Below are 106,407 nucleotides of genomic sequence, written 5' to 3' on the forward strand. Positions count from 1 at the left end.
CCCCCACCCCACCCCCGTGTAGAAAACAAGTCCCTGCATCAATAATCCCAAAGCAATAACTTCATAAAACTGAAGTGATATAGCTTTAAGTCAGTGGATGGCAATTTCCGATTGATCAGGGCCCGTATTCATGAAACCATTTTCAAGCTCAAGCTGATTTTCTTGTAACTCGCTTAGATCATGTAACACGGTCAAAAAGTCAAATGTGAACATTGAAAACCGTATTCGGCTTTAAGTCTTCAATATTATTGACAAAACATGATTTCTTACTTGATTTATCAAGGAAACAAAATATTGGGCTTGAGCACAGAATCTGAGTTGAGTTTGAACATGAGATTGGTTTCATGGAAAGAGACCCAGGTATCTTTGTCTTATACCAAGCTATATAATCGACCAAGTCTACCGGTATGCTATATAGAGGCTGAATTTTCCGGTGTGATACGTCTATTGAATTTGGTACCACTATCTAAGCATATTCCTTGTGTCAAAATTATTTTTCGTAACCATAATCTCGTTATTATGGTTAAAGAGGACCGGTGTACATTAATCATCTTTCGAGAGGAGCCGATTGACAGAGGTACTCACCTTTCCTGAGGAGGCGATGCCCTTGATCATGCAGAGGAAGACGATGAGCCAGGCCACCATGAGGCTGACCAATATCCACCAGTTGAGATCGCCTCCCTCCTCCACCGAGGGAGAGATGTTTAGGGCTTCGCGATACCAGAAGTACGACCGGGGATCACTCATCTGCAGAAAAAAGAGCAGAGTGATGTTTAGACGAAGACATGAGTGTGACTAACAATTGGTAAAAAGAAAATAATTATAAAATAAAGTTAACTTTATTTTGATTATCCCGATATACTACTTTATGCGAGGCGAATGTATTCAATAAAAACATTGTTGGTATTAAGTAAAACAGTATCAGCACTATGGCACCCGTCGTTTTGTTTAAGAATTTACTTCAATTTTGCCACCATTGTTTGCATTGGATGTTTAAAAATGCATATCCCCATTCTACGTCAAACATTGATCTACCTGACACTCCGTCACCACTTTACTACCACCGCTGACTGCGTCTGGTACTTCCGGGCAGCTTGCCCAAGGTAAAGGGTCCCGGAAACTCTGTACCAGATAGTAGATACACCAGGCGATGATAGTATTGTAGTATAGAGCCACCCAGAAGGATACAAAACAGCTGGCGATCCCGATACCTCCAAGGTAGGGACACACCTGGTTCCACGCGCCTATAGCACCTTTACGCAGGCGCTGACCCACCACCAGCTCCAGGTAGAAAATTGGGATACCCTCTATGGCCAGCATTATGGTGTAAGGAATCAGAAAGGCACCTGGGGAATCAATCAAATCGATGTGAGAGAGCGATTATCGTAATTTATGTATCAAATTTATACAAGTCAAATTTTACGAGCACACGTGACCGGAAACAGTCATATTGGCGTCAAACGTCTATCTTACTTTGTTCATTTTTATTTGGTGTTACAAAATCTACGATAATAGAATAAAACACATTATAGCAAAATGTTATCAGCCAACCAGACAGGCACCACCAACAGGAAAGTATTAGAAAAAGGGTGAGTTTAATTAATTGTTATGTTTCCCAGCGTAAACCGCTAAATCAGAGATTAGCTGAAGTACCATTTGGAAATGAGGACGAGAAAGACATTCTATAAGATGGTATGCTATCATATATATATAATGATATTATACACACAGCAGTACGGAATTCGGATAGGATAATACACATACTGTTGAAAAGTTAAAGAAAAGGTTTACTATAGGTAAATAAATCTTTACTTGAATAAGGTATGGATTCCATAAGTATTTAGACCTGGTAGGGAACGATTTAAATAGCGTCAACACAGATGTTTAAAAAAAATATGTATATCAATTTCAAATTATTTAAATAATGAGTTATTAAATTCAGTTTCGAATCAAACAGTGTTAAGTGTATGGTAGCCGATGTACTGTTAGTGTTGTACACCTGTATGTGTATAACATAGATCTACAAGCATACCTGACCTAACTTTGTTTTAACCTTCCGGGTATGACGAGTTGTGGAAAAACCAGGACAGTGTTATCTTTGATCATCTTTATTGTAGCAAACAACCCTTTTGTGTCACAAAATACGCCGCCAGTGCTTTTTATTCACTCGATTGTGAAATATATATATTAATAATTCAAATCTGTTAAGATATCTAGCTTGGATATGATATAGGAAAACGTACGGCCATAATGTATACTGGTGAATCACACAACCCACAGGTGTCCGTATCGGTTGTTATTATAAAACATAGGATCCAGTATTTTATGGGATTTTACCGTCTATATTACTTCTTTGACCCATATTATAAAACATATATATATATCTTTATTCAGCAATAGACACAAATGTCTTTGTGCCATAAATACATTGCACAATGCATTACATTTACATAAATATATATAATAAAGTAAAACAGTGACATTCCATACTTAAATGCAGGTTTCACGACATCAGAGCGGACGTTACTCCTGATTAAATAAGTTAATGTTCGCTTTAAAAATGAAAGGGGCAATTTTTCAATGTACTCTTGCTCGTAGTCGATATTAATTCCAGGAACTTCGGTCTATTTGGGTGATGAAAATACCTTCTCTTGATATACATGTGTCTGATGTTAGAATATAAGGTACACTCCATAAGGAAATGATACTCGTCCTCTAAAACCCCACAACAACTACATGTACGATTCTCATATGGAATAGGGTTCGGTCTGTGCCTACGGCCTACCTCAACACTCAAACGATGAGAAGAGACTCTAAATTTTGTTAAAATGACATAATCAAACAAGGAATGAGTGTACATGTAGGTCACAAACGGGTTAAGATCTAAAGAAATAATCTTTAATGATGGCGACAGGAAAACTCACCGTTGGTAATTAGTCACGATAACAAGCGTAAAACATGTATGGCGGGTGATAACAGGTTGTCGTAACAGGAGGGATTTTTTTCCATTTTAAGCGAAAAAAACCCATAAGAATCATTTATTGTACATCAGGTTTATATAATTGGAACTCAAAACCTGTACTCCATATTTAGTCTGTGTATAGGTAATGTTGTTGATAAGATCGAAATATTATTTTAACGGAAAAAAATATACAAAAGTATAATACATCTGCGCAATAGTTCGACGCACATTCCATGGTGTCAGTTTCACACATATGAGATATGATTTAAATTATCACGAGAAATGATGGTATATATATTTAAAATAATAATGGAGTTTCAAGTTCCTTCAGATAATCAATTTGACGTAACCTTTTTATTGGGGTTGGTAAGTATGGATAAATAGAGTTGTATATAGAACAACCATTGGATATGTTTATGTGTGATGTTTCTCAGATGTAAAGTACGTGTACTTGTCATCGAAGCGTCACACATACACATGGAAAAGTGAACCTGGTTGGACACAACATGTAATTGTAGCAGAGACGTTACCTCCTCCATTTTTCTGGGCCAGGTAGGGGAACCTCCACACGTTGCCGAGTCCCACTGCGTAACCTACTACAGCCAGAATATATTGGGCCTTGTTATCCCAAGTTTCCCTCTCCCCCTCCCCCTGGGAGGAGCCGCCGCTCCCATCCATCAGCTCGGCTGTGGAGGCGGCCACACTGGGCTTGCCTGAGGACTGAGGGAGGGAGGGAAGAGAAGATTTTGACCCCTGCAAACTAGATTCCATAGCGGATGAGAAGGAGCCCCTCCGCCCCGGGGTTCCTGTTGTGATCGTGTCCCGGGAACCCCCGATCTGCTGGGAGCTATCTATGGTGTAGACACTGGACGTGTCCATTCCCTTGTTGTCGTAAGCATGTGTCTTTTCCTTGGAGGGTCCATTTTCATCCCCTCGGGTTCGGGATCCCATCGTTACTCGTGATCTGCAAATTCAGAAATATAGGTTTTTTACTGAAAAAGTCATCAATGTAATGTTGCTTAGTTGTAATATATCGGTCATAAGTTTCTTCTCTTGTTTTCCGTTTCCATGATTTTCTATGTCTCTGAGAAGACAGGTTTTCGAGGGCATGGTAATTCGTTAGAAATAACATAATTTTCAGCTACATATTACATCCAAATCAATATACACCAATTAATATTTTTTCCGCAGAAAGCATCAAATAAAAAATATTGAAGTGTTCTTCTTAAACCTCGGTTAGTTTCAAATCTGACAAACCCCTTTAATCTTAAGTTTGGTCACGGACTAGATAGAAATCTAATACCGTGGTTTCGTGTACGACTATATACCAGACAATTGAATCTTCCTTGTTAGATCATGTCATGACTTATTGTCAATACAGATGATTTTTGACCGACACTTTTCACATCTTATTCTTATTTCAATTCTATGTTTGTTTTAAATGAGTTGTATTAGAGTATATTTGTGTGTAACTGCCATTCTTTCATTAATTCATTCCGCGCCTTACTTTACACTCCTATCGTCATTTCTCCTTGAATTGGCGAGTCACTGTCAATGTCACCGCGTTACCCGGGTAGTATATCACACCTGGTAATTACAGGTAGGACGAGGACAGACGTCGCCCGCCCCAGGTGAAAATGTTAATCTGTTACTGGAAAGCTTTGTTTGACAGGTACCCGGATGTCTCTATCACAGGGACCTGAGAATTTGTTACAGCTATATATTTGGACCTAAACTAAGGTGTTCAGAGTAATTTTACATGTTTTAAGGGTTTACATCGACTTTCGATATGATCACTTCTGAAATAATTATTACCAAAAGTCGATCTAAACACCTAAAACATGTAAAATTTCTCTGAACAACTTAGCTTAGGTCCATATATAGCTGTAACAAATTCACGTCCCTGTGATCTTTATATTAACATCCTATATTTAGGTGAAGACAACCTAGTAATGGTTTGATGACTGGGTATCATAATGACCCACAAGTTAGACGGGAAGTTTTATAATCATGACACAAACATTAGTTACACACTATTGACATCCTCACACGGGGAAGGAGTTATAATGGACAGTACATATTTACTCGACTAGTGTGTATTCTTATACATATTGATAATACATTGGCTTGTTTACGTGATTTTACATCAAAGCTACGTCTTAGTTTCATGATAAATTAAGAAACGACACACTGTGGAAATGTTAAAAGGTATACTCACGATTCGTGTTTCCGGTAAATCCCAGAGGTACGTATATATTACTTGCTTGGTGATCAGCTGGTCCTAGTTAAAGCTCCCCGTTCAAATTATCTAGCTTGTGACGTTCTCTTACGCATGACCGCGTCTCATTATAAATAGGTGATTCACCTTTCTCAGGTAATTCCTTTTTTACCTGAGTATATATATACCACATTTAACTATATTTTGGTGTAACACAACCGGGTACAATCATACCATGGACCTACTTATGTCTTATATATAAGGAAAAGTTGTGTAGTTCCGTATATAAAATAATTAAAATATCTGTAAACATGATATAAAAAAATCATGTCTACAAATAGTTTATACCTAGCTCACGATGTATTGTTTTAAGAGTTTAAACAAAACGTCCAAATGTAAATGCACTTGTACCATGCTTTGAAGATATTATCCAGTCATGGATTGGTTACATGTAGCTAGGTCTAGAGTATACGTAGTATATAATTACATGCGATACACCCGATATCTGATTCAGATTCCTTTAATTAAAAACACACATTTTCTATTCGTTTATACAGTACTAGCATAACTGATAAATGATTCGAGAAATAAATTTCAGAAGTTTTAAAATATTTAGTTTTAACTTTATTTTATTATCGGTATAATATTCCAGTTATACAAACATGATATATACATAAAGGATGCGAAAACAAGTACAAGGTATTTGTATGTTAACCTGTCTCCTTTCTTTGTAAAACGGCGATTGGACGGCACTGGCTAATATTTTGCATTTACAAATGTAGATATAGGTATATGGAAGAGAAGAGGATGGGTGAGGAAGAAGGGAAAGAGGTGCAAAAGGGTTTTAAAGAGAGTGTTGTTGGGGTAAAGTATATAGTGGAGTACATTACATTTACTGCATTATGAGAGGTAAGACTGGTTGGAGTATATTTTAGATATGGACACATGTCGAGGACTGTACACGTCACTGAGGTATTCAACACACAATGAATTAATTGCAAATAATGAAAACTTTCCATTCCGACCCCTGAGTATTCCGACATCCAGTGGTGAACAGTAACCTGGTGTAATTTAAAATATCAAAGGTATCATCAAACAAGACTATGGCGGTTTGTATATATATATACATTGTATATCCAAACACAATAAAACATAGATATTCTTTAATTTACTTTGCATTGTAAGTGGAAGAATAGACTAAAGTATCATCAGGTTTCTGTTGAATATCAAAATTAATTTAAATAAAAATCGGTTGATTTTAGAAACTGTACGCCAAACCGTCTAATTATTCTGATTTTTAAATGACAAGTAGTATATATTATATAATGCAAGTAGTATATATTATATAATGCATGTAGTATATATTATGTAATGCATATAGTATATATCATATAATGCATGTAGTATATATCATATAATGCATGTAGTATGTATATATTATATAATGCATGTAGTATATATTATATAATGCATGTAGTATATATCATATAATGCATGTAGCATTTATTATATAATGCATAATTATGTGTGTTGCCATCGCCAACTAATCTGCTGAAATGGGGCTCGATAGAAGGAAGATCCAGGATGCAAGCTATGTGGAGTTCGTGCTACAATGGCCCACATCTTGTCTGGATGCAGAGAGGCTTTACAGCAAGGGCGATATCGATGGAGACACGACCAGGTTCTCCGAATCTTCGCAGATACACTTGAGAGGAAGAAGAGGAGAGTCAAGCAAACAACAGGTTCCGAGAAAAACAGGGATCCAATTTGTTAGAGCAGGAGACAAACCCAGACCATCATCACATCAAACCAGCAGCCTGCTAGATGGTTCATTATGGCAGAAGACAGTTTGCCTTGGCAAGCAGTTAGTCTTCCAAAATGTAGCCTACACAACACTTCGACCAGATGTGGTACTATGATCAGCCGAAGACAAGAAAATCTTCATGATCGAACTGACGGTGCCCTGGGAAGAGAGATGCGACGAGGCCCATGAGAGGAAAAGCGCCAAGTATTGGGAGCTCAATGAGACCTGCCAGTCACGAGGATGGAAGATCTTGCAGTTTCCGATAGAAGTGGGTTGCCGTGAATACCCAGCCTATTCTGTGTGGAAGACGTTCCACGCGCTGGGGATACGCAGCAAAGACCGACAGAAGGCAGTCAGGGTCTTGGGAGAGCAAGCCGAGTGCGTTATGCTGGATATGGCACCAGCGAGGGGACAAGGAGTGGAAGTCGCACAACGACACACAGTGAGAACATCACCACTGTGGACCCGCCAACTGTAGGATGTTGTGATTTTGAAGGGTCGATCTGAAGATGTCAAAGTGGCGACCTACACTCCCACACCAGACATAATGCCAGAAACCAGATGTAAAGTTCCGGTATGCAGCAACAGCGCCCACGAAGGAGCGACAACACCAGATGTCAGACGAGATATAGTCTGACCAGATCATAACATCTCCTGTAAGCATTTATCAAGTAGTATATATTATATAATGCGTTTTAATATTTTGCACTATTCAATGTAAGACATGTGAGTGAGTTAAATGGACAAGGTGGAAAAAAATGCCATAAATGTTCTCGGGACTATTTTGAAAATGTGTCATGTTTTTCAAACAACTCCAATTTATAATATTATTTAAAAAAGAAACAGCTCTCATAAAAAGCAGACTTCGGTAAGTAACAGCTTTTTTTTTTTATCAAAATCAAACTTTTATATAAAAAATAGCCTTTAAATAGCTGTGATAATTCAAATACTTCTCAAATTCAACGTTCATTCTTTTTTTTATTACACGGCGAATAGATTTTTAATGTCAGCCTAAGTTGCCTTGTACCACAGAAGAGCATAAAGAACAGGCAGTTGATTTATTATTTGTTTATTTATTGTTCATTTAGTGTTTTTCGTAGTACTAATTTGAATTTTTGATTTACAGACACTTCGAGATACAAAATGGATTTATTTTTATTTACGATCACTAAATGAAGTTTTAAACATTCGATTTTCTTGGCATTATACAATCATCGTTTTAAAGGACCTTTATTTGGGGTTTGCATATTGTGAGATAGTAAGTGTTTAAAACTTTCGCGTTGCTAAGTCAAAACATTTGGAGTTCGTGAGACGAGTAAAGCGGAAAAGGGAACTTCACTTTGCCCTTATGATCATCCTTATCTGTCAAAAAATCTGACAAATCAATAACTAGAATATTGGTTTTCCATTTTGTTTGTTTGCTTATAACGTGTTTTATGTCAAGTCGTGTAAAGAAGCTCTCTACAGAGGACAAGCCACTCCAGGGCCAGTTTATCTCTTTAATGTACAGCACTGACAACGGGATAACCAGGCCTAGGAGACATTAATTAGCAACAAGAGGCCCATGGGCCTTAACGGTCACCTGATTTATGTAAAAACTGATGTTATCGATGTTGCCAAATGAAAAAGAATTCATTTTGTAACAAAGGTAACTTGAACTACATGTAATGCAAAAGTAGTGTGAAAGATGTACTATGTACAAATAGTGGTTCTGTCAGTCAGCTGAATTTTGGTAAAGCACCTTGAGACCCTTCCATCTATGAAGAGTATTTGATTCTACCATATCTGGATCTCGAGAAGAAGATTTTTGAAATTTTAGTCAATTTTACCCTTTCTGGCCCCGCCCCTCAGACCCCTGGGGGCTGGGGACCATATAATTCACAACTAAACTGTAGTAAAGTTTACCCCCTCCCCAAGGGAAAACGTGAGACCCCAGGGTCATGAAATTCACAATTTTGGTAAAGCACCTTAAGACCCTTCCATCTATGAAGAGTATTTGATTCTACCTTATCTGGATCTTGAGAAGAAGATTTTTGAAATTTTAGTCAATTTGACCCTTTTTGGCCCCGCTCATCAGCCCCTGGAGGTCAGTCAGGACTGATTTGTGCATATCATCAAACTGCTATCCAATACTGATAGTAGTACAAAAGTACCGTTTCTGGCGCAGGGTCATCCGGTGCACTCCCCTATATAATCCTTACCACCTCCCTGGCACCGCCCTAGTGGCACCCCCCATCGACAGGGGGGTACCGATCGATGAAGTCACAGGAGGGTTCTCATGTATTTGGGGTTTTCTTGACTGCATCTATTTATAGCGACAACCTATATACGAGGGGGGTACCGATCGATGATGTCATAGGGGGGTTCTCATGTATTGTGGTTTTTCCTTACTGCATCTATTTGTAGCGGTCCGATTGCATCGCGTTTATAAATACTCAAACCGGTTTCAACCGGATCGGTGATGTTCTTGAATCTTCTAATACAATAACAGCGCAAATATATGTACAACATTTTATTTTCCCCGTCGCGATGGAATGAACGTGGGTCGGGGAGCCATCCCACATCCATCCTTACAAATATTACCTATTCTACCATGGATAATATTTACATCTACATGAGAGTCATCTACCACCCATGTTATGATACTGAAGCGATATATGTTAATGTTATGCTCTTTTCCATAACATGGGGTCTTGAACCTTTCTAGGGTAGTTCACTCTCCTACAAATCGGTTATATCAGACGCGCGTATCCAGGAATTGAATTTCTTAGGCCAGTTAAGCCATTTCAAGTAGTGTTGTTTGTTACGACCTTTTCCTTTGGTCTTCAAAATGGCTTCTACCTTCCACATGTCATCTTCCCTTACGTCAACTTTCTGTAGCTCGGACTGATAGAAAGTACCTTTAATTTCATCGCCATCGTAATCCGTGACTCTGTACACAGGTAAGCCTCCACGTAGGATCTTCTGAGCAATGGTAAATATTTCCCCGTCCATCTCTCGTTGTATTCCCGTGTGAATGGATTTCTGGGATGTGACAAACGCACTTTATCCCCTACTTTAAACTTGAACGGTTTACGAATTTTTTTACTCTTTCGTAAGATCGGCTCTTTCTTTGGCCAGTTCATCCTCCACCAGACAGTTGTTTCGTTATTTTTGTTAACCTTAGTTGGAGCTGTCCCAATGGTCCTGTGATACGTCTTGTTGTAGCAGTCGGCGAACGTCTGGAGTTTTGTCATGTATTCGTAATTCCTTATGTGTGTGAAATATCTATACATTCTTGACTTGATGGTCTTGATAACGCGCTCGGACACGGCAGCCTTGGTTTCGTTTTGGGCATAAAGATGCTGGATATGGTATTGATTTAGGAGAGAGTTTACTTCCTTGGATCTGAATTCTTGCCCCTTATCGGTGCGGATCCTGTTAGGTTGTCTCCCCTCGCTGAGAATCTCACGAAGAGCTTTTGTTACGGATGCCCCTGTTTTGTTTTTTAGAGGTTTCATCCATAGAAATTCTGAGAACACGTCTATCACCACGAGTACGTAGGAATAACCGTTGTTTTCTTTCTGAAACTTGACCATGTTCATGAGATCGGCAGACCATTGGTCGTCGATTCCTGTCACCAAGATTCTGTTTCGTTTGAATGGTTGTCGGATGGATCGCTGAAGACTGTACGGTTTTTGTCGCTGTAACCATTTTCTTATCTTGTATTTACTGATGACGTATTTTCCAGCATTTCTCACGTATCGATACAATTTATCGGGTCCAGTGAAACTCCCAGCATTGGTAGGATCGTAATAAATGTCTCTTAAATAATCTTCCCAAGCAGACATCCTTCTTCATCGAGTTCTAGACGTTGTATGAGGTTCGTTTGATGGATTGATTCGTTTATTAGTTTTCTTCTTCAGAATTCTCAGGCTCTTCCTCTTCATTATCCTCATCTTCGGATTCATCATCATCCAACATCTCTTCTAAGACATAACGGTTCTTTTTGAGTGCCATCTTGATCGCTTTGCGATCCTCATAACCATCGTCAACGAATTCTACGACATCTTCCATGACTTTCACGTGAACCAATCCGTCTTGTAACTGAAGATTGTACCGGATAATTGACCCGTAATTTTCGTTAAATAGATCCATGTCTTTAGATTTCATCTTTTCGTTTGCTCTCTCCTGGTCTTCGCCTTCAGACATATTTTCATTTACGTATTTCTCATACTTTTGATTCCATTCCTCCTCGTTTGCAGACCTGACTTCATTCATCATGCTATCGAAAGCTTCGTGTTCTTCAGTATCTCTATTTTCCTCGCCGGACTCCATATCTTCATATGCGATCCACCTTTTTGGTTTAGGTTTATCTTCTTCGTCTATAGATTCTCTTTTATCTTTTAAAGGAGTCGTTTTCCGAACACCATTTTTTCACGTGCCTCTGTAAATCATGCATGTCTTGGAACACAATACCACAATCGTCACAGGCAGGCATTTCTTCTGTTTCTAAGGACAGCTCTTGATGTTGTTGTTGTTGCTGGTGCTGGTGCTGGTGCTGCTGGTAATACGTCCGCTCGGTTGGAGTGTCAGCCTCAAAGTGATCCTTAGTTTGGTCTTTCTGCCCTTTTATAGGCTCGTGGGCGAACACTTCACTGCGCATGCGTAATGACTCGGGTGTTGATGGTTTCAAATCGACAAGCAGATATCCGTACGGCTTAGCGGTAGTTCCCTTGAAATGTATGAACAAGTGTTGAACATTTTTCGGATACATCTGTCTGGCTAACGTCATGATCTGCTGTTTATCGATAGGATTGTTAAACAATACCAAGTAATGACAGTTACGTCTCTGCGTCGGGTCCTTGTTGTAATACAGATTTTGGTTGATGGCAATCACAGACAAGTTTCTATGATGGCTCCCCTCAGTAAATAACTCATTGATCCGTTGATCCTTAGATGCTGTGGACATTAGGTCGTCAAGTATGACAAGGTTTCTTACTCCTGGATTCAGGAAGAAATCCTGATCCAAATCCAGCGGTATCCCCTGAATAAATTCAACTTCTGGTAAAACCGTTGTCTTGATGACGTTATAGAGAGGCTGCCATCTTTTGTACAGCCATATAATCTTTTGTTGAGGAGGTGATATCTTAGTCAAACAGTTTTGTAGGAGAGTTTTTACAAAAAAAAGGTTTTCCCGCAAGACGTGGGTCCCGATACATTTGCTGTGAATGGATGTTTGAAGACAAAGTTCTGTTGCTGCTGCTGCTGCTGCTGCTGCGGCGGCGGCGGCGGCGGCGGCAGCGGACTGATTAGTGGGTATACAGGATTATTCCCCAGCGGCGGCGAATGACTGAATAGTGGGTATTCGGGATTATCCTCCTCCTGCGGCGGCGGCGGCGGTTGTGTTGATAAATAGCCATGTATGTTTTGTTGGTGTCTTTTCATGACGTCTTTTCTTGAAAACCAGCCTTGGCAGTCGGCACACTGTATCTAAGACATGTTAACACCTCGGCGTCTTGTTGTCAAATGAAACTTGATTGATTGATTGATTGATAGGTTTTACGTCCGCTTCACTACCGAGTTCGGTTATCCAGCAGACGAAGAACAGAAAGGAAAATGAGTAGATGGGATAAAGTATGGAGTAAAAGAGTAGAGAAGAGGGATAGGTTAGAGAAGGGGCCGTCTATCCTATATATATTAATTGTATAAGTCTAGTTTTTGTAAGACGGCTCTTATGCCTAATTATGCCTTAACCTAACACTCATCGTACAGCATCACCAAGTCAGGACCGGAAGTAAGGTACTGTCCCGCCTCCAGCCACACCAGCCCCTGCCTATTCTATGAATTTGGCTTGGGTATAAAATTTGGAAGTCCATCTAAATGTCTTAATAAAGATACCCTAGTTCCAACGGCCTAAAATTTTGGATACAATTTTCACTATCCTGTGTGTCGGCGTTTAAGCGCCTACTCTTTTTCGAAAATCCAGAGGGATTTTTCCGTGCGTGCTTGGACAGTTCTCACACGGGTCACCATTTTATAGTCCCATCCGACGGACTGTATATTAGTGGTTAGTGTCATGCATGTGCTGTTTTTTTTGTTGTCCGTTCCATGTACTCCTCTCCTCATCATTCGTCACTAAGAATACACATGACTATACTTGTACCAATGTCATCTTTCTTTAACCTCGACTTGTCTTTCACTTATTTCCGACATTTATGATTTTTAGTGAATAGTGTGATCATTAGTATGGGTAAAGAGGGAAAACGGGGAGGGTGTATGGAGGGGGGGGGGAGGGTTATTAGTGTTATAGTTGGGTTATAACCTGGATAGGGGCTGGAGGGGATGGAGGTTGAAAGATGTGCTGGGTTTCAAGAGATATGTAGAAGGATTTATGGGTTATATTAATTGCTGGTAGTCTGGACCGGAGTGGTGTTGGGGATGGTTTGTGGGAGGGGGGATAGGTTGGTTGGTTGGTTGGTTTGTGTGAGGATATTTTAGTGGTTGTTGTGTTTACTTTTACGTGTATTTAATCATGTATACACATATATATATATATTACTCTATTAGACATAAGATTGCTGTGGGGTGGCAGACTCGTCCGTAAACGGAACTACCCGCACGTGGTAAGAACACATACGTTGCAGCTTTCTTACATCAACCGGAAGTGTTTTGAATTTAATAAATGTTTATTAGTTTTTGTAAGATTAACTTACTTTGTTTATTATTTACAGTGATTGGATATTTTTGTTATTACACTATTTGCTGTGTTAGATAAACAGATATTGATTAGTTCATTATTCGTTTATCCCGTTATTCCTACCTAACTAATAGGTCCATATAGCACCATTGGCCTCCCTCCTTTACCCGCGCTAACCTTGTAGGGTTTGACGCCGAATGAGCGAGAGGACCTATTTTACTGGTCGTATTATACAGTTTATAGTGGTAATACAGTTCTATCCTATTTTATATCCACCGTTTAAGCTTTGAACAGTCTAAAAACGGCGTACCACTTCAGATTGTACATCGCCCCACGGCGGTACATATATATGTATCCATTTGTAGGTACTCATGTATACATATATATATGAGCGGCTAGACATAAGATTGCTGTGGGTGGCAGACTCGTCCTTAAACGGAACTACCCACACGTGGTCAGAACACATACGTTGCAGCTTTCCTATATCAGTCGGTGATTGGTTTGTTATATGGTTATTTTTCTATTGGGTTATCCTTTATTTCAACTTAACTTTTTTACCCTGCTTCCATCGCTTGTTTTATTTAAAGTGACTTTCCCACCTGCAGGATGTATGAGATATGATATTGCTATAAATGATTTTCGCTAAGTAACTTTAGAGTTATTTCCCTTATTTTTGGGGGCGTCAGGGGTGTATTAGTTTATAGAATAGGTGATTTGGTCCTTTAGTTCTAAATGGTTATAGTATATTAAAAGGATTTTCTTCAAATTTAGGAATTTCATGAAAGAACTACCAAGTCAGATAAAAATATATTTTGAGATATATTTCATGTTTATACATAAAAAAATGAAAATCTTAATAGGAGTTCCTTCCCCTTGACCAATGGTCTCAGGTCCACAACTCTAGATCCTGTTCAAATAGTCTATTTTGCTCAAATTTTTTATCAGGAATTTATGTATTAATCTCTCTGATTCTTTAGTTGCTAGGAGTTCAAAAATTGTCGTGATTTTCGTTTAGTTCTTTTCTTAGTTCTTTCCTTTCTTCTTTATGTTTGTTACAGTGCCAAAAAACATGATCTATTGTTTCATTTTCTTTACAATCGGGACAGGTTGGATATATATATTTTTTCATAATACTGATGTTTCCGTTTAGTTTGGTTGTACCTAGTCGTAGTCTTGTTATTGTAACGTCTTCACTTTTATTATGGCCATATAGTTTGGTTTTTTTAATTGGTTCATTTATTATAGTACGTAATACATTGTTTTGTGCTACCTCGTTCTATGTTTTTATCCATTTATTGTCTATGGCTTTATTTATTAGAGAATATGCTTCTTCTTTAGATAAATGTACTTCACACTGAATTGTTTCATGTTTTAGTGCCTTTTTGGCTGATTTATCGTCTTTTTTCATTTCCGGGAATGTCTACATGGGCTGGTACATATTCGAATTTTACGGGGATTCCTTGATTTTTAAGTGATTGAACGGAGTTTAGGATAGAGTTAAGTACGGTGGTTCGTGTACTGTTTTTGGTTTCTATCGATTGCAGCGAGGGTAGGCTGTTTGTTAGAATTACGGCCCCTTGCTCAGGTTTTTCTTGTTCAATAATTCTTAGTGCTAGACCTATTGCTATTAATTCACTAGAGTATACTGAACAATTATCAGTTAGTCTTACGGATATTGCTATATTATTCTCTGACGAATAAATCCCTAGTCTTACTCTATTGTTATCTGGGTTTTTAGACCCGTCCGTATAGAATTGAGGTATGTTTTTATATTTATCATCGATAATAGCTAAAGCTATTGCCTTAGCTGCTGTTGGATTTTCTTTTTCATTTGTCGCGTTTAAAATATCTGTGCTAATATTTGGTTGGCCTAGTAGCCATGGTGGTGTTGGATTAGGGGAAATTTCTTCGATTTGGATGTTTTCTAATTTGTGTTCTTTTATTAAATCGTTAGTTACATGACTAAATGGTGTTTTTTATGACCATATACTTTATTTCTATATTTAGTGTCCTTGGCGTCTATTACTATTTGATTGGGCGGGAAGTCTGCTCCTAGTGTTTGGGTTCGAGCCCAATATTTTAGTATTAATTTCTCTCTTCTTAACTTAAGTGTTAATTCACTGCTTTCTGCTAGTAGACAAATCATTGGTGTGTTTTTAATTGCTCCTAGCGCTATTCTTAAAGCTTTATGCTGAATTATGTTTAGGGTTTTTAGTGCGTTATCGGAAGCTGAATTATATATTTGGCATCCGTAATCTATTTTTGACCTAACTAACGCCTTGTAGAGTGTGACGAGTGTATTTTTATTTGATCCTAATTTATTTCCTGATACGAATACTAGTGTATTTAGAGCCCTTTTGCAGTTTTCTTTTATATTATTAATACGAGGTACCCATGACAGTTTTTGGTCGAAAATCATTCCTAGGTATCTCGTTTGTTTTACATATTCTATTTTTGTATTTCCTAGATAGAGATCTGGTTGTTTATTTCTTCTAGAAAATGACATGGCTACCGTTTTTTCTTTAGATTTTGAAGCCCCATTTATCAGCCCATTCTTGTATAGAATCTAGTGTTCTCTGAATTATTTTACCATTATTTGTTATATTTAGACCACTTTTCCATATGCTGGTGTCATCAGCGAATTGTCCTATGCGGGCGTGCATTTTATTGTAGCTTTTTACCTTTAGATGATAGTCTAATTTGTTCATATATATATTAAATAAGGTAGGCGAGATTACACTACCTTGTGGTACTCCGTTTTCTAGTGAATGTTCGTCTGATAGTATATTATTTATTCGTACTTGGATTTTCCTATCCTGGGTAATGGGTAATAAACTTTAGAATGTTGCCTGTTATTCCTACTTCTTTTAGCGACTTTAGCAGTCCTTCGTGCCAGATGAGATCGTAAGCTTTTTCAAGATCTAGGAACACTGCTAGGGTGTGATGGTTTTTACTTAGCGTGTTTTATTTTTTATTTTATTTTTATTTCGGACGTTATTCTAACTAAGTGGTCTATGGTAGATCTATGATTCCTGAATCCGCTTTGGTTTTGACTTATTATATTATTTCTAGTAATGTGATATTTTAACCTATTGTTTATCATAGTTTCTAGCGTTTAACACAGATGAGCTGTCAGGGAGATCGGTTTATACAATGCCGGACTTTCTTTATCCTTTCCCGGCTTTAAAATTGGTATGACAACCGCTTTATTCCAAGTTTTCGGGTAGGACCCCGTTTGCCAAATAGTGTTTATTAGGTCTATAATAATAATGTTTATGTTATCTGGACATTTTTAGTCACCCCTGAGGGAACCCCAGTGGGGACTATTAATTTTGGTTTCAGTCCCAGATTTTGACCTCTGTTAGGAGGGCTGTTGTGTATCTTGCTTCTGTCGGAATATACCAGGCGCTAATTACAAGCTCTTGGATAACTCAGATATCGATTTCCTTTTTAAACAGGAATAGAATAAAACCTAAAGGCGTTCCATATTCCCCACGGGAATTACATATAACCTAAAGATGTTCCGAGTATGAATCAGGCACCTTTGAGGTTCCCGAAGGGGTAAACTGTCGTATTATAAATTGCTATTGACTGATTTAGATATTTCATGTCTGACCAACGACTACCGTTAATGTTTGCGTATAGTACGCACTTTTTTAAGGGGAAAATGAAGTGTTAAGAAAGGGGTGTACACGATACTCAAGAACAATCCAAAACCAGTCCTTGGTCGCGACCATTTCTCGTAAATTTTTCGAGGATTTTCGGAAATGCTTTGATATATGCTAACAGCAATGCAACTGCTAAATTTCGTTGAATAATCCCTGATTGCATTGCCAATTTAACAATTACGAAAAGTTGCAAGTTTAAGTCATATAATACTATAGAATCGGATAAATAAACTCTAGGAAAGTAGGCTCAACTTTTCAGGACGTTACGTTGTGAATTGATAAATACCACGTATCGGGAAACATAACGAAGAATTGCATCGGATTTATTACTCTGTGGTTAAAATGTCGTTCTTGGGTAAAATCTTGCTGAACTCTTCAATCTTGTCCGTAGGAATGTGTCAAAACGACACGGGTAAAGTGGCGAATTTAGCAAGTTTGTGTAGGTCGCAAAGAGTCGAAGTTGCGTGATACTATTAACCGGCAGGAATTTACAAAATGACATCAATGCGAATTGAACCGATAATGATAAAAGTTTGAGTTTGAAAATTAAATATCAGCGGGTTCAAAACAGCCAAATACATTCCCATCTTTTCTTTTCGAAGGAGAATTGCTGATATCACAATTGTTTGGTGTTCTTCATGTCTTGCGAATTCGGCTGTTGGCGGTCCTCTTCGGAGTGACTGCCTTTAAGCGTACAGTACACATTTTGCCGATATCGATGACCGATTCAGTCGGATTTGCAGACGACCGGAAAACTACTTGGAAAAGTGTATTTCATAACAAAAAATAGTAGAAGATTGACTCTTTTCTGAAACTTATTGTTGTGAAAACAACATCGTTATATTCCAATTACCTGTTCTGCCCATGCCAGGTGACCGTGTCAGCGCGCAGATCTCCCCGTATTCGAGGTGTCGGTCAACGCTAACGTTATATTTGTGACATGCTTTCCTATTAATTCCCTGTGTTGCCATGGCTACCTGAACAGCATGTATGTATTGACACCTGGTAATTGTTTACTATTTTGATTGACAGGTGGAAATATATCCGTTGTAGCTCAATGATTTATCGGAAAATGATCATACAGAATGATGGGGTGACTTTCATGTCATTCTGACATATTTCTAGTTTAAGTATAGAATAAGATAGACAGTCTATGCCCGCGGATGTGTTTTTCTTGGTTTTTAGCGCGTTTGCATATTCATCTAAAGAGAACGGTATGTTAAGATTTGTGTTAGTATCTTCTGTTTCGTTAAGATATTCCCTAATTCCATTTATGTCTTTATTTTTATTATCTATGAATTCGTCTGTACAGTTTTGGTTACTGCTAGCTTTTTGGAATTGTTTAGCTAGTAAATTGGCTTTCTCTAAATTTGTTTTTCCTTCCGCGTTTTTCCCTAATATTGGAATTTCTTTGGGTGGTATTCCCTGTATTGCTTTGATTTTGTTCCATACTGTTTTAGTATTAGTTTTATTGTTAAGTGAACTACAAAATTCTATCCAGTGGATTTCTTTATGTTTTTTACAAGTTCTGTTGAATTTATTTTTAGCTATTTTGTAATTTTCGAAGTTTTGTTCTGTTGGATTTTTCTTACATATTTTTTCCCATCTACGTTTTATTCTCTTAGTTATGGCGCAACTTTCATTCCACCAGGGATTTTGTTTCACCCCTATTTATACTCTCTCAAGTGTTGCATTGTGGGTAAAATTAAAAAATAAGACAATCGCTAGTTTACAACATTTTATTACATAAAGCAAAGATACCTCATATGAACAATAAAGAACCTACTCTAAAATGAACAATATACACATTTAAATTACTCAGTGTCATCTACAACCCGATTTGTAGTACTAGGCGATCTGTGCACGCTCTTTCCTGCAATCGGGGTCCTGAAAAGGGATCTTTCTTGGGTAGTTCTCACTCCTATTCTGGTATCCTCCAGTGTCCGTTGGCCAAACTCGATATTCCATTTTGTAGGAGATGCCTCTTGTCTTCGAACGGTGACAGGCCCCTTTTGGTCATGGATATATTGTAGATTTGATGCTTATAACTTCTGATCTGATTTATTTGAGACATAACGACTTTTTTTAGAAAAAAGACAGTCCTTGTAATGCTCGAAACGTGTATGGTTTTCGATCACATATTTTTTAATGCCCTTTGCCTTCTTTGATTATACGTAAGTTTCCACCTCTTTGCCATCTTTCTCTTCCGTGACGTCATGGGTATACGCATACATTTTAGCCTTAAGTCCCACAAAGGCATGAATAGCGTTCCATGGGTCTCGTCCTTCATTTTCCCCAACTCTTCTTATACTCCGATGTGTCTAATAAGTGTCGGTCTTCTAGCATGTCTTTATACAAGTCCTCTGTTCTGATGATGTAGGCTAGAGAGTCTGTGTCTGTAAAAAGGAGGGTTGCCCTATCTCCAAATTTTGTTTTGATGTAGTTGTAATGGAAGTCATACATCAATGTTTTGGAGATGTCGAGAATACTGAATCCGACATAGATGGGTCGGTTCAAATAAAGTTTCGATTTAAGCATGTGGACAGCTACCAAATCCTCTGTAAATATCCTGAATTCGTGAAATATGGGCTTACATGTTAATTTCATGGCCTTCTCCCCCCTGCTGATTAAATATATGTTTCTTCAAATGTTCGCGGTATTTGTCAGTCCTCCAGGAAGATTTCCCACAACAGGTATTTGTGGGTTCCCCATGTAACTTCATGTGCCTTGTAAGCCTATCTTTCCTTCCGAACTCCTTTTGGCACACATTACATGTCCATCGTTGACTTCCATGACTAGATGTATGTTTATTCAATGTCTTCTTGTGTTCAAACGTTTTATCACAATGGGGACAGGACCATTTACCCTTCTTATCCGGGTGTGCAATACTGACTTAGGTCTTCCTCTTCGACATGCTGGAATGTATCGCGGTGTTCTGTAGAGCTACTATTACAATAGTCACACTGACAAGATCAATGATTTTTGCTTGATTCTGTGCCTCTATTTATACCCTCTGTAACCATCGATGACATTCGTGTAATTTGATTGGCTAATCGAAATTTTACAGAATTATTTTGTAATTTTTGTTTCATTTGTAATTTTATTTTGATGGTGATCGGACGCATTTTAATTTCTCCCAAATCTATCGGGACCTGAAACGTTTTAATATTTGTTTTTATTTATGTTGCTGATTGCGAGCCTCGAACACTAAATGTTGCGACACTGAAGCTTATATACCACCGCCCTATCCGTCACGACCTAACGCGCCCGACAGTGAAGGTGTATTTACACAGCGAGGTTAAATTTAGAACCTGCGTCATACGATACACATATAGATGTTTGTTTACACATACTTTATACCTCCGCATACAGGTTTGCAGATTAACGAATTATACCGAGATAGTAAAACGGTAAACTATTATAATGTATAAGAGAAATTGTGTACGCTGTAATGTATACAACACGATATTTGTTAAAAAATTGTCTGTCCGTTGGTAGCGTATTTAAATGTGGGATATATTTACACATACAGTGAGAGTAATTGACATACACATAAAGAACGTAGGCTATACATTATTGGAAATGCTATAATACAGTTTTGTATGCGTGGAAAATGACCTAGTGTGTATGGTTTTTATACAACGGAGTCAGACATAAACAAACAGCAGGAGCTATCTGTGGATATTCGTTGTAAGAACGGGCGTTGGGTGGCTCTGTTTTATCGACGGAGACAATAAATGGTTGTACATAGATTCGAGAACATCACCGATCCGGTTGAAACCGGTTTGAGTATTTATAAACGTGATGCAATCGGACCGCTACAAATAGATGCAGTCAGGAAAAACCAAAATACATGAGAACACCCTATGACATCATCGATCGGTATCCCCTCGTATATAGGTTGTCCCTATACATAGATGCAGTCAGGGAAAACCCAAATACATGAGAACCCCCGTGACGTCATCGATCGGTACCCCCCTGCCGAAGGGGGTGCCACTAGGGGGGTGCCAGGGAGGTGGTAAGGATTATATAGGGGAGTGCACCGGATGACCCTACGCCAGAAACGGTACTTTTGTACTATTACTGATAATGCTACCCAAGTTTGAATTAATTCCAATGGAAATGAAACAAATGCTGTCCAAAATGTGATTTCCCTATATAAACTATAGTAAAGTTTACCCCCTCCCCAGGGGGAAACGCGAGACCCCAAGGTCATGAAATTCACAATTTCGGTAAAACACATTAAGACCCTTCCATCTATGAAGAGTATTTGATTCTACCATATCTGGATCTTGAGAAGAAGATTTTTGAAATTTTAGTCAATTTGACCCTTTCTGGCCACGCTCATGAGCCCCTGGGGGTCAGTCAGTGCTAATTTGTGCATATCATCAAACTGCTATCCAATACTGATAATGCTAACCAAGTTTGAATTAATACCAATGGAAATGAAACAAATGCTGGTCCAAAATGTGATTTCCCTATATAAACTATAGTAAAGTTTCCCCCCCCCCCCCCCCTTCCCCATCTATGAGGAGTATTTGACTAACGAATTGTGGTTGACCTTTGGCCATGGAAGGTTTCAGCAAAATTTCATCGAAATTGGTTCAGGGGTTTTGGAGAAGAAGTCGAAAATTGTTTACGGACGCACGACGCACGACGGACGACGCACGACGCACGACGCCGGACAAAAGGCGATCGCAATAGGTCACTTGAGACTTTGTCTCAGGTGACCTAAAAACAAATGAGTAAGCAAGGAGGGACCCGAGATAGAAGCATGTATTTGAGATATTTTCTCGATTGGCATATGANCCCCCCCACCGATCCCCAAATCGAACAGATAACAAAACAAACAACAACTTCCTATATATAGCAGTGGGTGTCGTAGTGACAGGAAACCCTGGCCCTTGATATCAAACCAGACTACAGTTTACAGAGACAGCAACGTAAGCACAAGGAAGTTTGCCGGTACGCGGTAATCTATACGTTTTTGTGTCATTTTCGAAGCTGGCAGAGCGACAACCAGGTAGGTACAACTGTAATTCACCTTCAAATGTACGACCAATTACACCCAAGTTAGTTTTTATTAGGGCTTTTCACCAACTGGTGAAAAGCCCTATTGTTTTTGTTATGTTTCTTCTTCTTCTTCTTATTATTATTCTTCTCCCCTAATTTGTGAATTCTGTATCTTTTGATTGGTAAAAGATAGGTTTGTAGTCTTTTTGGTATGTTGTAGGAAAAGGTCTGAAGATGATCAAGCAACATTTTGAAGTAGGTTAAAAATCCAATATGGCCGCCATGACGTCATATGTTAAAATCTTTGAAACCGCTATAACTCGAAAAGCGTTGATTGTACAGAATTTATGAAAGTATGCTATTTGTAGATAATTTCATATCTTAATTTGATTTAAAAAAATTCTTCTACAGATCAAAGGAGAATGCCATTCCGATGAATTTGATGTCTTTAGTTTTTCTGTAGCATTTATCGTTAACGTCCTATGGCGTGTTCATTATTGATCTTTTTGAAAAGCCGACACTATTTTTACAAACTTCCACGATCTTCTTCTCCAATTCTGCTATGGCAATATTAACCACAATTGGTACATATATTCCTCTAGGGGCCCTTACGAACTTATGTTACCTTTGGAGCAATTAATATTCCAACATGGTCGCCACGAACTCTGATTGGTTAACAGCCTATACCAATATATTTCGTTAACGATATCAAACACGAGGTTCATCTTTGGATATCATATGGAGATAAGCAAGAGAAAACTTTTTCTTTCATACTGTTTTTACAAAAAATGTTAACTTCCGGTTTTCGCTAGGGGCAAAGTTAAAATGCAAAATATTGGGTACCAACCTTAACAAATCTTCTACTTAAGTTCCACAAGGTGTAGAGTCTTGATATTTAATATTAAAGATTCTGAGATGTCGGGGTATCAGGTTTGAAAAAATGGTTGAGATTGATCAACTATCCAGGTCACAATCAAGGTCAAAAACTTCATATGTGCTATTTCAAGATAATGACTTCAAAAAACTTCTTATAAAGTTCTACAAGGTCTAGAGTCCTACTATTTCATACCTAACATGGTCACATGATTGACTATCAAATTTGAAAACATGATTGTCCTTGAATGACTTTCAAGGTCACAGAGGTCATATATGTAAAAATATTGAAACCACTTTTTCTGAATAACCAATAATTCCAGGGTAACGATGTTTGACAAAGAAGCATGCTTGAATGAAGGGCTTTAAAGTGTGTGCAAATGAACGACCTTGACCTACTCTAAATATAATTTCAAAGGTGAAAGTCAAAAACCGTTTTCATTTTTGTGCGATTGTCAAGTGCTTTTAATACTCTCAGTACTTTGATTTATATCAAGACATCTAATACACGCTGGTAATACTACATCGATTACTACGCACTCCCAATCTTAAAAATGTGGACAGTTTACACCTCTATTGCAGTGGGTAAACATCAGCCTTTCTTTGGCGTGGCAAACCCAACCGATCTAGACACAAAGATAGTTTCAATAAATCGTCCTGACGTACATAGTGCACGGACTATATGACGACATTTACGGACTACATTCGTTACAACTAAGGTCATTGGCTGCCTATATTATCCAGTCTTTCTCTGACGTCATTTCGCACTCCGGGAATCCCCCACTACTCAATCATTTACTGTAGACTTGCACAGGTTATTAATAGAATGCCAAATCAGTCCTTACAGTGAAAAGTCCGTCAAATTATTAGCCAACAATTTCTAGTTATAGTTATATTTATTGCCAATAACGCCTTAGATGGTTTTTATTATTCGTTATTAGGGTTGTCAAATCGGTCAAATTTTGTTAACAACAAACACATTATATGTTTAGTAAATGTTTTATTTTTACACCACAAATATGCATGTATATATTAATGAGCATACAGTGTAGTTTACGCACGTATTTCAAGCTTCAAGCAGGAAATATTTATTTCCTGAGCTTCAGCTCGAACTATTTAAAAACTGCTTTGTTCCCATATCAAACCTCATTGATGGGCGACGATTCCGTCCTCGTTCCGGATTGTAATAAGTGTTTCTTTGTACCAGTGCAAATAGTTGGCCTTGTGCACGCCACTAATACTACCAGTGTTTACAAAGTGTAACTTCCGATTGCATTGCTTGTACCAATTGGCGAGTACAATATCATGTGTTCATCCTTTGGCATAGCAAGTCCTCTACCATCTAGTGCATCTGGATCGCACAGAGGTCGAAGATATAACCCAACATCGTTTTCTCTAACAATGTATTTTTTTGTATCGTTTTCACTCATGGGTCCCTTCACGTACCGCCTACAGTAACAAGCACCATGTATGTTGTTTTCGTCTCTTTGTACATTGTGGTACTTGCGTACCCGATAAATGACTAGTTGGACTCAAGGCCGCCCCATGATCATGGGCAGCTCCGACCAAATTTGCAGTGAAGGCCCAAATATACATCCTGTATTCCCCTCAGTCAACACTAAATTTGTTAGAAATACAGGTACCAGTTCTTCTGGTAATTGATAAACACACAGTATAATCAACTCCAATCCAGTTTGCAACACTGTGTTCCACACAAGCCCTATCCATTTTCTGAACACTTATCAAAAAAAAAAACATGAACCCACAAAATAAGCACAATTTGATCCTTCTTTATCTTTTCATCCTCCTTCTTAATCAGCCATCGGACATCAACCCCAATCCGGGCCCTCTACACAATAACACCAGATATGACTGTGGATATTGTGACCAGGAAGTCATTTGGATTGATAAGGGTATCCAATGCGGAAACGAGCACTGCCCCCGGTGGTTCCACATATCCTGCCAAGGTATGGGCACAGACACTAACAATATGCTGTCTGATAGCTGTAATACCTGGCACTGTCTAAAGTGCTCCTTTCCAAATTACTCAAAATGCTCAAATATTAGTGACCGTCCCCAAGCCACCTCCTCGCCTAACCCACCAAGGTCCAAAAAACCCGACAAACAGAACTCAACGACTCACCATTGTGAACATTCACTGCCAATATATTAAAAACAAAATTCCAGAATTGCAATGATCAAGTAAATCCTGATATCATTGTAGGCACTGAATCATGGTTAAATAAAGAAATCCAAACTGCCAAAATATTCCCTCCAAATTTATTAAATATTTACAGAAACGACAGAAAAAAGGGAGGGGTGGTTTTTTTAGCTATCTCACAAAATCTCATTTCGGAGGATAGGCTAGAATTAACCACAAATTGTGAAATAACCTGGGCAAAAATTAACATCGTAGGTATGAAATCCATTTACATTGCTTCATATTGCAAACCACAAGAGACCGACATGGAAAGCCTTATCCAACTTTAGAAATCTGTACAAAAGATATCAAGGAACAGTCACATTTGGGTTCTTGGTGATTTTGATATTCCAAAATATCATATGATTGGTCAGAAAACGCATCAACTTCCAACACACACAACAGCGGTGTCTATTCATATTTTCTTAATCTTAGCAACGACTTCAACCAAGAACAAGTGGTTAAGATTCCCACTAGAATAGATAACATCCTGGACATTTTCCTTCTAAATCAACCATCATTTGTTCATGAAACAAAAACACCTCCAGTTCTTCGTTCCTTGGATCACGACATTGTTTTTCAAGAACTTAAAATTATACATGGTAGAAAATCGAAATCTATCCGTCATATATATATATGTACAAAAAAGCAGACGGGGGTCCAATCAATAACGAAAGCTCGTCTCTTGCTAAACAATACACAGTCACCACCAAATTATACTCTGTGGAGCTAAAGTGGTCCTATCTGAAAGATAACTTTAATTGAAAATGTCAAAACCATTGATATAAAAGAGCTCAACAGAAAACGGGACAGGCTACATCACAAACTTAAAACACGTAAACTTAGCATCAGACACAACATGCAACAGTACATGAAGTCCCTTAAACACGAAATCCGAAACTAACTTAGAAAACAATATTAGCATTATCTTGAACAAATTGTAGTGACTGACACAGAAAACAAAGACCTACCAAGCAAACAAAGCAAACGTTTGTTTTTGGTCTTTTATAAAAAGCAGGAAAACAGAAAACATTGGAATTTCGATTCTAAACGTTAATGGCATTACCTATACCCAAACTAAGGCCCAAGCGGAAGCTCTAAACAAGCAATTTCAATATGTGTTTACCAAACCATCACCACTAAAGCTTTCCCATCTCTGTGAACAGACATCCAATCTCGCTAAAAGTTCAATGCCAACTATCACATGTACAGCTCTAGGCATTTCCAAACTTCTGGAAAATATCAACCCAAACAACGCTATAGACCCTGACAAGTTCTCGCCAAACGAAATTTCACCCATCATAGCAGACATTTTTAACAGCTCATTCAAACAGGCCATGTCCCTGCAGATTGGAAAACAGCACATATCATTCAATGCTTTAAAGGTGCCAAAAATAACCTACAAAATGTTTGCCCCATATCTCTTGCATGTATACGTAGCAAAGTCTTTGAAAACGCCCTCGGATCAAACATCATGTCGCATCTAGATACTCATAACCTTCTCAACCCTCTCCAGCACGGCTTTCGCTCCAAACACAGTTGTGAATCCCAACTTGTCACCTTCACTACTGACATCTACAATAACCTAGCTGATGGGAAACAAACCGATATAGCCGTTATGGATTTATCCAATGCCTTTGGTAAAGTGGACCACCAAAGACTTATTTTCAAACTTTCTTGTTTCGGCATTAACCCGCAAATGATTAACTGGATTAAACATTTCCTAGATAATCGTAGCCAAAAAGGGCTTATCGAATCGAATGTCTGTCCAGTTCTGTCAGGTGTGCTGAAAGGTTCGGTTCTGGGCCCCTATTTGTTTTGATGTTTATTGATGACGTACCAAATTCAATTAAAAGCCAGGTTCGCCTTTTTGCTGACGACGCCATCTCCTCTGAATCAGACTCACAAACTCTTCAAAAAGACATACATCTACTAAAAATCTGAGAAAAAGAAGTGGTTGATGGACTCCAACACTGATAAATGTGATATTATAACTGTCTTAGGCAAAAGAAACCCTGTCATTCACAAATACCTTCTACACGGAAAAGAACTAAAACACACAAAATCAGCAAAGTATTTAGGCCTAAACATCACATCTGATTTCTCATGTAATTCACATATCACCAGCATCAGAAACAAAGCAGAAAACACGCTCTGATTTATCCGCAGAAATGTAAAAACAGACAATATCAACACAAAAAAATCTTGAACTTGCATATACACAAATATACGCCCGCAACTGGAATACTGCAGTACAATATGGGTCCCATGGCAGAAAACTTGTCAAAATAAGATTGAAACAATTTAGAGAAGAGCTGCTAGGTACGTTCTAAATAATTACAATTACATAGATAGTGTAACCGACATGTAAAAACTTAATTGGCCAACCCTCAAAACATGCTTTACAAAATCATTCACGGCCCGGTACATTCAATCTCGTAAAGTTTACATTATACTAGGTCTGCAGCGTTGAAATATATCTGTGCTGCTTTCCAAAGGAAATAAGCACTGTATTGCGCAAATTCACCGCACACAGTTTTGTTATCAAAATCATGATTGTCTATGGTTCCTTTGAACAGAGCTACTACAAATTCCTCTTCTGCCATTTGAGACAATAGCAGATACGGTTGAACACCATAGTAGTTTATTATTTTATCCATGAAAGTGTCTCTTAAAATGAATGTCACATAACAGTTCTTGACGAAATGCCTGATTACGTCATGGAAGGGTTTCCCGCACTTGCTACATATTTTACTATGTTCTAATGGTGGGCAGGTTATCATTTTGCAAATATTTAATATAACTTTCTTGTCCGTGTTTTATAACGTTAACAAATCATACGGTTCACTTTATGTCAAATGCATATTTTTAAAACGACTAAAATCACAATCACTTATCATCCTTGCTTTCAGTAGTGTGTTTTTGCGTATATCTATCACTGCCTTCACGATGTATTTCCACTCGCGTCGTGCTGGATAGTTTCCATCTTCGGCATATTGACATATATACGATGTTAATTTGTATTTTTGAAGAATGTCAACTATATCTGGCAAATCAAATCAACAATTGTTTCTATGTTGTATTCAGCCTGTGAAACTGAATTATTTAAACATATTAAATTACCCCAGATACCAGCAGTGCCCCTTTCTCGGCTGGATGTATGTATGGCGTTTGTTGTACGCGGTTGCACTTACCGAATTCGCTTTCAGATATATCTGTGATGTGAAATCCTCATACATCAAGAAAATGTATTGACCAAGTCAGTCGTATATAGCCTCCTTGTCTTTAAATCAACGACACTGCGCGTGCCACATAACCAATAGGGACGGCTTAGTAAAGGTGATCTCTACTGCATGATAAACGTTACTATATCAATTTTCAGATCGGGAACTTTTCTTTCCTTTTGAGAGTAACCTCTCAGCTTCTCTCACATACGGTGTTTATATGTCGCAGTTCATGCAATATTCAACAAAGGCTTGCTCGATTTCCGTATGTCGAATGGTGACGGACATATTGTCAACGGAGGGCAGTTTAGGAAATCAGGTGAATCAATACAATAGGCAATGGTCGCTATCATAATCCCATAAGGAAACAATTTATTCCTTATGCCTAATTGCATATGATCATGGCTGTTGGGAGGACGTAAACCAAGATAAAATAAAAACATTAAGCGGTAAGGTTACCGATGCTGATATTAATATGTTAATCAGTGTGCCTTGTGTCGTCCTTGTCATAACCGTGGTTTTCACTTTGAGGATGTGTCATTGCTAGGTCGGAGTTAGAATAGCATGATGGTAGTCGTCGACAAAGCAAAGGAGGACACCAACCCATCCGAAACACTGGTCTTATTACCATTGTCATTTTTCAAAGGGCTTCATGTAAATTGAGTTTGATTTGAGCTTGAAATGCAATTTTGTTCTCCTGGTTTTTTAACAGATGTTTCATATCACGTAATACAACGATACACATATTTTGTAATAATTAATTCCTAGTAATACCTGTTATACTATTGATATGCAAAAGTATGATTAATCGTATTCAAAAATAATAAATACACTTTTATATACTGATTTTTCTCTTTTACAGATATGTTTGACTGTGCGAGCCTGTTTCACTGGATACTGTTTGTATCGCTACCATTCTACCAGCTCGTTGTTGGGGAAGGTACATACAATGCGACCAGACTTTCACAGATACTTGGCACTGTGAACATCCAAAACAATGGGCGGGAACTGGATATGTCGTCTAATTGTTCGAGCGAGGCCCGGTGTTGGTGCGGCGAGTCGAATGACATACAGGTGGCAGACTGCTCCGGACTCAACCTGACAGCCATCCCCGACTTCCTGTCTACGGTGGGCATTGTTGACCTGCGGTACAATCAGCTTGCCGTAGTGAACAACACAGATCAGCTGCCACAAAATCTACTCTACCTCGACCTGTCAAATAACAGACTCGCCAACTTCACAGGCAATCCTTTTGATCATCTGGCCAAGCTCGCCTACTTGGATCTCAGCGACAACTACCTAAGCTATTCACCATCAATATATACACTAGACCTATTTTCTTGTTTAACATCTCTCACGTTTCTTAACATCAAGGGAAATAATGAAAGAAGCGGGTCAGATCTTCTCCATTATCCTGACGCTATTTCCTCCCTACTCGGTTTGACCACACTTAAAATGGACGGACTGAAGAACGCGCGTCTCGGCGATGTGTTGTCACCGCTTAAGAAACTGGCCACACTAGATTTGTCCGGCAGAAATGGTCATTGCTGGATTGACCATATGACGGAAGATTTTTTTGAAGGAGTTGTATCCTCTCTCGTTGATATTGACCTGTCGACATGTAAGATAGTGTACATAGACAATGGGACATTTCGATCCCTACCGAATCTCACGGTTCTGAGCCTGTCCGGGAATAATCAACTTACATTTAATGTTCTCATAAATCTAACGTACGATTTACAAGCCACAAACATACATAAACTCTTCCTGAACAAACTGCATTGTACGTATGGCGTTGGTACATTCCTATTCCAGGAGGATTTGATGCTCCTGAATAACACCCGCCTTGAGGAACTGTACTTGGACTTTAATAGAATCGAGTTGGTCGAGGACACAATGATGCAGTATCTTCCGGACTCGCTCAAACTGCTTTCCGTTGCCGGAAACAAGTTCACGTTGGGTAAATACCTGCTCGCGATGCACTTTTTGGATTCTCTTAAATATTTAGATGTCAGTTTACAATTCAGTCCACACGGGTCTGTTGGGGAAATGTTGGAGCAGTGTTTCGACTGGAGATGTCCAAAGGAAACGAAGAATGAGAGCCAGGAACCCAGATCATTGAAGTTTTATGGTAAATGGCGGCCTAGTTTATATTTGCCTCGAAACTTAGAGGTTATTGATGGCCATAGCAGCTCCTTCCGAGGTGAAATTGGAGACTTTAATTTCATGGAACGGAATATAATAAAGCAGTTTGATTTACACGACAACCTTTTGCAGTCTTGGAAAGGCCCCATTCGTAATTTGCACCGTGTTGAGTACATCGACCTATCATATAACTCGTGTGGACACGTGACCACTCACTTCTTTGAGGATTTCCCAAATATGACGACCCTTAACGTCAGTCACAATAATTTGGGAGAAGTTTTTAAAAACAGTGCTACTAGCGATATTTTAAAACAATTGAAAAGTCTCGAAAAACTTAATATGACTCACAACAAGATAGACCGCCTACCCGAGGGAGTCCTCCGCGATCTCAGCGCTTTACGACAAATCGATCTCAGTTTCAATCAATTAACCGACTGGAACGTCAAAATCGATCACATGTATCAGTTGCAGCTCTTAAATATTTCTTACAATCGTTTGATTGTTCTTTCAAAATCCTTTATGGATGCTGTAGATCGCATGACTAAGATAACTAACCTTACACTGGACTTGCGGGGAAACCCTCTTCGCTGTGATTGCAATAAACTCGATTTCCTCAAGTGGGTTAGCAGACGAAAAAGCCTTTTCATCAATATTGAAACGTATGATTGTAGAATTACAAACGAAACCCAAATATCATTTGGTGATTTAGGAAACATTATAGCTAGACTCGAGAGGGATTGTAGTGATTATGTTGGTATCATAGTGGGCACGCTAGTGGTCATAGTGATCTGTGTGTCGGTCGTTATCGGGGGTGTGGGGTATAGATTTCGGTGGAAGCTTCGCTACCTCTACTACATGGCTAAGAACCGTTACAGAGGTTACGTAGTTGTAAGGGACACGCTAGATTCTCACTACAATTACGACGCGTTCATATCATACTCGGATTCAAATAGTTCTTTCGTAATACATGATATTGTGGAGAACCTCGAGACCAACCATGGTTTACGCCTCTGTCTCCACCAGAGAGATTTCCTCCCGGGAAACGAGATCGCCGTAAATATCACAAACGCCATCAGCAACAGTCGCAAAACAGTTGCAATCATCACCAACAGTTATCTCGATTCTTATTGGTGCATGTTCGAGTTCAACATGGCGCGAATGGAGAGCGTGTACACGCGTGCCGAAGAGAACGTGCTGTTTCTGATTCTGTATGAAAAACTCCCCCGCCGACAGATTCCAATGGACGTCCTTGACGTCATCGAATCAGACTCATACATAGAGTACCCGGATGATGAGCAAGGTAATGTGGTATTCTGGGATAAAATCCGTGAAGCCATATCTGGCTAGAAACCGTAAAATGTGCACTAGATTGCAGACGTACACAAGATGTAGTAAAGTGTTTCTATTCAACATTATTTAAGCATTGAATTACTTTCAGTTTGCATTCATAGGAAATATAAAAGCCAACTGGTCAAAGCAAAATTCAATGAAGCGTGCTTATAGAATCAGGTGAATATGTTGTTATATGGACCCGAGAAAGCAAAAATGATTTAGATGATTTTTTACATTTAAGTTGATTAACCAAGACGGAACATAAGACAATCCACAAGAGAAAACTACTACATTTTGCACCGATCATTGTAACGTTCAATTGAAGTGTCGTCATCAAAACAATAAAGACCCGTCCGTTGAAGAAGTATTCATGTGTGAATTTTCTACATTATAGCAATGTAAGACATAGCTAGTCGACAGGATATACTGCTGATTACAGACGGACACACGTATCAACAGGATAAACTGCTGATTACAGACGGACACAAGTATCAACAGGATATACTGCTGATTACAGACCGACACAAGTATTAACATGATATACTGCTGATTACAGACGGACACAAGTATCAACAGTATGTACTGCTGATTACAGACGGACACAAGTATCAACAGTATATACTGCTGATTACAGACGGACACACGTATCAACAGTATATACTGCTGATTACAGACGGACAGAGGTATCAACAGGATATACTGCTGATTACAGACGGACACAAGTATCAACAGGATATACTGCTGATTACAGACGGACACACGTATCAACAGGAGAAACTGCTGATTACAGACGGACACAAGTATCAACAGGATATACTGCTGATTACAGACGGACACCTGTATCAACAGGATATACTGCTGATTACAGACCGACACAAGTATCAACAGGATATACTGCTGATTACAGACGGACACAAATATCAACAGTATATAGTGCTGATTACAGACGGGCACAAGTATCAACAGGATAAACTGCTGATTACAGACGGGCACAAGTATCAACAGGATACACTGCTGATTACAGACGGTCACACGTATCAACAGGTTATACTGCTGATTACATACCGACACAAGTATCAAAAGTATATACTGCTAATTACAGACGGACACAAGCATCAACAGGATATACCGCTGATTACAGACGGCCAGAAGCATCAACAGTATATACTGCGGATTACAGACCGACACAAGTAGCAACAGTATATACTGATGATTACAGACGGACACAAGTCTCAACAGTATATACTGGTGATTACAGACGGACACAAATATCAAAAGTATATACTGCTAATTACAGACGGACACAAATATGAACAATATATACTGCTGATTAAAGACGGACACGAGTATCAAAAGTATATACTGCTAATTACAGACGGACACAAATATCAAAAGTATATACTGCTAATTACAGACGGACACGAGTATCAACAGTATATCCTGCTGATTACAGACCGACACAAGAATAAACAGGATATACTTCTGATTACAGACGGACATAGGTATCTTCAGGATATACTGCTGATAACAGACGGACACGAGGATCAACAGGATATACCGCTGATTACAGACGGGCACAAGTATCAACAGCATATACTGCTGATTAAAGACGGACACGAGTATCAAAAGTATATACTGCTAATTACAGACGGACACAAATATCAAAAGTATATACTGCTAATTACAGACGGACACCTGTATCAACAGGATAAACTGCTGATTACAGAGCGACACAAGTATCAAAAGTATATACTGCTAATTACAGACGGACACCTGTATCAACCGGATATACTGCTGATTACATACCGACACAAGTATCAAAAGTATATACTGCTAATTACAGACGGACACAAATATGAACAATATATACTGCTGATTAAAGACGGACACGAGTATCAAAAGTATATACTGCTAATTACAGACGGACACAAGCATCAACAGGATAAACTGCTGATTACAGAGCGACACAAGTATCAAAAGTATATACTGCTGATTTCAGACGGACACAAGTCTCAACAGTATATACTGGTGATTACAGACGGACATGGGTATCTACATGATATCCTGCTGATTACAGACCGACACAAGTAGCAACAGTATATACTGGTGATTACAGACGGACAGAGGTATCAACAGGATATACCGCTGATTACAGACGGGCACAAGTATCAACAGCATATACTGCTGATTATAGACGGTCACAAGTATCAACAGGATACACTGCTGATTACAGAGCGACACAAGTATCAAAAGTATATACTGCTAATTACAGACGGACACGAGTATCAAAAGTATATACTGCTAATTACAGACGGACACAAATATCAAAAGTATATACTGCTAATTACAGACGGACACAAGAATCACCAGGATATACTGCTGATTATAGACGGTCACAAGTATCAACAGGATATACTACTGATTACAGACGGACACAAATATCAAAAGTATATACTGCTAATTACAGACGCACACAAGAATCAACAGGATATACTGCGGATTACAGACCGACACAAGTAGCAACAGTATATACTGATGATTACAGACGGACACCTGTATCAACCGGATATACTGCTGATAACAGACGGACACGAGGATCAACAGGATATACCGCTGATTACAGACCGACACAAGTATCAAAAGTATATACTGCTAATTACAGACGGACACAAATATCAAAAGTATATACTGCTAATTACAGACGGACACAAATATCAAAAGTATATACTGCTAATTACAGACGGACACAAGCATCAACAGGATAAACTGCTGATAACCGACGGACACAGGTATCAACAGTATATGCTGCTGGTTACAGACGGACACGAGGATCAACAGGATATACTACTGATTACAGACGGACACCTGTATCAACCGGATATACTGCTGATTATAGACGGTCACAAGTATCAACAGGATATACCGCTGATTACAGACGGACAGAAGTATAAACAGTATATACTGCTGCTTACAGACGCACACAAGTATAAACAGGATATACTTCTGATTACAGACGGACAGAGGTATCAACAGGATATACTGCTGATTACAGACGGACACGAGTATCTACGGGTGGTTAGACAGTAGTACATATTGGTGGCACGTTTGTGTAGTGTAAATATTTTTTAATCTGGTCCCTGGCTAATATGTATACAGTACTTTTGGTTTCTTTATTTAATAAAGAAATATGTTTTTACATTTCTAATACTTGGTCATAGTTATTATAATATGCATAATAATAAACTAATTCTTCCACTTAATTCGCCACTGTCATATTGGTCATTTAATGAATCTGGAGACACTGTTGCTATTACTGAAGTTTGGTCGACTCATTTCGAGAGAGAGAAAATTAAAAATAAAGAACAAGAACTTTTTGACAGATACTTTCTGAGTAATCGTCACCAGTCAGCTAACCAAAAGGGGCTGTGTAATCTCCTGACTTCCTTTAATTCACAAGAATGTGTTTTATATAATACAGAAAGAGGTAGTGATATACATGTCGCCTTCTTAGATGGTAATACGGCATTTGATACAGTATGGCATAAAGGATTGCTCTTAAAATTGTATTAAATTGGATTAGCCTCGGAAAAGTTGGTCAAATTTAAGACACATGCACTGGTGTAAAAAGTTGAATTTTATCTAATTGTTTACAATCAAGATGGGTAAGCATGGAGGGAGGAATCTTACAAGGCAGTGCTCTCACAGCATTTTTTTTATCTTGTGTTTATTAACGAACTATTAAACAATACAGCGACATGTGGAAAAGGTGCAATAATAGCAAATATAAGATTAAACATTACAACACAAGTTGACGATATTTGTATAGATAAATTTGGAAGTTATGTTGAACATATGTGAAAAATGTAGTAAATGTGCAGACTTTCTTTCTCATCTCCCAAAAGTAAAATTCTTACCTTTTCGAAAAACAAAAATAGCACAACTACGAGAAACCTGAACCTCTATGATTATCCTGTCTTGAAGCAAATTAAATGGGACTCTGTTCCGTTTACTTTAAATATGTTTATTCAGCAATGAACACGGTCTGAAAAGACACACAAAGTAGTGGTAAATTGCACAATGATAATTAGCATGAATTACGTATAGAAACTAATCATAACATACAATCCTCTATCTCCCCCAAGTCTTTGGTACACGTAAGTAATAGGGTCACTCGTATTAGTCCTAGGAACAAAGACTGATGTGAAATATGAGAATTATTAAGAAATGTCCGACTAATTGTCCTAAAATAAACAAAATGAAGCACTGAGTCTCCGTGAAAAGTTGCACAACAGATATAACACTTAGGAAATGTTCCAAGTAGAAACAAGTCAATTGTTATTTGGACATTTTATAATCTGAATGCCAAGCTGGTTTCTTTGTGGCACGACCAGAAGTCCGGATCGGTGCAGGGGACGGAACTACTGCTTGTGGCGTATGTGTCGAGATAGGTGGCATCGTTGCCGGGGGTGTGGTGATTTTGCTCACTGGGGTTGCAGGAGAATCAAACGCTAGATGACGTCGACTGAAGATGTCTCGAATACCAAATGGTGGTGAAGGGTGATCAACATCAGATGATGAACGAGGCGAACGTTGTATGGTTCTAGTAGTCAACGGAGTGGATGGTGGAGGACTCGTATCCTTACGGGGAGGGTTGCTCTCTTCACCGACGACGGTGTCTGGGGCGTTAGAAGCAGGAGACGTCGTACGATGGGAGAGTCCAATTTGATTGTCAATTGTGTAGCGCGCTGGTGGTGTAACGACTGGGATATACTTCCTGAGGAATTTCCTGTTGCGTAAGGTAACACGGCCAGATCCGTCAACCCGAACTACATATTGATCAAACTGGCGAACTTCGGTAATGATTCCAGTCTTGTCCCATTTAAGGGGGTGAGGACCAACTTGATTTTGGATGCGTACATGATCTCCAACTGCAAGAGGTAAGAGACGTTTGGTGTGTTCAGACCAACGTTCACTTTCTCGCACGTGACGATTCCGTAAAGCCTCCAGCCAAGTGTTGTGTGGAATGTACCGACCGGGTGGTATAGGAATAAAGTCTCGTATAGGACGACCGAACACGCACATAGCAGGGGATAGTTTTGTGTCTCTGTCAGGTGTGTTACGATACTGGAGAATAGCGCGTTGGAATGCGTCGGTGTTTAAGTCGCCATTGGGACTGGTGTTGCCAGTGATCAGACGCCTCACTGTTTTGACTCCCACTTCAGCACGGCAGTTACTATGGGGAAAAGCTACAGATGACAGTCTATGGTGAACGCCCCAGTTCCTGAGAAATCGACGTTTGGCCGCAGAAGTGAACTCGGGTCCACCATCTGATGCTAGTTCATCAGGGATACCAAAAGTAACAAATGTCCTTCGGAGACAGTCTATTAAACCATTGGAACCATCAGAGGCTTTCTCCATCAGCGGCCAGTTGGAATAAAGATCAACTACCCCTAGGTAATTACAGCCCATGTAGTGTAAGAAATCTGCACACACGCATTGGAATGGATAGTCAGGAGTTATCAAAGGAGTCGCATTCGGGTTAGATGGAGCAATACGGTGGCAGTGGTTACAAGTTGCGCGTAGGGAGGCGATGGCAGGCGTGATACCAGACCAGAAGATTGACGCGTCAGCTCTTGAAGTCATAGATGTCACCCCTTGATGTGCCGAATGCAGGGAGGCAAGGGTTTCTTCCCGGAGTGATGGTGGAATGACTATTCTGTCTTTATAAAGTACTACACCATCAACCGTATGAAGGTCGTCGCGGAATGGGAAATATTCTTGCAGTGGCCTAGGCAGCTCGTGACGGGTTCCCGGTATACCGGCCTCTATCAGAGCGATTAACGCCTGCATGTTGTCATCGCTGGTAGTAGTGGTTCTAACGCGCTCCCAGGTGACGGATCGTAAATTGATCGCATCTAGTGTTGAAGAAGCTGATGCCACGACATGCTCCTCGACAAATGCTAGTCCTGATGAAGGCATGCGTAGACCACTCATTAGACCAAAGTGGGCGATGTCGACGGCAGAAAATGACAGTGCTGCAATGTCGTCCTCGAGCACAAGTTTCTCAGGCTCACCAATAGGATGTCGGGAGATACAATCCGCAGCACGATGTCGTATGCCAGGCACATGAAGCATTCGAAAGCGGTATCGTAGTGTTTTCTCCTTGAGGTTACGAAGTCTGTTGTTAGGAATGTTTTCCAGTGATCTATCGCCAAATAACTTCAACAATGGCTTATGATCAACAGCTATGATCACGTTGTCGCACCCAAGAACGAAGTAGCGAGCTGTATCAAGGGCATCTGCTACTGCCAGGGCCTCGCCCTCAACCGGCGCGTAACGCGTCTCTGCCGCATGTGTGAACCGACTACCTACGAGTGTAACTTTCCAACCATCACGGCAGCATAGTAGGCTTTCATTAGCACAAGCGCAGTGTTTTTGTAGCAACCAAAATCCAATGCCAGTCTTTGACCAGTCTGTCGCGAGACACGTCAATTTACTTGGGTCGAAAATCCGTACACCCTGCTCAATCTCGTTGGCAATGACAATTTTAGATTCCTCAAAAAGTCGTTGGAGATCTTCAGTCTACTGAAACGGTTGATCTGGTTTGAGCAACTNCGAACTTCGGTAATGATTCCAGTCTTGTCCCATTTAAGGGGGTGAGGACCAACTTGATTTTGGATGCGTACATGATCTCCAACTGCAAGAGGTGAGAGGCGTTTGGTGTGTTCAGACCAACGTTCACTTTCTCGCATGTGACGATTCCGTAAAGCCTCCTCGCGAGCTGCTAAAGTCTCCAGCCAAGTGTTGTGTGGAATGTACCGACCGGGTGGTATAGGAATAAAGTCTCGTATAGGACGACCGAACACGCACATAGCAGGGGATAGTTTTGTGTCTCTGTCAGGTGTGTTACGATACTGGAGAATAGCGCGTTGGAATGCGTCGGTGTTTAAGTCGCCATTGGGACTGGTGTTGCCAGTGATCAGACGCTTCACTGTTTTGACTCCCACTTCAGCACGGCAGTTACTATGGGGAAAAGCTACAGATGACAGTCTATGGTGAACGCCCCAGTTCCTGAGAAAACGACGTGTGGCCGCAGAAGTGAACTCGGGTCCACCATCTGATGCTAGTTCATCAGGGATACCAAAAGTAACAAATGTCCTTCGGAGACAGTCTATTAAACCATTGGAACCATCAGAGGCTTTCTCCACCACCGGCCAGTTGGAATAACGATCAACTACCACTAGGTAATTACAGCCCATGTAGTGGAAGAAATCTGCACACACGCATTGGAATGGATAGTCAGGAGTTATCAAAGGAGTCGGTGGTGCATTCGGGTTAGATGGAGCAATACGGTTGCAGTGGTTACAAGTTGCGCGTAGGGAGGCGATGGCAGGCGTGATACCAGGCCAGAAGATTGACGCGTCAGCTCTTGAAGTCATAGATGTCACCCCTTGATGTGCCGAATGCAGGGAGGCAAGGGTTTCTTCCCGGAGTGATGGTGGAATGACTATTCTGTCTTTATAAAGTACTACACCATCAACCGTATGAAGGTCGTCGCGGAATGGGAAATATTCTTGCAGTGGCCTAGGCAGCTCGTGACGGGTTCCCGGTATACCGGCCTCTATCAGAGCGATTAACGCCTGCATGTTGTCATCGCTGGTAGTAGTGGTTCTAACGCGCTCCCAGGTGACGGATCGTAAATTGATCGCATCTAGTGTTGAAGAAGCTGATGCCACGACATGCTCCTCGACAAATGCTAGTCCTGATGAAGGCATGCGTAGACCACTCATTAGACCAAAGTGGGCGATGTCGACGGCAGAAAATGACAGTGCTGCAATGTCGTCCTCGAGCACAAGTTTCTCAGGCTCACCAATAGGATGTCGGGAGATACAATCCGCCGCACGATGTCGTATGCCAGGCATATGAAGCATTCGAAAGCGGTATCGTAGTGTTTTCTCCTTGAGGTTACGAAGTCTGTTGTTAGGAATGTTTTCCAGTGATCTATCGCCAAATAACTTCAACAATGGCTTATGATCAACAGCTATGATCACGTTGTCGCACCCAAGAACGAAGTAGCGAGCTGTATCAAGGGCATCTGCTACTGCCAGGGCCTCGCCCTCAACCGGCGCGTAACGCGTCTCTGCCGCATGTGTGAACCGACTACCTACGAGTGTAACTTTCCAACCATCACGGCAGCATAGTAGGCTTTCATTAGCACAAGCGCAGTGTTTTTGTAGCAACCAAAATCCAATGCCAGTCTTTGACCAGTCTGTCGCGAGACACGTCAATTTACTTGGGTCGAAAATCCGTACCCCCTGCTCAATCTCGTTGGCAATGACAATTTTAGATTCCTCAAAAAGTCGTTGGAGATCTTCAGTCTACTGAAACGGTTGATCTGGTTTGAGCAACTGACGGAAAGGAAGCGTATTCTCAGTCATACTGAAGGCATACGACACCTGATTGACTAGTCCCAGCCATGACCGCACATCTGTGATGTTCCTGGGTGTCGGAAAATCCAGGATGGCGCGTAGGTATTTCTGTGAAGGCCGTACACTATCGTTGGTTATTTCAAACCCAGCGAATTCGAGTGTGTCCTCTGCAAATACAAATTTGTCAGGGTTCAGCGTTATACCGTTATACCGCCTGGTGTATCCGTCGCCCCATGCAATGTAGCCTTTGGGTGCAGTTTTGTAACGGTACCTCCCCCAAGGAGTAAAGAACGTGGTCAAGTGTCTGTCCTCTTTGCAGATGGGTACACTGTGATAACCGTTCCATGCATCAAATAATGTCTTCTTCTTTCCATGTGGAATAGACCGGGCTTGGTGGAATGGCGAAGGGGTGTGATGAGTCTCGCGAGTGGCATGTGCATATAAGGGTTGGAAGTCAACAGTGCGCCGAGGTGTACCATTTTTTTCGCACAAATAACCATTCTATGGCACCAAGTGACAGGCTCACCAACCGGAACAGGTTCAATAACCCCCCAAAAGAACATTCCGGTCTAGTCCAGCCTTTACTGCACCCTGCCAGTGGATTGGAACGGGTACTGGTGTATGGTGAGCGACAGGTTTCGCGTTGGAGTCCACCATGAGCTTCAAGGGAGGTCCATTCATGAGTGGTAAAGTCTGGTGTTCACATCTGTTGAATGTGCTAGACTTGTAGTGGTCAAGAAGGTAACCTTTTAAGTGACCAACGTTTTCCGTCGTAGCAGGGCAAGGCAGTTTTATCGGAGGTGGTGGTGGCAGTTGGCGTGTAGGACAATCGCATGCTTTGACTTGGTGATCCGGTAAGGAGAAAGTAGCATCGACATGTATGCTAGCTGAAGGGACTTGAGCTCCGACGGTTGGAAATGAATCGTGGATAATACCTAATGCAGCGCAGGCTTCGCGACTGAGGAAGAGCTTGTCTGTTGAGCTTGTGACATATGTCATCTGTCTGGTCTCCTTGGTGTTTCCTGCCTTGTCTTTACCAATCAAGCGAAGGATGGTCGCCCCAAGAATTTTGATACCACCGTATGTAGCCGTGTGCATCTGCATCGTTACAGGTATGAGTTCTGATTCTCGTAGACCAAGGCGGCGGATTACTTTCAAGCCAGCGAGGCAACTCTGACATCCCGTGTCAGCCATAGCCTGTATTGAGACGTTGCTGGTGTCTCGTGTTAGTCTGAAGCCTAGGGCGGCGTAGTCCTCAGCAGTAACTTTAGCCGTCACGTTCACGAATGGTTGAGGCTTGGAGCGTTGTTTCACCCAGGAATTCGTCAGTTCGTCATAGACATGGTGGTCGATGCAGATTGAGCGTTCGATGCCAGAATCACTAACGGTACAGTGGTGATGTTGTAGAGAATCATGAACAGAGCACAATGCGTCGAACAAAGCACTTCCGGAAAGTGTATCACGGTCTGTCACTTTGGGTTTGTCCTTGCTTCTACATACAATTTCAAAATGATGTTCGCGATGGCAATGCCCACATATGTGTCCATATGCTGTACACTCTGTTTTACGTATGCGAGCAAGGGCAGACTTGCCGTGTCCCTTTTTTCCGCAATATGCACATTGCTCTGCTTTGTTGGAGGTGTCTTTGGACGACGGTCTGTCAGCCTTGCTTTTCCGGTATGAGCTGCTGGCAGCCTCAACTGGATGAGAATCTGAAAGTCTAGAAGCTGAACGTTTACCGGCTTCCTTTGATTCGACAAATTGAAATACATCCTCAAGATTCATGTCCTGATTTTTGTGTCCTAGCAGATCAAGTTGTATTTCCGGATCGGCAATTCCCCGGGTGAGTACGTCACGCATGATAGCGTCAGTGTAATTGACGTCGGCTGTACATCCGGGGCACTTAATCACAAACTTGCATATACCGGCCTGTCCTTTAAGTCTAGCACCGTAACTCCGGACAGTTTCATCACGATCCTGTCGCATATTGTGTAGCGTCACTCTTGCAACCATAGTGTTTTCCTCACGTACCGCGAGCTTTTTAATTGCAGCTAAAACCTCATCCATGGTTTTGTCAGCGAGACTACCACCGGCTGATCGTGTCAAGTCTTTCCGTAATGGCTCGTCACAGCATTCTAGTAGCTGGATTACTTAATCGCGTCCAGTGATTTTCGTGGCACTGACATAGTCCGACCATCGAGATTGGAAATATGCCCACTCCTCGCTAGATCCTGCGGCACTGAGCGTGGGTCGCTTAACTTTCTCAACTTTAGCAGCGTGTTCTCGTTTGGGTATGTGTACAGCGGAGTGAGCAGTGATGAGTGCCGCGACGATAGTGGCATCCAGGTCATCCGTGACATAGTCGCAGTCTCCGATAGGGCAGGCTACAGCTGGCATTGTGGTGATGTGACAATGATGGAGTTCAGTATTCACACCGTGTTTATAAATGGGACTCTGTTCCGATTACTTTAAATATGTTTATTCAGCAATGAACACGGTTTGAAAAGACACACAAAGTAGTGGTAAATTGCACAATGATAATTAGCATGAATTACGTATAGAAACTAATCATAACATACAATCCTCTACAAATGAAAAGTGGAGCTACGTGTCTAATACACAATGGAGCGCACCGCAATCAATTCTCTAACAGTATGTCAGGTTTTTTAAGCTAAAGTCTATGCATCAGCATTATACGGATGTGAACTATGGCAATTATCAAAACCAGGGATTTTAATGCTAGATAGAGCGCAAAAGTTTATCATTAAAGCTATATAAGAGTTTGAAATAAGAACAAGGACAGGTATGTGTACAAGCCTAATAAGATAGGCAAGTGTAGTAGGACGAGGAATAGTTATACAGATAGTGCCGTGTTCGCTGGGGCTCGAACCCGCGACCCTTAATTGGTTCTCGAGCCCGATGCTTTACCGCTGCGTTAAAAGGAAGGAAATTCCATACAGCTGACGCTTGTTTACAAGGCAACCTCATGAATGCACATCTATTACGCTATTCCCCCTTTTTTCAATCACCAACCCAGGTTCTGTGACTCCCCACCAAGGGGTTCTCCTACCTTGAACGAGGAGGGTCAACGGCACCAGTTTGTAGTAGGACGAGGAATAGTCATAAAGATAGTGCCGTTCGCTGGGGCTCGAACCTGCGATTCAGCACGATTAAGCTCTAAATACGCACAGACATACTTTTACTACGATGTCGAAAATTCTCCTACCAAATCGAATCAAAACATGTGACTTCATCCAGCAGGGAGGCTTGTACATACGGGGACTTAAAAAGAAAGCTTACGATTTTTTTTATTTTTTTTGTTTGTTTTGTTTTTGGAAAATAGGAGTTGATATACTTATTTCTATTAGGTTCAAGATATGGATAAATTAAGATGATATCCATCATTGTATAGTTATTGTGGGGACAGATATTACTTGTATTTGGATGGTATTAATTAACTTGCAAACAACAACAAAGCTTACATTCTTATTTTATATTCCTGGACGTTCCAGTTTGCCAGTGTTGAAAATAAGTCATTTTGGCCAACACTTCAAAATCGCAAAAATATATCATGCAATACATTATCATTATCGGCCTATAATAGCATTTTAAAAAGATAAAGTGAATGAAGGAAAACTTTTAAGTCCCTGTCGAATTACAGATGTGCCGTTCCTCACTCGACCCCAAATGACCACGCTCAATCATTCTTCCCTCGGACTATTCGTCTGTGCGCGGTTTAGATTAATCACCTAGTTCTGTGGTCAGTGGAACAATTTGCCACCCGGCATTGTACTGAATCCTGATGTGAAACCTTTCAAATAGGTTCTCGCATACATACATTTACCGTCACATTTTTTGTCTTTAATTACCAAATTTAATATGCGCACGCACATTTTATAGGCGAAAAAGTTGTGACGGTAAATGTATGTATGTTTTTTACCAAAAAAAATGGTAATTGCTACTGTATGCAAAGAAGGTCTACACTGCTCCATGCGGCTGTTCCGTCTTTCTGAGACTCATCGCTGATGCTGAGGACAAAAAGGTGGAACTCCAAACTGGTCTTAACAACGTTAACTGTTGCAACAGAAAGGGAGGGGCATACTGTCCCTTAATCAAGAGGAGTTCTTGTTAATTTCATATTAATAATGATTAAAATGTGTATATAATGATCCTATACTATAAAACCAATTAATGAAAAAAAGTCTTTTAATCTCATACAATATCGTCAACACACTACGAATAAAATGTGTATATAATGATCATATACTATAAAACCAATCAATGAAAAAAGTCTTTTAAACTCATACAATATCGTCAACACACTACTGGTATTCAAACGCGCCTAACAACACATCTAACACTTTTATTGGAAGTTTTCTATGCCAACTGAGATACATACAACATTTGTAGACTTCTAACTGTTAAAAGTGTTTAAAACCATACACATTTAAGTTGTCACACCATTTTGAAATTTATCACCAGCTCTTGTATTTCTTTATCGCGATTTCATTCACGGTTTAGATGTTTATATCTAAACTACATGTACTGATCATGATTTTATACGTCTTTGGCCTAGATACTAGAATATTCTGCACATGTTGACGTGTTACAGGGGAAGTAACTCGTATTGCATTGCTGGAAATCTTTTGTATTGGAGGGGAAATATAGCAGCAGAAGAAAACGTGAAAAATAGAGAAATATGGCATCAAACAGGAAAAGAGGTTTCCATAAATGGACAATTGATTTTGCTGGTAATCGGTGAGTATCTCATTTCCATTGAAAACCCTATAAACTGAAGACTATTCAATATCTAATTCGACGTAGTATGGTAGTTTGAACACAATCAGGGTCAACCCTCAACATCCTTATGCTAGGCGTTCTTTTCGCATGAAGTGTTGCACTGGTAATCATTTTGCCAAAATAGAAATATATTTTTTTGTAACTTTATCATGCGAAGAAGATGAAAATTGTAACCTGCCCCGAAAATGATACCTGTGACTTTCTTTTGGTAACTTACTAACTTATCATGTGCAGAGTTTTTCCTAGGACCCTCAAATTTCAGTCATTTTAGAGTCCAATGACTCCAAACAGACATGAAATGAAGTCCTTTGTCAGACTAAGGAGTTAAAATGCAGGTTTTTGAGAGTCAGTATAACCCCTGCATGTGATTACTTGTACCCAGTATCGCAGTACCTATGGATACATATGTACAAATGTGAAAATACAACAAAGTTATCTAGACTTAATACCCTATTACTGCACGGTTGCATTGGCCCTCATAGTCATTTATATATGGGGCATACTTCTTCTTTCTGGTAACACATACTGTTTGCAGTAACCAGGTCCAGAATACTTATATTTAATGTCTAGTTATCAACCTAATGATAAAATCTTATTTTAAAAGCGACTTTGTTTCGTTTTCCTTAAAAAAGGAAATCACATGAAAATAGCTCAAAAGACCTATTTCAGATAGGTCAATAGAGCTATTATAGGTCTTTATAGAGTGCAACATTTTATCATTAAATCTATATAAGGGTTTGAAATAAGAACAAGAACAGATGTGTGTACAAGAATAAGATAGACAAATGTAGTAGGACAAGAAAAATTGATACAGATAGTGCCGTCGTTGGGGCTCGAACCCGCAACCATTGGCTCTCCAGCCCGATGCTTTACCGCTGGGCTAAAAGGAAATTGCCTACAGCTGACGCTTGTTTACCATAAATTGTAATGGGATGTCAGAGCATATTGTAAACTCTCATGAAGGAATAGAAACACAACACACTGTATTTACATTATTTACAATGTTTAATTACAACATATATTAAGAACAGAAGTATGTTACATCCACTCTCACATTCACACAGTTAATTACATGTATTTATACAGAAAACATCATATCAATGGGCAGCTATCCATCTTAGTATACAATGTCCTTGAAGCCACCCATCTGCACAGGTGGGCAGATATCCACCTTAGAGTGTGTCCAAGCAACAGGCTGCCCCTCAGCCTAATAACACCATTCCACCACAGAACACCACACATATACCATGTAGGCACCACGTCCGGTCACCACGTCCGGTCACCACAGTATGCATAGTCAGAATACACAGAGTAGATAGGGTCACAACCTTCTTCTTCCCCTAAGTGTTGGTCGGGTCCCTTTCTGTCAGCTACAGCATTCCACCACCACTTAGTTTGGTCATCTTCCCCACTAAAATACCTCTGTATCAATCCTTAAGTGCAGACTGGCATGTCACACTTGTACTGCTCAATCAGCAGAGTGTACTGGATCTGGTAACAACTCTTTTGCTAAAATGGTGTCTATATTAGGTCATGATGCAGATGCATTATCTACATTAAAACCTTGAAGATTCCATATTGTCAGATTTGTTCGCTGTGCCTCCCTTCTTTACCTGATATAAATATAACATAATGTTGTAATCAATCATTAATCACTTCTTTCACATCTTGTTTTCAGGAGATTGGACCGCCAGTTGATGACACAGAGTACAGAGTTAAAACCACCATTGGGATTTAATGACAACCTAATAAGCACTCAGGATAATAGCAGCAAGGACTCTGACCAGAAACTCATTGATAAAGTTAGTTTTGTTTGTCTTGCTGACATCACAAACGAGTTTATTGATAAACACCATAAACAGTTTCCTATGTGATTCTGAATTATTCGTACAGCAGAATTGCAACCTATGATATGTTATATTAGTTTGTAACTCATGAACAGTTTCTTGGTGCACAACCAATAAGTGTTTCTATGTGACGTTTCGATGACTAGTGCAGTATGTCACCTTAATCAGACATATGACAAGTGAAGCGTATGTACACAAAGGTGTATTGTCTGCAAATTGATGTCTATTCGGCTACACTGTAAGTGTGTGTACAAAATGTGTTATATATGTACCGAAATGACTTAATTTCGTTAAGTTTTGTTTAACGCTTGGCCATAGATATGCAAAAGTGACTTTAGTCTATGGGCCCCCTCATCTCGATTTATAACGGGCCCACTGCAGCATATCCAGATGGCTTCCTTTATCTGCTGCTTGAATAGATTGTTCTCTCTGTCCAATACTTTGGAGTTATCCCAGTCAATCACATGATTTTTCTGTGTGGCATGGTCTGTAATTGCCGACTTATTTATATGGAACCCGTCTGCTTCCTTTATTTATTGTGTACCATTTCAATGACAAGTGTGCTGTTTTATTTTTAACCTTCATGGGGAAAAAAAATCAATATTCAATGTAATATATATTTTTCCTACAGACATCAAAAATGATCATTGATAGGTAATTCAGCACCTTGTGATTTGGCTTTCTCACATTTCTATGTGGTTGTCGAGGTATCCATTGATATACCTGGTATAAATTTATTGTTAAGTCTTCTTTACTACTTTCCTTTACAAGTTGGTTGATTAAATTTAACAGGTATAATCTATTCATATATTTATAGCGATCATGGGAGATAGCTTTGGGACCACTGAAGCAGATTCCTATGAACTTTTTCATAATGTGGATGGCTGGAAACACCATCTCCATCTTTCCTATTATGATGGTTGGCATGATGTTCTTCAAACCAATCCAGGCACTCATAGCGATCCAGACCAGTAAGTCTCAGAGTTGTACAATTAAGCTTCTGGGCCCGCTTGTACAAAACATCTCAAAGTTAAGGAAAATCTCAAACAATGTATTGTCTATGGGAAATCTTAGACTTGAGGAAATCTCTAGAGTTAAGATGTTTTATACAAGTGGGCAAAGGTCATGTTACTGTTGAAATGATGGGAAAGAAACCACTTGCTCATCTTGAAATGCATTTATTTTAACCCTTTCACCACCGTAGACCATAATGGAGTCATCCCTTAAAATGCATGGTAGAGTCTACTAAGTTACCTAGGGGTGAAAGGGTTAAAACAGTGTGCCAATTAATAATATATGTCAGCAAAAAGAGTTGCTTCCCCTTCTCATAGGGATTTGTCTGGTGCCTTGTTATATATACTCTGCACCACTAGTAAGTCTCTAAAATGAGTACCTGGTATGTGATTTATCCTTTAGTAACTCTCTTAAGGAAAAAAAATCTTTTGATGTAATTCGTCATTTATTAGTGAATTTATTTCACTCAGGATCATCACACTTTGTATGCTTGTACATCTTTGGAAGGCCACTTAGGCGCTCCTCATACAGAACATGATCATAGTTTTATGTAGTTCTCTATGAATTGATAAAGTCCATTGTTTAGTGGTGGAGGATATCATTGGCAACATGTTAAAGTGTTGTACTTATATTGTGACCTATTATCAGTTATGTCCCGACTCCCCTGGGGATTTGTTCTAAATGTGTGTTATATTTTGATATTTATTGGTCCTTGGAGTTTGTTGTAGATGGGTTTTACTGTAGACAATTAGTTATGTCCCTTGGAGATTAAAACATGGGCTGCTTTTGTTTATATGTTTGAATTAAAGGTTGGACCAAAGTTGTCCTTGTATTACAGTGGAGAAGTGATTATGTCCCTGGGGTTTGCTATAAACATGTTTTACTGTAAAGAACCAGTTGGTTGTGTCCCAACAATATTTTTAATGATTAAATTAATGTTTAACAACTATCTTTAATTATTTTATCCTTTGTTTCCAGCATTTAACGTGATAGAAGGGTCTAAAACAGTGCTACAGAAACTGGTCTATTTAATTGGCAATGTTGTTTGTCTCGGATTGGCTGTATACAAATGTCAAGTGATGGGCCTGTTACCAACGCACTCCTCTGATTGGCTGGCCTTTGTGGAACCTCAACAGGTTAGTTATTGTTTCCTTTTGAAAGGTATTTTTAAGTAACATATAATATTCTTTAAATGATTTAATCTTAATGCAGGATTTAAGGTCATGAGTACATATACACTTGTTCTATTTTATGTAGATATCAAAAAATATTTTAAAATTTATATTATTTCAACTTTATTCATGTGTAGACAGATTGCTGGCAGTATAAGGTACTAAGAACACTTCAAAAATCATTTCCAGCAGTGTTTCTGAATAACACTAAAATAAGACATACATGTATCATAACCAGTTGTGGAAAAGCTCCCTGCTTTATTATCAAGCAGCTGGGAAATAAATCCCTTGTAGTGGAGATGGGTTTTTTCGTGAATGGAATTCATGATGAATACATTTGTATGGTATATAACTCTCTCCTGTACAATCTAGTTATTTGGCAAAAATCTCAAAGTCAGAAAAAAATTGTTGTTCATACAACTCAAAGAGCTTGGAAATAATCAAAACATCCTAAAAGCATAGGTGTCAAATAGTTATTGTTATATATATCCTTATCCATAACTATGTTTTTATAATGGAATTGAAAGATTGATACAAATAGACAGCCTGAGCACTATGGAAAATGTAAAAGAAATGATTTTGTCGCCTGAATTATAACCTAACTTTTGTTTTCCAGAGGATGGAGTGGTCGGGCGGCGGTGTCCTGCTGTGATCTGTGAAGATTCCTGTATTTGTTGTACTGTGTTGACACTTGTTGTATGTACTGTACCAATATCACCTGAATGTGATTCAGCTCCTGACACTGGACACCCCTGTGTGTTAGGAGTGCTAGACAGACATCTACACCTTCCACTTTGATTCAGAAAAAAATCATTGTTATTTATGAAAGTAAACAGAAAAAATGTTATACATACTAGTGTCTACCATTGAAAACTGATTGAAGTCATGATACTCTCCAGTTACTGTCTTGCAGTCTCTGGATTCCTGGCAGAAAAATAATGGAATTGTATACTAATTTGATTTAATAGTCAGCTGAATATTTTAATGTCAATTTTCATTATAATTGCATTCAGACATTAGTTTTTGGACACATTTTTCTCAGATTTTTGATGTGTGAATTCTGAGAAAGAACTATAACATTTGATCAGGGACTTTTTTTTGTATATTTATAATTATGACCAGACTAGCAAAAACAAAAAATGTATTCTGCAAAATAAATAGCAAATCAACGTTCTTACCATGGCTCTTTGTGTCATGGTCACTAGACCTGAAGTATTTAAAAAAATACATCATGCAAAATTGACTAATCAAGCAAATCCACAAAAAAAAAAGTGAAAAAATAGACTTTCACTGCTCCAACTTTTATTCACTTATATTGTATTACAGTAGAATATCCAAATATAGCTTGTAAGCAAATACTTTTTATATATGGAAACAAAGCCAGTAAGACGAGTGATACATGTGAGCTAAAGATTGATGTACTTGTCACCAGTACAGGAATGTATTTGTAATATATCTATGGATTTGTTGATGTACTTTGTACAGTAAACATAGGAGGAAGTTGGTTGCTTATATTGAATGTGCTTTAAACAAAAACATTACTAAGGGCTAACACCCATACACTAACTATTGGTGGTATTTAAAGCAGTCCCTTTATTAATTTCGAATGAGTAATCTTTTGGTTTTGCTAAAAGGAAGCATTTGAAAATATTTATAATACAGTATGAATTAAAGTAGTAAGGAAGTTTATACAGAATGTCATACTTGAGATGTTTTTATAATTTCCTAATCAGAATCTGACGGTGACAATTTATTATCATTGGTGTATGCTGAATGAACATCGTTAGCTCTGGCTCAGAATTATATTTGGATCTACATATTTACAAAACAAATTGAATATAAATTTGTCAGTGTAGATATGTTTCTCAATAAAGTTTCAACTTTATCTTCAATTTTCATCTTTTGTCATCTTTATGAAATATCCAGAGGGGTTTATGGAGTTTCAGACACTCACCTTTCTCACTGTTCAAACCTGTTATGTTTATAAAGGTGCCTAAAATGGAGTGCTATAAACTTTCCTCATTAAAATGACCTTGACCTACTTTCAAGGTTACAGGGGTCAAATATGTTAAACTCTTCAAACAATATCCTAAAAACCATTTGAACTAGTCATAATACTTGGGTATGTTATGTAGACCAGCAGTGCGAGTCTTTTTCTCAATTACAGTAATGAGGTTAAAGGTCAACTTTAAGTGCAAGTAGGGAGTCAAAGGTCAATGTGGGTTAAAAGCTTTAAAATTTAATATTTCAAACAACAATATCTTCAGAACCGTTTAAGAGATGTTAAAATGTTCTAGTTAACAAATTTGCTCTTAAGTTACCTATATGTCAGTTTCATGTTACAAAAGAAACAGGTGAGCGATACAGGCCCTCTGGGCCTCTTGTTTAATAATATCACAAGTCTTGACACTTATTTATAGTATGGTTATTTATATAAAATTCAAAGATTTGACACGTATTGATGAACAATGTGTCACTTCAATGAGTGTCAAAACACTATCTGTACACCTGTACAAGTGCATGCTAATATAGCAAAGGGTAAACATTGACAATATTCACTAACACAGAGTGGATTAAAACAGCAGTTCATTTAGTAAAGAATAATATGACTAAGAGCGAAAACTTACAGTAACATATGCTATAATTTGATTCATTAAATGGCATATTTCATTAATCACAGAAATTTATATCACAGTTTGTTTACCTAAAAATGTTGCACTCAAATTTTAGCACTAAAAGTGTTTAAAAGTCAGACAGCAGAGGTGCCACAGATTGAACAGCTACAGATTGGTCCACTCCAGGTGTGCATCATTCTCCTGAATCCCGGAAAATTGTCTACCTTCAGGAACTCATTTGGGAGAGTGTTCCACAACCTAGTAGCATCAAAAGTAAAAGATTTCTGTCTATACTTAACTGTTCTAACCCTAGGCACCTCTTCTGCATTCTCATGTCTAAGATTATAATTTGTGGACTCAAGTTTTATAAGATCATGGATGACATCAGGAGAAAGTTTGTTCAGAATTTTAAAAACTTCCATATCCTTAAGTCTTCTTACATGTAAACAAATCTGCATTTGACAATATTAATAATTTGGTAAAGAGGAGACATAATCATTGTGGATAAAACAAAAGGCCCTCTCTTGTATCTTTTCAGGTTTCTTAATAATCTTCATACAGGTGAAATGCCAAACTAGAGGGCAGTAATTAAAATTTGAGACAATAAAAGAGTTGTATATCACACTCCTACCTTGTTTTGTAAAAAAAAATATGCCTAGGCACTTCAGAACAACTAGTTGTTGTGAGGCTTTTTGACAAAGTACAGAGATGTGAAATTCAAAATTTAACATGGAGTCAAAATGTTCTCCGATGAGGTTAACTCATTCACCCCTGGTGACACATTTGAACTCTTCCAATTCAAAGGCTAGAATAGTCCATTATAAAATTTCAGGGGTGAATGAGTTAACTACTGCTTTAGGCTCAATGTTTACATTCCCAATATTTAAAGATTTAAAAACCTCAACAGATCTCTCTCCTAAGCATACAGCTTGAATTTTTTCAGGATTTGCCCTCATATTATTTGATTCAAACCATTCCATTAAATATACAAAATCTTTTTCTAGATTTGATTTTTAAAATTTGAGGGTCTCTGTTTGTATCACTTACAGTGTTGTCATCAGGATGACTTTACCTTTAAAAAGACGTCATTTATAAAAAAAAAAAAAAGAAAAAGAAAGAAAGAAGAGGACCCAGTAAAGATCCTTGAGGGTTTCCCTTCAGCACCTCCGACCACGCGCCTCATTTGGAGCCTAGTCTCACCTGCTGTGTCTTGCTGCTCAGGTATATAGCTAGACACCAGGTCTAGAGCGACTGGTCAGACCATAGGTCTCCAGCTTCCGGACCAGCAGGCTGTGAGGAAGATAATCAAACGCCTTGGACAAATCCATCAATATGGCAGCGACATATTCATGGTTGTCCAGAGCCTTACGCCAGTCCTCGACCAGTCGTAGCAGAACAGACTGACATCCAAATCCTGACCGGAAGGCTGACAGGGAGGGATTAAAAATATTACTGAAATATGATGTCAGCTGATCACACATGAATCTGTCAAAAAATTTGGATATGCAAGGTAACCGGTCTTTAATTTTGTTTGTCCCATACATCTTTTATTTTTTTAAACAGGAATGACCTGGGACTCTGTAAGTCTAGCAGAAAAAGTATTTGATGTTGTACAATGGTTTACAAGGTTATAAAGAGTCAAACTTACATTATTACAACATGCTCTAATCAGTTTAGACGATATAACATCGACACCTGTAGCTTTCTTTACATTGATTGCAGTAATACCCTTTTCTATAAAAGCAGTGTAACATGATTAAAATCAAATTTTAAATCAGCTGGAATATGATCTCTGATGTTGTTTAGGATGTCATTCTCCGTTGTCTTCGAATCTCCATCGTCACCAATATCAGAGACCACATTTACGTAAAACTTGTTAAAACATTGCTACCTTCAGTTTGGTCACTTATAATATAATGATCTCATCTTCTTTCAATATAATATTGTTTTCATGGTTTAAAACCTTACTAGATAAAAAGGGGTCCTTGGACTTTGGTCCTTCAGCACATTTTTCCATAAAATATATTCGCATTGATTGCTTTCTAATTTTTGTAACAAGATTCCTCTGTATTCTATAGGATTCCCAATTTGTATTTGTATTAAATTTCTTGTTAGAAAGCATGTGACCTTATGCCGTCGTCCGTCAACTTTTCCCTTTAAAACGCTACTAGTCCTTAACGGCTCAGAGGATTTTGACCAAATTTGGTCTGGAGCATCATTGGCCAAAGGGTTCTCAGTTTTGTATAAACTGAAGGTATGATCCCCCTGGGGGCAGAGGGGCGGGGCCAAATAGGGGGAAAATAGGTAAATCTTTAAAAAGCTTCTCCTTCTCAACCAGTGGAAGGGTTTTGACCATTTTTTTTTCTATAGCATCTTTGGACAAATGAGCCTCAAGTTTGTATACACGGAGGGTGTGACCCCTTTGGGGGTAGAGGGTCGGGCCCAATAGGGGATTTTTTTCTCTCCTACTTTACAAGTGAAGGGATTTAAGCCAAGTGCAGTCTGAAGCATATGGACAAACGGATCAAAATAATATACCAGGTGAGCTATTAAGGCCCATGGGCCTCATGTTTGTGTATAGCCATTCTTAATTTTGTATTAAAATGGACACTTCTTCTTGCTTACTGTCTTTTCTTTGATTGGGGCATGTTCTCTATAACATCTATGAGGAGTTTCTCATGGGTCCAATATATATCATCCACATCATCTAAATCATACGCAGTATGGAATGGAATTTTACTAACGTCTTCACTAAAAAGTTTCTCGTCAAAATGTCTGAAAGTTCTTAACCTGGTTTTATCTTTAGACACAGATAGAGTCTTGCCTTTGAAAACAGTACAGATCATGTTGTGCCAGTCACTAAGACCACAATTAAAAGAAAAGGTGTTAAATAACATGATTTTGACTGTTACTTAAAATGACATAAACTAGAGGCGGGGTACTGTTTTTCATAAAACATGTAGGTGCATGAGGATTGCCGATGGTGAGCGTTAAAGATTTGTGCTTCTCAATCAAATTTGGAAAATCAAGGTCAAAAGTTTCAAATTCACCAATTAAAATCTATCAAACGTCAAGTTTCACTAAACAACGTTCACATAGACATAACGAGAACATTACAAAGGTCGATATTCCGGTATCACCTGGTTTATGAAAACAAGTTCACTTGTACCAAAACTTGTAGAGAGGGATGTAAATACGACGTGCACAAGATGATTTCGAGTGTTCATAAGGGAGGGTTTTTTCCAAATACAGAACACAGTGAGTCTTCGGTGAGCTCTGGTTCTCGTGGACCCCGTTTCACCGATATTTACCCGCTATAGGTGGCCCTGCAGGCGGATATAACGTTTATATGAACCATTCGAGTTAAAATAACACTTTTGTCAACCTTTTTACAACAGAGACGTGCTTTTAATATTTCCACAATGATCGCAAATTACCCCCTGCCATAGAACGTTTTGTTTCCTCGAATAATGTTGCAAACACAACTCGAGATAACTAACAGACGGGCAGACGGCTACGATAAATTGTCCTGTTAACAATACGACACCTACGCAAATATTATTAATAACATTTCATAAGTTAAGAAAAATGGAATAGAAATGAAGTGCGCCTTAGGTCAGTCGGCCAGTGGACAGGGTTATGGCCTCATTGACGGGGTTGTGTGAATTGATGAGTTTGGCGTTGACCGGGTCGTTCAAGGCCGTCAGGTACTCGGGGAGGCGATAATTTGTTACAGTATACTGTAGCTCAGAGTAATGGTAGGCGTTTAACGAGTTTAGATCGATGCCACTGCAATGGTGGTATTTTCCGAGAGTTGATCTAATATGTTGATACACCAACGAACATGACAACGGAAAGGTGTTTTCTAGATAAGGTACTCTTGTGTGTAACCCATTCCCAACCCAGAACACCCAAATCAAATATTTTGTTCTTTGTTCTTTATTAGCCAAAATACCTTAGGCATATAGGTACATTCATATATACATATAACATTCTCTAAACATATTTCTAAACATTTTCTTCAGGTTGGTAAGCATGGATTATGAGTTCTTTTTACACAACCAATAAAATGTTCTATGTGAAGTTTCGATGACTAGTACGGTATGTACACTGTCACCTTCATCAGACAAATGACCAATGAAGCGTATGCACACGAAGGTGTAAAATGTGTACGAGTTGTCCATAAAATTGATGTCGATTTCGGCTACGCTGGAAACGTATGTACAATAGTTGTTATATATGTACCGAAATGACTCAATTCAGCTACGCTTTGTTAACACTTGGTCAGTTTTTGAGGGAAATTTTATTGGTTGTGTAAAAAGAACTTTTCATAATTCTCTAAACATATTTAGAATAGACAGGAGAGTGACATCACAGTATACATAAAACACCGTTCAATAATGTGCATATAACAATACTTAATTAACACATTACAGTTGTGGAACACCACAATACATAAACCTTAAATTAACGCCTCTTAAAAGTTAATTATAAATATTTTTTTCTAAATCGGATAGCTCTCTACTTTATTTATGGGAAGATACGCATATATTGCCATTTGTACCAACTTAAAGCATAGCGTTGCTGTTGCAAGCGTCTGTTACTATGTCTAAGTTGTATGAACTGTGTATTAGGTAGACCAACTGTCCAATCAGTAAGCCAGCCGTTTTGTAACTGTTTCACTCATTGGACGGTTTATATGATCCTTAGAGTCCAATCTACAGGGCAAGTTCGCCGACGTGACGTTATTTCCCTGCTGTTAGGAGTACCAACAGATTCCCACTGGCAACGATGCTGTAACTGTCACGATATTTTCCATTTTTTACTTGTTTACTGATAACTTTAATTCATTTTAAGAGTATTCGAAAATACTGAAGCGAAATATTTCTCACATTTCGGTCTTTTTGAATCACGCATTTTTTGCTTATTTTTATATTTCTTGATAGCACAATGTTCATGTTTTCGGTATTAATACGCAATTTCGTTCGATGCAGTCAATAGTTAGGCTAAAGAACATACATTTGGCTTGTTTTAATAGATAGTTATAATATAGAGCTATTCAAAAGTTTGAAGGAGGAAAGAATGAAGGCCGTTGTAGACTCGAGGCACAAGAAGTTTCGTAGGAATGAATGGATGACGATCGTTTTTCACTTTTGTGGGAATGATGAGTGATGTTAGTTCTGGACATCAGGTTGTAGTTTTTCTGGACTGGGTGGGGGTTTGTAGGAAGGAAAACACGAAGTTCCCGATGATATGTACGTAGGAAGATCGTTATGGCCTCTGTGTACTAGAGGTTAGGTGGACAGTGATGCTTGAAGGTCGTTATTACCACCGCTACGTACGTAATACATATTTTGTAGGAATGTTTGAGTTGAGATCGGGTCGTTTTTGACGATATACCAGATATCTATTTTCATTTATTTACTTATTTTATAATTATTTTTTCTTTTCTTATCTTCTTTGGGTTTTTTTGGGGTGGGTTGGTATGGTGTCTTGTGTACGAATCGGAGAAAGAGTACACATACAATATTTGAATTATTTTGCTATACCTTAAGATTCTATTACTTTTCATTGGTAAAACAAAAATAAACTAGTAAATATAAGAACTCTTATAAACTAGTGTCACTCTCTGAACGGACCGTGCGTCTTAGATGATCAGCTGTGTATTCTCGCCACTGAGGACATATATAGCCCGATCTGTCAGAGTCTTACAATAAACATCTCGCCTCCTGATATTTTATTGGTTGTCCAGAGTTATCATATAGATCGACGTACATGAGCTGTTTGACCGCCAGATTGAGTTACTAGAACCCTGTATTGGACATCTTTACATGTACTACATCTAACTATGAACATATTTCTAAATATTACACATCAGGTACTTTCAAGCACACCAATTAAGGAATTCAAACGAATTTTTGACTTTCATTTTGAACCAATTACTGCTCCTTTACTATTTTGTTTTATCAGATATATAACCAACCACAACCTTCCTTACTGTTAAACCACAGGATATTTATCCAATCACAACCTTGTCAGCTTTTTATATACGTATGGAACAAATTACGAGTGCGAACCTTTTTAAACATTAAAAATTATAGATTATAGAACCAATCACAGTCTATATTGTTTCTGTTTCGATATTTCACATATTACATCTAGTATGGGTATTTTCACAAACTCTTTTTAATAACGAATTTTCGGCATTTTATTTATAGAACGAATATCTTGTTACGAGTAGCTATCTATGGACATGTTCATTGTCAATGATCCTTACTAACTCTCGTACAACACCCTTGATTGTCAATTGTCTTTAATAACCCGCTTTCAAAGCCGACATGTTTAGTTATTTTGTTATGTATCGTTGTTGTTGTTTTTTGTTCAGAGGTGATGCAGGTTATATTTTTACAGAGTCATGGCGAAATAGTATTCAAAAGAGACAAGAAAAAGTACAAGTCCGATAAGGATACTGTTTCGGTACTGTGGACCGGGTTCATACTTATGGGTGAGGTAGTTTCAGCAAACCAGATAGCTTAAGTTCGAAAACCTTTTCAGCAAGAGGACTTATTGTATTTTTGATTACCGGCCTTATATTGTACTTAAGGATTGATATTTTGATACAACGTGAGTAACTGGTCTCTGATCCTCGATAACGAGAAAGTCTTTGGTGATATACTTACGTTGTAAATGTTTGGTTAATGCGGACAATCATCCGTGTATATACTAAACAATTTGGGTTTCTACACTCTCTCCTAATGCGCGATCACGGGAAATGAAACTTGTTACAGTGGTGCATTCGTTTTTTGTTTGCTGTAGGACATTACATATCGTAGATGTAGCCATAAATACGACAACCTGTTTTGTTTGCCAAGTAATTCTCTAGGAAATAGGAGTATTCTGGTTGCTTCATTTTTGAGAAGGTAACCATACTCTTGTCCCTGTTCGACACACTTGGTTCGGTTATTTCGTGACCAATTCAAGGTTACAGATTTTGGTGTTATCATGTAAATGCATACCCACCATATTTTCTTGAACATTTATATAACAGTTAGAAAAGAATCATGACAATTTTATGGAGTGGTGAGGGGCTGTTTCTTGGTACGAATTTCCCATTTATCAACCCGTGATTTACATCGCCGGTAAAATACCTACATCCACGTACCGTACTGATAACCAACCGGTGAATTTTGAGCTGTTCACCCGAACCATCATCTGTGTGACGTCGACCTCATGAATATGCATAAAGTGTTGATTTAAAAACATAAAATGTCCATTGACAAACATAAACGGAATCCGCCTATCTTGTTGAATTAGTACGAGATGACAGGTTAATCGATAAGCCGATTCGGCCTCGCTTTATTTAATACACTGTCATAAAAATGCGAGGGTATATCGGTCTCATGGATTGCCTCTTTTATCTGACAGTTGAACGGATACATCGTAGTTAATTATATGAATATAACAGGTCATTACTTTTTAAATGCATCCGCCAGGAGTCGAACCCGGGACCTCAGGTTTACTAGTCTTACTCTCTACCGAATGAGCTAAGTAGGAAGCGGCTAGTATTTTATTAGAGTGACATGAAATTATTGTGTGGTGTGGGGTTTTAATTCCTATTTAATTTATCTGGGACTGTTTCCAAACCGTATTCATATCGGCTCTTGCATTCGAACTGTCGCAACTCTCCCTTCCTATTTTTTATTCCGCGACGTTTTCGTTGTGTGTTTTATTTTTAGATGGTATTTGGATGTTTTAGAACTATTGGTATGCAATGCTTACGTTAAAGCTGGAAACTCTGTTTTTATAAGGGATTACCAATTGACCTTTCTTATTCCTCTTGATTGATATTTTCTTGTTATTTTCCTTACATTTACATTGTTCGATTACCCTCTGGAGTACCCATTCAGGATAACCACTTATGCTTGATCTGATCCTTTTACCCTGGCTAGCGTATTGCCTGTGTTTAGCAACGACACTTCTATGACGAACCTCTAGCGTAAAGGACGATGGGAAGTGAAGCTAAAATATTTGTATATATGCATCTTAAAGAGAAATGATATCGAGCAGGAAATCGGGTCAACGATTTATTCACATGTGAAATTGTTGACGTTGTTGGCGAAAAATATGTTTTTGATACATGCAGACAAAGGAAGGGTGTCTATAAGGCCCTTTTTTGGGTCCCGGTATATTCGGATTTTCACCTCCTTATTTTTTGTTGTTCAAAGATGTCATATTGTATGACATGCGGAAAAACTAAGGTAAAACTTTGACCGAAAGTGGGTTTCTGGGGGTACCAAAAGGGGTATGGTAAATCACAAATATAGTTTGCTGTTTTCAAAATGACCTTAAAAACCAAAATAATACCTGTATAAATTAGACGAGCATAATTATGTAACGGAGTGAAAAATGACAGAAATGCAATCGTCCCTTAAAGATTGTTTGTATAAAACAAAGGATTAAAGCAGATACTTTCCTTGAGGCTAGGAGACTTAAAATTACCAGCAAATCAAACTTCATATATTAAATCAATCATTTTACAGTAGTTGTGGTGGCAAATGCCATTGTTGATTTGTAAGTTTACTTTGATAGGTAAAAAAACCAAACCAGGACCTGGCACTCAGCCACAGGTGTTGAGCAAATATTATATGATATATATAAAATACAATACTAACAATTGATATGTTATACTTATATCATATAAAGGGTGTCATGCATCTTTTAATTCACTTAAAATTGAGAGATATTTGAGATGTGTCCAGAAGCCATAACTCAGTATAAAACAAAAGGAAAGTATGTAGTCAATATGTAATTTATGTAAGTCTACTTAAATGAGTGAAGTTGTAAATTTCAAGTCAAAATATTTATTAGAAAGGAAATTATTGAGAAAACAAATTACTATTCAATTGAAAATGACCGAAAAGACCCCCCCTGACGTAATCCTGCGTTTTATATAAACAATCTTTAAGTGACGATTACATTTCTGTCATTTTTCATTCCGTTACATTTGCTCGTCTAATTTATACATGTTTTCAAAAACGGAAATGGTATTAAACGGAAATGGTATTATTTTGGTTTTTAAGGTCATTTTGAAAACAGCAAACTATATTTGTGATTTTCCATACGCCTTTTGGTACCCCCAGAAACCCACTTTCGGTCAAGGTTTTACCTTAGTTTTTCCGCATGTCATACAATAGGACATCTTTGAACAAAGGAGGTGAAAATCCGAACCAGGGCCCAAAAAAGGGCCTTATAGACGCCTTCCTTTGTCTGTGACAATGCGATGACGAGCCCTGGTATGCCGTCAACACTGCATTTTTCATCAGATTGGATTTTCTAGCAGCAGTGGTCTTTAATATGTCTCTCACCTTACGCATTTAATATTACTGTTAGGACTTCTGGAAAGGGTGTGATTCTTTTCAAATAATGAATTATTGCAAGATCATATCATGCTTTAACAGATCGTGAATGCATGTCAATATAATGACTAAATTGTTTATCCGAAGATAAACTCCAATATTAACAAACATGAATCATAGATATTTAAATAAAAGAAAACGAGAATGCTTCTTATGCAGCAGGTGTCTTTTCATTTAACATGTGATCCAGTAAGCCTAATTTGATTTATTAATACCAAACGTTTTGAAAGCATTGAAGATTCTATTATTTTACGATTTCTAGTGAAAAGTGACAAAACGTCCAAGCTAATAAATGAGCGGAAACCAGTGTGAATAGTGTATTAGATGAGGTTGCCACGCTGTTTAATGGACAATACACGTGGAGAAACAGATCGGTACTAAAACTGTCACCTTCCTGACACTCGGGATAACCATCCTGCAACCTTGCATATGACGCGCCATCATGTACATACACATCGGCGTTAAGGCAAATGTGTCAACTTAATGTCTCTGTATGTGGAAGTAAATACAATTAAACTCTACCTAAAAGAATGCCTGGCCTTCTGACCTATATAAAAGGAAAGTGTTGGGTAGTTTGTCCCCAGTGTCCTTGAGTGTGTCCAGACGGAGAACTGTCAGCATGAACGGTGTAGCGCTTTTACTAGTGATTGCCCTAGCGGCAGGTATGTGTGCTGCTATTCTACTTGGATATTAATTAATACCTGTATTATTTTAATGTTTCAAGTTATCAATAATTTTCGCGTTTTAAAGAAAATGCACATTTTCAGACATCTTGAATCAATATTGGACGATATTATCATATTTACAAGTGCATCCATACGCAAGGAACAACGAAACTAACTATTAAAACATGGTAGCTAATGTTGTGCGGACCTATAATAATAAATCTGGATATGCTTCAATTATGATGAAATATGTCGACGAAACTTGGCTGGATAAATATACAACATATCATGTACAAAATCTTACAGTGATAACAAAGCATGTATTTTCATTAAGCCAATTTCTGTTTTTTTCAGGTTCTTCAGAGGGCTGTGAGTAAAACCCTTTATTACGACATTCGCTAAGAAAAATCTATTTTAAATGAAATCATTAAAAAAAATTCTGATTTCTGCATTGATTATTCTGATTTTCCATTACAACTTTTTATATTCCTTTTACTTCTTTTTGTTATTAATGTCATTTTTTCGTTTCACAGTTGGCTATCCAAAACGTTTCCTCAAAATAGGTAAGCACATTGTATTGTTATTTTTCATATTTGCTTAGCAACCCCTTTCCCTGTCCGCTTTATTCTTCAGATTGTACTTTTGCTTGATTAATTTATCAGTTGTATATTATGAAAAACATACCTCTATTGACATAGTCTTTTATTATATATAATGTACAGTTGACGTTTTTATTTGTAATAGCTCATCAGCATTAACGCGATTCTTTGGTATAATTAACCATCGTTTTTGACGCCGTCCCTAGGCGTATTCAACAATAAGTTTTTGACGCGATTATTTGGTTTATAACTTACCATATTGGTTTTGTCGTGGTACTTTGGTATAAAAAGGCCATCATTTTTGGCGCGGTCTTTTAGTATAACTAACCATCATTTTTGACTCGTTTTTTTGTTTTGTTTTATAACTGACCACCATTTATTTCGTGATAGCATTGGGGCAACGTTTTATTATACTAGTATTGTATATGATCACCATTGGAAGCCTTGATGCGGTCTTCTGTTAAATCTGAAGAGTCTACCTGTCTTATGGAAATTCAATTAATATATTATTTCAAATAATTACGTTTGTGTAACGCTAAATACTTGGTGATATTCCGTGATATTTGTATTGAGTAAACACAATCTTTCCTTACACTTACTTTTACATTTATTTTTCTTCTTCAGTTCCTGCACCTATGCGTGAGTACATTCTTCCATAATCAGTTCTGAATATTTGTGTTGTTTGTGGACAATCATTAACATGATGTGATATCATCCTAGATCAACTGAAATATCGTGCTAACAGATATTTTCGTTCCTTCTCCTGCCATATTCTGTATGACATACTAAGTGAATCTTACTATAACATACAGCAGATTCGTTAAGGTGTATTACTCTATAGTTCGCCTTTTTCTGAACCCCTCGGTTGTTACCCTCAGAGCAAAAATGACGAAGTGGAACAAGAACGGGTTCCGAGTGTTTTACATCTTATTTTACGCTATGATGACGTGACGTCATTATTCAGTCCTTGTAACCGCACGCGTACATCATTATCAGTCGCCCTTAATATACATTGTGCTATCTCGGCGTTAAGTAGAGATACTTTCCCAATAATTCTCGAGTAGAATCGATCACAATTTAAAATATATCGGGTTTATTTTTCAAGACATATCAAACAAAGGCCATATATATGTTTCTGCTATTCGTCCTTTTTTAAGTTAAATTGCCGTAGAAAATAAAATAAAAAGGTAATCGCGAAATTAGCGTTCTAAAAAAAGTGATTTATAGTGAATGAGGTGATTTATTGTAAATGAAGTCATTTACGGTTAGTTTGATAATGTGTGGTAAATGAAATGAAGAACAGTAAATAATGTATTTATTTCAAATCGAATGATTAACGCTAAATAAAGTTATTATTAATTAACATTAAATAAAGTGCTGAAAGTAAATGAAATAACAATGAGGTGATTTACTGTAATTAAGTGATTTATAGTAAAACAAGTTATTTAGGTAAATCAAGTCATAAACTGTAAATGAAGTAATTTTCACAATCATGAATGATTATGTAAATAAAGTGATTTACCGTTAATTAAGTGATATAATAATTGAGTTTCGGCTAATCAGTTTATTTACGGTAAATGAAGTCCTTAACAGAAAATCTAAGTAATTTTAGTAAATTTAAGTAAATGGAGCGATTAGAGTTAATTTATTTTTTAAGTAAATGGAGTGATTTCGGTAAATTTATTATTTAGGTAAATGGAGTGTTAAGGTAAATTTATTATTTAAGTAAATGGAGTGTTAAGGTAAATTAGGTGTAGTAAGTAAATGTAGTGATTACGGTAAATTACACATGTAATTGATTTATGTAAATGAAGTGATGTTAGGTAGATAACGTCATTTACGATAAATAGATCTCGGTAAATGAAGTGATGTAAGGTAAATGACGTCCTTTACGATAAATAGATCTCAGTAAATGAAGTGCAGTACGGTAGTTGTAACCTAGAAACAATCATCTGAACTCGTTAATACACCTATATTAACTACCTGCTCTGTTTGATGGATGGTAGGTCAGCAGTAATGTGCTGTTGGCAGGTGCTACGTACATTAATCTTAGATAGGCGGTCATTCTGTGTGATAAACGGAAGTACGTCCTATCACTCAACGTTTATGCATATACTGTTGCGTTAAAAATGCAGCTAGCCTATATAAAGATACTTTTTTGTTATGATTACAAGATAGCAATGCAAATAATTTAATTATTTTCTCATTTTACTGTTTAAAAAAGGATATTTTTTTCCAGCTCACCCAAGTTTTAGAATTCAAATAATATAAAATTCATAAAAAATGTCGTAGATCTGTTGATTTTCACAAAAAAACAACCTCGCACGAATTCTATTAATTGTTTTCTTCATTTTGATTCTGGTTTGAACTTTTATTATCTTGAATCGTTCTCCAATATGTAGTTATAAAATAATAGACTTTGGATCACACAAAACAACTGGTACCGGATTTTAATACTGAAACTAATAATTTTTCCTTGCTTACTATTTCAGCAATCCCTGTTAAAGCCCCAGGTAAGTCTTCAATCTTGTTTTACAGAATGTATTTAGAATAATCAGGGAATAATATATGTATCTTTCTTTAACATACGATCTCCTTACAGCCGGCAATCTGGTTGACAACTTATTGAAGCATACATGCAGCTATTTGATAAATGTAAGACAACCTTTACGTAAGGTATCAGTTGTGATGAGTTTTGTTTGTATTTTGCCAGATTTTTAAGGCATAATCTACTAGTAAAGAATAACAGTATCTATTTCGTTACAGTTTTCATCGACAGACATCGTAAGTATACATCTTTCTTTAAACAGATGTTGAACTTTTGCGTGTCTTTAAACGTATTTTGAACGATGCAAAACATGGCTACTGAATGCGTATAAACTTACTGTTTTTTCTTATGGGTTGATACGGCTTTTCATTTTACAAGTTGATCCTATTCAAATGACAAAATAGTCATCAAACAAGTTGATTTATTGTAATTGTTGAGATGGAATATAACTTCTCCATATTTTGAATTGTTTGATTTTTATTTACGGATAGGTTCAAATGGCAAAAACCCTAAGTAGTTGCATCATTCAGCCATTTCACTAATCATACAGGGTGATGTGCTGTGTTATAAGCAAAATAATAATAATTATGATGATACCTTCCAAAGAAAGCTCGCACCAATATTTTCCATGTGTGAATCTATATGAAACTGACTTACCATTGCGATTAAAACTGCTGCAAGTGATATGTTGCTTTTTCAATTTCTTTTACAGATTTAATGATAAAACAAGGTAAGTGATTAAGTAAGCAAAGAGACAAGTTTGGAACTCGGATATTCACAATGACGAAACTCACCTACACATGTTTATATCTTGATGAAACAATGCTTTTTTCAAATAAGTACAAGTAACATAGTATTAATCAAATTTTATATACGTGGCATTAATTGGAATTTATTTGAAAAATCCACCGACAACTATTAATTTTATTGATTTATTGATTGATTGAAATATGAATGATCCACCTTTAAAAATCATCCCTACATTGATATGCTTATGATGCCAAAAACAATCTCGTCCTATGTCTTATGTAGATTTATAGATGTTATAGATCCTTTGGTTACGACGTAATCATGCACATCAAATCAAAATTAATACTTTCCATATCTTTGTTACAGTTCCAAAGATCCGGACAGTCGTGTTGAAAAAGACAGTACCACAGATACACAAAGGTAGGTTGTACCTTATCTACACAAAGTTTGTACCACATAAACAGCAAAAGTAGGCGGCACCACATGGCTAAAAGGTAGGTTGTACCGCAGAAAAACAAAAACAGGTTCACTACATTGCCACAAAGGTAGGTAAAAGGTACGTTGCACCAGAGAAACACAAATGTAGGTTGTACTTAGCCACACAGAATAGTTAGATGTGATTGTGTCAGTCCTCATTTCCCCGATACTCACTGAGCTATTGCTTTCACACGAAATATTCCATTCCTTTTTAGTTCAAACATAGTTGGTAACTGTGCGTTAGGTAAGTTATTGTACACCATGGTTAGTGTATAAATACGACATAGTTAACGATATACCAAGGTAGTGTTTCGATATAGTCGGTAACTGTGTGTTAGATAAGTTATTGTATACCATGGTTAGTGTATAATTACGACATAGTTAACGGTATATCAAGGTAGTGTTACGATATAGGTGGTAACTGTGCGGTAGGTAAGTTATTGTATACCATGGTTAGTGTATAATTACGACATAGTTTACGGTATATCAAGGTAGTTTTACGATATAGGTGGTAACTGTGCGTTAGGTAAGTTATTGTATACCATGGTTAGTGTATAATTACGACATAGTTAACGGTATACCAAGGTAGTTTTACGATATAGTCGGTAACTGTGCGTTAGGTAAGTTATTGTATACCATGGTTAGTGTATAATTACGACATAGTTAACGGTATACCAAGGTAGTTTTACGACATAGTGGGTAACTGTGCGTTAGGTAAGTTATTGTATACCATGGTTAGTGTATCATTACGACATAGTTAACGGTATACCAAGGTAGGTTTGCGATATAGGAGGTAACTGCATGTTATTTTAGTAACTGTATACCATGGTTCATTTATCATTACGACATAGTTAACGGTATACCATAGTAGGTTTACTACACATTGTCTGAATCCTCGCATCTCGTTAGCGTTATCAAAAGTACAAACAAAGAATCTTCAAAGACTTTCGTCATCTGTATTTATGACAAGAGTGCCACAGTAATTTCAGTCGTGTTGATGTATTTGTCAGATGATCTAACAAATAGTGATTGATTTGTTTTGCATATGTTTCAGGATTGAATTACTTATTTATTGAATACTTTCCAGATAAATACATCTTCGTTATTTTTCTGTTTTTATTATTACAGTTCCGCATATCGTTAAAGTACCAAAGATCAAAACAGTTTACCAGAGAGGTAAGTGTAAGCAACTGTCAGATTAATACAGATACTTTTACTAACCTCTGCTAATTACTACAATCACCGTAACACCACCGTTACCCTGCTGACTTAATACAGACGCTGTAACTGACCGCTGTTAAGTATATATAGACACTGTAAGTGACCTCGAGTTAATTAAAAAAAGGCGCGTTAACTTACCTCTGTTTAGTGAATACGGACACTGTAACTGACCTCAGGTTAATTAATACATACACTGAAACTGACCTCTGCTTCATTAACCCAGACACTGTAACTGACCTCTGGCTCATTAATCCAGACACTGAAACTGACCTCTGCTTCATTAACCCAGACACTGTAACTGACCTCTTGTTCATTAACCCAGACACTGCAACTGACCTCTGGTTCATTAACCCAGACACTGTAACTGACCTCTGGTTCATTAACCCAGACACTGTAACTGACCTCTGGTGCTTTAACCCAGACACTTTAACTGACCTCTGGTTCATTAACCCAGACACTGTAACTGACCTCCGGTTCATTAACCCAGACACTATATCTGACCTCTGATTCATTTAACCAGACACTGTAACTGACCCCTGGCTCAATAACCCAGACACTATAACTGACCTCTGGTTCATTAACCCAGACACTATAACTTACCTCTGGTTCATTAACCCAGACACTGTTACTGACCTCTGGTTCATTAACCCAGACACTATATCTGACCTCTGATTCATTTAACCAGACACTGTAACTGACCCCTGGCTCAATAACCCAGACACTATAACTGACCTCTGGTTCATTAACCCAGACACTATAACTTACCTCTGGTTCATTAACCCAGACACTGTTACTGACCTCTGGTTCATTAACCCAGACACTATATCTGACCTCTGATTCATTTAACCAGACACTGTAACTGACCCCTGGCTCAATAACCCAGACACTATAACTGACCTCTGGTTCATTAACCCAGACACTATAACTGACCTCTGGTTCATTAACCCAGACACTGTTACTGACCTCTGGTTCATTAACCCAGACACTATTACTGACCTCTGATTCATTAACCCAGACACTATAACTGACCTCTGGTTCATTAACCCAGACACTATAACTGACCTCTGGTTCATTAACCCAGACACTGTTACTGACCTCTGGTTCATTAACCCAGACACTGTTACTGACCTCTGGTTCATTAATCCAAACACTGTTACTGACCTCTGGTTCATTAACCCAGACACTATATCTGACATCTGGTTCATTAACCCAGACACTGTAACTGACCTCCGGTTCATTAACCCAGACACTATATCTGACCTCTGGTTCATTAACCCAGACACTATAACTGACCTCTGGTTCATTAACCCAGACACTGTTACTGACCTCTGGTTCATTAACCCAGACACTGTTACTGACCTCTGGTTCATTAACCCAGACACTGTTACTGACCTCTGGTTCATTAACCCAGACACTGTTACTGACCTCTGGTTCATTAACCCAGACACTGTTACTGACCTCTGGTTCATTAACCCAGACACTGTTACTGACCTCTGGTTCATTAACCCAGACACTGTTACTGACCTCTGGTTCATTAACCCAGACACTATAACTGACCTCTGGTTCATTAACCCAGACACTGTAACTGACCTCTGGTTCATTAACCCAGACACTGTTACTGACCTCTGGTTCATTAACCCAGACACTGTTACTGACCTCTGGTTCATTAACCCAGACACTGTTACTGACCTCTGGTTCATTAACCCAGACACTGTTACTGACCTCTGGTTCATTAACCCAGACACTATATCTGACATCTGGTTCATTAACCCAGACACTGTAACTGACCTCCGGTTCATTAACCCAGACACTATATCTGACCTCTGGTTCATTAACCCAGACACTATAACTGACCTCTGGTTCATTAACCCAGACACTGTTACTGACCTCTGGTTCATTAACCCAGACACTGTTACTGACCTCTGGTTCATTAATCCAGACACTGTTACTGACCTCTGGTTCATTAACCCAGACACTATATCTGACATCTGGTTCATTAACCCAGACACTGTAACTGACCTCCGGTTCATTAACCCAGACACTATATCTGACCTCTGGTTCATTAACCCAGACACTATAACTGACCTCTGGTTCATTAACCCAGACACTGTTACTGACCTCTGGTTCATTAACCCAGACACTGTTACTGACCTCTGGTTCATTAATCCAGACACTGTTACTGACCTCTGGTTCATTAACCCAGACACTATATCTGACATCTGGTTCATTAACCCAGACACTGTAACTGACCTCCGGTTCATTAACCCAGACACTATATCTGACCTCTGGTTCATTAACCCAGACACTATAACTGACCTCTGGTTCATTAACCCAGACACTGTTACTGACCTCTGGTTCATTAACCCAGACACTGTTACTGACCTCTGGTTCATTAATCCAGACACTGTTACTGACCTCTGGTTCATTAACCCAGACACTATATCTGACATCTGGTTCATTAACCCAGACACTGTAACTGACCTCCGGTTCATTAACCCAGACACTATATCTGACCTCTGGTTCATTAACCCAGACACTATAACTGACCTCTGGTTCATTAACCCAGACACTGTTACTGACCTCTGGTTCATTAACCCAGACACTGTTACTGACCTCTGGTTCATTAATCCAGACACTGTTACTGACCTCTGGTTCATTAACCCAGACACTATATCTGACATCTGGTTCATTAACCCAGACACTGTAACTGACCTCCGGTTCATTAACCCAGACACTATATCTGACCTCTGGTTCATTAACCCAGACACTATAACTGACCTCTGGTTCATTAACCCAGACACTGTTACTGACCTCTGGTTCATTAACCCAGACACTGTTACTGACCTCTGGTTCATTAATCCAGACACTGTTACTGACCTCTGGTTCATTAACCCAGACACTATAACTGACCTCTGGTTCATTAACCCAGACACTGTTACTGACCTCTGGTTCATTAACCCAGACACTGTTACTGACCTCTGGTTCATTAATCCAAACACTGTTACTGACCTCTGGTTCATTAACCCAGACACTATATCTGACATCTGGTTCATTAACCCAGACACTGTAACTGACCTCCGGTTCATTAACCCAGACACTATATCTGACCTCTGGTTCATTAACCCAGACACTATAACTGACCTCTGGTTCATTACCCCAGACACTGTTACTGACCTCTGTTTCATTAACCCAGACACTATATCTGACCTCTGGTTCATTAATCCAGACACTGTTACTGATCCCTGGTTCATTAACCCAGCCACTGTAACTGACCTCTGGTTCATTAACCCAGACACTGTAACTGACTTCTAATTTGACAAGTTCTGTTCACTTGACACCATTTATACGATAACGCATATTGTAATAATTACTGTATACTGTATATTTTTACAATATGTTTTATATACATATATATTCAACCATACGTTGTAAGTACGATAAAGTGTATGTATTAATAAGTATGATATAGATAACTATTTATTGATATTCCTTATTTACCTTTATACATTGTTTGTATGACCGCTACATTATATTGCTGGAAATATGATCTCCCTTTAACAATTTACTTTTCTTTTTTGACAGTACCTGTCAAACAACAAGGTAAGATCACTCATCAACGTGTAATATTTGTTCCTAACATAGTAAAGAAGATGTATATTTCTCATTAAAATCTTGTACACTATCCATAGTTATTATCAGCACCATTGAGGTAAACTATTTGGTAAGTATTATACACTAGTATCTGTCGTCGCGTACAATCATATCCACATTGCTTAGTAGCGTGCATTTCGTTAATTTGGACATTTCTAGCAGGAAAAGCGATCCACATCGGACGCTTACCCTTCCGGAACACCTTGTCACATTTTTCTTTGTACTTTTTTAAGTGTCTCCATGTAAATGTTTCCTTTGTGTATATTTGCCGTACTTTTATCGATTTTTAGTTCGAAAGATGAACGTCACACGCACGCACGCACGCACGCACGCACGCACGCACGCACACAGACACACACACACACAGATGATTGTATTTTTAAAGTTTGGTAATAAATACAGCATGCTAAAAATAGGTTGACGTTTTGTTGACATTTCGGTATTTTTTGTTTTTTTAATGACATCAATTACAATTTATTTTATCGGGAACAGTTCTAGTAAATAATCCAGTTGTCATTAGGGAGCCCGTACCACGAGACCGTACCTTGGTCGTGAACAACCCTATCCCAGTTAAGCAACAACAACAGCCAGGTAAGTCATTAACCATACCTGTATAAGATGAGTAAAGAAGGTTAGGTAACATCAATTACATCAAAACGAATCCGTATGCTAATTTTAAACGATTTCTCCGGTTGAAATCTTGTTCGCCTTATTGAACAAATATTGGTATTGATATCAAAATTGGGTATCATTATAATATAAAATATTTTATCAAATTTAAAACGTAGATTGAGTCACTTGTGACGCTTTCGTTTCAGTTAAACAAAAATTATCTTCCACATTATTTATGATATCAAATCGATTAAATGACAAAGTCATAATGTTTATCTTCATGTAATTGTACTGCAATGGTAAAAATTTAATTTTATCACGTCGCAATGATATTACCACAGTCTACATAGTCTATTTAGTCTACATAGTCTATTAAGTCTACATAGTATATTTAGTCTACATAGTCTAAATAGTCTGCATAGTCTACATAGTCTATTTAGTCCTGTTTAATGTGTATCTTCTTGAATTGAATTGGTACCGAGCGAACGATTTAATTTTCAACATCTCGAAATTAATGGCAATACCTTATAATTTTCTTTACAGTTGTGGTGAAAGGTGAGTGCTAGCTATTTTGTACCTTTTTGTGATAACTTAATCACTATTGTCGTCATTATAACAAAATTAAATAATTTCCTTGACAATAGAATTAATGCAATACTGATGAATCTCATCCCGAATGATACAAATACATAAAATGTATAATTAAGAATGTCTATGTAGAGTTTGTCCTCTGTTGCTGCGGTCGGTTTGTAAAAACTGGTTATAGCTGCAGGTTCAGACAGTGATCCTTTTTGCTTATTTGAACAATGGAAGAACAGAACAGCGGTCCTTACGGCAATATATATATTGTATTTTGTCTCAAGCTGAAAATGTTCATTTTCGAGAGCTAGGATTAAATTTACTAACATCAAACTGATCAGAAATAAGAGCAGTATGCATATATTCCAGAGTTGATATCGGTGTATATACATGTACTCCAGAGAAGTTATCGGTGTATATACATGTACTCCAGAGTAGTTATCGGTGTAAATACATGTACTCCAGAGTAGTTATCAGTGTATATACATGTCCTCCAGAGTAGTTATCGGTGTATATACATGTCCTCAGAGAAGTTATCGGTGTATATACATGTACTCCAGTGTAGTTATCGGTGTATATACATGTACTCCAGCGAAGTTATCGGTGTAAATACATGTACTCCAGAGTAGTTATCGGTGGATATACATGTTCTCCAGAGTAGTTATCGGTGTATATACATGTACTCCAGCGTAGTTATCGGTGTATATACATGTTCTCCAGAGTAGTTATCGGTGTAAATACATGTACTCCAGAGTAGTTATCAGTGTATATACATGTACTCCAGAGTAGTTATCGGTGTATATACATGTACTCCAGAGTAGTTATCGGTGTATATACATGTACTCCAGAGTAGTTATCGGTGTATATACATGTACTCCAGAGTAGTTATCGGTGTATATACATGTACTCCAGAGTAGTTATCGGTGTATATACATGTACTCCAGAGTAGTTATCGGTGTATATACATGTACTCCAGAGTAGTTATCGGTGTATATACATGTACTCCAGAGTAGTTATCGGTGTATATACATGTACTCCAGAGTAGTTATCGGTGTATATACATGTACTCCAGAGTAGTTATCGGTGTATATACATGTACTCCAGAGTAGTTATCGGTGTATATACATGTACTCCAGAGTAGTTATCGGTGTATATACATGTACTCCAGAGTAGTTATCGGTGTATATACATGTACTCCAGAGTAGTTATCGGTGTATATACATGTACTCCAGAGTAGTTATCGGTGTATATACATGTACTCCAGAGTAGTTATCGGTGTATATACATGTACTCCAGAGTAGTTATCGGTGTATATACATGTACTCCAGAGTAGTTATCGGTGTATATACATGTACTCCAGAGTAGTTATCGGTGTATATACATGTACTCCAGAGTAGTTATCGGTGTATATACATGTACTCCAGAGTAGTTATCGGTGTATATACATGTACTCCAGAGTAGTTATCGGTGTATATACATGTACTCCAGAGTAGTTATCGGTGTATATACATGTACTCCAGAGTAGTTATCGGTGTATATACATGTACTCCAGAGTAGTTATCGGTGTATATACATGTACTCCAGAGTAGTTATCGGTGTATATACATGTACTCCAGAGTAGTTATCGGTGTATATACATGTACTCCAGAGTAGTTATCGGTGTATATACATGTACTCCAGAGTAGTTATCGGTGTATATACATGTACTCCAGAGTAGTTATCGGTGTATATACATGTACTCCAGAGTAGTTATCGGTGTATATACATGTACTCCAGAGTAGTTATCGGTGTATATACATGTACTCCAGAGTAGTTATCGGTGTATATACATGTACTCCAGAGTAGTTATCGGTGTACATGTATATACATGCACTCCAGAGTAGTTATCGGTGTATATACATGTACTCCAGAGTAGTTATCGGTGTACATGTATATACATGTACTCCGGAGTGGATTTCACAATCAATGTAAAATTTATTAGGCTCCTTTCTCGTACCGATAAGTACAACTTTCCTTTCATTTGCTCCAAGAGAATAAGATAACACATATAAACAAATCTTGACTTTTGAGGCACATGTTGCTGTGGGAAATTTAGCAAAGCCTAAGAATCTATCGTTAAACATGCAATATTTTCATATTTATCAGTCAACCAAGGAGTCGGGCCAGCTGATTTCGGTGATGGACATGGAGTTGCAAACCTGGGTCCAGCACCAGGACTAGTTGACATTGGACCAGGTCAAGGACCAATTGACAACGGACTAGGGTTTGGACATTCTGATTTAGGATTTGGAAATGGGCATTCTGATTTAGGATTTGGAAATGGGCAATCTGATTTAGGATTTGGAAACGGGCATTCTGATTTAGGATTTGGAAATGGGCAATCTGATTTAGGATTTGGAAATGGAAACTCAGGTTTGGGATTAGGAAAGGGACATTCAGACTTGGGATTAGGAAATGGGCAATCTGTTGTGGGATTAGGAAACGGACATTCTGATTTTGGACTGGGAAATGGACAATCTGATTTTGGACTGGGAATTGGACAATCTGATTTTGGACTGGGAAATGGACAATCTGATTTTGGACTGGGAATTGGACAATCTGATTTTGGACTTGGAAATGGAAAATCTGATTTTGGACTTGGAAATGGAAAATCTGATTTTGGACTGGGAAATGGAGCAGGAAACGACCTTGGAATAGGCTTCAATCAGATCGGTCTTGGTGCCATTGACAACTTCGGGGCATTCTCTGGCCGAGGTAAAATTTGTAACTTTACGGAGGATTTTGATATATACGTTATTGTAATTCAATGCACTTATATATGTATTCAGTCTTGTCAAACTCATGTGGCACCTGACAAAATATCAAGTAGCTTTATGCCCTAGTCTTTAATTATCGACTGATTATATAAGAGGATATTAATACCATAATCAAGTATCTAACATCTTCGCACAAAATATCACCCACGTCATATATAATTAAATTATGATGCAATTAATTGATGAAGAATTTATAATAAATTAAAACATGTAACAAAATAAACTACCAACAATTAATGCTCGGTATTAGCATCTGTGATACAATCAAACTTGAGTGAGCATTTGAATACAGGCTAGTTAGCCCTGTCAGAATAACATAACCAAGTTATGTGCATTTCAAGGTAGTGTTATTGGACTAATAGATGATCCTTGACTGGTTAACTTTGTTCTGTGTGTTGCATAATATGCTGTTTCGAGTCTTTGTCTGTGTTTTGTATTTCTGCATATTTTAGCACTGTGTAGTGTACGTTATTTACCATATGTATTGTACCATACTTACTCTATGCATTGATTGAGTCTGTGTATTGTATGATACTATCTCTTTGTAATGATTAAGGCTGATGGTGTATTTTAATTCTACAGGTGCTGGGGGTGAAGGCGGATTACTTGTAAGTATACATTTGTTTCAACAGCAAATTTATACAACAGCATCCCTGACATATATATTTCACTTTTACGTTCGCCTACTGCTATTCCGTCTTTGCGTATTGCAGAGTTATCTTCTCTTGTGAGCAGGTATTGATTGTTACGTCATTGGTTTGTGTGAGAAAATTACGTCGTTTTCTCAAAAGTTAATGACGTTACTCTCACAAACAAATGACGTAACAATCAATACCTCCTCACAAGTGCAGATAACTCTGCAATACGCAAAGACGGAATATCATCTGCAACAGGCATTGCAGCATGTGTAATCATAATCCTCTTTTACCGCAATATTTGGCAATACCCCGCTTTAATTGGTTGTACACGTTCGTCTAAGCGAGGAAGGTTACTTGTTTTGTCACCTGACTGAGACGAACCAAAGTCCTTAATAATGGCACTTACTGCCTCCTGCTGGACTTTCAGCTGCTGACGAATATCGGTACGGACAGGTTAGCCAGTTATCAGTATCACGTGACCGGAAGGAATGTCGTGCTGACCAGACCAATGTCATTCAGACTACGACATTTCATCTATGTCCACCGTCTTTATGAGACCTTATCTGTTGCAATAACGTAAAACCAAACACATACAAATAAAAACAGTGGGACGAGTGACACTCTAATGGGTCCTTCACATTATAATGTTAGTGTTATTTTTAACGTGTAAGTTGACTATTGAAAGATATACATATTGATGTTTTCTTCTTCATTTCAGCAGGACGCACTTTAGCTGCAAAACGATTCCAGTTGCTTGCACTAGGGCGGACGCACTCAGTGATTCCCAAGTTGTTTGTGTACAATCATTTGTTATCTTGGCACAATGTTTATTCAATAATAATACAATTATGTTTTGACAAACTGTTTCTTTATTTATTTCACGGGTACAAAACAACAACTTAATACTTAATTGTATACAAATATGCAGTGGCATTTTTTGGAGTTATGTAGTAACTTAAAAACCTCGAAACCACAATCAACATCGTAAAAATTTCGAACAGCAAAATGTTGAAGGAGAAGACAAGAAAACAGTAGTAAATAACTACCCTAAAAACAATATTAATAGAAATATTATTGGTTAAACATCGAGTGAAAGAATTAAACGAGAGATCTGAATTAAACATTGGCATACAGCAATTTGTGTGAGTATCAAATATGACACACCAATTATTAAACAGCAGTATAAACCCTGATCAGTTAGATTGGAAATATCTTTGTAAAAAAGCTGTAGAATGTAGCTGAATCAGTCACATACCGATTAAACAAACAGCAGTGTGTGACATATTAAACAAACAGCAGTATGTGTCATATTAAACAAACATCAGTATAAGATATATTAAACAAACAACAGTATGTGACATATTAACAGACAGTAGTATGTGACATATTAAACAAACAGCAGTATGTGACATATTAAACAAACAGCAGTATGTGACAGATAAAACAAAACAGGGGTATGTGACAGAATAAACAAACAGTAGTATGTGACATAATAAACAAACAGCAGTATGTGACAGATTAAATAAACAGCAGTATGTGACAGATTAAACAAACAGCAGTATGTGACAGAATAAATAAACAGCAGTATGTGACAGTATAAATAAACAGCAGTATGTAACAGAATAAACAAACAGTAGTATGTGACATAATAAACAATATGTGACAGAATAAACAAACAGCAGTATGTGACAGAATAAACAAACAGCAGTATGTGACAGATTAAACAAACAGCAGTATGTGACAGAATAAATAAACAGCAGTATGTGACAGTATAAATAAACAGCAGTATGTAACAGAATAAACAAACAGTAGTATTTGACATAATAAACAATATGTGACAGAATAAACAAACAGCAGTATGTGACAGAATAAACAAACAGCAGTATGTGACAAAATAAACAATATGTGACAGAATAAACAAACAGCAGTATGTGACAGAATAACCAAACAGCAGTATGTGACAGAATAAACAAACAGCAGTATGTGACAGATTAAATAAACAGCAGTATGTGACAGATTAAACAAACAGCAGTATGTGACAGAATAAATAAACAGCAGTATGTAACAGAAAAAACAAACAGTAGTATGTGACATAATAAACAATATGTGACAGAATAAACAAACAGTAGTATGTGACATAATAAACAATATGTGACGGAATAAACAAACAGCAGTATGTGACAGAATAACCAAACAGCAGTATGTAACAGAATAAACAAACAGTAGTATGTGACATAATAAACAATATGTGACAGAATAAACAAACAGCAGTATGTGACAGAATAAACAAACAGCAGTATGTGACAGAATAAACAAACATCAATATGTGACAGAATAAATAAACAGCAGTATGTGACAGAATAAATAAACAGCAGTAAGTGACAGAATAAACAAACAGCAGTATGTGACAGAATAAACAAACAGTAGTATGTTACATAATAAACAATATGTGACAGAATAAACAAACAGGGGTATGTGACAGAATAAACAATATGTGACAGAATAAACAAACAGTAGTATGTGACAGGATAAAAAACAGCAGTATGTGACAGATTAAACAAACAGCAGTATGTGACAGAATAAACAAACAGCAGTATGTGACAGAATAAACAAACAGCAGTATGTGACAGAATAAACAAACAAAAAAAGACGAATCAAGTTAATACTGTGTTAGATTAGGAATTATGACTTAAATGTTTATCTCTATCATGACCATATATTAGAATGTATGTGCCAGATACAACAATCACGGACAATTACTCTCAGCGTCACTAGTTAGTGATCTTAACTAACACTATACATTACATACTATACGAAATGGTTAAGAATATCCTCGAAAGTGTTTCAACCTCTATCTCAAACTCAAAAAGATAAGGTTTATATATTGTAAATAGAATGTTCTAGTATTGTAAACATGAGTATTCCAGTTAAAAGAACTTCTGACACATTAAATGCTTAGTGGTCTATAAATGGCTGTTACCAATACCATTAACATTTACAAATAAACACAAAGTGAGTATGGTATGCTCACCCAATAAATCAACATGGACTTGTAATAAGTATAAAGATATTGTATAATTGCATAATGTGAATGTGAATATGATATTCAATGACAACTATATGTATGTAAACTTAATGTTTTACTATCTACGGGTCACTTTGTATGGATCTTGAATTACCAGTGAAGATAAAGTGAAAGTCGAAAGACCATAGTATGGCAAGCCAAGTTGTCATTTATTCATGGAGCAACGTTGATCCAGTACTTAACCAAATTATATAAGATATCTTACATAATTATATAAGATATCCTATATACTTTATAAGATATCTTATATCATAAATGAGATATCTTATATACTTTTCTTTATAAGATATCATATATATTAAATAAGATATCTTATAAAAAATACGATATCTTACATATTATATAAGATATCTTATACCTTTTATAAGATATCTTATATCTTTTATAAGATATCTTATATCTTTTATAAGATATCTTATAAAAGATATAAGATATCTCATAAACTTTATGTTTATAAGATATCTTATTTAATATATAAGATATCTTATATAATTTGGTTAACTACTGGATCAACATTGCTCCATGAATAAATGACAACTTGGCTTGCCATACAATAGCATAGATCTGCTATTTTAGTTATATGAGTTATATCTCCTATGCCATTGACTTGCACATTGATATATGTTTTGTATATAAATTGTATCTTGTTTCAATTTTTCATTTCACTATAAATTGTAATTATATATATAATATATGGGTACTTTTACATGCAAATGCGTGCAGGATAGAACTGAAATAGACGTAGCCTGCTGTTCGATCCTATTCATATTTGAATATTTAATTACATAGATACAAACCTGGCATGAATGGTATGTTGTAAAAGTGAATTTTTGATATTGATTAATTACCATGCTCTCTGGACATTTGTTTGTGGTTAAAAGTACGGACCAATATTACAAACAGATACCTTAGTAACTAACGATGCGTCTGCACATTTGTACCTATATGCACTGTATGAACCTGCTTCCTCAAACTGGATGGGAACAAGTAAAACGGCTCTGTACTGTTGTAAACGGCCTACAACATGTACACAGTAAATACCTATACCTATATGCTGTATCTTGGTGCTTAGATCTTATGGGTACAAGATCAACTATTGGAAGGGAAGGGAAGTACCCCTCAGGTTGTCCTAAATGACAAATTATAACTTTGTTCAAAGATCGGATAGTAGATATTTTTGTAAAAATATGAACGTGTAAAATCCTGTAAAATTGATGTAATCGATTTAATTTGTGTGATGTTTCAGACGTGTCAGATTTGTTTTCACATTTCAAAAATGTAATTAAAAACTGTAAGACCTGCTGCAGTATATTTATTACTGCAGTACTGTAGGACTTACGGGAGTATCCTCACTAATAAAAATATAGGACAAGGAGCCTTTAAACCACTCAACTGCAAATCCTCCTGTGTTATACTAAAGGACAATTACAACATCAAAATTGGATATATCAATGTTTAGATAATCGTTTCAACTTCTCTGACCACGATTTACTGTCAATGAATGTCCATATTTTTAGAGAAAAATTATCATCCTACAATGACAATGACAATTGTTTTATTCTCATAAACAATACATTGTAGAGAAATACATATACCCAAATGGGTGGCAATAATACATGGTGGAACAGGATGGACGTTAGTATCGTAAATTAATTATGTAATTAGTATTGGTAATACATTTAGCCAATGATGTCAATTCATGTTGTGTTACATCATTGAATAATGTATGATATTTAAATAATAATTGAATAGCCCTACACTTAGCATCCCGTACCGAAGACAAGAAGAGGAGCCTTACATAAGATTTCTTGGGACCACTACGCCATCTTGATCAATGTCCGTGTGGAAATTTGTCAAGTCCAGGATGCAGTCATACTTACGTAATGTCTTTGTTCACTCCCCAAAGGAGACGTAAACATAGTCATGGTCATCGACATAACAATGGTCCAACCGAATACAATATTACGTGGAAAAGGTGCAGTAATTATTGATTTAAAAATTAACATCCCAACTCAGGCAGACGACATATGTCTTGTTAGTACACATTTTCAAAGTCTACAAAAAATGGTTGATATATGCGAAAACTACAGTAAAAAGTTGAGATTCACTTTTTCGTCAACAAAAAGTAAAATTGTATTGTTTACAGACAAACGTACATTACATAATATACAAAATGTCTACCTATACAAACGCGTACTGCCAGTTGTTGAAGAAATTAAACATGTTGGAATATTGTTAAATAGCAGAAGAAATTCAACGGAAAGAACTACTAGAGCATGTAGTAGGTTAACATCTGGTACTATGTCACTACGTATAGGTCCAGTGCTCATCCGTGCACGCTCAATCCCCTCACTGTTGCTAAGTTGATTAAAATTAAAGTGTACCCGTCTGCCTTATATGGATGTGAACTTTGGTTGCTTTCTAAAACGGAAGTATTAATGTTGGAAAGAGCACAGAAGCACCAATATAAATGATAGCACACAAACCTCAGTGGTATAGGATATTGTGTTATATTGTATAAGGCTCCAATGGCCAATACACACCTGTTTGACGTGGTACAAAGGTTGTATCACGGTCTATGAAAAAAGTTGTATGAAATTATATAAAGTTGTATGACGATCTATTAAAAAGTTGTATAAAGTTATACAAAGTTGCATAAAGTTATACAAAGTTGTATCAAGATCTATCAAAAAGATATATAAAGTTATACAAAGTTGAATCACGATCTATCAAAAAGATATATAAAGTTATACAAAGTTGTATCACGATCTATCAAAAAGATATATAAAGTTATACAAAGTTGTATTAAGTTATACAAAGTTGTATAAAGTTATACAAAGTTGTATGAAGTTTAAATATGTTACATTCCACAGGCCTCATGGGAAGTGACGAGATTAGCGGCCTCGCTATCGACGAATTTGTAGAAGACGTCATTGAATGTCGGTCAGCGATGATAGCTGTGGTTTTTTTTCAGAAGGACAAGGCCAGAAAGATAAGCCGAGTTTAGATCGGCTACTACGATCCAGGATAAAACTGTTCGATTACTTATTTATTTATCAGTCAATGTTTCTCTTATTTAATAAGAATGTCTGTTTACTATTAAAGTATGTAGGAACGGAGTGATTTCTAAAATATTTATCTTTGTGATGAGACATTAAAATAACTGCAACTGACACGACGCCATAAAAAGGATCTGCTCTTGTGAAAAGTCAAAGGGTTTTACTTTCTCACTTTGAAAGAGTTAGATCTTCTGTTTATCAACGAAGAAAACATGATAACGGAAATAAGAAAAAAAAACCAGTCCTAGCATAACAGGACTGTGTTTTTAATTTCAAATGGGTTATGTTTAGGAAACAAGCAAGGACAGAACTAGAAAATGTTACAAAACCCAGTGTAACATGTATCGTACGTACATATCCATGTAGTCAATTAAGAAATGCGAGATTTCATTGATAAATCATAAACTGATGATGTGTCAACAAAACGTGTAAATATACGGAGAAGGGATAATGTACTGACGAAATCAATATATCTCCTAGTCGTTACTGTGATAACAGCTAATCGCTATATGGCGATATCACCTTAATGAATTGCTAAAATTACTTTAATGATTAGAAAATTTCACTCTACCTTTTGATGTAACATGATATCAGTTTCAATTTATAATATCGCAAAATATTTCACCTACAAAATCAATACAAACGTTAAATGATTGCTGAAAAAGCATTCGGTGGGAAACATTGATGGAAAGATGGCACGGCCTCGGTCATATATACATGCATTTACAGGGCATGGATCGCTTTACTTGTAATATATAAAAATAGGGGTCTCCTATACTAATATGTATATATTAGTATAGGAGACCCCTATTTTTTTTAATATATATTATTATAGGAGACCCCTATTTTTTTTTTATATATATTTCAAGTAAAGCGAGCCATGCCCCTGTGTGTGCATTCTCCATCACATCAATACACCGTTGTGAAGTTCGTGCAATCCCCATCTTCGTTTTCTAAATAATGTTTTCCGGAGATGAGTTAATTGAACGTTATTATGCTTAAATAAAATGACGAACGGGACAAGATTTTGGTGATATAACAAATTTTGTTTTTTATCACCAACTCATAGTGAACATTTAATGGTTTTCCCATTAAAACCATGTGTTTTACACGAATGGAATATTGGTACATTCTGACATATACAGTGGTATTCAACGGGAAACCTTCATTTTTCCACTTTTTATTACATATTTAAGTGCTACAACGTAAATATCACTGCATCAAGAAAGGGGATTTGGCAGCGTAATCGTTGGCGCCATATCTCAATAAGGTCATACCTCACTACCAGGCTGTGCGCCATTTTTAATGGGCTTTTCGACGACATTCTGCATTTTTAGCGATCATCTAGTACCACTTGCTTACAAAAATGTTACAGTTCTGCACTTACATTAGCAAGTTCGTCTATAAATATATAAATAGATATACAACATTTGATATAGAGCCCTATCTAGCTACATAAGTCACTCTAAAGCGCTTTACAGTACATAGATATACAATTTTATACAGTCAATACAATTAGCATATATATTAATCAATACAGTATTGAGGAATTCACAAGAGCTGCCTTATCAGGCGCTAACTACTAGTCCTATGCCACCTGGCTAATATCTCCCTATGTGTGTATGCCTGTGTGTGTGCTGGAGATGTATTGTGTTCTGTTTGTAGTGGGACTGTGATATAGACCGCAGATGTACTAAATATATGCAGCTCCACAGAAAATCTGCGGGTTTGGATGTAGTGAACAGAAAATAGTGTTCTAATTATTGAATTTAAAAAGGATTCATGACCTTATACCACATAAGCATTCAGGCTTTATCAGATTCACATAATTCAGTGGTAAAACTGAAATTTACAGTATATATTTTTAATCATTTTAATGTGTATAGGTAGCTGAAGATAATCAATCATGAAAGCTATATATAGATGAAATTTCATTATGTTCCAATTAAATATTGACTATGGAAATGCCATATTACCTTGTACTTTATTTTTGCAGCGTTGACAGTGCTCGAATAGCCTGTGGGTATATACCTAGCGTAATGATTTAAATCGTCATCAATAATTAGTCACGAAATGTTTGTAACATTATAACACATTACTAACAAACTACTAGTAACATGTTGTACATCGCATACGGTGAGAATCTGTTCATACTTTAACCTGTATTCTCGGCTGCAGTATATGGTGTGTTAATGTGCAAGAGTATGCGTGTAGTCTCCACACACGATCACAACTTTCACCACGACAGCTAGTAATTGATTTTATCTCGCTAAAACTGATAATCCGTCCGATCATTGGAAGCCTGTGTCTGTGAGGGAGATCGATAAGACCTTCATTGGTCACGGTCGAGCAGTCCTAATTGATCTCCTCTCAATCCCGGGCCTTAAGGACCCCCGTACCACAGCTATAAACTGTAAATATGAAGAAGAAGAAAAAACAATTTCATGCTTTTCGATATCTTTGATAATTCATACTTAAAAGAAAAAAAATAAGAAGTGGAACTTTTGATAAAAAAATATTATCATATTTATTACATATATTATTATATATTATAAGTAAAAAAAAATAACAGCAGTACTAGTCTTCTAAAGTGCAACGGGGTCAGAGTCCAGGATTCTTCAGGTTATTAAAATGTCGCTCTATTCAGCTGGGCTACCTGGTCAGCAATAGAACCTTCACCCATTCCACTACAGTTATATCGTAAAAAATAATGAGGGAAGGTTATTGTTTGCACGAAAAACTACAATGGAACTCTTAGTGTGTTTTGTCTGAAGTTTCGCTTTTTGTTATGTTTTTATACTGTATAACGGTCCATCGATAATATGAGCCATTTAGGGCCAAACAACACTGTAAAACCAGTCATTCACAAAACTGAATACATCGATTGCATACGAATTGGTTGTAAGATACATCATGTCTTATTGTCAAGATCAACCGAGTCCAAATAATCATATATTTATATATAATATTGCACAGAAACGGTACCAAATAAACTTTTCATATACGTTATATTATAGAATATGTTATGCATTGTTTAAAATCAGCGCATTTAATCATATACATATACGGTATATTATAGAATATGGTATGTATTGTTTAAAATCAGTGCATTAAATCATATACATATACGGTATATTATAGAATATGTTATGTATTGTTTAAAATCAGCGCATTTTATCATATACATATACGTTATATTATAGAATATGTTATGTATTGTTTAAAATCAGTGCATTAAATCATATACATATACGGTGTATTATAGAATATGTTATGTACTGTTTAAAATCAGCGCATTTAATCATATACATATCCGGTATATTATAGAATATGTTATGTATTGTTTAAAATCAGCGGATTTGATCATATACATATACGGTATATTAGAGAATATGGTATGTATTGTTTAAAAGCAGCGCATTTAATCATATACATATCCGGTATATTATAGAATATGTTATGTATTGTTTAAAATCAGGGCATTAAATCATATACATATACGGAGTATTATAGAATATGTTATGTACTGTTTAAAATCAGCGCATTTAATCATATACACATACGGTATATTATAGAATATTGTATGTACTGTTTAAAATCAGCGCATTAAATCATATACATATACGGTGAATTATAGAATATGTTATGTACTGTTTAAAATCAACGCATTTAATCATATACATATACGCTATATTATAGAATATGGTATGTATTGTTTAAAATCAGTGCATTAACTCATATACATATACGGTGTATTATAGAATATGTTATGTACTGTTTAAAATCAACGCATTTAATCATATACATATACGCTATATTATAGAATATGGTATGTACTGATTAAAATCAGCGCATTTAATCATATACACATACGGTATATTATAGAATATTGTATGTACTGTTTAAAATCAGCGCATTTAATCATATACACATACGGTATATTATAGAATATTGTATGTACTGTTTAAAATCAGCGCATTTAATTATATACATATACGGTATATTATATAATATGGTATGTACTGTTTAAAATCAGCGCATTTAATTATATACATATACGGTATATTATATAATATGGTATGTACTGTTTAAAATCAGCGCATTTAATCATATACACATACGGTATATTATAGAATATGGTGTGTATTGTTTAAAATCAGCGCATTTAATCATATACACATACGGTATATTATAGAATATTGTATGTACTGTTTAAAATCAGCGCATTAAATCATATACATATACGGTGAATTATAGAATATGTTATGTACTGTTTAAAATCAGCGCATTTAATCATATCCATATACGTTATATTATAGAATATGGTATGTACTGATTAAAATCAGCGCATTTAATCATATACACATACGGTATATTATAGAATATGGTATGTACTGATTAAAATCAGCGCATTTAATCATATCCATATACGTTATATTATAGAATAGGTTATGTATTGTTTAAAATCAGTGCATTAAATCATATACATATACGGTGAATTATAGAATATGTTATGTACTGTTTAAAATCAGCGCATTTAATTATATACATATACGGTATATTATATAATATGGTATGTACTGTTTAAAATCAGCGCATTAAATCATATACATAAAATCTAAAAAACATTCACATTTTAATATAAAATGAAATTCATCTTCGATATCCCCACTGTTGCAGTATGCACATGTTCTTTCAATCCTATCTACATTATTATACCTACCAATTTCAATATTTAATTTGTGAGATGACAGTCTAATTTTTGTAATTTCTTTCAGATTTGTATTTCCTATGGGTTTTGTTAAATATGGTTTTAAACAGAAATTTTCGCCAATAAACTTGTACAGTGAACACTTAGAAGATGAATCTATTTTTTCTTTACATTCTTGCGTAAATATATCACACATTCTGCTTTTAATAATATTCATAATATAATCGGATGTATAGGTATCTCCATATTGCCATATGTACCCTACTCCCATTCTAAATAGTTCGTTTCTTACTCCATTCACCCATTCACTACCATTTTCTAACATTTCTTGATAACATGCATGTAAAACACAAGTGTCAGTTTGTTTTAATTTTAACCAGTATTTAAAATTAAATTCTAAATTTCCTAATAATTTCTAAAGGCAATCTTCCTAATTCTTGGTAAACCATAAAATTTGCAGTAGATTTCTTAACCCCTTATAATCTTTCACAATAACTTAAATGTATTTTCTCTATATCTGGTGCTTTATGAAAGCCCCAAACTTCCGCTCCATAATTAAATATACTACAGACATATGTATCGAAAACATGAAGCTGAGTTTCAACGTTAAAATATTTTTTCTTATACACGTTTGATACTGAAAACAATGCTTATCTTCCTTGTTCAGCGATTTTTTGTTGAGTTTTTTTGAATTTACTATTAAAATTCATTAATATACCCAGGTAATTAAATTCATCTACAATATCTAAAACACCTCCATCAAAGTACCACTTATCTTTTTCTCTTAATTTACCTCCGTTACGGAAAACCATCACCTTGGTTTTAGAAGTATTAACCATAAGATTCCATTTATTTGTATAAAGTAATAAAATATCTAACATTTTCTGCATTCCCTCAGAGGTTTCGGCCAATAACACAATATCGTCTGCATACATCATTAAAAATATATTAATAGTTTGTAGCTCTATAGAAGGACACCCTTCTGTTAAAAAATGCATTTCGCAATCATTGACATACAAAGAGAACAATAGAGGAGACATAATTTCCCCTTGAAATAATCCATTTTTACATTGAAAAAAATCTGACATGTTTTTGTTATACTTTACACAACATTTTACATCTCTGTACAAAGAACGTATAATATTCAACATCTTTCCTTCTATACCTTCTTTGATAAGTTTGTACCACAGATTCTGTCTACTAACGAAGTCAAAAGCTTTTTTGTAATCAATAAAACAGCAATACAGTCTATTTCTATTTTTCAGGGTTTTACTTATTAATGTGTGTAATACAAATATAGCGTCAATAGTTGATAAATTCTTCTTAAAACCAAACTGAGCATCACTTAATTTGCAATAGTCACTATCGAAATTAGCAATACGCTCATTAAGAATTGATGTAAAAATAGAATATGGTATGTATTTGTTTAAAACCAGCGCATTAAATCATATACATATACGTTATATTATAGAATATGTTATTAATGTTTTCAATCAGCGCATTTAATCATATACATATACGTTATATTATAGAATATGTTATTAATGTTTTCAATCAGCGCATTAAATCATATACATATACGTTATATTATAGAATATGTTATGTACTGTTTAAAATCAGCGCATTTAATCATATACATATACGGTATATTATAGAATATGTTATGTATTTGTTTAAAACCAGCGCATTTAATCATATACATATACGGTATATTATAGAATATGTTATGTATTGTTTAAAACCAGCGCATTTAATCATAAAAAGCTTGATTGTAAATGGTTGATCACATGCGCAACAAAGAGGGACATGGATCCTTAAATGTACTGGGTGACCACGTCCATTCGTCTCCTAGGAGACAGTACCACACACACATCGGCGGAAATTGAACAGAGAGAGACGGAGATATATTGGTCAACAATAATAATTAATCGGCTAATAGCATCTATCTGGCACTGCGCTGGATTGGATGTCTTCATAGGCCTTTAGAAATCATTAAGATAAATCGTTTTCCAATCTGCATCCCAAACTAGCATTTTAAATAAATCCGATATTTGTAGTCATGTATGAATACGGTGTATGTCAGTCCGAATTATTCTGACGTTTTATCGACTATTTTTTATTTCGGTCTGTCGTCGAATAACGACAGATCGATATAAAAAAGTCGATAAAATGTCAGAATAATTCAGACTAGGTGTATGTATACTTTGATGTTGTGATTCTGTCTTGGGAACAAATATATCAGTTTTGATGAGACGTTACTTCCAGTGCCATATCCATCAGATCAACTTTCAATTACAGTCTGACAAAGATAACACGGGTGAAGCATGTTATCTTTATTGCTTATTTAGTCCATATTTATATTACATTCCTTGTTTTATCAGCCAAATGAAATATATTCCAAGACAAAATTATACAAAAACACAAGTAATAACAAAACACTGTCTCTATGTATCAGTTTCAAAAATGTATTTAACATTGCAAACAGGTAGTCACTTGGCCAGAGTGGGGAAGTAGACAGGAATTCCTGAAGTTCTTCATTATTTGTACTCAAAGAAATGTAATAATTCATTTTTTCTCCTAAAGTCTGAAAGAATTTTTAATCTTGCAAGATTGACTTAATCGAGGTTTTCAACGCTGCAGATACATCAGAATTTTTAATATTTCTAAATGTGGAACTAAAAGCTCTAAGTCCTGCAGTACGTTGTATACATATTGCTGACAGGACTTACACAAATGAAACGAAAATTCTACCAGATGCTTTGAAGTATTGAATTACTAAAACCGTCAACGTTGCACATGGTATTGAGTGTTCTTTCTGTCTTTTGATAAACTTAAGTCACATAAAAGAACAATTATGACGCCGAATGAATGGTCATTGTTGGGGTGTGAACCATGAACAAATCTACGTTTACGTCAATATTTCGACCTTTCTGACCGTTCTGTTTTACATAAGCACGGATGGGTGTAATAACTGTGTAGATACTGTAGATCATGTGTCAGGTTAATGATGACATGTCTTTATTCACTCCTCAAAGGGGACGTTATCGTGACCACGGATAGCAACATCACAACAGTCCAACCAAATACAATGTTATGTTGTAAGACCTCATGGAAGCTCACGAGAAACCATTGGGTGACCACATGTTAGACCTACACTGTATTTGTTTTCTTTCTTTGCATTACGAATATTAAAAGGGGGATATACTAAATCTGTTCCTGGTGAAATTTGGAAAATAGCTTAAAGATTTCATCTTTTGAGGATGTGTCGTAAGTTCGACTTTTTAAGCCTGCTCGTACAGATAGCCACGAGTCTGCGGAAGCTCGACTTTTTCCTGAAAGCTGACGAGAGTATATATAGCTGCCATACATCAGAAAAGTCCGCCGAAGATAACATACACCCGTACTTCAGAAATAAAATTGCTACAATCATTTCTTATATAAATCCTAAACACATGAGTTCCAATTCTTTTTAAGTTCAAGAAAAAGGTACCAGAGAAGAATTTACATGACCTTAGATTTTCTTCTTCAGCGTGCCTTTTTAAACGTAGAGATATGGCCTAGCTGGACACTTATAGTTACTGTCGATACAGATATTATACGTCATATACAACTACGAGAGTTTCTCATGGAAAGTCCTCAGTATCGAGAAACTACTTCTATCCTGTGAAATGATGATTTCAAGACACTGATGGATTCTGTGGACGACTATGGCAGACTAATGTTGAATTAGATTTACTTTCAGATCCATCTCTCTTTCAAGAGGGAATAAGCGACAATTCAAAAGTGAAAGTAAAACACAAGTCTGTGTTTCTTGGACCCGATGTTCAAACCACATTCAACGATCTGTATGATGAGCATGTAGATGTGCCGACATACAGAGAATCTAATAACTTGATCGTTGGAACAAATGCCTTTATCTTTCGGATGACGGAATATCAGCTGATCACTCTTCTCTATTACAATCTTTCTGAATACCGGTTCATGGTAAGGATATTGACCTGCCTCGTTTGTATTGGATTTTAAAATTTCACAAGAATCACTATAAACAACATTGTATCGTTCTCTTTGCTAGTTACTCAGCCAAGCCATTGATCGACCTTCTTACTGCTATTCTAAGTGACGTTATATTAGGTTTTCAGTCGTACTGTGATACTGTATATACTTATGTTTTGGGTATCCCTTCCACAACCATACGTTATGTCAAGCTGAATGAACGCTTTAGTTGTCGTGTTATACGAGCATTTCTCATAGAAAGATTTATAAATGATATAGCACTTTCTGTACCCCTACCCCCCCCCCCCTTTTTTCCCTTTTTTTTTGCCGAGGTAGGTTGTATATGACCCTAAAAAAACCCAGTGAATTTCCCAGAGGAGTGGCTAGCTAAAACATGCTCTAGAAGGTCCATACTGATGAAAAATGAGGTCACCCTTTGACAGCAGGGGGTTGCTCACTTAACCTCTTTGGTCTCTGTGGTATTAGGGCGATAGAAAGATATGGTTGCGAACCTTTCCGTTGCCTATTTCGTAAAAAAAAAACACCCGCAAAGTCAAGATGAAACATATGGGGGATGAAATCGCTTGACTGATTGAGTTTCTGGTTGATAATATCTTTGGTGAGTTAGGTGGCAAGTTTTTCCAGTAGATTGTTCGCCTCCTTTGGGAGCACTCTGTACCTCTCTCCTGTTTGGCTTGTTTTTGTTTATTATGAAGCTAAAATGAAAGAACTGTTCAGGGCTGGTAACAAAAACACTGCAATGTCCGTCAATTTCAGTTTCAGATCTGCTGTCTTTTAATAATATGAAAGTTCGGTAGCAAAAACCCTCCTGAAATTGACAGCAAACTATTCTACACCAGCCTGGATATTTACATACAACATAACCAACTGAGAGGGCTTACTTCTATGTGTGTTATTAGCTGACGATTTCGATCTTCCTACTGTAAACTTCCCCCACATGCACGTCGCAGTTGTTTCGGCATTCACGAGCTTACTCCGAATATCAGGGTTGTTGTGATAGGTGTCGACTGCTGATGGACAGACTTTTTGGCGCAAGAAAGCACTTCAGTGCTAATGTTTATTGTTTTTATTTAAATTCGCAACGTTAAGTTTAAAAAATGAAGACTTTAAATTAGTTTAATGGTCGCTGTCTGGATCTCTTTGTGAAGACTTCTTTCGTCCTGTGTGATAGCAAAGTTGATGTACATTTTAAAGCTATGATCACGAGTGGGACGTGATCCGTTGTCGCTCTTTCAGGACGTTTTATGTTTGGATTGATATACATATCTGTTTATATATATACATGCGATGCAGAGAACAGACCGTTAGAGTAACATAAGTTGTGTGTAAACTTCTGGAAGCACAGTTCGAAACACGCCATATGTCCTTCTTAGCAATAAACGATACGGTTTCATATAGGGCAGATATATTACACTTCAGTTTCTGTACGTACTGGACAAATGAACAAATACTGCTTCCTTGTTGTCTGTATCTATATGGATTACCAGACGGCTTTCGACACCGTCACTCGTCAACAAAAACTTCATCAGTAAACTAAGATGAATGAGAAAAATTAAATCGCCATTGACTCATGGGTAAAAAAGTTAACTCGCCAAAGACTAATCAGTAAACGAGAAAAAATAACTCGCCAAATGCTCATCATTAGACCGAAATTAACTCGCCATAGACTCATCAGTAAACCAAAATTAACGCGCCAAAGACTCATAAGTAAACCAATATTAACTCACCAGTGAGTTATCGGTAAACCAAAATTAACTCGCCATAGACTCATCAGTAAACCAAAATTAACTCGCCATAGGTTCATCAGTAAACCAAAATTAACTCGCCAAAGGCTCATCAGTAAACCAAAATTAACGCGCCAAAGACTCATAAGTAAACCAATATTAACTCACCAGTGAGTTATCGGTAAACCAAAATTAACTCGCCATAGACTCATCAGTAAACCAAAAATAACTCGCCATAGACTCATCAGTAAACCAAAATTAACTCACCAAAGAGTTATCGGTAAACCAAAATTAACTCGCCATAGACTCATCAGTAAACCAAAATTAACTCGCCAAAGGCTCATCAGTAAACCAAAATTAACTCGCCAAAGGCTCATCAGTAAACCAAAATTAACTCGCCATAGACTCATCAGTAAAACAAAATGACCTTACCATAGACTCATCAGTAAACCAAGACAGTATCCAAGACAACTTTATAATTTCTACAAAGCAGACGACAACCAGTGTCTGTAAATGATTACTCATCTCCTTGGAAGTAGGTTCCGCAGGGTTCATTTACCGGGTCTTTACATAAGCTGTTTGTTATTTTGATAAATGACTGATGAATCGCAGTTACTAGGCAGCATCTTTATTTGCTGACGACACCAAACATTTAGAACAATAACAATAAGTGGGGATCGCGATATATGTACTTTAGCGTGCGATCTAAATAAGATGAAGATATACTTACCTCATATGAATTTAACAATATGAAACATTACAGACATGAAACCGAGACGGAGTAACTATGGATACTGGATTGAATTTGATACAGCATATCAATGAAAAATGAAAAACCCGAAATAACTGATAATCTAAAAATGTGTATAGCCCGATAAACATTTTTAAAGGAGATAGCATATATATACTTCTTACGACAGCGGACGTATTGCATGAGCGAAAAGATTGACTGGTCTTACATATTTCGAAACAATTTCGAAAAGCATGCTTTTACAAATATTATTTTTTGTATACTTCTGGATCAGATTACAAAAAAATCATATGAAAACAAAGATTAACTATTTAAATGTCATATTATTTTGATCGTAATCGCGTTGTTATTCAGCATTTCTCCATTCAAAATTATTTAATCAGCTAATGAGAATCGCCTGACTCATACCTATTTAAGACTGAGATTTTAATCAACAAAAATGGCACGCGTCGTTGCTAAACTTAGCATAATCGGTACCACGCGTGACCCGACGAACTAAAACAATCACGTTACCGTATAAAAATAACTTTATTAAAAACCTATGACTGTAATTAGGTGTCTGTGCATATATACACGGACCTAATTCGTCATATTCCCGGGGTTGGGGCATGTGGATTTGTCAAGCTATTATTATTTGTGTGTTTAGCTCCTGCCTCCTTAACGTATTTTTTTTAGTGCTTAATAGTCTTTGAGTTGAAGAAAGTTATAATATCTCGCCCAGTCTTGTTACTTTGATCAGAAACTCACTTGGAGTGTTCGAACATGGTCTAAGGGAGGTAACTCTTTCTAATTTTTGTCGATGGATCCAATCGAACGCACCTGACATTTTTTGATTGCCAACCTTCACCTTTGGGAGTGGTCGTGTGAGAGTGACTCGATAGATGAAGGGACATTAAGATAATGCGGTGTTACAGTGATTTGGAGGTTAAAGTGCTTGCTGAACAGGGACAGGTTGTTATAATTAATGACGATAAAGTGTACGATGTAACTGATTTCGTCGAAAGACACCCCGGTGGGAAACATTACCTGCTCGATCATGTGGGTGAGGATGTGACGAATCTCATGTCGGGGGAGTCGCCCCACCAACATACACCGGCCGCTATGACCATTCTCAAGAAATACTGTATCGGACAGTACAAACATTACCAGGTAAGCTTCAGATTGCTGGATTGAATAAGTCTCAAATATTTACACGCGACTGTAGTAACACGAACTTGTCACTGCGACATTTTGGATTATGTAAGTAGACAATTATGAGTAGTCTAACCGGGTTGTTTCCTTGGTAACAAAGTATTAATCGGCGGTATACTTAACACAAATTGGTTCTTTAAATACCCAGAAAACTCGTCTACTCTTCCTCAATATTTCGAAATATTATTGTTCCATGCGTGTCAGAATGGGTAATTATGTTGACACAGTCATGGTGTTCTATTAATACACACGCGGTTGAAATGCACCAGTGTTGTATGTCGCCTGTTTACAAATCCCAATGTAGCCAATTTTATATAAAAAAAACACCTTGATGTAAAGATACTATACATCTGGAAGGTATCATTCACAAGTCTAATAACTGAAATAATTTCATAAATGGCCACACCCCTTCCAATTTAAAGCTTATGTAAAATTTGCCTGGCATTGTTGGTGTTAGACCAATTGGACCATGTGATGCTGATTTTTGTTATCAGTGTCTATAAAGGGAAGTAATGTAAATACACATTTTAATAGTGCTGCATACGAATGATGGAATCAACACTGGAACTGATTGAGATATACTAAGAATTCAGGTCATTTCAATTTAAGCTCATACTGTCTAAACAAGATAGTTCTAAATATAGCCCATGTTAATATACAATGTATAGTGGACTATATGTATGTTCACTGTTAACCATTTACAAGGGATCATAAAATAATGTTGACAAACAAAAAAAACAAGGGAGATTTAATTCGATTTTAAATTTCCAAATAAATAAAATGTTTTAAGAAAGATCTTACACAATGTATTTATTGAGTTGCCACTTCTCAAAACCAACTGATATCATTTGTTGAACTTCTAATGACCAAAACAGCTGAATAAGAGTTGTTAAGGTGACTTTTCTTCAGAAATATAGCATGAATAGTTAGCTGTTGTTAAAACCTACAAATGATTCAATGTCATTTACCCTTATCTTCTTAAAATTGAGGGAAATATGACTTAATTATTGCGCAATCTGATAATACTGCAAGTGAGAAATATGACTTAATTATTGCGCAATCTGATAATACTGCGAGTGAGAAATATGACTTAATTATTGCACAATCTAATAATACTGCACACTCTTGTAATTTGTTAAAAACTTAATGTTTCTAAATCCGTTTTGAGAGTTATTTGTTAAGCCAGTCTGTTCAAACAATTGTAATTGACAGTATTTATAATATCATATAAAACTCAACACAGTGTATTACAGAAGTGTGGCCTTTGGCAATCCAACAATTTTTATTAATGAAAATTCGGAACAAATATATTTATTTGTTAGGTGATAAAGGCGTCTCCTCTTTCCAGATCTCTTTACTGATATGAGTTTATTTTCATCCTTGTTACCAGGACTGGCTAAAAACAAAATCTGTACTTATGTACGTGTAAATGTACATATATTTCACATGATATGTTTCATCTTTAGATTTAAAGAAAAATACTATGTGGTGTGAAAAAATGACCATATTTATTAGATGGACTGCCAAGTCTCAAATGGCCAATAACACCGTTCCACTTTTCCATTATAATTATTTATGCTCTAGCAATGCATGTGCCAGATGTAAAGATGTGAGTGTCACTGATTTACCTGTTCTACTTTATCCCACTTACTGTGCACCTGTCGTTCTAAAGTGTTTACATTCCCTGGTGTGGCTACGTGACTAAATAACATGTAGTCAAGCTATCACATTTGGCCAATGTGAGATAATATAAAGGTACATGATCACCAAAGTCTCTGTGACCAGTCCGGTGATTGACCACAATGAGATAGAGAAAGGTGACCAGCTTAGTGATTGACCATCGGGAGGTGGAAAGAGGTGACCAGCTTGGGGATTGACCACTGTGAGGTAGAGAAAGGTGGCCAGCTTAGTGATTGACCACTGTGAGATAGATCAAGATGACCTGCAGCCTGGTGATTGACCACTGTGAGGTAGAGATGACCAGTTTGATGATTAACCACTTTGAGGTAGAGAGAGAAGACCAGCCTGGTGATAATGGTATTGACCAACCCTTCGAAAAAAAATGGGAACACATCACGTTGCGCAACTTTGCCATCCCCGTGTCGTTGATTGGCACCTAATAAATTGTATGAGCGACGATTGAAGGCATTCCGAACAGTTTGCCGTTCTAAAAACTGCATAATTTCAATGCTAAATAACTTTTCTTGATCACTTAAAATCTTAATATCTTAAAATGAATCCTTTAAGTCGTATTTTCTTACAATTACAGCCATATAATCTGAAAGTATTAAACAAAAATCATATTATGGATTGAATTATAGACATGATGTATAACAAAATTTTAATTTAAAAGAGTGATCCTTAATTTAACATCATGTTGAATAGTATTGCACTTCAAAAAATATTAAATGATTTTAATGGCGGGCCTATCCATAACGGTTGGAGGCCAAGAAAGTAAGGCCACTGTTTAAAAAAAATTGGCTACTGAAATTCACACATAGCCTTTTTTTGGCTATTGATTTTTTAGGTCCAGGTTGAGCCCTGCCTGGTGATTGACCACTGTGTTAGAGGTAGAGATCAAGAGAGATTACAATAATCCATATTTTGATGTAGAGGTTTGATTAATAAGTACTTTTATGCCTTAATGAATTCAACATGCATTAGTTACCAATCACCTGACATGTTGACCCATTGAACTGTTGAAGGGTCAGCGTGTGTACAGTAAATTAGGATGCTAATGTTTGGGTGTTGTAACGTACTGTTGCAGCAGAATTTGAAGCTAAACCTAGTCATCAGTTAGTACTTCCTGTATCTGCTACACATAAACAGCGTGACATTGCGGTAACGTGGGACACCAAATTGTACGTCTGTTTGTTGTGTAACAGCTATAGGTATATTCTGAGCTCATGATCATGAATATTGAACGATGCAGTAAACTGTGTACATGAATTAGTCCGCTTCATCATGATAACCAAGCAGTATAAATCAGCTTCATCGAAATTGTGATAGCCAAAGCAGTATAAATCAGCTTCATCGTGATAGCCAAGCAGTATAAATCAGCTTCATCGTGATAGCCAAGCAGTATAAATCAGCTATATCGTGATAGCCAAGCAGTATAAATCAGCTTCATCGTGATAGCCAAGCAGTATAAATCAGCTTCATCATGATAGCCAAGCAGTATAAATCAGCTTCATCATGATAGCCAAGCAGTATAAATCAGCTTCATCGTGATAGCAAAGCATTCGTCTGCTGGATAACCGAACTACTCGGTAGTGAAGCGGATGTAAAACCTATCAATCAATCAATAGCCAAGCAGCTAGTGATGGGCCGATGATAAATTATAATCGGAAATTGATTGGTTTCCCTTTTCGATTTCGATTATCGATTACTAATTTCCGTTATCAAAAGTCGTTGTCAAATCTGGAGATTAAAATTAAAAATTAAAAGTTTGGCAGCGCGCGCTGCGATGGAAGGGTTAAAAAATAGATACCATAGCGCATCAGAAAATTCCTGGGGAGAACACTGGTACAGCATGCAGATTATAAGAGATGTAATGTTGAATTGGTTCTAGCATTAAACGATGTACGTGATCAAACAATAACACATTAATTTATGTATTAACATATACGGTAAACCTCCGGTCAGTTGAATAGGCAGATAGTTCGAACACACTTTTTGAAAAATAACAAAAGTTAATTTTCTGTCTACGTGATAGTTCGAATGCTGCTTACACATGTTTCGGATTGTTCGAACACACAATTTGAGTACTGACCTTATGTAATTATTGATCGAGGTTGGCTATATCGGCGATGCAATAATAGCCTATTTAAACTCGCTTTAAAATTGATCTAGTTGCGCATCGTACTGAATAACGGGTAGTTCTCATGTGCGACCATTGTTGTCATCAATGTCAGACAATTTGTACTTAAATAAGTGTCATGTCACCGATATTTGAGTTTCTTTCTTTTAAACATGTGCATGCGCCAGTCAAACATCTTTAAGCCCCAACCATGTATAATATCCTAACAGTACACAGCGCGGAATGTTACCGTCACATCGCTGACAGACGTGTGTATTGTCAGATATTAATTACAATTTGATTATATAATTGCAACCTGGCCACCGATCACTGATTTATAACTTAATTGATGTATGACCTATTCCTGTGCCAAAACAAAAATATCTGACCAGGTGGTCGATCAAACTATTAATCCGTAATTGCAGTTTCAATCCACCCTCCGCATTCTGATCAGTACAACTGAACTTTCGTCATTACTCGAGAAAAAATCTAGGCCCTACTGCTTTGCGGCCTATATATACTTGTCTCTGCTTTGCAATTGAACTTAATAATTGATTATCAATATGTAAGTAAATATAAGAAAGATATATAAACCATTATTCATCTCCAGATTTGCAAATATGTATCGCAATAAGGCCGTCGTTGTTCCGTGTCAATGACTTGACTGTTTGCTGTGATTTTTGCCGATGTCGACTTGGATAGTTCAAACTACACTTTATTTTAGCGGCTATAATTTCATGTAATTCGAACAGGATTGACAATATTTATTTAATTTTGTTCAAACTGACCGAAGGTTTACCATATATATGAGTGTTTTGTATGCTGTAATGAGGGAAGGGACTTCAACGAATTGAGGTTGGAGATTGTACATGTACATATACAGTACAGTTTGTTATACAGTATCATCACAGATAGTAGTGTACCAAATGTAAGGTACAGCTCAGAATAATCTTATTAAACTTACAGAAACTAGATTAATTTAATATGCTCCTTCCTGTCAGACCATATATCAAAATATTTTGTAAAATTGTTAGAAACTGTTGAAATAGTGATATAAGGTTTATCTGCAGGCCTACTACGCTTTATCGATCGTTCAATGATACTATAATGAGCCTGTTTTAATTTTATAGACAGCATATAATAATCTGACAAGTCGAAGCTTTGATCATGTGTCAATTTATTTATAGAGACATGTCATTACAAATGATTCATGTTTCATAATTAAAAAGAAAAGACCTTTTACTTGCAAAAGGTGATTATATAATAAAAGGGACATTATTCTATGATGTATTTAATAAAAAGATACCCGGTACTGAAAAGATTCTTTTAGACTTACAACAATGTACTTATATAATAAAACTTATTCAAACTTATAGTGAATGATAAAAAGTTACTAACCTCGAATGTTGGTAAAATGTATATAATTGAAGTAACTTTTAAAAATCAATATCTGTGTAATGAAAGGTATTTAACTATAATGCATATCAAAAGTTAAAAGAATTTAAAATGTATTTCAAAATGGATGTTAGAGTTATGGTCAGATATTAAAAGTGGGTTTGATATACATGTTATAAACTGGGCCTGAGCCAAACTTTTCTTCAATGGAAAAAATGACAGTTTTCTAAAGTTTGTATGTTATACAAGTACGTATGTACTAAGATTATCAGGTCAGCATTCTACCCAATGTGTAAAGGCTATATAATACAGTATAATAGCGTTTGGTAAGACCTGATCATGGATACACATATATACACATATTGACCTGTACAGCATACCTGAATTAGAATTAGTTCAGATCTGATGATAAAATTTCGGTTATTAAAGTAGACGACACTTGTGTATTGTATTTGTCCAAATATAAGGTCATACAAAATGTAACACTTATATCATTCAGGTACAAAACCAATTAATTTAAAAACAGTTTTTTCATGACCAATACTTGGTCCTGATAGATTGTCATCATTATTCTAGCTACTTCTTTTTCTTGACAGATTTTTATTAAACTTTGCGCAAAGGTCAACAGTTCTGAGAATAGTTCAAATGGGTCTTAATTTCAGGGTTCAAAGGTTAAGGCCAGGAACACTTCAGTAGCTATTTATAGAAATTTGTCAACAAATTCAGTGACATCACTCGACCAACTTTATTTCGTAAAAGATTTTGATCATTTTTATGCAAATGTCAAGTATCAGAATATACCTTGTATAAGTCCCATTACAACCCGTACAGTGCAATAATCCATGTGTTACTGCTATTTACTAGTTTATATACATTGTTATATTGGCGTTGATGCCCATAGAGGGTGTCTTTGATTCTCTGACTGCTGACTGCTGTGTACATCATGTTTTGTGTCTAGTGATGTTTGCTGTAGCTAGTGGCCCTTGGGGAGGGTCTCCGACTCCATAGCTGGATATGTTTAGGTGACTTATCAGATTACAAATGGGCCTGTTAAATGTCAACTCAGGGTTGTGAGACTATAAGTATAACTATCACACATGAAGCCTTTCATTGCTTATCACTTTAATTAGGTGCATTGCTAGCTTATAAGGTAGGTATTTCATTAAAATATATTGTAAAATATTTTGAAACAAATCAACAAAAAGGTGTGAACTGACATTTGGTTATAACTAACATTGTTATATATATATATGTGAAACAAAACAATATGCAATATTAATAGATAAATGTACTGACACAGAATTAACTCGAAAGTGTACGGGGGGGGGGGGGTACTGATGACCAATTTGATCTGTGACCTTTAGTGACATATGGTACTACAGTACTGTACATTGTTTTAAGCTTAATTGGTATGCAATTAAAATTGATGCGATATTGATCAATGTTAATGTACTATTTGACATGTGACCGTCAGTGACCTATATATTGACCTTTGCTGTAACTTTATGTGGTTATAAAATGAGCACTACAAACAGTCTCTTTTCCTGTACATAGAAAACAACCCAAACATCAACATGATCTTTAGTATGATGATCGATGTGTAGGTCCCTTTACAGCTAGAAATGAAAATTGTACCATACTGACAGTGATAAACAATCTGACCTTTAAACTTTGTTGACCTACATATTGACTTGTGGTATATGATGATGAATAGTTATTTTTGAAAAAAAAAGATTCATGTTTAAATTTGATAAAATGCTGACCTGAACAATACACGTAATCCTGTATACATTTTTGTATTTCCAATATTTTCGTTTTTTAAATGAATATCAATCTGATAAAAATTATTTCTTCACATCGCTCCCGTTTACTGATATGTCGCGTTGAAGATCTAACAACATCCCGTAGAGGGTCATGTTCAGGCGACCTTTGCATTAACCAATCAGATGAGAGCTTACACATTTCTGTAAGTGATGATGTAATGATTTCGGAACACACTTGCTATGATAAAAAAACCGAGAGGTGTCAAATGAGCATCGAAAATGGCGGCGCCCATGACACCACGCCGTGTCTATCTACAAGACAACGTTTGTACAATTTGTGGATTTTGCTTTGAAATAAGAGAGACTTCCTCTTCTGGTTAAAAAAAATAAATAACCAATGACAGGCTTCGCAATATTCAAACAATTACTGGACCAGACGCAAAAGTGGATTTTGGGCTACGAGGTGTTACAGGTCCTGCTTTCTGATTGGTTTAAAGAAAGAGTTATGTCGCGTTTTGATTGGCTTGTTATAAATACGATAATGTATTCATGTTGACCTCTGACGTGACCCTCTACGGGATGTTGTTAGATCTTCAACGCGACATATCAGTAAACAGGAACGATGTGAAGAAAATTTTTAATTAGATTGAATGAATATATAACTTAAGTAAAACATTCCAGCCGTCACATCAGATAACGAGACTTCACTGCTTGATTTTGTATTTTTTTGTCCTTTATTTCAAGCACTATGCTTATCACAGAATAATTTCTGCAATTGCTGTTAAAATGTGAGACTTTATCTGCAGAACACACTTTAGACTCTACAAGTAACAGACTATGTGGATACGAATATTGATTTTACTAGAGAGCAGGTGATTATAAACATATGTTGCAGTATAAATACACCTTAAATGTTATTTTTGATCCTTGTCTTTATGTAAAATATATACTGCAATATATATGTACTGTATTATACAGTTAAAGTATGGGATTGAGGGATATAGCCAGTTTATGGTGTCCCGAGACAAGGTCTATTTCCCGAGGTACTCTCGAGGGAAATAGGCATGGTCAAGGGACACCAGAAACTTGCTATATCCCTCAACCCCATACTTTAACCGTTTTATTATACCGATACACACTGGAGAAATAGTTTTAACTAGAAAATATTTGTAAACCATAAGCTGTATAACTTCACGTCCAAACTACCCTTTTGATGGCAATGGAGCCAAATGCAAAGTGTAACTATAGTGAATTGAAATAAATAAGTGACGTCTGCACAGTAGGAGTCGCGCGAAATTAAATTTCACGAAAGTAAAATCGTGAAACAAGTAGATTATATTTTAGACATGTGAATCAATTCATCAAATCCAGCAACAATATATATGTTGAACTATGTTTTTATGTTGTGTATGTCAGTGAGAATATTCATGTTTTATTAAAATCATGTAATGGTAAATGTATAAATGTATGACGGGAGAAGGCTATGATAAGTTGTAACAACTTTTATCCAATCAATTGTTTAAACTTTTTAAAAAAATGAAAAAACCCGAAACGACTAAGTCGGACTTTTGACATGTCCCGAAACAACCCGGAAAAAGTCCCGAAACGACTTTTGCCTTGTTACCGAAACAACACCCCTTATTTATAAATACAGTGTATGGTATATATTTCAAATTGCAGAACTTAAAATTTTGTAAATTGTTACCATGTAAACTTTATTTTGATATTTTCAGTTTAGAATGTTAAATTTTCCCAAATTTGAGGATCATTATATAGGTTTTGAACTAATGCAGATAATATAAGGAATTGAAGTTATGAACATGACATCTTACTTATGTACCGAACATACAAATCCAAAAAGTTATAATAGTCCATTTCATTTTGCCAAGGAATAAAAGTCATTCTTTGGAAGAATTGTTAAATATTGTCCCCTGAAAAAGACTCCTGCATGTAAAAACAGTCATTGTTTGGTGCTTGGCTGAGTCTAATCCTTCAACAAGACCATGATAAAGTTAGATAAAAACACATACAGGTTACAAATTTCTATTTAAACTTACGTTGATATATATATATGAAGCCTAAATTTATTATACTGTACCTTATATTCTAAACAAAGTAAATGTGATAAGGTGAGACAATACAAGAAAATATCTTTTAGTGTCAAATTGATATCCTAACAAAACAAGTGTAATGCCTGTATACAAATTTAATGTGGGATTAAGTGTTCTGGTCTGGTGGTTGATTAACGATCATGTGAGTATTACTGTATTACATAGACATACGTGTGAAATAGTGGCCTGACACATTGTGTACACTTATATAAATGTGTTATTGTATGATCTGGGTTAGAAACAGGACAAGGAACTTTGATAGGAATTAGGTTTATTTCAAAGTTGTACTTAATACCTTTAAATGAGTTAGGTTTATTCTGATGGTATATACTGCTTATAAATGCTTAAATTATTCTGGTGTAAGAATATCGAAGCTGTATGTAGGTATATGTATATGAGGTCATATGCTTACATGACTTGCATACTTATAACATAAGCTATAAGCAATTGGTCGCTGTTTAGAGTATTAGGGTTTCTCTCCCACCAACTTCTTGACAACTGGTGTAATTTGCATAAGTATACACGAGAAAAGTAATATCTTTACGTGTATCCCTCATTTAACTCCAGAACAATTATCTGTCTGGGAGGATCCCACATACCCAAATTTCCTGTGTGTCTCTCCAATCAACCAGTTGGCAAGTCAGGTATTTTCCTGATAAGTTTTGGATAAGTTATTTTCCCCTCATTTAATTGTGGATTTTGTCTTCCATTAAAATATGTGGACAAGCCGTTTCTTGTAAAATGTTCTCCTAAAAAAACATGTGGAAAAGCCTGGTCTCCCGCATTAATGCTGATATACATGCTTCCTCCCCTTCCTCCATTAACTTGTCAACAAATAATCTACCTTAGTAATTTTCCCTAATAACTTGTGGACAAGTGGTTTCTCTCTTTTCATCTTTTGGTCAAGCAGTATTGAGTCTGCGGTGGCCAAGTGGTTAAGGCGTCTGACATTCTGCTACCACTAGCCCTCTACCTCTGGGTCGCTGGCTTGTGGCCTAAGTGGGGCAGTTGCCAGGTACTGGCCGTTGGTCGGTGGTTTTCCTCCGGGAACTCTGGCACCAAAACCTGGCACGTCCTTTAGTGACCATAGCTGTAATTAATAGGATGTAAAACACAAACAAACAAACCAAAAAAACAAACAAAGTTTCTCCGTCATGAACTCAATGACAAATAGCTTTTACCTCATTAAGATAAAGGGCATATATACCACTGCATCAATTATAACATAGAAGAAGAGTTCCAATCAAAGATTGTTTATTCCTCCTGCTACAAAGTCAGTGGGGTGTACTCATGGAAACAGCTTTTCCTTCTGCCTGTCTCTCAAACAGTGGTTCTGTGAATCAAAGCCTATCCAGACAACTCTTCTAAAGTACAATAGTCGATTTCAACAATTGTTTCATAGACATGATCTGTACATCATGTAGATGCATACCTGTTAATTATATCAATGCTAGCATAAAGTTATTTTCTAAAGTTAACTGTCTGTTTTATTTGGGTTTTTTTAAGCCCTGTCTGGACAAATATTCCATATTATAGAACCCATTAAAATGTTTTTTTCTCAGAGTGATCATGCTACAGAAGGAACATTCTTTATAAGAAAAGCAATTTACATTTTGAGATTCAGATGGACTCCATAGCCTTATCTGATTGGCTGATGCAATTGCAGGATTAACTTGAGTTCTCTGGGACTATATCTTTGTTGATAATGAGCACGAATCGGGTTCTATGATGCCAACTTTCTAGGGTACTTTGACATTGTGGAAGGGATATATGGGGAGATACTTTATATAAGATGTGTACTTTAATTTAAAGGATTGCTATTTTTGCTTCTGATTGGCTGAAAGAATAACAGTATAACTTGACTCTATGTGGCTGACCTTAACTTGTTGATACTCATATAGGAGAGATGTATACCTTATATTGAAAGGCAGACTTTTAAATTTAGGGATATACTTTATGTTAAAAGGCAGACTTAGATTTGGTTAGCAGGATATTGAGAAATACAAAGGTCGAACAGAGGGAAGCCTATGACGTACAGTTCCAGTTTCACTTTTGAGTATAATCACTGTTATATAGATGATGTCAAGGCAACCAAAAGGTTAAGAGTTACCACCCTTGTCAAGGTATGAATCTCAAAGTGTTTTGTTTTTCCTATAGGACTTGGGGCCCGTGATTTGGCCCGTGTTTTATACTGGGTATTTATATATAATTCCTGGATTTATACACAACAAAACAAAGAATTAAAGTTCAAAAATTTATTGAGTCTAAATTTAAAGTAACTTGTTCAGGTTATATTAGTTATCTTTTGGCATTCTTAGGGGCTGCTCTCTGTTACTTAAACTAACTACAACATAGTTGGTTACAAACATATCTATTTACAGCAACAGGAAATTAAAAACAACACACTTAACTTAAAAGAAGAGTGGGGCGATCCCCGGCTTGAGCGATCTCAAGCTGGTGACTAGAATAAGTTGTGGGGTGATCCCCAGGGCTTGAGCGATCCCAAGCTGTGGAGCGAGTAGCTAACAGGCGGCCCTGCAAACAGGCATCGAGCGACCCCGGTGCCTGAGTGTTCAGAGTATAAGTAAGAAACATGGTTTACAGGGCGATCCCCAACAGGCACTTACACAGTTATACTCTGACTAGCTAAGCACGCCCTAAGTCACCTACCCTAAAACTATGTTAGATTATCAAAAAGCAAACCAGGATTAAGAAATGTACGTGACTTAAAGGGGGTGCTCCCCGGCAGGCACACAAACTGGTTATGATTGCAAAAATAAAAATACAACAACAAGCATATAATGAATTGGGGGTATAATTCCCGAATTACATGTCCA

At 37.0% G+C, this 106,407-nt stretch overlaps 6 protein-coding genes across 9 annotated transcripts in view; 4 read left to right on the forward strand and 2 right to left on the reverse strand.

The window, feature by feature from the left end:
* The window catches only part of LOC110449933 (sodium- and chloride-dependent transporter XTRP3-like), a 15,037-nt gene extending 8,732 nt beyond the window's left edge, over positions 1-6,305 (reverse strand). The window contains exons 1-4 of one of the 2 annotated variants that reach the window (XM_021497115.1): positions 5,181-6,305; positions 3,493-3,926; positions 1,036-1,346; positions 586-747 (exon numbers count right to left, since the gene is read on the reverse strand). In XM_021497115.1, the coding sequence (XP_021352790.1) occupies positions 586-747; positions 1,036-1,346; positions 3,493-3,913 (894 nt within the window). In that variant the 5' untranslated portion in view covers positions 3,914-3,926; positions 5,181-6,305. Of the gene's footprint in view, positions 1-585; positions 748-1,035; positions 1,347-3,492; positions 3,927-4,469; positions 4,699-5,180 lie in introns of those variants that run through there. The other variant, XM_021497116.1, reaches the window with a different exon arrangement.
* Positions 6,306-22,167: 15,862 nt separating this feature from the next.
* On the forward strand, positions 22,168-33,099 carry LOC110449935 (toll-like receptor 4). Its single transcript, XM_021497117.1, has 2 exons — positions 22,168-22,354; positions 29,504-33,099. Exon 2 carries the CDS (start codon positions 29,506-29,508, stop codon positions 32,131-32,133), a length of 2,628 nt encoding a protein of 875 aa, XP_021352792.1. The 5' UTR covers positions 22,168-22,354; positions 29,504-29,505; the 3' UTR covers positions 32,134-33,099.
* A 1,977-nt stretch (positions 33,100-35,076) lies between these two features.
* On the reverse strand, positions 35,077-42,614 carry LOC110449946. The gene is made up of 3 exons (XM_021497129.1): positions 41,133-42,614; positions 38,889-40,496; positions 35,077-37,119 (listed from the first exon to the last, which is right to left on the reverse strand). Exons 1-3 carry the CDS (start codon positions 42,612-42,614, stop codon positions 36,454-36,456), a joined length of 3,756 nt encoding a protein of 1,251 aa, XP_021352804.1. The 3' UTR covers positions 35,077-36,453.
* A 2,554-nt stretch (positions 42,615-45,168) lies between these two features.
* On the forward strand, positions 45,169-51,272 carry LOC110449936 (ER membrane protein complex subunit 4-like). The gene is made up of 5 exons (XM_021497118.1): positions 45,169-45,305; positions 47,026-47,149; positions 48,012-48,165; positions 49,187-49,344; positions 49,997-51,272. Exons 1-5 carry the CDS (start codon positions 45,247-45,249, stop codon positions 50,030-50,032), a joined length of 531 nt encoding a protein of 176 aa, XP_021352793.1. The 5' UTR covers positions 45,169-45,246; the 3' UTR covers positions 50,033-51,272.
* Positions 51,273-62,002: 10,730 nt separating this feature from the next.
* Positions 62,003-76,825, forward strand: LOC110449948 (uncharacterized PPE family protein PPE12-like). 2 transcript variants are annotated; one of them, XM_021497131.1, is made up of 15 exons: positions 62,003-62,073; positions 62,431-62,445; positions 62,610-62,639; positions 63,300-63,314; positions 65,168-65,188; positions 65,442-65,459; positions 65,936-65,953; positions 66,340-66,393; positions 67,579-67,626; positions 71,254-71,271; positions 71,815-71,913; positions 72,478-72,489; positions 74,659-75,267; positions 75,912-75,937; positions 76,686-76,825. In XM_021497131.1, the coding sequence occupies exons 1-15, from the start codon at positions 62,031-62,033 to the stop codon at positions 76,698-76,700; spliced, it is 1,041 nt and encodes a 346-aa protein (XP_021352806.1). In that variant the 5' UTR covers positions 62,003-62,030; the 3' UTR covers positions 76,701-76,825. The 2 variants fall into 2 exon arrangements, with proteins under 2 accessions (XP_021352806.1, XP_021352807.1); XM_021497132.1 differs by having other exon boundaries at positions 76,689-76,825.
* A 17,328-nt stretch (positions 76,826-94,153) lies between these two features.
* Positions 94,154-106,407, forward strand: part of LOC110449937 (dihydroceramide fatty acyl 2-hydroxylase FAH1-like) — a 23,595-nt gene continuing 11,341 nt past the window's right edge. For both annotated transcript variants that reach the window (XR_002462915.1, XM_021497119.1), the window contains exon 1: positions 94,154-94,460. Coding sequence is in view for 1 of the 2 variants with exons in the window: in XM_021497119.1 (XP_021352794.1) it covers positions 94,212-94,460 (249 nt within the window). In the remaining variant the exon portion in view is untranslated. The remainder of the gene's footprint in view (positions 94,461-106,407) is intronic.

Source organism: Mizuhopecten yessoensis, unplaced genomic scaffold (genome assembly GCF_002113885.1).
Source record: "Mizuhopecten yessoensis strain PY_sf001 unplaced genomic scaffold, ASM211388v2 scaffold4839, whole genome shotgun sequence".
In the NCBI taxonomy this organism is placed as follows: Eukaryota; Metazoa; Mollusca; class Bivalvia; order Pectinida; family Pectinidae; genus Mizuhopecten; species Mizuhopecten yessoensis.

Coding starts and splice junctions, on each gene's coding strand:
- LOC110449935 (XM_021497117.1), top strand. CDS start 29,506: ATGTTTGACTGTGCGAGCCTGTTTCACTGGATACTGTTTGTATCGCTA.
- LOC110449936 (XM_021497118.1), top strand. CDS start 45,247: ATGGCATCAAACAGGAAAAGAGGTTTCCATAAATGGACAATTGATTTT. Junction 45,306..47,025: donor ATTGATTTTGCTGGTAATCG/GTGAGTATCTCA, acceptor TCTTGTTTTCAG/GAGATTGGACCGCCAGTTGA. Junction 47,150..48,011: donor ACCAGAAACTCATTGATAAA/GTTAGTTTTGTT, acceptor ATATATTTATAG/CGATCATGGGAGATAGCTTT.
- LOC110449946 (XM_021497129.1), bottom strand. CDS start 42,614: ATGGATGAGGTTTTAGCTGCAATTAAAAAGCTCGCGGTACGTGAGGAA. Junction 40,497..41,132: donor CAATCCACTGGCAGGGTGCA/GTAAAGGCTGGA, acceptor CCGTTTCAGTAG/ACTGAAGATCTCCAACGACT. Junction 37,120..38,888: donor CTTTAGCAGCTCGCGAGGAG/GCTTTACGGAAT, acceptor ACTTGGCTGGAG/GCTTTACGGAATCGTCACGT.
- LOC110449948 (XM_021497131.1), top strand. CDS start 62,031: ATGAACGGTGTAGCGCTTTTACTAGTGATTGCCCTAGCGGCAG. Junction 66,394..67,578: donor AGTACCACAGATACACAAAG/GTAGGTTGTACC, acceptor TTATTATTACAG/TTCCGCATATCGTTAAAGTA. Junction 75,268..75,911: donor CGGGGCATTCTCTGGCCGAG/GTAAAATTTGTA, acceptor TTAATTCTACAG/GTGCTGGGGGTGAAGGCGGA.